The 144179-nt window shown below is 37.1% G+C and overlaps 5 protein-coding genes across 13 annotated transcripts in view; 1 reads left to right on the forward strand and 4 right to left on the reverse strand.

Moving 5' to 3' along the window:
• The window catches only part of LOC127644423 (ubiquitin-like modifier-activating enzyme 6), a 22442-nt gene extending 16637 nt beyond the window's left edge, over positions 1-5805 (reverse strand). The window contains exons 1-10 of one of the 3 annotated variants that reach the window (XM_052127589.1): positions 5774-5805; positions 4001-4106; positions 3788-3870; positions 3530-3624; positions 2913-2941; positions 2562-2656; positions 1079-1190; positions 790-870; positions 411-533; positions 84-207 (exon numbers count right to left, since the gene is read on the reverse strand). In XM_052127589.1, the coding sequence (XP_051983549.1) occupies positions 84-207; positions 411-533; positions 790-870; positions 1079-1190; positions 2562-2656; positions 2913-2941; positions 3530-3624; positions 3788-3825 (697 nt within the window). In that variant the 5' untranslated portion in view covers positions 3826-3870; positions 4001-4106; positions 5774-5805. Of the gene's footprint in view, positions 1-83; positions 208-410; positions 534-789; positions 871-1078; positions 1191-2561; positions 2657-2912; positions 2942-3529; positions 3625-3787; positions 3871-4000; positions 4661-5773 lie in introns of those variants that run through there. The other 2 variants (XM_052127590.1, XM_052127588.1) reach the window with 2 other exon arrangements.
• Positions 5806-15729: 9924 nt separating this feature from the next.
• Positions 15730-27917, reverse strand: LOC127644394 (zinc finger and BTB domain-containing protein 5-like). The gene is made up of 3 exons (XM_052127539.1): positions 27776-27917; positions 20671-21735; positions 15730-16903 (listed from the first exon to the last, which is right to left on the reverse strand). Exons 2-3 carry the CDS (start codon positions 21730-21732, stop codon positions 15881-15883), a joined length of 2085 nt encoding a protein of 694 aa, XP_051983499.1. The 5' UTR covers positions 21733-21735; positions 27776-27917; the 3' UTR covers positions 15730-15880.
• Positions 27918-29610: 1693 nt separating this feature from the next.
• On the reverse strand, positions 29611-56743 carry LOC127644240 (folliculin-interacting protein 2-like). Of its 7 annotated transcripts, XM_052127325.1 has the most exons (20): positions 56523-56540; positions 52912-53029; positions 45888-46063; positions 45552-45735; positions 44626-44718; positions 44168-44268; positions 44002-44076; positions 43715-43773; positions 43541-43603; positions 42590-42661; positions 38459-38594; positions 38139-38340; positions 37893-37981; positions 36624-36770; positions 36220-36389; positions 34652-35402; positions 33709-33865; positions 32644-32844; positions 31183-31298; positions 29611-30911 (listed from the first exon to the last, which is right to left on the reverse strand). In XM_052127325.1, exons 6-20 carry the CDS (start codon positions 44239-44241, stop codon positions 30833-30835), a joined length of 2391 nt encoding a protein of 796 aa, XP_051983285.1. In that variant the 5' UTR covers positions 44242-44268; positions 44626-44718; positions 45552-45735; positions 45888-46063; positions 52912-53029; positions 56523-56540; the 3' UTR covers positions 29611-30832. The 7 variants fall into 7 exon arrangements, with proteins under 7 accessions (XP_051983285.1, XP_051983286.1, XP_051983279.1 ...); XM_052127326.1 differs by having other exon boundaries at positions 45552-46063; XM_052127319.1 differs by lacking the exons at positions 45552-45735; positions 45888-46063 and having other exon boundaries at positions 56523-56743.
• A 19583-nt stretch (positions 56744-76326) lies between these two features.
• Positions 76327-78170, forward strand: tma16 (translation machinery associated 16 homolog). The gene is made up of 7 exons (XM_052127627.1): positions 76327-76530; positions 76614-76723; positions 76859-76896; positions 77052-77136; positions 77264-77412; positions 77576-77618; positions 77733-78170. Exons 1-7 carry the CDS (start codon positions 76528-76530, stop codon positions 77893-77895), a joined length of 591 nt encoding a protein of 196 aa, XP_051983587.1. The 5' UTR covers positions 76327-76527; the 3' UTR covers positions 77896-78170.
• Positions 78171-79701: 1531 nt separating this feature from the next.
• LOC127644443 (E3 ubiquitin-protein ligase MARCHF8-like) lies at positions 79702-105161 on the reverse strand. Its single transcript, XM_052127628.1, has 8 exons — positions 105057-105161; positions 104630-104857; positions 90584-90634; positions 90075-90154; positions 87536-88213; positions 86691-86871; positions 83963-84110; positions 79702-80097 (listed from the first exon to the last, which is right to left on the reverse strand). Exons 2-8 carry the CDS (start codon positions 104726-104728, stop codon positions 79763-79765), a joined length of 1572 nt encoding a protein of 523 aa, XP_051983588.1. The 5' UTR covers positions 104729-104857; positions 105057-105161; the 3' UTR covers positions 79702-79762.
• Positions 105162-144179: the final 39018 nt, after the last annotated feature.

The raw sequence follows: 144179 nt of genomic DNA on the forward strand, positions 1-144179 counted from the left end.
TGATGAGTGATTGTGGACTTATAATATGAATATATTCAACTATCTGTGTGTGATGTGTGTAGAATTTGTGTCTGTGTATATACCTGTAACCTGGTGTATGGTACCATTGAGTTCACTCATTCCATTGATCTCTCTGAAACACACGCTCTGTCCTGTCTGGAGACCGTGTGTACGGCTGTCCATACAAGTCACCATGCCAGCGCTCTCCTGTAATTGCATTTCAAGCAGGAAATTAAAAAATGACCCATATTATAGTTTCTGTGATAAGATTCAGCCTACATATTTGTAAGGATCTCCAGAAGACTATGAGTAGATCAGTAGACTAAATTTAACAACTGAAAGGATCAAATGAAATGAGAAAAGCAAGTCTGATGATGAGGTTCTCGCCATCAGGAAGGTGCTCCAAATACCTGGCTGATATTCTGGATGAAAATTTCTTTTGGTTCCTCTCCTGTAGGGTCAGATACCTCAAATGTGTCTCCAAAATCACAGAACACTTGCGAGCAGATCCCAAACACATCACAGACAATGAACTGCACAAAAAACAATGATTTCACATACATGAAACTACTGTTATCATGCTAGCTGGCTTATAAGAAATTAATTCTAATAGATTAAGGTCAGTCTACATTTCCCAGGGGTAGAAAATGTTGATCCTGAATAAACCAGATTCCTTCATAAATGTTAATTAATTTGATTCTGAGTTGTTGTTGTTTTTAAATGCTATGTTTTCAAGCATCCAAACAGAGATCTATATTTATGTGCAAGTGTGTTGGGGAATGTATATACCTTGATAGGAGGCTGCTGAGAGTGGCAGAAATTGTTGATCCGTTTCTGTAAGCTTAGTTTTGTTTCTGTCAACACTACACACTAAAGAAAAAAACACACATACAAATATCACATATGAAAGGAACATACCAATTAATCTAAAGTAAAATCCTAAAACAGGACACTATGGTTAAAATAAGTCACAATACATGTAAATCATTTAAATAGTGCAAGCAAGATACTAAATCAAAAACAGTCAAAAATACTATGACATTTTATTTGTTTTCTATGAGTTTCAGTGGAGACCAACCTGGTATCTATTCAGGAAGCTGAGGTCAGTGCTTTCATCCAGGACATCACTGGACACACTGACCTGAACATATGGATTTAACTCAGCCACTCGAGAATGGACAGCCTCCACCCTGAAAAAGAAAGAGAATCATTGTGGATAAAAGCAGGGCATTCTAGAAATCAAGAGCCAGTTGGAGTCTGATAAAGCCACAGTGACACTAGTTCATACAGGATCGTTAAAATAATTAATACTACCCCTCAGAGTTCCTGCTGTAGTCTTTGAGTTACTAGCACAGAACCAAAACCACTACTCTACCATAATCATATGCATTTGCCTTAACCTAACCTGCCAATAGTTTCTCCAGTGACAAAAGTGTCAGTTTAAAGGAATATTCTGGGTTCAGAACAAGTTAAGTTCAATTGACAGCTTTCGTAGCATAATATTGATTACCACAAAAATGTGTTTTACTTTGCACCTTATTTTCTTTAAAAAACAAAAATCCAAAATTTGGGTAACGTATTCTGTGTAAAGTTATAGCTAATTTAACAACTTTGTTGCTATGATGAAACCCTAAACTTTAAAACAACTGTAAAATCATTCATAAAGGATGAACTGTGATTTGTGACCACAGACTGACTTGATTTAATTTGCTGTATTTTATTATTATTGTCGTTATTTTTTATATGTATATTTATTTATTATTATTATTATTATTATTATATATAATTTTTTTCTTTTTTTTTTTTGGTCTGTTATGTTAACAAAATGTTAAAAACCAATAAAAAGATAATTGAAAAAAAAAAGAAAAAAACAACAACTGTAAAAATAATGATTTAAACAACTTTTGAACTCAAATAATGCACAAGTTTTAACAGAAGAATTAATGCAAGTGCTTTCATAAAATTATATGCTTCACATTTCTGCCTTCAAACCTCCAAAAATTGGTCCCATTCAAGTTTATCACTCTAACCACAATTTTGGCTTTTTTAAAGAAAAGGATTGATGAGTTGAACAAATTTTTGTTGTAATCAACATTATACCACAAATGCTGTCGATTGAGTTTAACTTGTATTGAACCTGGAATATTCCTTTAAGGTTTACCGATTATGACAAAAAAAACATAACTGTCGGTTATTTTCCTTGATATTGTAATTGTGATCAATAGAATGCAGGCTACATATCAAAAACAAGCTGAGAACTGAACTAAATGGTCAACTTCACATTGGCTCTCTGTTATTCATATAGCTGTTATTCAAATTTGGAATAAATTATACACAGAAGCGAAACTTGTCTGTGAATGGTTAAAAAGTTTAACAGCTGCAAAAGCACATATTAAATACAAAATTAAATAGAAACTTTTGATGCAATACTTTTCATGATTATTAAATTGTGGCAGCTGTAATTGTAATCTTGTTTATTTATCTGATTAATTGTCCAGACCTATGTCAGTGTAAATTCTGTCTGCTTGTAATTTGTTGTGCTTGGAGTTATTTAAGCATACCTTTTCTTATGGCTATGTACATCCTCCTCTCTGATGAAGAAGTTGGTGCCCAGATCCCAAACTTCACACTGCTTAAAGTCATGGAGGGTGACAACCTACACACACATGCACAAAGTCTCATAACACACTCTCATAACAGAAGTGCAACTAATCAACAAACAGATAAAATTCACTATTACAATAAAAATATTAGCTACAAGTACTTTACATACTCTATATTGCAAATTAATATAATGAAAAAAATGCCCTAAATTAGAAAAATCACAAAACAAGTGCCTCAGCTTCAACAAAATACAGATCGAGATTGCAGCATCAAGAATAGAAAATCGAGAATTTAGACATTGTCCTTACCTTTACTCCTGCCAGGACAATGTTTTTTGCTGCAAGACGTATTCAGAAACAAATTACAACAAAACTGTTAAAGTTAATACCACCATAGATTATTAAAAAGCCAACAGATAAGGTACAAAATATAGAATTTATAGGATAAGGAATCAAGGAAGAAAATGGGTAAATAAATAATATTATTGATTCGATTTATTCATTATAATTCATTATATATTAGAATCTCAGATATAAATTACATTAACAATTTTTAGCCAGAGTGTAAGCAGATATGACGGGTAGCAAAATATATGTACACAAGAATACAATAAGTGTGTATAAATTATGCACCTGTGTGTATGCAGAAGTTTGACAATTTTATGCATTATCTACAAACTTATGTATAATTTGTACATACATATATACAAGTAAGAGTAATTTTAATACAATTTTAATTTATCTATTTATGAATATAATACACAGCAGGGTCCAAAAGTCCAAAATATGTGATTCATTATCTAATTGCTATAATAAGCTATTAAAAAAAAAGACATTATGACAAAACTAATAAGAAATATGTAGTAGTCTTAACAATGTCAAATATGCAAACTGTGACATTAGCAAAGTACATTAGCACCACCCACCTATCTCCACTCCAACAGCTCCCATTCCACTGAGAAACACAGCAGACTGGGCCATCTGCTGCATGGCACTGTCTCCCAGCACATAACGCTGTCGACTGCGCACACACATAAACACATACAAACACCCACAGTTAGGAGCTAGGAAGTTTCCCATCAAAATTAATTTGATTCTGGATATAACAGAATAGAAGTCTGTATCAGTTTCATTCACATTCAACTTGATTCAGCTGTGTTTCAGGTCTAGTATGCACAGATTACCTGTACAGAGAGTCATCTATATCCATTGAATTGGCCATTGTGGGAAGGGGAGAGGAGGTGTCCAAGTGTTCCTTTATTAGATGCTGTAAGAGAAATAAAAAAGCTTGAGAAACACAACCTGTGCTTTGGACCAAATGGTTCTCAACCTAATGCACCTATTTTCCTAATATTTCCTATTATTTTAGTAAGAGTGATGATGTTTAGTTTAAAAACCTTTTATTATGGTGAATGACACAGTATTGTAGTTGTTTTCCTCATCAGTGGTGGTTAGTTTGTCAGGCTGACTAGCCGTTTGAGATGTTTGTCTTCCTCTATAGTGCTTGAAAGTAAAAAAAAAAAAAAGAACCTCAGTAGAATTCAAATGGGTTCCTTAAGTTTTGTGATCCCCAATTGGCCTTCTTTGGTCCAACGGTACTCAAAGTCCCGAGGGGGCATAATGAAGCCCCGGAAGTGACAGAGCCCTGGCATGGACTAGCACACCATTATTTGGCCTGATAGTGTAAACGTGGCTATTGGTCCCTATCCCTAATGTCCACATCTACACTTTCCCCCAACCATAAGTATACTACAGAATCAAAAAATGACACGACACCGGAAAAACCCTGTCCATATCTCTTAAATTCTCTCAGTCTTACGTGAAGCCCTGCCCACTGAGAGACACGCACATGGCACACACATGGATATTTACATATCTTGATATACACAATACAGCAAAATCTCTATCTATTTACACTTTATATTGTTGCCACAATAAATATCGTCACATTGCCCTGCCCTACCCTACATGCATAGCAAATACGAGAAAACTTTTCCCATATCTTTTGTTGTTGAGATGACATCAAAGGCCACGTATCCAATCAAACTCATTGGTCATTGGGTAATGTGGCTAATAATATTAAAACAATAATTAGACCATTGTTTGTACCATATGCTAGGAGCTTGCACTTTACACATTTAAAATTGTCAATTTTCCAATTCAGCCCAAGTTATGAGAATAGGTTTGCACATTGTTGGACCTATGCAGTTTATGGTAAAAAGTATAGTTTTCAATGATTGATTTTGGGGCATTTCTGTTACTTTTGCCCAATTAACAAGTTTGGTGCTGTGTTAAGCCACTAATTGATGTCCAGTGTAAAATCTTGCTCCTGAAGCAAAACCACAGTTTTAGTCAGAAATGCTCTGTGCACTGCATTCAGTTTTGAAAGCTCAGTTTGCAAATGATTACTTCCTGATTTCAAAGATCTGGATGTGTCAAATACAGGGCCATAGCAAGGGCCCCCTGACTCTATATTGCTCTGGGTCCATTTCCTATTAAATAATACTGTTTAGAATTAGTTGTGGGGCCCTAGAATCATTACCAATTTTCACCCCACTAGTTACGGCCCTGGTCACATATAAAACTTGTCATCTGGCAAACCCATTTGAAACGAAGCATATAGAGTACACTAACTACAGGTACACTAGTTTGTCATGACTAGCTCAGAAATTTAATCTCAGTCGTTCTCTAGTTCCTTTCCTTTGAATATGCAGTTTCATGCGCTGTCATGCAGCATTTTTACATGCAATTGATTATAACGAAACACCCACACACATTCCTATCAAAAGATATACACATTAAGGTATACACATTATGCATGTTTGAGTACTAAAATACATCTAACATTCAAACATTCATACATTCTAACATTTAAATGTATCCAAAACACACTACCGATTACATCATCAAAAATCACCACGCATTTCATCGGAGAGCTTTAAACGTAAAATCATTAATGTATTATATTGATTACGCATATCAATGTATCATTAGCACACCGGCTAGCTGAGCTGATAACAAAATTAGCCTATTGATATAAGCAAAAAAAGGAAATTGTGGAGGCACAGCTCTGCTTAATGCAGATTTAGGGCTGTGGTGGCTTGATGTTTTCAAAGAGTCGAGGTTTACATCGGTGTCAAAGTGTAAATTGAACGCTGTTAATACGCTACCTGTCAATGTGCGCGAGAAACGAAGCAGAGGGATTTCGGGTTGTGAAACTTTCTACCGCCAACTAGTGGATTGTGTTATAAACCACTGGAGTTTTACGTTGGTCCGTGAGGGTGAGTAAATGATAACATTTTGGGGTGAACAATCCCAAGTTCTGGTAGCTAAAATTATAGTAGACCTTTTTCCTCTATAACCTATTCATATTTCATATGATCTAGGCCTACTTGAATTTTATTATTTCATTTGTTAAAGTCTGTTCTGCTTCGGTTACTGTATTTTAATGTGATTCAATGCTTTTCATGTTGATATCTTAAGGCTATAAACAGTTAGCTATGACACTTTTAACCTTATTAATGATTGACTGAAACACAATCAATAATATTGATACCACCAGTTGTTAGCACATGTGCTGTGGTTAGCGGTCAGTTATAATACTTTGAAATGCAACATAAACATACAAGCAAAAAAATATTGTAGGCTATTCTTCGATATTTGCTCTCTGACACCCATTGGTTTCCTCCCTCAAGCTCAATCCTCTCCATACACAGCACCTGCAGATTCCAAGTTATGCCATCCTTTGCCAAAGATCCCTGCATTTATTGAATTATCCGCTTCTTAATGCGGTGTAGTAGAACAGCGCTCGGGAGACTGCAGAGGATCGGCATTGAAATCGCTCCGCGTGCCATCGCCGGATTTCAGCGCGCGATGTCCAAGTTACTTAGAGTGTATGTGACGCGCAAGGTGCCGTCGGTCGGACTGAATATTCTCAACAATACGGACACTAAGTTTAAAGTTGTTATTTACACACATAGGCTACTAACCTTATAAAATGTGTTCCACTGTGATCAAACGTGTAAAAAGTGTACATACGGAATCACCAATTACACATGTTACAAGATGTTGACTTCAGCAAGTGAGTAATACTTATTAACAAAGATGTGCTAAATATTTCATTATTTTATTTTACGTAGCCACTGTCAGTATTCTATTTTAATACATTATATTTATATATTGTGTACATATTGTATTATAATACAATACATTATATTTATATATTGGACACATAAACGAAAGAGGTACCCCCATCAATACCTTAATAAGGTACATATTTTGTGAACCAATCACTTGTTCAACATGTGAAACTTCTGCTCAGCAAAAGATAAGTAACAGAGAGAATAGAAAGTTAATAACAAACTTAGGCTAATCTAAGTCACTTATACATATTTCACTTTTTCCCCACTGCTTATTTCTTTAGTCCTAATATAATTAGAGTATGATAAAAATAATATAAACATATATATATATATATAAAAAAAAAATAGCAATAGTATAAAAAGTGGCAAAAAAAAAAAAAATATATATATATATATATATATATATATATATATATATATATATATATATATATATATATATATATACTGTATGTACTATATATAAATGCCAAAATTGCTTATTGTCCAATGGAAATTGGGTGTTTAAAAGCTTTTATTATCAGTAAATAATTATATCAGTCTTTCTTTTCTGTTTCAAAGAACAGATTTCTTTGTTGTTCTGCTTTTTTCTGTTTCAAAGAACAGATTTCTTTGTTTTTCTGCTTGTCTTGAGATATTGGCTATATTACACAAAAAAATGACAAATTTAAGTCTGTTTTGTAGATGTACGCATTCAAATTTAATAACATATCTCGATCAATTTATTTGTGTAATCTTTAGCTAAATAAAATTAAGAAAATGTAATAAAATATTTTAGCTTTATTAATAATTTTTTAAAGATAACACAATTCAATTTGATGTCATTTTTTATGAAATCAAAATGCATAAATCTTACAAATATTTTTGAATGTATAATGGATAAGAAATTATGAAAAAATAATATTATTAAATAATATGTAAAATGTTAAACAATAATAAAACAAAAAGGTGCCAAAAAATACATATTTTAAAAAGATTAAAATAAAATAATTCAAACATGAATATTTTAAATTTTATGAATTAAATGTAGTTAAATATTACGCAATTCAATTTTATAGAAATGTATTATGAAATTGAAAAGTGTAAATCTTAAAAATAGGCTTAAATATACAGTATATATATATATATATATATATATATATATATATATATATATATATATATATATATATATATATTTAATTATTATTATTATTTTGTGTGTGTGTATATTCATATATATTAGTACATCACACTAATGTGCCTTTATCATTTCAGTTTGTTAAACTGTTCAGGGTTTCACTTTCAGTGATATTTTGTCTTAGTTTATGGAGATTTAATTGAACTAAAGATAAAGAGCTATTCTCCTTTCAACTCAAGTCTTTCTCTCACTCTTTATAGCATTCTTTCAATTGTGCTCACACACTTCCAGGTTGCAGTTTGAGATGTGGGACTCTGATGACCCTGTTCCCCAACAGGAACTGCTGAAAAAGGTCAAAGGTTGCGATGGAATACTGTGTGTACTCACAGAGAAGATTGATGCAGAACTATTGGACGCAGCAGGTTAGCTCTCAATACATGGTCATAATTTTGACAAAATAATGGACAAATTCAATGACATGGTTGAAAGTGTGTTTGTGTTTAATGCATAATGCAGGCAGGGATGGATTACCCAATGGGCCAGTGGGGCCAGTGCCCAGAGGCCCTTGACTACCAGGGGACTCTTGACTGCTCGGGTGTGCCCTGGACTTTAAGGCTGCGCGATGTAGTTTGGTCAAGTTTGGTCAAAGAGATACAAACAGTCAAGTGGTCCAATGCTATTAAACATCATCACTCTTGGAATGCAGTTTGTCCATTCAAATTAGAGGAACAGAACTAACTGTTGTATAATCATAATAATTGTTGCCAAACAATTAGCTGACAGTTTGTATTACTCAAAGCATAATAATATCTCTGATATCTGAGGTGTGTGTGTTGGGAAGGCGTGGCTATGGCAGAGCATCTGAAGCAGTTTAAGGTAAAGAAATTCATCTACACAGATGTGGCACCAAGACCTGAGCTCGCAAACACGATACAGGCAGAATATGGTGAGTAGATCTGTCCTATATTCATAATGGTTAATGGAATAGTTCTCATGATAATGAAAATTCTGTCATCATTTACTCACCCTCATATTGTTCCAAACCCATTTGACTTACTTTCTTCTGCGGAACACAAAAGGGGATATTTTAAAGTTCTCAGATTTGATAGTGACTCACTTTTAAAAAAAAAAAAAGTCCATGGTAATTGTGTCATATTCCAAGTTTTCAAATTATTGATCAACTCATGAATACAGAGCCTAAATCAAATATGGTGATCACGACTCACAAGTCACACAAACCAATGAGGTTTATTGACGTGTTGCCATATTTGATTTGTACACGGTTCAGTTGACCAATGATTTGATTTGAGAGTATAATAGTCATTAATTTTGTTAAGTTCATCATACAATGTGATTGTATGACTTCAAAAAACTTGAATATGACACACAAGTCTCATGGATTACCTTATGACACTTTTGGTGCTTTTTTAAGCTTTACAATGAGTCACTATCAAATGCTGTTGTATTGAAATCAGCTAACAAAACATCCTTTAAAATATCCTTTTTTGTGTTCCGCTGAAGAAAGAAAGAAAGGTTTGGAACGACATGGGTGAGTAAATAAAAATAAAAAATTTGGGGGTAAACAATACTTATAAAATGATTATGACCTGAGAGTTAAAGGTAGAAAAGTAATAAACAGTGTGCATTTAGTCTCTTTAGATGATTTTGCAAAGGAGTCTGACAATATTTTCTGACAATATGCTGTGCTCTGACTCCAGAGACTCAAGGGATCTCCAATAAGAACCTCTTTACCAAGATGAAGAAAAATTCCATCTTTATCAACTCAAGCAGGCAACAGTTTGCCTAAGGTCACTACACACACATCATGTATGCAATTCCAATACCGGTATGCACAATTTACTTCTGTAGAGAAACAGTATCAATGACCACATTTTTATGCATTTAAGAAACTGTTTTATTCCAGGGTTTTTGCAGAAAACAGCATTCTGAAATGTCATGTAAACGAAAACGCAGATTTCCTTATGCCGTTTAAGGGATTTAGAGAAAGCAGTTTAACACACCCAGGATTTACAGGTTTTTGAGGAATGTGTATGTGCATGCAACAGACTGGATAACAAACATCATAGGATGGAGCCCAACAAGTCAACCCATTGGGCATAATTCAAAATTTCTGGGAGTACAGTGGGAAAATCACATACACTATAAACTATACGCATTTATACACACCAATGAAAAATATTGACTGTCCCACACGTCCACATATATGTGCTCATAAACTGGGGGAATCCTGGAGTTTTACATACGAGGGAAATCCCACCATTGCAGCGCAATTCCACTGCAGGTTGCGATGGAAAGTTAAGGAAACAATCACAGCAACAACTCAGAGCAACTGGGAATAAAATAGCGAAGTCTTCCTCGGATGCCATGCTTGTTATTTACATAAGCACTGCGGTAAGATGAAATTGCTGTGGATAAAGCTGCTTACTGACTGAACTGCATATATACCACTTATATAATGTATGGAAATGGAAAAGCTGCTTTCTCATAATAAGCCGCTTTATGGTGTCCATGTAAACGTTGTCAGTACTCACCCAATTCAGTAGACAAGTTCTGTCAAGTTCAGTGGCTTTCTGATAAAGGCTCTCCTCTTCTGATTTTTCAATTGTGCTTTAATTGAGTTCTTGCTGTAAAGAGGGGGAGTGGTTAATCCGGAGGATCTGTATGAAGCCCTGTCTACTGGTCTGAAAGCTGGAGCTGGGCTGGATGTCACCACACCTGAACAGCTGCCCACAAACCATCTTCTTTTTACCCTCAGAAACTGCAGTAAGCAGTCTGTGCATGCATATGTATATTTAAGGCTTGGCAGTTGTTCTTTAAAAACATTCTAGTCGCAGACTAGTTTGTGGAATTACTTGTCTGTTTATGTTTGTATGCACAGTGATTCTTCCCGACATTGCCAGTGCTTCCTATACCACAAGGAATACCATGTCTGCTTGCTGCCAACAACCTGCTATTGGGCCTCAGAGGAGAACCCATGCTGAAAGAACTTAAGCTCTAGAACTTAACACCAACAATGAACATAAAGGAAAAACAATACTGAACCCGTCTGTGTTCTAACATTAAAAGAGCAGTGTTTTTGAGTACATAGACAAGGCTCACGGTCTGAGATCAATGATCTGCAAAGAGCAAACTTGACAAAGTCCAGCAGGTATATGCAAGTCTCACAGGCCTTAACAACACTTTTAGATAATGTTGCAATTCACATGCTACTTTGGTTCTGTTGGGTAAGAAATCAAGTCTTCCCTTTTCTAATCAGACAAATATATACAGTAAATATATTAATAAAGAGACAAAAGTGAGTGAATACAGTTTTTCATGATTTTATTCACTTTTGTTTTTATTCATTGTTAAACTGGTAAGAAAAAACTAAAAACCAAGTGTCCTTACAATGTGCAATTATAGCAATTCCAGAAACAAACATTCATTTCTTCAGTTTTGGCATCTCTAGATCTGAGCCACAGCTTTCAAAAGATCACATAACACAGTTGTTTTACTTTCATTGTGATTCAGCAGTTATTTTTACCTAAACTTTTTGTTTTCGGTAAAGACCATTGTTTATCCAGTGAACACATGATATGTAAATACATTTTAAATTGAGATTGCAAACATGATTCAAACATCTTATTTTCAGTATACATGTTTTTGGATATAACAGAACTGTTTCATAAACATTCATTTTTCAACATTCATGTTAAAAACCCTCAGGCACATATGTATAATGGATGAATGTTTAAAAAAAAAATATGGAGTACATTATATATAATTTTGCTTTGCACAAATTTGACAGGTTTAAGTCTTTGATCAGGGATTAAGGTATGATTTGCATTAGTATACCCTTTGGAAAAAATATCAAATAGGGTCAGTATTTACCTCAATGTAACAGCATCAAATGCATTACTACAGACAAATAAAATATTTTTAGTGAGGCAGGTTATTTACAGGTTGAAATGTGTTAATAAAAGTAGCTTTTAAATCATTTAAACAGTTAGTTAGTTGGAGTTTAAAATGACTCCACTCACAGTACAACACCAAACACATTACAAAAGACAGCATTTCTCACTGGGACAAGACTGTTATATTATTTTTTAAAACAACTCCAACACTTCCTATTAACAACCACTTCCAATGACAACCAAAAGAAAGCAACATCATTTATTTTTTCCATTTACAGCAATTGCTGTTTCTTAAAAAAAAAAAAGATGTATATCTATATGTCCACAAAACATACAACATTAAAGATTGAAGGTGCAATTTTTACACACTGGTTCATTTTCTCTTATTCTCTTTATCTACAGAAAAGTCAAAAGACAGTCAAGGACTTAAGTCTTTGAACAGGGCAGGATGTCACTGTGGAGCAAAACAGAGGAAGTTCCCATGATTTTAAGATGGATTTCTGTCTATGCAATGCTCTGTTCATGCATTCATGTCTGCAAATAGCCCTTAACAATGTAAGAACATCTGAAAACAACAGAAGCAGGCACAAATACACCGTGAAATAGGTGGAAACCTATTTCATTTGGACCGCATAATGTTTTAAAATAATATCAAGACTGCAAAATAATTAGAACTGTCCACAATGACTTAATAATCATTAAGAGTTAAGTGGCAGTCAAAAAACCAAGCATTTATTAGGTTATCTGTCAATTCTGCTTTATTTCCACAAGGGTCACCCTTTCAAAATTTAGCAACAAATTTAGCTTTGAATTTGCCCTCTATTGAAAAGTAATTTATTTGACCTTTGAAAAACTGTAACAGCAGTGATTTTGGTAGGCTTCTCTTTTCATAGACCAAACCATTTGCTTAATTCACTCAGTTCTAAAATCTAGTGAGCTGCCCAGCTAAACGGCATTTTAAGGCATCATAGGCACACACTCCTGATACAAAGGCTGTTCCAAAAGGTTGGCAGAATAATTATGGTGCCTTCAATGGTTCCTTGTTTTGGCCAAATTATAAGACAGCACCACATATATCCTAGCAGTGAAGGCAATCCAAGAATATTAAGCTTTTTTCAGATAAATCATTTATTCAATATGGCAGACAAAGTGAAAGAAATTGTGTAAATATATTCCATTTAAAACTGAAAAGTATAGACCTAGTTAAAAATTTAAATACTCTAATAAAATGTACTATTTTACCCAATATGTGTGTGTGCTTTGTATTTTTATGCTTATTCAAGTTCTGCATTGTTAGCTCAGCAACATGCTAAAATAATACTCCATTAGAATCAATTGCGGGTCGAGTCTCCTGTGCACTTCATGTGAGAAACTCTTTGTGTCTGATGTGGGAAGTTGCTGCCTATGTAGAGCATTCCAAATCAGTTATTTGTAAGGTTCCATTTCTTTCCTTGTGAAATGAACACTTGAGGAGCTACTACCACAAAAATTACTTGTATTCCCATTTCACACAAATCACAAGTTCATACACTTTACTTTTCTCCCTGTTCCTCACACAATGTATGTTTACAACCTTGTTTATCAGACGCATGGTAACTCAAATGATAGACTGCAAGAGTACCCAAGTCGACACGCATGTCGAAAAAGAAAGAAGCACCACAAAATGACGTTTTTTCCCCTCCATGTCACGGTTTGCTTTTTATGACACTGTTGATTAGGTTTACTGTTTAAGGTTTATAGTGGGTTTGTTGATTTTATTGTTGATGAGGTTTTATTGAACTCAATAAAGAATCAACCCTACAACCTCATCTATTTTTCATCTTACATATGCTTTTTATGACACTATCAGTTAGGTTTAGGATGGCAGATTTGTTGATTTAAGACTCATTAACCTGCCATAAATCTGTTTAGGAGAAAATGTAACTTGCTTTTAGCACCACTCAGTAGACATTTCACCTTGGAGCCGTGATACGTGTAAGGAACCATGTAATATCATTTTGTAAAAATGTCGCCAGGGTCACATCATTTTCATGAGATTAGACTGGCTAAAACACAAACAGTACGTAGTTTCCAATACAACTCCTCTGTCAAAAATCTGTCTTCCACAGAGCACTTGAGGCTTAAACCCTCTAATCATAGACATTTAAAGGACATTTCTCATCCCAGGTTTACACTTGTTATTAATATGCATTTCAGTGATCCGATCACAAGTGTTCAGCACAAGTGTAAACGGGGTACAAATTGTTTTGTGATCGGATCACATCGCATCTGAGATGTAAACACTAATCCGTCCTGAATGAGTCCAGGACAGCAATGAAGCACCAACCCTCACCTGTCAATCAACCGCTGCACTAAAACAAGAGTGTAAACTTTGCCAGTTACGAGCGGATTTAAAAGGATTTAACTGTCTGATATGAAAATTTGAAAAAGCGAAAATACTGTATACACAAGCACGAGAACTTCACTGATCTTTTTAAGTGTCTCTGACATCAACATGCAGGGACACATTTCAGGAAGGGAATGCCACTCAAAGGGTTGTTCCAAACAAAAGAAAGTACACTTTTTCAAAAGGCAGATTTTGTGAAGGCTACATTTAAACTGTAATGCCATGTTCCCTTCACAGTGCCTGCATCAAGAGCTCTGTCTTTCGTAGTGAGTAGGGCATAGGGATGATCACTTTCGATTGAAATTTGCCCATAGTGATTGATGCATGTCATCATGAAAACAGAAACCCTCCCTTGGAAATCTCAAATTAACTGAGATACGCCACTTCTCGGAGAGCATTTCTGTGTGATGATAGCTTGCTCTGCTTAATAGTAAATAACAGTCAGTATGATAAACCCTTTGCAAGAAGTTTCGTCTCTTTAATGCTTTAGCTTAGTCCTTTTTATGCATCGCTGCTGTTACAGCCATCAAAGCTCCACATCATCTATACATTTCAAGATGCTCCCTGTCGGATGTTAAATCCACTGCTGTTAGTAATGCTCCAGTATTTGTGAGGTGTTGTGGAGAGATTAAAGTCTTTTGCAGATTCTGTAGGATACTGCTTAAATAAATGGTTGCAGAACAAATATGTTGAAACTGCTGAATATCGTGAACTTGATGTTGTGTACCCATGATCTTACATTTATGCACTTTTGAATGTGGAGCAAGGATCACCCTGAAGCACTCCTGTTAAATTGAAGCGTGTCATTTTGCATTCAGGAAGCGCATAAACAGTTTTGTACCACTCTGTATTAGAGCCTTTCTTATTTCTTCCTTTTCTTATTTTGATAGTTTGGTGCAATAAGATGTTTAAGCTATTTAGCCTATTTATTTGTTGATATCCTTTAGTTATCATGTTGAAGTGTTGCACTAAATGGGCCCGTATATCCCTCCATATCGCATCTGATCGGGGTAAATGAACATAACGGAGCCTTATTATCCATAGGTTCCTTAAAACAAACTAGTCGTTCAGACAACCCATTAACTAATGTAGTCGATTATTAAAATTGGTAGTATTGCACATACCTAGTATGACATAAGCCACACTTTGCGGGTTCTTCTTTGTTTGCTTTCAATCACTAATGTTATGTCTATCAACCTCTCCTGGATTAAGAAAAAATGACAGAAAATAGGGAAATTGTGTGGCCACAGGGTGAAACAAAATGCCTAATAAGTGTCTTGGTGGAGGAGGGTATTCAAAAAAAACCTTGAACAAGACAAAGAGGGAATTCTTTTGATGCAAGAGTTTCCTGAAAGGCTGAAAAGATTAGAAATAGAATTAGATCCTTAATATTTACTATCATCACTACTATTACAGGCATTCCCCATGAGTAGGGGATTGACATCACTAAGCATCACTAAGGAAATTATTGAGTATGTTGAGAAAGCTTAACAGACTTACAACGATGCAACATCTAAAACGGTTTAAAGTGTTTTAATAATCTGGTATCAGTATCTGGTCAATTTACACAATATACGGCTGAGCAGATGGCTAGATCTGAGACTACGGAGTACAGGTCTGCACATATAGTTGAGAAAGCAGTAAGAAACTGAAAGCTGTCAACCCATTGTTGGAAGGTGTCTTTGGAGTGCCTCTGTCACTGAGAGAGTGTTTAATCAGAGCAAGGCATTAGACATTTCACTGTTCTGCCATCGTAGGCAGGTTGTTTTCGAGTGCTTGTACAAGTGACTGGACTGACTAAAACGCTTGCCACATTTCAGACAGGCATATGGTCGCTCTCCCGTATGAACTCTGATGTGTTTCTTGCAGTCAGTCAGAGTGAGAAAAGTCTTACAGCAGATCTTGCAGGCATACTTCCTGGCACCTTCCACCACTAGCACGTTGTGCTCCGAAAGTGCCTTCTTACACTTCGACAGAACATCTGCAGAGGCTCTAGTCAACTGGGGGAGCAGGTTCAAGTTGGAGTTGCCACCGGTTTGACATACAGAAACAGAGCCCTCAAAGTTTACCTCATTTAGAAGCATTGAGGAAGAGGACGAGGAGGCAGTTTCTTGTTGCTGGGAAACATCTGTGTGCATTGAAGCACCGCCCGACGGGACTTTAGGAGCAATGCGTCGGTATGAGTTGCACCCTCCTGCACTACCCCTTGTTGAACGAGGAAATGTCTGCAACCCCAAAATGTTGCGCTGGAACTCCAGCGCTAGCTGGTCTACAGCACCGGTGCGAGATGTCACCAATGAAGATGATGATGCTACACCATCATGCAGTGGCTGCAGAAGCAGGTCGGAGCAGACCTGTGACTCCCCTGGGAGAAGGTGGAGCGAGGAGGAAGATGCAGTGTTGACAGAATCAGCTGGAAGGAAAAATTGAGCAGGATCGTGATCAGTTTGAAACTCGCCAGTTGTAGTGTTGGGAACGTTGTCAACACTTGTGGCGAGGTTAGATGATGCCACTCTGCCAGCAAAGCTCTTTGGGCTCAGGAAACTGGAGATATGCAATCTGGAGGAGGACTCCAAAGCATCACTGCAGGAGAGCTCCTCTCCTCTTCCTTCTCTCACTCTTCCTGCTCCTAATCCCTTGCTTCCTTTAATCAGCAGTTCAGAGCTGGGCTGTGGTTCAGAGAAACTGCGCTCACTGCCCTCTGGACTCAGCTCCAGCTTTTCTCCAACTGTTTCCACCTGAGAAAACATCACACTACATATGAATTAGAGGGTCCATGCTATCCAACCACTATGAACATTCTGTTCTGAAGCCACTTGTTAACAATAAATGTAAAAGTGTAAAAAAAAAAATAATGTAATGTACAAATATTTACTTTTTTGAGTTTGCAAGGTCTAAAAATTCTGAGTTATATGATTCTTTGTTCATATACCTCTTCTCATTAAAATGCTCTACCATTGTACATAAACGCTGCCAAACAAAGTAACATGGACAGCAAAATGTCAGTAGAAGATTCCAAGATTAACAATATCTATGCATACATTTACTGTGAATATTCATAGAACTGCTGCTGTGTGCATCAAGCTAATTTTTTTACAATGTCCTCTTTCTGAAGAAATTCTGGGAAAAAGTTATTCGATTACTCACATCTAAGGTTGGGAACCTGGTTCTTAATTTTTTTTTATAAGTAAACCAGAACCATTTGATTTTCATGACTTTTGACTCTTGAATGAGCATTTGACCGATGATGGAGACAGAACAACAAACTAAAATACTCAAAAGTCTGCATTTTTCAGTGCCAGCAATGCCTCTCTACTGAATCCACAGTGTGAAACACAGCATAACCAGAGTAATCCAATTCACAAACGAGTGACTCTATTGAGCCGGTTATTTTGAATCTACAGTGTGACGAGTGTATGCGGTTGCCAAATGAATGACTCTTATGAACCAGAATTTTGGAGCAATAAAGCAAAATGCACACAGTGTAAACAGAGTCCTGAACAAATGTATCTTTTGAGCCGGTTCTTTTAAGTGAATCTAAAACACTTCAATATGAGAAGATACTGAATTAATCTCACTGACCAAGACGTTATGACATGCATCATGTCCAACTCGAAATGAAGCAAGAACTTTTACTGTGTTATGTAAAGATGTATCGATATAAATATTTTTGGTCAATACCGATATTAACAAAAAAACCATAGGATGATGTTGATATTTTGCCACTAAACTTATTTTGTCAGATGACTATTTTACTTTGGAAACATGCTTTACAAATTTACAAATAGGTACAAAAGCTTTTTTACTGTTCTAACAATAAATTATTTCCATTGAATGTTGGATCTATTGAACACATGACTTGTGGATTTTTTGTGGATTGGTCTCAATGAAAGATAATAGAAGATATAAAAATAAAATAACAAAATATGATAACATGATGATTGATATAAAATAGGCTATTCTGTACTTCTAAAATATTTTTTGCATGTACTGTATGATAGAATATTACAAATTCATTCTATGCATATGTTGGGAAAATTCAGGCAAATGTCAACCACATCATGGAAAAATAAAAAAGTTACAAAGTAACAAAACCCATTTTAAAATCTGCATTATAGTGGTATAATGGACAATGCCATCCAGACCGCTAGAGGGTACTGCTTGCTCACAAAGTGCTGACTGAAGCACTGAATGCAGCCTTTTAAGGTTCAGTCATAGCCAAGGCCATATTGCAATTTCAGTCTTAATTTAATCAATCATACAGCATTGATCGATATCATAATGTCTCAGAAGTCAAAGTCTGTTTGTTTCAAAGTGTTTGGATTTTTTCCCTCATCATGAAGGCTATTGATAAGTGCTGCTTTCATAAACGTCATGTCCTATTATGGTGGTATTTCTGCATTAAAGGTGCACTCAGTATTTTTTGTCTTTGTGTCATCTTGGACTTACACTGACACCTACCGGCTTGAATGCAACATCATTTAAAATAAATTATTCAGTTTCAGATGCCATTGTAGAAATGTAGTATTCACAGTCAGCCATGATTACTTTAATCAGTGAGTGAAAGTGTCAAATAACAAGACGGTTACTGAGATTAAGCGAGTAGTTTTCGGCTGGTCATGTGATTCTAACATGGCAGCCTCCGTGTGAGGCCCCTCTCCATGTAGAATAAAACTACATTATTGATATGACTGGAGTCTTCATTTTAATGTGAGTGGTCATGATTTCCTACATATATCGCAAAATTACAATTCAAGTCTTTAGGAGTTCAACTTTTTTAAATGAGGAAAAAATTACTGAGTGCACCTTTTAAGAGCACCTATTATGGTTTTTCAAATATTACCTTTCATGTAGTGTGTTATATAGCTGTTTGTGAATGTAAAAAAATTATGGAACGTTTCAAAAATCAAAGTGCACGACAAATAGAGTTAATTGCCGTGTCTCATTTGGAAGGCTGGGTCCTCCGGAGGTCACATTTGTCGGCCGCATTAAAAATGTTTTTTTTGTCTTACTTTTTCTTAATTTTTAGCTATTGTCTATGCCTTTTATGTAAATGCACTTACATTTATACAATTGTTAACCTTTTTTGCATTCCCAATAAAAAAATGTAATAAAAAAAGAAATGAAACGAGACATGACGCCTCGATGATGTATGCGGCCGACAAATGCGACCTCCGGAGGATGCAGCCTTCCAAACAAGACACAGCCAATGACTCCCAGAAGAAATAACCGATTCTGAACACCTGAAACGAGGCGTTAGTAATTTCAGACTTAATTCCTATACTTACCTACGCAATGTGATCATTGATAGAGTTGTTTTTGACACTGGAAAAAAAGTTAATTCTGCAATTTAAATTATGAGCAAATGAAAGTGTTTTTTGACCTTGGATGCATGTGAATCTATTGTATAAGACCTATAAAACAAAATTAGGCATGTTTAAAAACCATAATAGGTGCTCTTTAAGTTAGCTGAAGCCTGTGCTATTAATTGTTCAAGCGAGACATCAGTTTGATCATTATTATCTATCAAGATAAATAAATTGTGTTAATAAAGATAAAAATACTGAGTGCACCGTTAACATAAATTCAATATTACATGTTCTACATATTGTGGCTATTATTATTTCTGGATTGGGAATTTGAATTCACAGACTTTTACAAAGGTTGTTACTATTGAATTATAAATCTACCATCGTTTTTCATATTATCGTTTTCATGCTTATAACCAATATTTTGATGGTTTTAATTTGGTCAATAATTGGCCAATATATATCTCGATGCATCCCAAGTGTTAAATATATTGTACCCAAGACTTAAATCAGGCAGTGCGGTTACAGAATGATTGTTCATATGACAATGTGTGGTTTAAGATAGGCCTTTACTGTACATTCCGAGTTTTGTTGTAATCAGTGGAATTCTGAAGAAAACAAAATTGAAAGAATTAATGTTTACCATTTTTATTTAATATATAGTTAAAGTAGGACCAATAAATGGATTGCATTTATGCTTCCAAAATGTGCAAGCAGGCATTTTTCAAGAATTGTATTACATTTATAATTTGTTGTTATGCATGTTTTGTTGAAATCTACTCTCAAATAATTAGTTAATCTGTCTTGTAAGCTTATTTTTACTGTCCTGAAAAAAAATTCAAATAAATAAAATACAGTTAACAGTGTGGGCAAGTACCAAAAATAAAGTATCCTATTCTGTCTCTAAAAAAAGGGTGCATCTGTAGTTTTGATGCATTTTACACTAACCAACGGACTACAAATATAATTGTTAGTTGTCTTGATTACATTTTTTACATGTGTGGGTGTAAATGTTCACATGATGTGACTGCAATTTCACCTGAAAACTGTCACATGATTCTTGGACTTTAAATACATTTTCTTTAAATTCTCTAAAACAAGTATGTGGATTAATTCAAATGGACAAATTAGAGAAAAAATGGGCTAATCCAACAATCAAACACTTAAAAACACCACTTGATATTAACAACAATTACCTGGTCACTCCCTTCTGCCTGGGAGGTAACATCGCTGGTCTCATCCTCGGGCGAACTCAGTGGTTCACTCTTCACCAGGACCTGCATGTGCTGCTGCTCCTCTTCCTCACCTCCACTCTTAATCTTTATCCCATCGCTGTACTCTTCTTTATGTGGCAACAGCAAAGTTTGTCCTGCTCCAGCTCCCCTTCCCCCATCTGATTGGCTGGGAAGCTGCATGTCTTCATGGTTCAATCCCTTTTGGTAGTCATCTTGCATTAGTAAACCTCCATCATGTCCTGGAATGACCCCAGTGACGATCTCCTCAGCCATTTTACTGTGGGAGTCTGGTGACAGAAGCTCCTCTCCACGCTCTCTGCCTTCTCCATCCCCCACGATCCCCTCTACCTGCGAAGAGTGGCGCTGCCTCACCCGCTCAGGGGTGTTCAGAGACAAGGGCTGTTTGCGCTTCAGCAAACGCCGTGTCGGGTGATAACCACGCTGATCCACTAACACGCTACCGCATGCTGAACCTGTTCTCCTCCCGGTCCCCGTGCCCCCATCTTCAGCCCCACCTAAAGCAGAGCTGACCAGGCTCAGGCCGAGCTGCTGTAGCAGAAATGAGCGTTGGAGGTGAGAGTTAGCGGCTGTTGATACTTGTTGCTGCTCAGAGTGATGCTGGCTGCCGCGATCTGCTAGAGGAGACATGGGCAGAGTGCGAGTTGTTAGATAGTGTTTACAGGCTTTCACGACAGCGTTTAGATGCAGGTGGGAAGCGGCCAACAACACATCCATCACATTACTCTCCCCTAGCATCAGTGTAGATGTGTACATCATGTCCATGAGAGCAGCAAACGCTTCAGCCGTCACCACCTCAGAGTCCAGGTGGATCATTCTCGTACTGGCGTCTCCCTCTGCGGCAGTAAACAGGGCTCGGAAATGTGTGCTGCAGGCGGATAGCACAGCACGGTGGGCCTTAAAGTGACGGCTGCCCACCATGATCACGCAGTCACACAGCTGTCCATGCAGCCTCTGGTAGTTCAGGTGCTGGAAGATCTGTTCAAAGTGCCCTGGGAAATCCATGACCTGAGAGCAAATTCAGAAGCTGTTGTTAAAGATGAACCATATTATTTAATGTTCAACGTCTACATTAGAGCTACATAGTGATAATGTAGTATACTGTATTATTTAATATATTAAATAATATCAAACTGATAAGTTTGCACGTCTAATTAAATATAGCTAAAGATGAGTTATTATTAGATATCAAATATGATGATGATGATGATGCTCAGTTATAAGAAAGATGTCCATACTTATGTCTGTGAGAGATTGACTCAACTTTTTATAACATGACCCAATATGCATGACCCCTTCAATTATTATTACTACAGAAAATCTATGGTATCACTTTCATACAATGCAACAGGCAAGCAGAATTATTGTCAATGCTGTTTAATTGTAGAGCAAATTAACCCTTTAATGCATACCTCAGGTGTTTGGTGACCTGGGACCTCATTCCACCCCTGTACCTCATCCATTCTTTGAGATATGCCCACACCACTTTAGTATTCCTCAACTCATCTCTTCTCAAGTGTAACAAATTTTTTATTTTTTTCTCCCCACTGCTTGATTACCAAAAGTGTATAGGGTCATTAAAGACCCTAGATATGTAACAGTTGTTTTTTGTTTTTTAGCGCACAAATCATATTTTTATGATTATTTCATATCTATAAGTTTACTTTCATAGGATATATATTTACTTTATTAAGACAAATGAGTACTACATTCACACAAATGACTATTATATATATATTTATATATAGTAGGGCTGCACGATTATAGCAAAAATCCTAATTGTCGATTATTGCCCTTGATATTGTAATTGCGATTATTAATGTAGATTAAAATATTAAATTACCATGACGTCACAAAGTAGGCAACCGTGTGGTTCTTCAGAGTTGCAGATTTCAATGATGGATATGAGCTGCGCTCCAGTTTCTTTTAAGCATCTTTTAAGCATTATATTATATTGCATTGTATTTGATATTGTAATGTTTGTTAAGGTAAGGCAAATAAAAACATATTTTAAATGGATATCTACGGTATAGAATAAATTTAATTATTGCTAAATTACTGCTTAAATGATTAGTCCATGTACAGTAAATAATAAGGCATATTCAATATTCAAACTTATTAACAGCTGATTTAAATTGACCAAGTTACTTTGTTCAGTAAGCCCTTTTAGATGTGGCACAGGGGACCATTAATCCCGTTATATCTTTAATGGTCGATCTTGTTCATGTAAGATCATCGATAGATCATTTTTGGCCTCAGTGCAGGGCCATTGCTAGACATAAAGCTCTACTGGGGCACAGGCCCCCCATTACATACATTACTCATATCGCTTCTTTTCTTACTTTTAAGCCTGCTGCATGCAAGAAGTATGCAAAACAATGCACTATACAAACTTACCTCACTTAACCCACTATTCCTACACTGCAACAAGTACTGGGAATGGTAAACATGTAGAGATATTAATCTTTATGAAAATATTTAAGTATCTTCAACATACTGTACATGAACATTCTCGACATGTTATACGACATAAAATGCATACACTGTACAGCCGTGGCCAAAAGTATTGGCAGTGACATAAATGTGTGTTTCGCAAAGTTTTCTGCTTCAGTTGTTGTGGTGTTGATTCACATTGTTTCTAGATTATTGTGCAGAGTGATCAGATGCATTTTAAAATAATTGTAAAAAGCTTCATTGGCCAAATTCTTTTTTACTTTATCACAAAAACCCAGATTTCACTTTTTTGGTCCTGGCACATAATGACCAGCTAACATCATTTCACTAATTATATCAGCAGCACCTGGGAAAGTGTGAACAAGTACTAGTCAGGTGAAATCACTCTGATTGGAGAGCAGACTGTTTGCTATAAAAGGAGGGAAGAAGTGCTTCCAATCATTGTGTTCTTGTTAGCAATGATTACCTCAAAAGAAAGACGTGCTGCCATCATTGCTTTGCATCAAAATGGCCTCACATGCAAGAAAATTGCTGCAAAGAGTATTGCACCTGAAAGAACCATTTACCGGATCATCAAGAACTTCAAGGGGAGAGGTTCAACTGCAATGAAGAAGGCTTCAGGACGTACCAGAATGTCCAGCAAGCGCTAGGAGTCAGCTACGGAATCATGACACCACCAGTGCAGAGCTTGCTCAATATTGGCAGCAGGTTGTTGTGAGTGCATCTGCACGCACAGTGAGGTGAAGACTTTTGGACAATGGCTTGATGTCAAGAAGGGCAGCAAAGAAGTCACTTCTCTCCAAGAAAAACATAAAGGACAGACTGAAATTCTGCAGGAAGTACAAGGATTGGACAGCAGAAGACTGGTGCAAATATATTTTCTCTGATGAAACCCCCTTCCAGAGCGAATTGCAGAGGTTATGAAGAACAAGGGTCAACACTGTAAATATTGACTTTTTGCATAAATTTACCAGTACTGTTTTTGCCATTAAAAGCCTTTAAAACTTATAAAACGCTTATCATTGTTTTCCAGTAAACCATAGAAACATGTGAAAAAAAATTATCTACAAATACTGAAGCAGCAAACTTTGCAAAACACAAAATTTATGTCAAGTCAATTTTATTTGTATAGCGCCTTTCACAACACACATCGTTTCAAAGCAGTTTTACAGAATATCAGCATTAACAGACGATAAAACTGTAATGTCTATAAAGTCAATTAATCATCATTGTGTAATTTAGATAAAATACTATTTTTAATAGTGTTTAAAAATAATTAAATGATAATTGTATTAATAACCCCAGTGAGCAAGCTCGGGGTTATTAATACAATTATTGTCAGTGACAATAATTTTGGCCATGGCTGTATATGCAAATAACAAAACCACAGAAAACTTTCTTCCACATTTGCATTCTTCTATATTACACATTACACACCAGGAAAACCTCTGTCAAGTAAGTCTATGGAATTGCATTATCCAACGTCAGACAAAACGGGTTTAGACAAAAGTTGTCAAGATGAGCAGAGTTTGTCGCTAGGCAGATTTGGTAGTTAAACTGGCTGAGTTTGGTTGCTAGCTTGCGAAACAAGTGGAGCCATCTCTAACTTTATTTTATAATGCAGGAGTGTCGTTTCAATAAATTAATAACTAACTAGCTAACATAATTGGTGTAAGTTTAAACTGATGTTTGAAACTCAAGTTTACTTGCAAGAATAACTCAAAACAAGCCAAACTATAGTCTTTTTTTAGATGCTAATTAATTAGCACACAGCAGCCATAGATACTGCAAACTGTTTATACAATGTCCTAAATTAGCAAATTCAATTATTAATTTCATATCCAAAAGATTGATTCATTGTTATCATACACAGTACTACAGAACACAAAAATGTGTTTATTTTCTCTGCAATTCCATAGACTTGACTGAGGTTTTCCTGAGACTTGATGCTTTTTCATCTGATGTCTGAAACCTGACTCTGACTGCTGAAGATGTAGTTTGTTTATCAAGTCTTACATCCCTCAATCTCATCTCTACTTTCTGCTACCCTGTCCCTGCTTTATCCAAAGAATTTTCTGATATCCATCTACAGGAGCCAATAATGTTTGAGTCAAAATAAGATCATCTGCATTATTTCCAAACTTACTTTAATTTCATCATGTTTTCATAGCCTCAATTCTGACTTGCGTGCCATCACCTGGGTAGGGTTACACTAAGGGCTTAGTAACTACTAGTTAGTTTGTAACTAAGTCGGTGCTTAATTTAGTTGCACCACCTGTTCTTAAGGCAAGACTTAACTAGTAGGTCATAAACGCTCCATAAAGTAACACGTAGTCGCACAATATGACGTTTACATGTATTGATCCAATAAACAGCCTTCAAATGTGTACACAGAAGTGTTAAAAAGCTGTGAATTTCAGTTTTATCTATGGATTTATTTACCATACCAAACCTTGTCTGCTCATGTAACTGTCAGCTGTAATAAATTATATCCCCATTAAAATACAATACTTAATAAAAGTAGATTGAATAAATAGTATATTTACCCTGTGTAAATAACAATATATAGGAACTGTATCTAAAATAAATAAGGGGTGATAAATGCTAATACAACAGGCTGGAAAATAGAGGTAAGAATATTCACTGGCCTCATGATTCAATTTGATTATAAAACAATTCTCGATGCATCACAATGCATCTTGTCCTTCAATATCTTTCTTTTTTCAGTTTCTTCAAAATGTATTTTTTACTCTCTATTTTTTCCCTTTCAGCTTTTTATTTAACAGCTGTTTTAAAAATCAGATCTAATCACATTACATAAACTGGCCTTTTACATTCAGTATGATCTGTGAACAAAACATGGAACATCCACAAGATTAAATAAACGGTTCTATAATTTAAAAGAGTATCTCAATTTTTCAGTTTCTTTCTTTAGAACCTTGTAAAAATCTCTTAAAAGCACAAAACAATATTGGTTCTCCATCAAAACACACTGAATACTATTACTTCAACTGATTATATTATTATTTTTAAGCATTGTACATAATTGAATAGTGTTTAATTATTATTTAAAATTAATATATGCCATGCTATTCATTTTCATTAAGCACAAATGGAAGTTGCTGGACTAGGATGAGAGATACTGTATATCTTCTTCTATGAGAGTGCAGCTGTCAGCGTCTCCTCTCCTCACCTGCACAGGTTACTCCTGTTGTGTGCAAATCGGTGCAATTATTGGTACAAGCTCGTCTTTCATGTTGTTTGTTGGCTTCTTATCACAAATAAACTCTCCCGTTGCTATGCGCGTGAGTTTGTGAAAGAATTTCGGGATCGTAGTTTGATGACGCAGCCTGAAAACTGTTAGAAAGGTTTCATGCTGAAGAGCTGCTTAAAAAGTATGTTTTTTTTCTCTCTGTTGTAAATGTAATCAGCCAATCGTGTGGCAGCAGTGCAGTGCATAAAATCATGCATATACAGGTCAGGAGCTTCAGTTAATGTTCACATCAAGCATCATAATACGGAAAAATGTGATCACAGTGATTTGAACCTTGGCATGATCATTGGTGCCAGATGGGCTGGTCTGTAACTTCTGATCTCATGGGATTTTCACACATGTAAGGCTGCTAGCACTGAGATGACAATGCAACTCTGCGAGAACCAATTCATAAAAGCTCTCACACAGAAGAACATCTCCACATAAATAAACACACCCTACTCAGCAAGGACCATAAAATGCAATCTCACCCACAGCTGCCCACCTCTCATACATCACTTCAGGCCATTCTAGAGTCACCTAAAACCAAGTAATGACTTGTCCTGTTTTGTAATGTAAAAGGGTTTTTTGATCATAGCCTACATGTTTGGTATCATTAAACAGGTCTCGTTCCCTTTCAGCAAAGTAAAATCACAAGTAAGATTTAAGAACTTAGTAAAATACTGCACTCAGAGGCATAAGAGCTTTAATATAGGAGGAAGCCATATAAAGACTCTCAGTTTGAATTTCATTAGAACATTAGAACAGAACTATCCTGAAGCTGTAATATAGGAGAAACCGCCCTGGATATAGCAGGGCTGGAGAAAGCCATTTAAAGAATTTCAGTTAGAATATTGGAGCTTTAAATAGGGTAAACCACTCAGGACAGCCACATAGGAAAGCCGAGTAGGAGAAAGTCAATTAAAGACTCTGTTTGAATTACAGGTCAAAAGGACAATAAATAGAAGAGGATTTAGAGTAATCAATAACCTAAATATTTTATATTAAAATAATGATCAAAAAAAATTAGAGCTTTAATCTAAATTAGAGGTCAACTTAAATTTGTGTCAGATTAATATAAAATTGGAGTCAGATCAAATTAATAATGGAATGAATTTGTAAAATGCAAATAAATAACTGTTTTGTCTGGGTTTCCTAAACACGCTATTTACATGCTAACAGTTTAAACTGAAAAAAAACAAAACAAAAAAACAAAAAAAACAAATCCCATTTCCTTTTTAATGTGTGAGCAAACAGTACTCAGTTTGCCAAGGCGATAAAAGGAGTCATGATGCTCTGTTAGCTACTTGATCAGTTCTGTTACAGACAACACACACTTACTCTCCAAGTCGTCTTTATCACACGTCTTCAGAAAGGCCGGGCTTGTTCTCTGATACCATCCATGAATGCATGCAATATCTGTCGATTAGTTATGTAAAACATTGCGCTATCGATCAGGGGAAACATCACCTACCAAATCGCGTCTGTGTAATGCATGATCAGATTCATCATATTCTGCCACCTACTGTACTGGAGAGTGCACGTGCAAACTGGAGCAAGTAACCCCCAAGTACTAAGCTCAGCGAAAAATGGAACAAAAAAGCTTTAAATACACAACAAAGCCATGAAATAGCCAATAACATTAATAGGGTGCTATCATGGCCCAATAATACAGTCACAGTTTTGAGGTGGTGTGGATTGGTGTTTAAAGATCTGGCAAACTTGACTGGAGAGTTGTAAATAAAAAATATAAAAGAATGGATCCTTGATAGACACTTAACCGCAGGTGCTCCACCTGACAGTAAAGTCAGATGCCTACTAACCAGCTCTAAACAACTCGGTAACAGTAGATGATGTTGTATTTACTGCTGAAATCTCACCATTCTGCACTTCAGAAACTCTTACTCTCTCTACTAGAAATGGTCGAGGAGTGAGCCATTAAACGTGTGCCTCTAAGATTACTCGCCTTAAATTAAAAATTTAAGTAAGCAGTAGATTGAAAATGGGTTGAAACCGACTTAAAGGAGCAATATGTAACATTGACATCAAGCATTTAAAATGGGTACTTCAGTCCAAATAAAACATTTGGAGATAGTGGTCTCCCCCGCCCCCTCAGATTCGAAGCTCACTCGGGTTGACAGGTTGAGGACACACAACAGGAACGAGCAAACTGAAAATGGCATGCATCCAGCCTTACACTGTAAGTTGATCAGCTAATGTATATGTTGGAAAAGTATAAACCAGTTCATCTGGATTTTTTAAATGTAAGTTGTCAATGTAAGCAAGATGTGGGGCCTGGGTAGCTCACCAAGTAAAGACGCTGACTACCACACCTGGAGTTGCAAGTTTGAATCCAGGGCGTGCTGAGTGACTCCAGTCAGGCTTCCTAATCAACCAATTGGCCCGGTTGCTAGGGTGGGTAGGGTCAAGTTAGGTTAACCTCTTCATGGTCGCTATAATGTGTGGTTCACACTCTCGGTGGATGCCACGGAGAATAGCATGAAGCCTCCATGCACTAGGTTTCCATGGTAACTCACTCAAGCCACATGATTGATGGTCTTAGACGTGGAGGCAACGGAGATTTGTCCTCCACCACCTGGACTGAGGTCATTACACCACCATGAGGATCTAGAGCGCATTGGGAAATGGGCATTCCAAATTGGGGAGAAACCCCCCCCCCCAAATAAATTTTGTTTTAGCTAGCTGTATAGCTTGCTGCCATGGCTGCAGCGTGCTGTGTTTGCCCACTAACTGGTTTCAAATCTGGCATTCCAGGGTGTTGAAATACTATTGGGAATTGGGCATTATCACACAGGCCAAAACACAATCAGAAATTCCTTCCCGGAACGGACATTTCAAGGTAGAATATACTATACTGGCTGTACCATTGTTTTCAGAGGAGCCAGTATTTCAACATAAGCATGTTTCCTAAATCTCTGATAACATATGATAATTTTATGCTTTAGTACAGTAAATATATTACATATGGCTCCTTTAAATGCTACAGGGCGAGCTGTGGTAATCTTCAACTTTGTGGTTACTAAAGATTCAGAAGATTAAGCCTGAATGGAATCACCAACTTGACTGACCTGTGAAAGGATAGTTAAAATTGAACTTCTCATGCTCCGCATCCAAAAGAAGATATAGAACAACAAAATGTTTAACACTTTTGGCAATTTATTCATCAGCCATTCAGTTCTTAAGAACACCCCATTGTCACAGACAAGATACCCAACCACATTCACAACCTAAAAATGTCAACATCATGCACAAAACGGACCAAAAATGAAAATACATTTGTGTAAAGCCTCAAACGAGACAACTGAATGTGACAAAAAAAAAAAAAAAAAAAAGGGGGGCATTACAATTCAATATGGAAATTCAGAAAAATACTGTATTAAAAAGACATTTAAATGCAGCTAAATTCAGAGTGTTTACTCATTGAGTTCAGCACACTGTAAAACTGACAGATCAATCCCATAAATTCTGCTCAGACCACTTTAATTTATTTGAGGTAGAGATTTCATGTAAAATATATAAAAAAAATCTTTCTCTAGATCTTTTAACTGGAACCATAAACACAAAACAGAGGTACAGTTCACTTTCTTGTGTCACAAGCTTATGGTTCTAATGCTGTGTGTGCCCTTCAGTGCAATGTGCCACTGAAAAAATATAAAAGCATTTGCAAGGGCAGAGCTAAAAGTATATACTGTAGTAAGCCTTTGACACAATTAACACTCTAATAGCACCAGATTAAGATTAATCTATGGACTGTCCAATGAACAGTAATTACAGTAACAACGTTTAGTATCACACACAGTCTACCTATACTTCCATTCTGTAAACATTCTCCCATCTTTCTGGGATTTAAGCACACACACACACACACACACGCGTAAACAAACACACAAAACTTCTAACACAGAATTATTTAAGAATTTGATAACTGATGCTAATACAAAAGGTTGCTTCCTTGAGACTCATATAAATAAATCTTACTTCATAATGCTTTTAGAGATGTTCTTTATCAAATATATTTGCTGTCTCCAGCCTTCTCTTTCATCTAAGACTTAAAAAGACATTAAATAAAATCTCTGAAAAGACATAAGGTAAGCATTAAACAAGTGTCTTAATGTGGTGTATGATCCAGTCTAGAAGGTGGTCATATTTACATATCTGTTACTTAGAAGGCACACCTACATACACACCGTCAGCTGGACAAACAAGGCATTCTGATTGGTATATTAAAGGCTGGGTTTGGGCTCTAAATTGGTTGTCGAGCACAGCGCATCAAGATTGGCGTGTTAATCTGATAACGATCAGATTTTTTCTGGTCCATGTAGAACAGGTACACATTTTGATTGGTCCTTCAAATTAAATATATCTTGCTTGCTGCAGTCAAAGAAGAATCTGGGCCACATAGGGTGAGTGTGTGCTGGCCACTGCTGCAAGCAATGGAATGTCACTGGACTCAATCCTTAGAAAAAGAAAAGATCACATAAAACGCTTCCATTCATTACTTAAATAACATACATTACTTAGATTAAAAGTAATGAGATTATTTTACTTATTAAAACACTCATTCGATTTCAGCAATGTCTGTGCACCTCATTTGCTATCATTAAACTTTATTCTGAATATATTAGCATTATGTTGGTTAGTGGCCACCCAGCTCTCTAGAAATTATATCAGGATTGACCATTGAAAAACACATACTGGTTGACAGCGTGTGTATATTGTGATCTTACCCAAGTGCCACTCCCAGTTCTTTAACATGGACCCTGGTTTGTCCTCTCAGATATTCTGCCAAGGACCGACTCTTAAAGTACACCTCCTGTAACCGGTCTTCCAAATGCATCACACACTGTTTTCATGCACACACATACACAAACAAATCAGAATCTATGTAAACGGTCTGAAAACTGCATAAAAAAAATTAATGGTCAAGAAACTATAGGCTGATAACAACGATGATATTTTGTTATAGGTATAATGGACCATTGATAATGTCATCCAGATTGCTAGAGGACGCTGCTTGCTCACACAACACTGACTGAAGTACTGAATGCAAAAACGCAGCCTTTTAAAGGAATAGTTCACACTTATGCCATCCCGGATGTGTCTGAGTTTATTAAGCAAACACACACGAAGATTTTTAGAAGATAGATTCTCAGCTGTTTTGGTCCATACAATGGAAGTGACTTGGTGCCAAAATTTTAAAGCTCCAAAAATCACATAAATCAGCATAATGGTAATCCATATGACTCCAGTGGATAAATCACTGTCTTCAGAAGTGATATGATAGGTGTGGGTGAAAATAAAATCAATATTCAAGTGCATTTTTACAATAAATTCTCCACACTGCTCAGTCAATCTCCACTTTAACTTTCACATTCTTCTTCTTGTGTTTTTGGTGATTCAAATTTTGTATCTATACGCACCCTACAGAGCAGGGAGAAATAGTTTTTTTTAGCAAAAATTTACTTCAATATTAATCTATTTCTCACCCACACTGGAGTACTATGGACTACTTCTAAGCTGCCTTTATGTGCTTTTTGGAGCATCAACATTTTGGCACCCATTCACTTGAATTGTGAGGACATACAGAGCTGAAATATTCATATAAAAATCTTAATGTGATCTGCAGAAGAAAGTCAGTCATACACATCTGGGATGGTAATTTTCATTTTTGGGTGAGAATTTTCCTTTAAGCCGGTTTACAATAATTCTAGGTCACGGCCATATTGTGATGTCTTAAATCAATCATGCAGCATTAATGGAAATCATGCCAATGTCTCAGAAGTCTAAGTCTTCTGGATTCAAAGAATTATGAATGGTTTCCCTCATCATGTAGCCTATAGGTAAGTGCCGCTTTCACAACTGTCACGTCCCTTTATGGCAGTTTTTCCACATTAACATAAGAATGAGAAAGAATAAAAATTCAATATCACATGTTCTTAGGAGTGCCAACCCTTCTAGATATCGTGGCTATTATTATTTCTGGAATGTGCATTTGAATTTACAGTTTTGTGTTACTAATTCATTTTAAATACACCATAGTTTTTTCATATCTGCATTTTCTTGCTTACAGTATTACCAATATGCCAATGGTTTTAATTTAATAAATAATTGGCTGATAAATATCAGCAGCTAATACATCAGTGCACCTTTAGTAAAGATGCTTGCATGTGTGTTTAAAGGAGACTTACAAAATCAGCTGGAATGTTGAGTGCATACAGCTGCAAAACTGATGTGATGAGCGTGTGTATGAGGTTGGACACCATCACGTCTCTGCCTAACCGTCCGCCCTCACACGTGCGTCTTTGACTCGTCGCCACCTGCACGCTCAGCCGGTCTGTGTCCGCCACAATGCACAGAGACTCGGCCACTGGCTCATCCAGTGCCGGATGCTGCATCAACATGCATAAACAAAACATTCATTCCTAATGCAGTGTTTGTGAACATGTCTGCTGTAACTCATTTTCAATACATCTTATGCAATTTTGTGAGAAAAATCTAACACGAAGAAGGTGACAGACCATAAACAAAAAAAAAGAAAAACTTAGATATTCTCAGCCTTAAATGGCATGCCTATAGACTGCTTATGGATTTGAGGTGTACTGCAAAATGCACACAAAAATGCATGTTTTTAATAAAGTCTTGTTTACAATGCACCAGGCTGCTACAATAAGCACTTCCTAGGAAGTTACAGGTTTTGCCGATTTGCCAGTTTGAGAGTTCCTGGAATAAAATTTTGGAATATTTAAGAGTTTAGATTTTTTAGACTCTCAGTAGTATGTAAAAGAGAAAAAATCAGTATATTCTGCCATGTTCTCAAGAGTTATGTTTAGTTTCAGAAATATCGTAAAGATCACGTGGTTGTCAATTTGCAGGATGTTCAGACGGCCCCTTCCAGTCTAACTAGTGTACATATAAACAAAGTAACATGGCATATGAATGATTGTGACCAGACTTTTCGCAGTGATGTGTCATTTCACTTTATCTACCAGCCCATTTGGCGGTTGACCGGTCTAAGATTGGCCTTTGACAAGTAATGCTTTTTAAAAATCAGGCAAAGTCAGTCATCCTTCATTCAGAAGGTACCATTTCCAAACTGCACCTGCTAAAAGTTCAACAAGGTCACACAGCCTCTGGTAAGTTTTAAGGTTTTTACAATTTCATATGATTATGCTTACATTTTCTGTGTCTTATCCATGATATGTCATCCTGATGTCAACAAGTTGTTTAGAAATTGTTTGGGATTTTGTACTTACGAGAACAGTGTGTTCCAGGTCAGACATAAGGCACTGTTTGAGCCTGAGATCAGAACTGATGCCATGTAAAGCAAAGTCAGGCATGTACTGAGGACAGTAACCCCCCAGCAAAGAGCGTCCAAAATGATTAACACTGGCTCGACTCTCCACCTGACAACTATACAAGACAAACAAGCAAGGTTATTAAAAGGCATTCTGATTTCAAGCGTGTGTCAGAATATGGGTTTTCAAACTTTTTGATGCCAAGGACCCCCAATCATGATGATCTCCTTGTAAATTAACCCCTTTCCTTAAAGGCAGCTTTATATGTTAATGTACAGTATTTTGCTCCATTTATACTGTGTGAGAAAAAAAGGTAAGTTTGATATTAAAAGTTTGTGATGTGAATGTGATATTTCAGTTTTTCTTTTTTTAATAAATGTGCAAAAATGTCAACAATTCTGTGTTTTTCTGTCAATATGGGGTGCTGTGTGTACAATGAGGAAAAAAAATGAACTTAAATGATTTTAGCAAATGGCTGCGATTTAACAAAGAGTGAAAAATTTAAGGGGGTCTGAATACTTTCCGTACCCACTGTATATACAGGAGCAGTATAAATAATATATATATATATATATATTTCACATTCAGTTCTTATGTGCCGATTTGGTTTGGTTTCTTGGATTTGGTATTTCTTACGGTTACAAACTAAGGCTGTCAATAGAATAAAATAATCATGATCAATCTCACGATTTATGGTTTGTCTTTAAAAAGCCGAATGAAACAGTAGTAATGTTTTCCTAAATGTCAAATGCATAAGAAGTATTAACTGTTTTTAGAAACTAGCATGTTAAACATTTTTTATTAATATCTTAAGTTAACGAGTTAACCTAATTTTCTTGAGGCACTCTGGGAAAACCCCTGTAATATTGTGTACATATTAAAATGAGTCTGTTGCGCTTACCTTGGCAGTGGTAACTCATACTCTTGATGATAATTTTGATCTGTAACCATGAACAGTTGTCGTGGTGCTGTTTCTTCCTCATCACTTTCACCTAGAGCACTGTCTGAACTCTCATTCCTCCGTATGTCAGTCAAAAGCCTTTGATGCAACTTCCTGTCTAATCCCTGCCCACACCCCATCCCAGTTAGACCCCTTGGTTGTCCATCATTCTCTGCCTCTCTGGGACTGCCAATGTGAAACTGAACCCTCTGGGGAAGAGGACTCTGACAGGCCAAAATGTGTTCTAATCCGCTTCCAACAGAATCAATGTCTTCTCCAAAACATTCCTGGCCAATCTCTGTACGTTCAGGTCTAACAGTGGTCGATTCCTGACAGGGTGAAGGATTTGTTGATTTTGTATCAGTGAAAAACGTTCTTCCATAATTTTGTTCCCAACGCATGTCTGGATTTAAACTAACAAAGCCAGAGCCCAGTGCCATCTCATTGGTTCTAGTAGCACAGGGGATGGGCCTTGACGAGTCAGTTTTTTCACTGGTCATTTCAGTGGCAGGGGTGACATCGGGGGTTTGAGAGGAGCAGGGATTGGCTGGATTGCCCATCTGTCCTTGGGGTTGTGTATGCTCCTGCAGGTCTGAGCAGCGAATGAAGTAGGAAAGAACATACAAGACTCGCTGGACCAGCTCCCTCCTGCGTCCCACAACCACAGTCCGACACACTCTCACTGGAGAGCCCAAAGCACCATACAAATCACCTGAACAACACACAATAAACAATACAATAATGAACTTAGTTAATAGTCACAAATAAATACAATAAGCTGCTTATTTTTCACAAAAAAGAAACATAGCATTATGTTCTTATGACCAGTGTTGAGGGTAATCTGATTTCAAAGTAATTAGGTAATCTAATGCAATTCATTTTTAGTCAAAATAGTGTAAAACATTACATTTTAAATTATTATAATAAGATAACTGACTTTCAATAATGATACACATATATATATATATATATATATATATAAAAATGTTCAGATAATTAAAATGCATTACATTCTTGTGGAGTTAATCATTGATAAGACAATACAAAAAGCGGCTTTAGAATCAATGTATTGTTTACTACCATATTATTGATCATAAGTCAATCATTGGCATACAGTTCACAGCAATCCATTTCACAAGTGAATTTGTTAATCAGTTCGAGATTTATTATGAGGGCTTGTTTAAGAGCCCGTCAATCTACACCTACGTCAGACATGCTTGTGTAGCTTCTCGGGTGCGTTGCCTCTTAAAAATAAAAATTTTAGTTCCCTGTTTCAAGTTAAATCTAGTTTAATACTCACTTTAAACATATCTTGAGATCCCTTAGTTCGCATTTGTGCTCCATAAAGTGTTTTGAATGCGTTGAACGCGTTATTTTTTTGTCAAAAGAATCGCACTGAATTACGCGTAAAATCGACAGCCCTAATATATATAAAAAAATAATTATGCCTTTGAGTACTTGGAATGTACTCAATGACATTATCCAATATATGAATATTGGTATTAGTATGCATGTATGTATGTACTTACCTAATTGAGCCCATAAAGGGTTGTACGGATGAGACTTTGCCAACAGATCCACTGTCTGAGAGGAAGGTTTGTGGCAGGCAGGTTTGATTGGCGGGAGGTTGCTGGGCATTACCGTGGGAACCCAGGCTAAGTGATGCGTAAGAACCGCTGTAAGGAGAGCTGAGAGAAACCTGCAGAAAATTTAAGGAAGTTAATGTAATCATTAAATAACACTACATTCTCACAAGTGCACTACCAGACAAAATTTGGGCACACCTAACTCATGCTTTATTAGTACTATTTTTACACATTTTAGAATAACAGGAAAATCGTCAAGAAAACAAAATAACACAAATGAATGTAGGCACAATTTTATTTGTCTATCATAAGCAATACGTTAAATGAAAAGGTTCAATATCACTGACTGGTTCTTGGCTCCGTGTTCCATCAGCAAACTCATTTCCTTTAGAAAACGCTGACACAGCAGGTTTCGCTCAGCACTCTGGGAGATCATGGTGAGCCAGACAGGCTCGCTGATGCGTGGAGCCATGTAAAGGTTCCAGACTGTCATCCTACAAACCAAGGTAACCAGATCAGACTCTAACAATACTCAAATGAGGGCAGAAAGGCAGATAAAGCAAGATCATGTTTAGACAGGTGTGCACAGGGCCTTGTAAACCCAATGGGCAACATGGTCTGCAGCCCTGGGCCCCGCCACTGAATTCCCTCAATGTCTCAAAACCACTAAAGAGTTTGTTTTCAGAGATCAGCCTAATCAAACTTAGCTGAGGACATCAGTGAATTTAATGTTAGTGAATTAAAAAGACTGTACGATGACGATGTAAACAGTACGACGACCCCTGCATCCCCTGATAGTGGTGAGTGACATTTAATTGAAGGTCTTTGCTAGACTGTTTTAGTAGTTTAAACATGATTGCATGGTAAATTTATAAATTGTCATTGCCGTGGACGAATTTTGAAGGAATGCTGCAGTCTAAACAAAATTATTTCTATCTATCTAATTTCATACTAATAGCATTTCAAGGACTGATGTATTTACGATGCGCTCTTTATTGGATAAGCTTTGACATATTTGTCCACGAGACTTCTGTGATTACATTCTGCATGTTGGTAGTTTGTGACTCTCTGGGTAATAAGCAAATGTATAGGGGCATGGCTCATGAATATTAATTAGTTTATTATGATGTTAGTTAACCTGTGTGGAGCTGTAGATCATGTGACTTAATTAATATTCATAAGCTAGCCCAGAGATATCTTGGGATGTACCATTCGAGTAAGTGTTCTTTGTTCATTATGTTTGGTGCATGGATATATTATTTGTTACTCCCTTGTTTCTCATGCATCTGTACTTGCACAACAGCTCCCGCCTCATCGTAAGCAAGACTGCGATGTGTGTTTGTGGGCTGGTTAGTTGACAGAACTATTGCAGCTCACCTTTTTTTTGGTAAGTGACTGGTAAGTGTGGGGGGTTGTTGCTGTTAAATTAAGCCAATTGGCTATTTTAAAAAAATGGGACGACTCGTTCATCATGTCCCACCCCCAATTACTGTTTCTGTAGTTAATACGTCAAAACAGCAAATTGAACAGAGCTCATCAAGGAACTTCAGTGTGATTTTAATGAATCAAAGAAGAGCAGGATAGAAATCAGTTTCACATCCCTCTTACTGACTGACCTGAATTCTCCAAGTGCTTCCATCACTCGACACAGATACACCTGCACTCGCTGGCTGGACTCTGCTATCCTTCTGCACACAATCATTGCCTGAAAAACAAACACAGACAGACATTAAGGAAAAATAATGTTTGTCTGATTGGAATGATTTCAGCCAGTGTGTGGGATTTTTGTGTGCAATATGCATCAGACATGCCGTCAGAGGCGGAGGTTAGTGCAACACATCACTCAACAGTTTTCCACTCACTCTCTCGATGGCAGTCTTGAGTTTGTTCATGTGAGACTCAAAGAGAGGGAAGTGGGAGAAGAAGAATTCCTGAAAATTGTGGTTTTCCTCTTCTTTCTCCGGCAGGCTGATGATGATGCTGACCGCAATCTTTTTTCTCTGGATCATGGCAGGGTTAGAACTGCAGCTCTCATCAGACAGGTTAAACATTTCTTCAGTGCTCCTGATACACACACACACACACACGCACACACGCACACACGCACGCGTCTTAGGTGTAACATATATGCAGTGTCTCTTCTGATGTCTTACATGTGGAACGGTCACATAAACGCACTCACCAGCGAGGCATGGGGCCGTGTTGGAGACTGGTAACCTGGCTTCGGAGCAATCGCCGTTGGTAACTGCTGGCACAGCCGCTGCTAAAGGAGGAGCCAGGAGATGGTAGGGGTGTGGCCAAAAGGCTGCTTAAAGATGCTGCAGAATCAACAGTAAAAGTTCTCACAAAGTATACATTACAGAAAAAGTGTCCAAAAAATCTGATACACTTAATGCTTGAAGCAAATAATCAGTGGTCGACTTATATGGGTTTTTAAAGACCAATGTCAAATCAAATCACTTTATTGTCACACTACTATGTACACAAGTGCAACAGTAGGTGAAAGTCTTGTGTGCAGTTCCGAGCAACATAGCAGTCATGACAGTGGCGAGCCATATACCAATTTATAATAAACAACATATTTACACAACACAATTTACATATCAAATGTACAGTAAACAATACACACATTATAGAATACACATACAATAAAAAAAATAAAGAGTATATAAAAATAAATATGCAGTAGTTATATTGGGAGAATATATTTGACAGTCCAGTGTGAGATAATAAGATGAAGATTAATAAAGTGCAGTGCTGATTGTTTATCGTGAGAGATCAAGTTTTCAAAAGTCTGATTGCTTGGGGGAAGAAGCTGTCATGTAGTCGGCTGGTGCGGGTCCTGATGCTGCGATACCGCCTGCCTGATTGTAGCAGTGAGAGCAGACCATGACGCTTTTCACACGTCGCCTGTTATACATTTCCTGGAGGGAGGGAAGCTCACCTCCGATGATGTTTCTGGCAGTTCGCACAACCCTTTGCAGGTCTTTGCGGTTGTGGGCGGTGCTATTGCCGTACCAGGCGGTGATGCAGCCAGTCAGGATGCTCTCTACAGTACTGGTGTAGAACCGTGTGAGTGTCAATACCAATATCATCAGCACAGTGGCCGATGGTCGATAGGCAGAAACTTAAATCAGCTAAACCAGTAGTAAAAACTGTAAAGAAAGGAACTACAAGCCTGCTTTGACTGTACTGATTGGAGTGTATTTGAAGCTGTGAATTCACAGATACTGTGAAACCATATATTAGTTTCTGTGAGGATATGTGTATTCCTACTAGGACTTATTTAGCATACAAAAATGACAAACCATGGTTTACAGCAAAACTCAGGCAGCTTCGTCAGGCCAAAGAGGATGCTAACATAAGTGGGGATAAAATCTTGTACAATCACGCCAGGAACACACTGAATAAGGAAATCAGAGTGGCTAAAAGAAGCTACTCTGATAAGCTGAAAAACAAATCTACAGCCAATGACCATGCATCAGTGAGGAGAGGCATGAAAGACTTTACTAAATTCAAGACACCATCTCCCAGAACCAACAACTGGCTGACAACTTGAATGTTTTACTGTAGATTTGAAAGGCCCAGTCTCACACCCCACACCGACCTTCAAATCACACAAACATCAACACCTCCTGCACCCCCCCACCACAGGGCCCACACTGTGTTTCACCCACTTGTCTAAAAGTCTGGCAAACCAACTAGCCCCCATTTTCACACAGATCTTCAATAGATCACTGGATCAGTGTGAAGTTTCCTGCTGCTTCAAATGCTCCACAATAATTCCTGTCCTAAAGAAACCCCAAATCTCAGGACTTAATGACTACAGACCCGTCATTCTGACGTATGTGGTCATGAAGTCATTTGAGGGACTGGTGTTGGCCCACCTGAAGGACATAACTGGACCCTTTCTAGATCCCCTTCTAATTGCTTATGGAGCAAACAGGTCAATATGGGATCGCATCATATCCTGCAATATCCGGACAGACCAGGGACATATGCAAGGATCCTTTTTTTGGACTTTAGTTCGGCTTTCAACACCATCAGCCCAGCTATTCTCTGGACTAAATTTGTCAGTGGATCACCAGCTTACTGATGGGCAGGCCGCAGCTAGTGAGACAGGGAAAATTCACTTCCAGCACATGTACGATCAGCAGTGGTGCCCCCCCAGGAATATGTGCTCTCCCCATTACTCTTCTCCCTGTATACAAACACCTTCAGGAGCTTGACAGAGGGGACCTTGGCGTTTGTAGATGACACTACTGTCATCGGCCTCATCCAAGATGATGATGAATCTGTATACAGAAGGGAGGTTGAACAGCTGGCTCAGTGGTGCAATCAAAACAACCTAGAGATGAACACGCTCAAAACTATGGATATGATAGTGGACTTTAGGAGGAACACCCCAACATTGAACCTGCTCACCATTCTAAACAGCACTTTGGCATCAGTGGAGTCATTCAGGTTCCTGGGCACTACCATCTCACAGGACCTGAAGTGGGAGACCCACATTGACTCTATTGTGAAAAAGGCCCAGCAGAGGTTGTACTTCCTTTGCCAGCTGAGGAAGTTCAACCTGCCAAAGGCGCTGCTGATACAGTTCATAATCCGCAGTCATTGAGTTGGTCCTCTGCACTTCAATAACTGTCTGGTTTGGTTCAGCTATAAAATCAGACATCAGAAGACTACAAAAAGGACAGTTTGGACTGCTGAGAGGATTATCGATTAGGCCCCTGCCCTCCCTTAAAGAACACTTCCAGAGTGAGGAAAAGGGCTGGAAAAATCACTCTGGACTACACTCAACCATCTCACTACCTTTTTGAACAGTTACCTTCTGGACGGCGATACAGAGCACCAGAACCGGGAGGCACAGGAACCCATTTTTTCCCCTCAGGCTATCCGTGAGATGGATATATATATATATATATAATCCAAATGCATGCTGTCATTAAAGCTAAGGGGGACAAGCCAACTTCTAAGAAATACTGAAATTCCTGTACATTTTTAAAATAAACTTTTCACTCAAATTGTTAATTGCTGATAATGTAATTTGTAATAGTTAGACAAATGGAACCTACTTAATTTAAAGCTACACTATGTAACTTTTGGCCTTCTATTGGTTAAAAAAAATTAAAACTACATGTGACTTGTGGAAGAACATTGTTTTGTTTGTACTTCGGCTCTGCTCCTCTGTGTGGATGAATGTGAACACCAGTACCTCGAACCACATGTAAACAGGACATCTTATCAGATCGAATGGACAATTAAATAATGAAAAAAAGGAAAAGACGGATATCTGAAAACATGTCATCTGAGCAGGTAAGTGCCATATCTGTTGTTTTGACTTATTGGAAAATTCAAAAGTTAGGCAACGTTCGTTAACATTAGATATAACAATTGGTAGTCTGAAAAGGTCAAACGTTGTAAAGTTTTTATAACTTCAGGATATTCTGACCAAATAGACCACGGTAGTAATTTATAAAGTTATTGTTAACAAACAGTGGTCAACATAATTTCAAGATCTTCAGATCTCAGAGTTGTCACCACCTCTGAAAAGAAAGCCAATGTAGATTCAGGTTTTATTACGGACTCTGTCAGTTTTCTTTTTTGCTTGTAGACTCTGCTCCATTCAGGGTTTCTTTGTTTTTACAACCAGTGATTCCCTGGAGATTTGGCGTTTTGAATGATCCATGGTCAGTTTTTCTCATTCGCTGTGACAATTTTTTTAGCTTCACGCTACTCCCACACCATACAAGTGCTCCAGTAGCTGGAGCTTATTTTCTCTGTGTACAGATATGACGTCAACGTGCATGGGCAAATTAATGCAATTTCCCGCCAAATCCGTCCTGACAACTTTAAAATATAAATCATTATTATTGGTTAATCAAAGTGTATTTGGGTAAAGACATGGTTTGGAAGACGGATGTTTTTTATTGCACACTCTCATTAATAACATTTTGTTATTTTTTAACAAAAAAATATATAAATTACATAGTGTAGCTTTAATACAATTTAATGATAGCAAATAAGTTATAGAAAAAATTCAATATAAACACTTCTTTATCTCAATATTACTTAAAATTAAAAAATCTATTCAAAACAGTACAGAAAATGTGGACTATCCAACAACATGGCTATTGGTAGATTTAGTGAAAATAGAAGTAGTTACCACTTCTGTTAATTGACCATTCATGGTCATTAATCTCAAAATGTACAATTATCAGCAAATTAATCGGCCTGGCCGATGTATTGATTACCACATACAGTTTAATACATAACCAGTGAACATTACCCTTCATATAAATGTACATACCTGAGCGGGCAATACCACTATCTCCGTCCTCACAGTGTCCTCTGCTTGGCATGTCCACTGGATTACTGTGGGCTGAAAAAAAATAAAAAACATTGCTTCACCTGGTGGGTGATTTAGGGGAGGTGTTGGGATCCAGAACTTGTTTCAAGAGTATGCAGGTTAGTATTCCATGCAAACACCTACAAAAAGACCCATCTAATAGTGTAGAGGTAACCCCGAAACCTAGGAACCATGCAGTCTCATCCGAAACTATGCTGATGAGCCATAAAGACAGTGGAAGTGCATTATATGAAGGGCATACAATCAATCAAGGGCTAAACAGAGAAAAATAGAGAGAGCGCACACTAGGAAGTGAGCATTAAAGGATTAGTTCACCCAAAAATGACAGTTCGGTCATTATTTAACAAACCTCATGTTGTTCCAACCCATATGACTGACTTTCTTCTGTGGAACACAAAAGGAGAAAATGTTGCATTTTACTAGTCTTTTTTCCATGAAATTACAATGAATGGTGACTGAGGATTTCAAGCTTCAAAAAGGGTGTAAAAACACAAAAGAATAATAAAAGTGGTCTATACTGCACTATATTCCAAGTATACTTAAGCCATACTATAGCTATGTTTGAGGAAGATATTCAGTAAATAACAACTTAAATTACATTCTTTTCCTCACACAATGCTATTGCATGGCTAATGGAAGATTTGAAATTTAGTGCCCTAGTTATCTGGACCATAATAATGATACTTTCATGGTGCTTATGCATCCTTTTTGAAGATTTAAATTCCATTTCACAACTCCTCCCATGTTCTACGAAAGAAAAAAGTAAATACGGGTTTTGAACTACATGAGGATGAGTACATGATGATACTTTCATTTTTGGATGAACATAGCTAAAAAGGTGAGTACATGTGAAATCAACATGCTCACACTGCTTCAGCATTCCACACAAACCTGCAAAGAAAGATGCACTCCGAACTAACCAGAGCAGAGGAGCGCTAGGCACACGCCGAACTCCTGCAAGAGTAGTAGTATATGGGGCCATTTTGAGAAAGTGTGTGAAAATCAGAGAGAGACTATAGAAAATAAACAGACAAAGAAAGAGAGGAACTGTTTGCACCATCTTACCAAGGCTGCCGGTGTGACTAGGAAAAGTCTGGCTCATCGACTCAAAGCTGTCTTGTAGCCTTTAAAAAAAAATTACAAATAAATAAGACAAAACTAAGGAGACTTTTAGACATTGCATTAGATATCAAAGATCTTCATCTTCAAACAAATGATGCAAGACATTTTCTTAAAACTAGCTTTACTTGTCATGAAATGACACAATGATGCATTTAAGTCTGGCTTAAGTGTCCAAATACCTATAGGGGCCACACCGTTGTAGCAAAGATCACAGCAAGCAAGAGACTTACGTATTTGTACTTCCAGAGGTGCTGCTGCCAAATCGTGTTGAAAAAACCTTACTGACCATCAGCTGTGGTGGAGACCTATCAAATACACAAGAACACGGCATTATCATCAGCAAGCAAATTTATCAAGTTTGCATCAAAGAAGATTTGCCCTCTTACAAGTACTCACCGAATGTGGTGAATCTTCAGTGTTGAACCTTTATAGCTCATAGAAACAGAGCCAAACATCATCTCCCCAAGCATGTTCACGTCTGAAGCTGGTCTGGTGTACTGAACATATATACACAGGTCAAATGTAAATATTCTATACAGCCAAACTACACAGTGCATGTTGGAATTTCATGATAGGAATTTAAATTTTGCTTACAAATCATTGAGACCAATTCATGAATTGGTCTGACCGATTTAACAGAATTTGCTCACAAATCAGACATCACTATGGCTTGCGAACAAGTATTAATCTACATAGGAGCAATATCTAGCTGATGAAAATATTTATAGCTAGAGAAATGTATCCATTATAGAAATTTCCATGTATGTTTATTACTTTTCCAGGCCAGAAAAATTACATTTTAAAATTCCCAGACATTTTCATGAGGTTTTCATGACTGTGGGAATGACACAAACCTGATATGTAGCGGGCTTGTCTTTTTCACTTGCTTGGCTGCCAATTTGGCAAGCACCACTTTGGGTGGGTGGAGTTTTGGTCTCGTCTGCAGTCTGTAACATGATATTCAAAACAATAAAAATCACATCACATTGTGCATCTCAGTATTCCAGGTCTAAATATAGAATATCTTGTAGAACTGAGTCTGGAGCAAGTTTAGTATTTATTGTACTTGTAGATGTGTTGACATTTATCCAACCGCCTTTAACAGTTTACCAGAATCAAACTTATCACACACCATGGCATCAAAAGACTAATAAAAAAACTGCAGTAATTGCATCCCTGATACATGACATTCTATGTTGCCCTGAATGACTGATAACCTTCATAGAATTATTGCCAGCCTACACAAATGCAACAAAAGTAATCTCAAGTATGGCTGGAGTGTTTAGCACTTAAGCAGTAAAACAGTATATTTGTATGGCAATATTGAAAAAAATAATTTTTTACTTTTGTTACATATCAGTTATGAATCAACAGTCCGTTCTCACAGATGTGCAAGTATGATGATTTTGTGGTGCGAAACGAGTGGAGATGATGGGAAATCTCCACAATTCAACTACCGATGAAGCAGACTTGGTGTGATGTCTTCACTGAATGGAAAAACATGTCTAAATTCCAAATAAATCTTCAAGGTAACTGTATACATGCAGGAGCAAATCTGATTAAAATATTTTTCCTCAACATTGATGATATCGGTTTTGACAGGGTATCATATTGATATCTGTACAACAAATAATTTTTGAAGATCAAACCGCACTCAAAGATCCCTCAAGTCTGAAGGAGGAAGTTCCCTGTAACAGTTAAAGGATAAGCAAGGAGGTGGTGGATGTAAAACTCCACTTAAACAAATATAAACAAACACATGCGCAGCGCGGCCACATACGTCTCTCTCTCTCGAACTGCCATCTCCGGCTCCCCTTTATTTCGCTCTCCTGCTCTTCGGGCTGGCCACACATTTCCTCCCAATCACACTCCTCCCCCACCAGATTCAGGCCAGGGCGCCACCAGACTGACTTACCCCCACCCAATCTCTGGCCGTTCTGTCAGCTGGTGGTCCACCCTGCCTCCTGGGAAAGAGACGAGGGAAGGCATGGGGAGAGGGAAAGTGTGAGCTTGAGACACAGAAAGGTGAGAGAAAACTTGTTTGTTGGTCCCCGGATGCTGTCGCCAGGCCCACAACTGTTCCACCCCTTCTTTGCGGACGACAGCTCACACCTACCCCGGCGGACAGCAGCGAGCCCTCCAACCCCTGGCGGACAGAACCACTCCTCCCTTCTCAGTGGATGGCAGTGGTTCCTCTGGCTCTTGGCGGCTGGCAGCGACCACACCGTCCCCTGGCAGAACGGTAGCAGCGAGGACTCTGCGACAGCCATCCCTCCTCCTTCCAGGTTTTCACTGTAACAGTTAAAGGATTGGCAAGGAGGCGGGAAACGGCTCAACAGTCAATATAAAGTTTAATGTAAAACTCAACTTAAACAAGCATAAACAATCTCACACACGCAGCGCGGCCGTGTGCGTATCGCTCTTGAACTGGCATCTCCAGCTCCCCTTTATCTTTTTCTACCACTGATCATCGGATTCAGCGCCGGCCGTGCACCCTCACAGCCCGGCCACGCCCTCCTCCACATCACATTCCCCTTTAAATTATACGTTGAAAATCCTAATTTCAAGATATTGCAAATCAGTGAGGTTTATCAAGAGGATTTTCACAACAAAACTGGGGCTCTTGCTCTACATTAGTACATCCCTACAAAATGCACATTACTCCATAATACACTTTACACTAGGGATTAGTGTTGTCAAAAATACCGGTACTCCGGTACCAAGTTGGTATTGAAACAAAAAATGTTTTACGATACCAGAATTTCTGAAGGTCCGGAGTACCTAGTCTACCGATTAGGTCGACATTATCGACAACGTCGAAAATAAAAATATTACGAGAAAAATGTTCATTGTCGAATAGTCGTTTGATCTCATTTAACGTAAAATTAAATCATATCAACTGTAATGACGCGCGAGAGCAGCACTGCCGTTCACGCCAGATGGAGAAGAATTACACAGATCACAGTCCAGATGCACTCTAAACTTTCACAGCTTAATTTTATGTAAATCCCAAAGTATTAGGGAATTATAAAAAAAAATTACAATAATAAATAAATAAATATAGAAGCAATCTCGTTGTGGAATAAGCGGAGCCGGAGCTCTTTAAAGGAAACATGCATTACATCTTAAATGCAGTTATTTTTAATGTGTTATAGCTTTATTAAAGTTCAAATAATACAGAAGCAGCTCATGTTAATAACTTTAAAATCAGAAACTGGCATTTCTCTGTGTGGTAAGCACCTCTTCAATGAGTTGCGCGAATGTCCCGATCTAAGGGGAGAGATTGAAACTGCAACCGGCTGAGACAGACTCTGCCTCGGGGACGCTCATCCCTCGAGAGCACACACTTAATGCATCTAGATTAAATAAGTTGTGAGCCATCGCGTTCTAATCATAATATATGTCACTGTGCATTTCTTATCTTGAAGAAAAAAATGGCAATATGCAGCTTTATTAATACGACAGCACTTTGCACATTAGTTTGGAAATTGTTTAAACATTCTATTGTATGCTTGTTTATTTATTAATTTTTTTAGTACTTGGTAAAAACTTAAAGTAAAAGTTGCAAAAGTTGAAGCAAATCTTATATAAGTGTTCAAAAATACTTTAAGCATACATTGTTCAGTTTTGTTATAATTCAAAAATAATATATTTAAATTAAAGTGTTGCTCAATGGCATATTTCTGTTCTTAGTTCTGCTGCTAATGTTTTGTTAACTTTGTTAATAAAAGAGTGCTGTTTAGTAACCTGTTTTTGCTTTGGTACCGACTACTGAAATTTTGGTACCGTGACAAGACTACTAGGGATGGGCATTTCAAGTAATTTTGTAGTCGAGTACGGTACTCAAACACATAAAAATACGAGTAATCGATTACCTGATATTTGAACCCATATCTCTGATGAAAAAAATTGCACTATGCATAAACAAAATCTTGATTCAAAAATGACAAAACATTTGCACTTACACTTACACATAGAAACATACATTTTAAGACTTCTAAAGCAATACAATCACTTCAAATAATTATAGAATTTTGCATTCACTGCATTTTGCAATGCATCCACTGCACAAACCAATCCAGTGAGTTGTAGCAACAACATTTAGGTGAGAAGCAGTTTCATCGTTACCCATGACAGGCAAAGGCACAAATGGGAATCAAATTGCAATATTCAAGTAGTGTTTTTACTAGTCAAATATTAAAGCTGAATGAGTACTCGATTACTCAAGCACATCCTTACTTGAAACAAGGGAAATTTTGTAAAATGATGTGGGGAATAGAAAAAAAAATATATAAAAAAAAAAAAGATTCATTCACTTTTGTAATAATTGTATTTTATAATCTTTATCTAATCTGCACGTCAAACCCTATTCAAACAAAATCTGATTTTTTTCAGTGCAAACACTGCTAAAACAAACAATAATATGGAAATGTCTACCAGCACAATATTTAATTCAATAGTAATACACACACACTCTCTCTCTCTCTCTTTCTGTCTCGCTCTCTCTTTGTGACAAAAGATGAAGAGCTGAATAAACAGACCAAATCATGTGACGACTTACTGATAATAAATCTCACTCTGTTTAGACAGAGCCAGAGGCCTTTAATAATATCTGTCTAGATGGATAGGTATAGAATGGTCTACATGAAAAATAAATACGGCTTAAATTTAGCACAAAAAAGTCTTAAAAACATAATGTTCAATCTCAGAACTATTATAAACATTTGGATACCCAAATTATAAATACATTATAAAATCTGGTTTACAGAAGAAATATTCCAGTTGACTCAAATTGACAGGGGTCGTATCATACATCAAGGTTTAATTTTGTGCCAAAAATGGTCATAATTTATGGTTTCATGACCATTTTCCACCCGCTCTCTGAAAATTAGAAATAAACGCTCGTGTCACACGTGAAATAAGAAAAAGTGACTATTTGCACCCAAGTGTAAATAACACCTGGCACACAGCATGGCCATTCGCACTCAAGTAGTCTATTGGAAACATAGAAATGTACGTCAAACTGCATTGTGAGTAGACCCCGAATCCGCCGCCAGGCATTCGCCATTTAGAATTTCAGCCGCCGCCAGCCAATAATTTCGTAAGCCAAATTGAGCCGCCATCTGATAAAGTTTGGCTGAGCCGGCTAGAATTATTTGCATCAAATAATAGAGACATACACACACGAAATATATAAACAATACACGAGATCTATTTTCCCACTGGATTCATAACAGCGCAGTCTTGTGCCCGTTGCCACGATACACAGACTCGCAGTGAATTGACGACCAATTAAAATTGCTCGTTTTCCGTACAGAAGAAGCGATGCATGTTTTTCTCGCACTGAGGTGAAATGGCGGAAAGAAGCAAGCAAGGTAATTTTGATCTCACTTCTCACATACTTTCCTAATTCCTACTTACTTTTTTCTTAACTTAGGCCTACCCAGACTTTTGTTAAATCTTCAGGGCACGGTTGCACAAACACCTGAATCAAAGATTGATGTTATGAACCAAATATTCTGGAACGGAGAGATTTATAGCACTGAACATGATATTACTGCAATAACAAACCACCGTTTCCAGATTGCTAATTCACGATGCATGCTTCAGTGTACATTGAAGTGAAATGTGCAAAACTTTGTCCAAAATAATAGGCTACTGATAACAGTGTGTGTTTATTAAGGCGAGACACGGCAGGCAAAAACATAGTTTTTTTTTTTTACTGGTCAATTTTGAGATTTTTGGATATTTGTCTTCAATAACATGTCTTCTTTCAGACTTGTGGTGAAAAAAAGTCCGAAATACACATTTAGGTCTTTATTTTACTACACTTCGTCTGTTTATGCGTCTGTAGATTTCTCATAAAATTCAACAAAAGTTTGCATTCTTAATCAAGGTGTAATATGATAAGCTTCATCCATGATAATGCCAAGTTATTGTATACAACTTAGCCTACATGCATTTAGCCTAAACACAACACATTGTAGGCTATGTGAAAATGTTTAGTAGCATACAGACTACAAAATAAATATGTACAAACGTTGTGAAAGTAAAATCTGGTGTTTTCTTTATTACATTGTATTGCATTTTGTAGAAATATAGTATAAGCCATGCATTGCTTGGAAATATTGAGATCTAGTAAATCAGTATAACAGACAGTGGTGGATCTAAGTACACATACCATGTACTTGAGTTAAAGTAAAGATACTCAAGGTAAAATATTACTTAAGTAAAAGTAGAAGTGCTGCCTTTAAAAATTCACTTGAGTAAAAGTACAAAAGTATTTGCCTTCAAATGTACTTAAGTATCCAAGTACTATGATTTTTATGGCCATAATATCCTATTATAATTTGTCACAAGACTCTTGCTTAACTCAGTCTACATGAAGACTAATGTCACTCTTGGCACACCAATCTATTAATAATATGACATTAATTAGTCAGATGTGTGTATATATATATATACATATATACTACATACTCATATATATATATATATATATATACTATGTTATGGGAGCAGCCAATTTCCTCCAAAATTAAAACACAAAAACGTATTAATGCAGTGTTTCTGCTACTCTCCAGAAAAACAATGCTATTATATGCAAGTCATTTTAGTGTCAACATAATAAGCATTGTACATTATGCGTCAATATTTACCGATAATTGCTGCAATAATAGCTGATGCTCTCTGCCCCGCTTAAAATCATTGGCAACGCAATTTGTTTGGAACTATTGAGAGCTACACGAATCACGTGACGCTGGCGGCGAGATCACTGTCGCAACCGTCTATGTTAGCAACTCTCATATTTAATGGCTCTGGGGTGTGTTTCCGTACAACAACGTAACTTGCTGCTCCACTACCGTGAGTACGATGCACTGTTGAAGAAATCAACTTGCTAGTCACGACTGTTTCCCAAAACCGTATTGTCACAAATTGGTTGTTCAACCACGTTGGTTAATGATGTCACACATGTGGTGGATTAAAAACTACTTTTAATGAATCTGTTCGAATTAATGATCGAATTAATGCTAGATGTTTTGCTATAAATTACGGACATGTCATCTGAGGACTCTCTCATATTTTTCTCAGTTATTTGCTTTATTTCCAGATTCAATCATAGGCTCGTTCTTATGCACTAGAGCACGTTCACACATGCGCACTCTTCAAAAGCGGTGCTTTAAATCTATTGACAAACTAAAAGACATAAAGGACATTTGTATGTCTTCTAAATAAAAGATACTGATTGTACTGAATGTCATCTTGCTTATTTGGCTCAAGATAATAATTTATTAAGCCCACATGTTATAATAACAAGAAACTCTGCTTCTAACCACAGGTCGAGAGCTGTCGTTCCAACCACACAACTCTGCGATGCTGTTTGCGAATGTTCGTTGGAACGATGGTTTCGGGAAACACCGACTCGTTGAACTATGATGATAACGACGAACTTGCTACCATAGTTGGCTAACGATGCTTTTGGGAAACGCACCCCTGGTTACGCTTAGCAGATGCCGCCAAGGCAAGTTCAAAACAAAGCGGCGCTGTACTGTGATTGGTGGCTCGTTTGACCAGTTACATTTTTATCCACTCATAAATAAAAAGGAACGACTGATTTTGAAAATGTAGTAGAGTAAAAAGATATTTGACTTTGGAATGTAGTGGAGTTAAAGTAAAAGTCTCCCCAAATTTAAATACTTCAGTAAAGTACAGATACACAAAAAAGCTACTTAAGTACAGTAACGAATTACATTTACTTCGTTACTGTCCACCACTGAACATAGACATCTGTAGACATGAAGTGGCAGCTTCAGCCATTTGCAGCTATGAAAAGTTTGGCGGCTGCAGCAGCCATTTAGGTTTTGGCTGAGCCGGCTAGCCAGCCAATAACTTCATCAGCCAGCCATTATTCTCAAAACAAATGGCTTCGGGCTCTAATTGTGAGTGTCGCTTCAGTGGCGTTGGTCATGATGCTGGTGGGTCAATGCCTTTTTGACCCAGGTTCGATTCCGCTCTTTTTTTCCCCCATTCGGTTTCCTTTCTCCTCTCTTAATATTTTCTTTAATACTACATAAAAAATAATATAAAAGGTAGTTTTACTATAGTAGTAACCAAGTTTTTTGGCAGAAACCATAGGTTTGATGCAATTAACAATGGTGTTACTACAGTAATATGGTATTTATAGGGTAACCACGTTTAATTTTGTGGTTACTATGATTGGACTACAAAATACCATGGTGATACTATGGTTAATGTAGTAAAACCATGGTTAATTCTTTAAAGGAAGGTTAGGGGTTGGTGTAGTGTGTCTGTGGGACTCTAAACAAACAATCAATACACTGCATTGATGCCTCTATATGGTTAGTATTTAACCAGGGTGCAAATAGCATCTGCCAATTAGAAATAGTGATTTACAAAGCTTACTCACAGGCAGTGGGATTGCTATCAGGTCTTATTTAGTTTACAGTAGTTGTCAGTGCCTGCATTATAATGTGACAGGTTCACAAAACAATGCAAACTGAAATGTGCCATACAAACTATTAAAATCAGATTGAAATGATTAGGGAGCAGGCTAAAAATCAATTTCAGCCACTCTTTACTAACACTGGGATCCTTCGACTGGATATGCATTGCAGCATACAGCAAGAAACAGCACAAAATGTGACAGATTTTCCCATTTTACTTTTATAAATAGTAATAGTGACATACTTCATTCTTATTCTCATCGTGACAAGGCAGGCAAGTTTCTAAACACAGAATAGGCATTGTCAATGTGGATGATCATGAAGTAACGTATTCATCTAGCTGATGTCAGATATGTGCAGAAGTTTTCACTTTTGAACTATTTGAAGTAAAGTTTACACAAAAACACATACAGTACATGATAAAAAGACATCAAAAAGTCAGTAAACTGAAATATCCAAGATACTCACTCACTCACTCACTCACTCACTCACTCACTCACTCACTCACTCACTCACTCACGGGTGTTAAACGCTTTGACCCAGTTAGCCAAGCAGTCACACCTGTCATGAGATCCAAGCAAGCTGGATTACAGAGCATGTGACTCCTCCCAAAACAGTGCTCATAGACCCCCCACCACCACTCCCCACACACACACACATATATTAGCAACTTACCGTTGCATCCAGTTTATGTATTGCTTTGGAGTCAAAGAGAACCTGGCGCCCTCTTCTCTCACAATCTTGATGCACTATCAACCGGATCTGAGCTAGATCAAACTCAGCAGAAGCCCAACTAAACAAGAGAGAGAGAGACAAAGAATATCCATTGTTGTTAAAGCATCCAAAAACATAAAATCATACTGGCTTAAAATGTAAAATGCTTCCAAAACTCTGCTGAAACTGAGAAAAATGGTTTGAGTTTTTTTAAACTGTCCATCCAAATGCGTTGCACATACACACATGGTAATGCACTGAATAGATATGCACATAAATCAGAGCATAGATAAGCCAAACCCCTCAGTCACAGGAAAGATAATAGCTAAAGAGACCAATTTCAGTCAGTTTTGCCTTTTGCCTTTGCACGGCTTATATCACAAATAGCCAGTTTAATAACCAAACCATGCATAGTCTTCCAATCTTTAAAAATGACTGTAACATTTAAACTGGAAAAATGTATCAGAACCATGTTGAAACTTGAGGCAAACCCAAAAGATTTGAACATCTACATCAATGAAAAAACATGCTGTACTGATCGTGTCTGAAATGTATGATAAGCATTTAACCGCCCAGTAAATTCTCTTCACACACCCTACCTGCTTTCCATCCTGGTGTATGATTAGTGATCACGAATTTCTGAGCCTCCAGGCACTACATATACGTCCCAAAAAATTTACAAATTGCAACCACAAAAACCCAGAAACAGAGAGTGGACCATTCTCACAGTAGCATGTTTCTGCTATTAAATACTGGAAAAACCTAAGATCACCATGGTCTAACAACAGAAAACAGACACACACCGTCTCCATCTCCCACTTGTCCGAACTATGAGTGCGAGAGTCACTACCACACACACACAAATCCTGTTGGCAGCGCCCCTTATTTCTGGTTGTGTAGACGATGCAGTGTTATATCAGTGTCTGTGTGTAAGTTGCAAGTTACTTTGTGTCGGTTTGTTACAGTGAGTGTACAGACTTTATATATGAACTGCTTAGTGTTAATGTGAGCATTCAAGTGTGTTTGTGTGTGTATGTTAGACGATACGTTGGTCAATTCAGTCCTCCTTTCTAACCCAGCTGCTGAACAATACACTGCTATGCACAGGCTCCCTTTATCCTTCACACACACACACACACACACACAGGCTCTCTTTATCCTCTACTACTGTGACTTTGAGTGAGTGTGGTTGTGTGCGCGTTTGTGAGAGAAAAACATTTGCTTGGTGTGGTACTGCCACTACACATTTTCTCTCTCTCTCTCTCTCTCTCTCTCTCTCTCTCTCTCTCTCTCTCTCTCTCTCTCTCTCTCTCTCTCTCTCTCACACCTAAAAAGCCAATGGAAAAATCACATATTCACACATAAACACACACACACAGGAACACTTTTACAACAGGTTCAACAGAGCCTTTTTGAAACCTCGGATGAGTTTAAAAATGGTATACTACCAAACTACTTTTCCTACTTCTTCCATAGCTATATACAGCAGAAATAGAGTAGTGGTACTACTCAGCCATCCCCAGTGGGATTGTCCTGACACTTCAGGTCACATGAACAGCCATGTCACATGACAACTGTAGTTCAAACACACCGAAACTTCACTGATTCACTGAATGCATTTTCCCCAAAAAACTGAACAAAAATTAAAAACAGCAAACAGATTCCAGCTGGGCCTCCAGTTAATACTGCAAGGTCTAACATCATGCAGCTTGAATGTTATATAGCTTATAAGCCAATATATGTATACACACACTCGCTGAACACTTTATTAGGAACACCTGTACACCTAGTTATTCACGCAATTATCCAATCAGCCACTGGTGCGGCAACAGTGCAATGCATAAAATCATCCAGATACGGGTGAGGAGCTTTAGTTAATGTTAACATCAACCATCAAGTGATGTTGACTGTGGCTTGATTGTTGGTGCAAGACGGAAATGCCTTGTTGATGAGAGAGGACAACGGAGATGACCAGACTGGTTCAAGCTAACAAAAAGACTTCAGTAACTCTAATAACCACTCTGTACAATTGTAGTGAGCAGAATAGCATCTCAGAATGCACAACACAATGATATTTGAAGCAGATGGGTTGCAATACAAGACCACGTCGGGCAATTTATTAAGAACATAATGCTCAGTGAGAGTACAATAAACATTTACTGGAATGCTTCATGTTTCTCATGGTGATTACTGCTTCAAGATGCTTAAATAATAATGTACTCTGTGCACAAACATACACACATGCTGATTCAAAGTACAAAGAGCAAAAAGAGCTTGAGCAGATTGCCCTCATAACCAAACAAAACTAAAGACAAACAGCAAACACACACCGTGTACCTGTTGCTTGAAGCATCCTCTGAAGTGAAAACCCACCTTACGGTGAATTTCTTGCGACTCTTAATCTTCATTTTCAAATATATTCCAATCGGTAAACGAGAGAGCGAGAGCGTGTGCGCATGAATATGCACGTGTTGGGTGTTCAGAGAGAGATGAATTTCTTCTCTTATCTATCTGATGACCGACTGAATTCAGTTCAAACGTCACATGACTGTCAGTCATACACACACACACACACACACACACAAAGCATGTGATCCAAACCCAGCAATAGGACACTCTCATAGGCCAAAGTTGCTCACCTCAGCAAACAAACTCACACAACATTTGCTAACACAATAATAAGCATCTTTTGCAACAAATCGTCACTAAGAAAGTCATATGCTTAATTTCCGCACAAAGTTTTATGCTTACTAAATTATTTTCAGAGGACAAGGTGTCCTTGTGTGCATTATAAAGTAACAAGGTGTGCATTATAAAGTAACAAAAACAAAGCTTCCCAAAGAACATAAAAAGCTCATTAAAGTCAAAGCTAAATATTCTACAAATAGGTCAGTCTTGGAAAGTGGCTGTAAAATGGAAAGGGAGTGGAAGATCCTTTTAAAGTTACCATACTTTAAAACAAAAATTTAGCACAACTGACCACTATCCAGCAATAGGCTGCCATCAAACTGTCATCAAAATCAACATCAAATTCTGTTTTGAATCTCTGGGAATAATATTTTATGGATTTATGTCATATCATGACCTACTGCTTTGCTGTCAATTTATAGCTACACTGCCTGTGAGCAACACCCACTCACTAGAATATACTCAAACTCAATTTACCCAAATATTATCTAGAGACTAGAATAGTAACCAACAGGGAAGACACCAGAATAAAACAAGAAGACATAAATTAGCTATCAGTAAAAAAAAACAGACGCGAATATGGCAATACTGCGCGTGCACAAATACACAGGAAGTATTACACGTAACGCGTGGACTTACACTCAGCTGAATGGTCACCCAATGAGACGCCGCTCGTGTGTAACTCCCCAACGCTTTTTACACTAACGCCTCGGCTGTTAGGGGTGGCACCCTGAAACCGTTATCATAAATTCGTACATGTTGCAGAAGAAACAGCTGTGATTTAATAACTCGCGCTGCATTTGCGTGCATACTCGCGCAAGTGCACAAATGAGGAGCGCGTGATTATCCATAAGTGTAGTAGCGGCGCATGCTAATGAACTTACCGCTGCTCCGCTTCCCTCGAGCAGTCCCGGGAGCTTCCGTTAATGACAGCTCTCTTGCTGAAGATTTTCTGCAGCAAAGTCGGCATGCTTGCACTCTATTTCATATGCACACATCCGGGGATCCCCGTTTCCCCATCGGGACGAGCGTACAGGTTTCTAGTTGTTATTCAGGAGATATCCATGAGTGAATTGTAGGAGTGTGACGCATAAACCAGCTGAGCAGTATGGAACGCCAGGCAGTTCAAATATACGCGAATTTTAACACGTAGACAACACGTCAACAACACGTTGTTTGCACGTTGTTAACGTGTTGTCTACGTGTTAACTTTTCACGCATTGTTTACGTGTTGTTAACGTGTTGTTTACGTGTTAACAACGTGTTGTTAACGTGTTGTTTACGTGTTAACAACGTGTTGTTAACGCGTTGACAACGTGTTAACAACACGTAAACAACGTGTTGATTTCATGTGATTCTGAGCCATTTGGCCACTTGTCCAGTTTGAAGGGGTGAGTGTTGCACTTTTCCATTGGCTGCTGAGTTGTAGGGTTAAACCATTTCTGTAAGCCTGGGGGGGTTTGTCTGCCACTATTTAACGTACTAAGATCCTCTAATTTCTTGGTCTTTTTCTTCCTTTTGTGTGTAGCCTATACAGATGTAATATTAGGATTGCAGTTTTAGGACTTAAAATAAATTATTATTATTATTTTCATCATGATAAATTGCCTCCTTTTGCTCCTTTACTGCCTATTTTGGTAAACAAACACATTAGAGGGAATTCATGCTTTTTACAGCATTCGTAAACTTTAGTTTTATATCTTAAAAAATATTAACAGTTGTGCGGGGAAAAACTAACAGCAGTGGTACTCATTTAATGTTGGTGTAAGATACAGACCATTGTAATAAATACTGTATATGTCTTTGGAAAACAACATGAACCTTTTTCAGCATTTTAATTTAATGTAGGGCTTTGACCAGCAGAGGGCACATTGTGACTAATTATGGGGCTTGTTAAAACCTAACCGGACCTCTTTTTGTTTAGATATTAAGCACTCAGACATATGTACACATGTGATATTACCCATTTTGATGAAATGTATAGCCTTCCAAAGACTGTCGGGATTAGAATGAAAGTTTGTAATTAGGTCAGATAGTAACTGATTTGACTTTCCTGACAGCAGATGTACACTAATGTGCCATACTCCAAGGTCATGCTTAAAATTCTTATTAAAGCCTAAAACCTGAGAAGTAAGTGTTTAGCCAGTTACAGCCTATTTATACATAATACATTATATATATTAATGTGGTTCAACAGTTTTAATTGTGCCCAATATTGTGCAAATGGTCTGATGGCCCTTGTTAAATATCATCAGACTTCTCATTTAATTTTTTGGCAATTAAATCATGAGTCTGGCTATCCATAGCTGTTTTCACACTGCATTATTTTCTGGGAGTATTGTCTCGCTATATGAAAGGTACGGAGCGTGAAAGGGGGGTCTGATTTGATCCACCTTTGCGCCAGGAACATGAGTAGTAACAGAGATGGAACAATGTCTGTGTGAAAATCCACAGCCGGCATGCTGGTGTTGTGTCTGTTGGGTCTTTTTCTGTCACACAGCTGGTTCCGGAAAATCGCATCACTATGTGAAAGCATGGTTGTGGGATTATGCTGCAAGTTTTTGTTTAGTATGAATGAGCGAATGCGGCATATTGGAGATACTGTGGGAATGAAAAATCCAGTGCATCAAGTCTTATGTATTTTGAAGCTTATATTAGTGAGAACCTGTAAGACAGAAACTATGCCGTGTATTAAGCATGTTGAAAGTAAATCCATCTTGAAGTGTCTCCAAGCCTAAAAGCCTTGACAACAGTCATCAAATCCATACACTATATCAGTCATAAATAACTATATAAATACAAAATAAAAGTTTAAATTGCACTTTAATAAATCAGTCCATGTCTTTTCACTGTTTTATTATCAGAGACAGAAATAAAACAGGATGACCACTCCTCCACCCGGCTTAATTTTTGCTAAGGTGCTGGAAGCATCAATGAGTCCAAACTGATAAAAGAGATATCAGCACACTTAAATCTATGCAGTGTATCAGTTTGTTAAGCTTTCGGTCTAACAGACCTTCATCAGAGCATACATAACTCAACACTGGATAGACAGGCAGAAATAACCAATCACATTCCAGTCACTGGCAGTACCAACACATCTGTGCACGCCAATAGACTGTAAGTCTATTTGCAAACTCTGAAGACAGAGGCTCCACTTCCTGGGAATTGAGGTTTTGAGTACTGAATGGCGTACTGTCATGCATGCCATTAGAAGCCTTACTTGCCCCTGATAATAGTACAATACAATCTAATCACAATGTAAATGGGGATTTGAGAGGGATCAGGCTTGAGCCATCAGAAGTCCCCAGATCTATAAGAAAAAAGCATCTCAGAACAAAGGGCTAATGGAGAGTTATCAGGTGAGGGGCACCACAAACCATAGACCCTAAACTGTACATGAGAGATGAAGAAAAGAAACATCTTGGATTACAGCACAACACATATCACAATCCACATTGAGGATCTTCACTTGTTGTTTGGCACTGGGCACAATTGCCAGATGGATTATTCACATCATTTAGAGGAGCTAAAATATTCTGTTTAGGACCTGCCTTAATGTTAGTCCTGCACCAGCTTGTTGCATAAGTTAGGACCTCTTCTATAGACAAAGAGGGGAGGATCCTTAAAATGCTGGGTATGCTAATGCTTATGCTTGATCAGAGGCCAAAATAGGCCAGTGTTTAAGAATAGTGTTCTGACAGAGTAACTTTTACCCTATTTGACACTTTTTTGTAAAAGATCAAACTAGAATTTTAATGCACCTTGGTAAGCCTCATCAACACACTGTAAAGAGTAGGCTCTGTCCCGAAAGCTTTATTTTTCATTGCAGCAGCTTTATCAATTAGTTCCTCATTAGAATGACATTTGAGCTCTTGGGTAAACCATATTCCAGAGCTCGATGAGCACTGCTGGCTAGGCAGATTGTAGTCTTATCTGTTTATGCCACTGCATAATTTGATCCACATATCCAAAAAAGACAAACGTTTATGATCATATTTAACTGAGAACGTAAGGTCAGGAGGTGTCTGTTAGTGTTAAAACATAACTGTGTAAAATAGTTATCCCATGAAACGGCTGCCATTTGTGTCCGCAACGTTTGATGAGATGCAAAAGGCACAAAAAAAGTGTTTCCAAAGCTTAAAGTTATTAAATATATCATGTTAACAAGTGTTCTTGTTAACATGATATATGATAAAAATACTATTCTTAAAGAGTAACATACTATTTTTAATCATTTTTCATTAGCACATAGCCAATTTCACATGTCCGTGTTGACCAACATGACACTTGCATCTAAAATATCACCAAATAAGTTATACATTTTTTTCAAACATTTATTATTTTCAGGATTTTATGTGTGTCCCTGTATATATAAGATATATTTATTCAAAATAAATCATATTTTTTGGTAAATATTTTATGATTTGTGTGCGTCCCTCAGTTTGACTTACCACCTGTCACACTAACTTGTTTTATCTTTAAATAATATACCACTGCTTTAAATCACATCACAAAGTGGAAATGACATAATTTGAGCCTTGTAGCCACCACAAACAAAAGAAGCCAAGTACTGACATTCTTTTACTTTGTTTATTTGTTGCTTTTTCATGTTAGGCAGTGTCCGTCAAGCTCAAACCAACCACCCCGTCATGCAAAATAGATAGGGAAAACTTTTATTACTTTTTTACATTATTAATGCAAAGAAAATTATATTATAATATTTCAGATTGAATGCATTTATTCTGTGTGAGGAATTTGACCACATGTGAGATCTGCAGCCATTTTGGGATGAAATTTACCACCCCATCACATGATTTATTGTGACGTGGTGGTAAGGGATGTGATAGGGTGGTTCTGCTTCCCGTTTGAATGTGAGGATGTGTGAAATCAAGGATTCTAATATAGGCTAATCAATTTATTTTCTGTTAACTTAACCCTGTTTGGTTCACTCACTCACACACTCATCACTTACTATCTCTTTCAGTCACTCACTCACTCACTCACTCACTCACTCACTATATCTTTCAGTCAGTCACTCACTGACTCACTCACTCACTCACTCACTATATCTTTCAGTCAGTCAGTCACTCACTCATCACTCACTCACTCACTCACTCACTCACTATATCTTTCACTCACTCACTCACTCACTCACTCACTCACTATATCCTTCAGTCACTCACTCACTCACTCACTCACTCACTCACTCACTATATCTTTCAGTCAGTCACTCACTCACTATCTCTTTCAATCACTCACTCACTCACTATCTCTTTCAGTCACTCATCACTCACTCACTATCTCTTTCAATCACTCACTCACTCACTCACTCACTCACTCACTCACTATCTCTTTCAGTCACTCATCACTCACTCACTCACTATCTCTTTCAATCACTCATCACTCACTCACTCACTCACTCACTATCTCTTTCAATCACTCACTCACTCACTCACTATATCTTTCAGTCACTCACTATATCCTTCAGTCACTCACTCACTCACTCACTCACTCACTCACTCACTCACTATATCTTTCAGTCAGTCACTCACTCACTCACTATCTCTTTCTTTCAGTCACTCATCACTCACTCACTATATCTTTCAGTCTGTCACTCACTCACTCACTATCTCTTTCAGTCACTCACTCACTCAGTCACTCACTCACTATCTCTTTCAATCACTCACTCACTCACTCACTATCTCTTTCAGTCACTCATCACTCACTCACTCACTATCTCTTTCAATCACTCACTCACTCACTCACTCACTCACTCACTCACTCACTCACTCACTATCTCTTTCAGTCACTCACTCACTATCTCTTTCAGTCACTCACTCACTCATTCATTCACTATCTCTTTCAATCACTCACTCACTCACTCACTATCTCTTTCAGTCACTCATCACTCACTCACTCACTATCTCTTTCAATCACTCACTCCACTCACTCACTCACTATCTCTTTCAGTCACTCACTCACTATCTCTTTCAGTCACTCATCACTCACTATCTCTTTCAGTCACTCACTCACTCACTCACTCACTCACTCACTCACTATCTCTTTCAGTCACTCACTCACTCACTCACTCACTCACTCACTATCTCTTTCAGTCACTCACTCACTATCTCTTTCAGTCACTCACTCACTCATTCATTCACTATCTCTTTCAATCACTCACTCACTCACTCACTCACTATCTCTTTCAATCACTCACTCACTCACTATCTCTTTCAGTCACTCACTCACTCACTCACTCACTCACTCACTCACTATCTCTTTCAATCACTCACTCACTCACTCACTATCTCTTTCAATCACTCACTCACTCACTCACTATCTCTTTCAATCACTCACTCACTCACTCACTATCTCTTTCAGTCACTCATCACTCACTCACTATCTCTTTCACTCACTCATCATTACCTTTTTTATATACAGTTGAATGAAAAAAGTATCGTGATGTATATGATCAAAGTCTAGAAAATTTTCTTTCATTATTACAAGGAATAAATTGTTCAAAAATTGTTTGTTAATAATTTTATTGTAAAATGTTCAAAATATCATTGGTTCTAAAGTTTGCATCCCCATTTCTGAATGTAATAGCAATGTTCTCAAATAATATCTTTGTATCTTTTTCCATTAAACGTTCATCCAACCTCTTTGGGTACTTTTGAGCAGCTTTTTTTGTAGTTTAGAGTGATGTGTGGATGTGACACTCCCATTCACCATTATGATGCTCTTTTCAGGTATTCAGAGCATGACCAAAGTTTTCCATTACATCTCCAATTTTAATGTTTCCCATCCCCCAGTTTTATAAAGGTTAAAACCAGCAGATCATATAGAGAAATACTTTGTCCATACCACCCTGTCACAGTGAACCACCCCGCCACATCAGTTACCACCCCGTCACAGGGTCATTTTGTTAAAATTTTATGGAAAGGAAATGAAATGTTACAGAAATTAATGTTGAATGATGTTCTTGTTGTGTGGACTAATCAGATAAATGTAACTTTATTTGTATTTTTTAAGTGAATTTGTTTTTTCAGTACAAACAATGAGGCCATTGAAATGTCAAATTCATATTTCAAGATAAAAAACTCTAAGAATAAAATAAATTATTAAATTACAGACTTTCTATTGATGGTTTCCAAAAAAGGGACATTTCACTATTAGGAAAACATTAGATTTTAAAAATCTATTTCTTGTTTTACTACTCTAATGGCGTACATATTGTCCGTAACGGGGTGGTACAAGAAAGGCTCCCTTGCCTGAATAAAAAGGATAATATTAATAAGGATTTTGTGCCTGAGATAGGAAAATATGTTTTTTTTTGGAGGATTAACATATCTTTCAACTTGTAAGTAAAAAAAAAAAAAAAAAAAACAAAGCTTGTTCTTCATGAAAAAAAATTAAATGTCAAAGTGTAAATGGCACCCGTTTGGTAGAATGACTCAAAAACATATAAATTAGCATATTCCGATGCAAAAGTAGAACCCATCAATGTTCCTTTACATTGTAGGAAGAAAACTTCAATGAAGGAGAAGTAGTTCAGTTTAAGGACCAAATCAGCTCACAAATAAATGTACGGTGGTAGTGCTTCCTCGGTGCAGTCTTAAATAATACTCAAGAGCCTCAAAACCTCTTACAAGGAAGATATTTGTGTAGAGGCTTTCCACATCTAAGGTGGCCAGAATAACATCATTGGGTAACTTTTTTTTAATGTTGATATCTTGTTGAATAAATCAATCTTTAATATATGATGGAAAATAGTTCATTAATTGATAATGGCTCTAGTAGACAATCATTGATGGCTACAATAGGTTGGCATTTGGGTTTAACCAACCAAGTAGAGCAACTGTTGCAGGCAGCATGATAGAATTGTTAAGCTGTGGCCTATCAGAAGGACTCCCTCCCATACACTCACTCATTGCCTAGACTAGATCTGCTCATATTTGGCTGCTTCAACTCAGTTTTGATTATACTGAATTCTCAGTAAATTATTATAATTACACAATTTGTGATTATGTCTTACATCTTACATCAGAACACTTATAATAAATTAGGTAGGCTATATTCCAATCATTTTTAACTACCTAAAATCAGTGCATATGAACTTAAACATTTGGAGCTTCTGATACTGGTTTCTAGTGTTGTAATACTAGTGTAAGTCAGTTACAGGCTGCTTAATTGCTTGTTAAGCTGCAGCCAATCACAACACTGCCTCCCCTCCTCCACTCATTTGCAGCCTCTTTGATCTCTGCTTGAGACCTGCTGCTTGCTTCAGCCCGGTCGTTTGGATGCGGACGGTGCAGTATGTTGAATCGCGAAGATTACAGATTACAGATTATATGAGTAACAGATATAATCATATAATTGAACGAATTCAGAACAGACATGAGCAGCAGAGTTCTCTGAGAGTCTTGTACAAAGGCAAGTACTTTGAATTAGCTGGGAAATATCTGTAAAGGACCCCAATTCACCGTGTGTTTCAAAAGTGTTAATGTTAAGTTCGCGTTCCTCATGCAACTTTATTAACGTTATTGGAGTTTCCTCTTAAGTTAACCATAATAAACGTTTGGAGTAATTTAAGTAAATCATGTTAAAGTAGTGTTAATAAAATATTCTGTGATGTCTCGGTGAATTTAATTGGGGAGACAGATTGAAGTGTGTGTTGTAGTGTTTACCAACATTAGCCTAATTATGTAGCATGCTAACAAAAATGCTATGCGTGGAAATGACACCTTTAAATAGAAACATTTCTGCTGTTAAAGATTTTAATAAAGGACCGCACTCACACTCAGCAGCTCAGTTTAAAATATTTATTGATGGCAGTGGAATTATGGTCTTGCATTAACGTTATCTAACTTTCATCCTGCCTTCTAGTAACCTTATTATTGATTCTGTTTAATTATTGAATGTAGCATTCTTTGTCAAGTGACCGCAAGATCTCTGTATAAGACATGACACCTTGTTGACATCACCACGTGAGTTTAAAAACTGCGCTATTTAAGTATTTCCATGCTTTGGGAAAGGATCGCTTCCCCCCTGGCCAGGCCCCCAACTGTGAACAGCCACCGACTGTAGCTATATGGTGGTCATTCTGTCGTTTGTCACCCATCAGTTGTAGCTCTATTTGGTCAAATTTGTGTGATGTTGTATCATGTTTAGATCAGTTGACCGGTTTAGTTGTCCTTTGTCAGGCAGGAGCAAGGAGCTGGATTTTCCATATAAAATTTATGAGATGCTTTACATGACTTTTGTATTCAGCCAAAACGGTTTCCTTTCAGTTTGGTTGTAGCACACCATGATGAAGGATTAATAGCGCTTTATTAGACTGGGAATTTGCCTCACTGCAGACAAGCGCCATCTAAGTTTAACATAGTACATCTTATGGTTAAAGCAGCCGAGGATGTCCTTAAATGGCCACCTTGCATGTATAATATTTAATAGACCTATCTTAACATTAATTAACCACTTGCCATTAGTTATGGATATGCCATAACATTTCCCGGTCTCACATTTTCTGTCACTTTTTCAGGCTGAGGATGTTCAGTCAAAATACTCCCATTAGAGGACCAAGGCGACGGGAGTAAACAAGACTTGCAACTTTCAGAGTTGGTCTCCTCCTCCATCCTGATATGGAAACATTCCAACCACAAAAATGTATATTTAATTACATATGCGTTGTAGTGTTTCGCTGTGGCACATAGATGGAACCACAAGCTCATCAGGTATATGCAGATGATAAATTGGTTACAGTGAGACTAAACACTCAACTAACAGAATAATTTACAGGGCTCTACAGTGCAAGCATTTCGCTCACTTTTATGAGTGAATATTCTGCATGCAAATAGGAATTTGTTTTTGCCGTACTGGTGTGCATGACTTGTGGATCTGATTAACTATGATGACATCAGAATAAACAAGCACAGATCCTGAACAGATGCATGTTGTTAGGACAAGTTAATATTCAGGATTTTTGTAAAGTTTTTCCTAGTCTATTGAACTGTCAACAGGTTTTTATAAATTGCGGTGTCCTTTTATGTTACTTAATTACGAGGTGTGTGTGTGTGTGTGTGTGTGCGCGCGCGCGCGCGCATATATTCGCTCGGCACCTCTATGGAACGCTCACCCGTCTGTAAACAGCCCCTCTTTGTGCAGTCTGGATCAAAACATGATCATGCGCTGTAGGAAGGATTGTTGCCGACTTTTCCGTGCAGAGAAGATTAGTGAATCAATCCGAAGTTGAATGGTTAACGTTAGTATGAACACGGCTGCACAAATCTGTCCAACACCATGCTGTCAATTTCTGAGACCCACTTTCAATTAAATTAGTAAGCATGTACGGAGCCTAGTTAATAAGGATAGTTATGTTAAGAATAGCCTGCAGCTGGGTGGCCGAGGTTAGCACAGTGTACATAGCTACTAGTCAATATCGACTGCCACCAACCCCCACCCCCCCGGGCCACGCGCCACTGTTACGCTGCCATTGTTTAAAACACTGCATTACGTACAAAATTGCGCTTTACATTTATGCATTTGGCAGACGCTTTTATCCAAAGCGACTTACAGAGCACTTATTACAGGGACAATCCCCCCAGAGCAATCCGGAGTTAAGTGCCTTGCTCAAGGACACAATGGTGGTGGCTCTGGGGATCACAAATGCTTCAGAACTCATTGGACGGTGCTTCACAGTACAGATGGACAATGAACCGAAGCATACTGCGAAAGCAACCATAGAGTTTAAGGGAAAGAAGTGGAATGTTATGCAATGGCCAAGTCAATCACCTGACCTGAATCCGATTGAGCATGCATTTCACTTGCTGAAGACAAAACTGAAGGGAAAATGCCCCAAGAACAAGCAGGAACTGGCCTGGCAGAGCATCACCAGGGATGAAACCCAGCGTCTGGTGATGTCTATGCGTTCCAGACTTCAGGCTGTAATTGACTGCAAAGGATTTGCAACCAAGTATTAAAACGTGAAAGTTTGATTTATGATTGTTAATCTGTCCCATTACTTTTGGTCCCTTAAGTGGGAGGCACATATACAAACTGTTGTAATTCCTACACTGTTCACCTGATTTGGATGTAAATACCCTCAAATTAAAGCTGAAAGTCTGCAGTTAAAGCACATCTTGTTCGTTTCATTTCAAATCCATTGTGGTGGTGTATAGAGCCAAAAAGATTAGAATTGTGTCGATGTCCCAATATTTATGGACCTGACTGTAGGTGTCCTTTGAAGAATGAGGAGAGGGAGCTAGCCAGTTGTTGAATGTTACCGTGCTCGCAAAGTGTGCGAGTGAATCATTAGTTGCTTTTATATACAGTCTGTTAGTTGCACTTTGATAATAACCGTGTGAATTTTTTGTAGCGGCAGTCATAATTCAGAAGCGGCGATGTGCCGAATGGGGGCACTGGTTTGTTATGTGCACACCACCAACTGTCTTGTGCTGCACTTCCAAGTTCTGCCACTTTTGTTCTGTCAACATTAAGTTACCAATTAACATTTAGGAAATTGATTTGTGAATCGATTCAGAATCATCCACTTCTGCAATGCATCAAAGTATTGATTTATTTACTTATTCCCACGCCTACTAACCACAGGGGTATTGATAAACATTTATTTTTCTCTTGTAGATCGCTATATGGAATGTCCAGTGCACAGAGAGAACTTTGCAGTGGGAGAGCCAGTCAGACAGCTACCCTGTAACCACTTCTTTCATTCATAATGTAGAGTACCATGGCTGGAAATGGTGAGTCATAACTAAGTTGAGCTTTTGTAAAATAAACTCACAACAGATCCTTAACATTTAGTACTTTATATGATATTCACAGTGCTCATTCAGGTATTAGGACCTAAAGGAATTTAGAATATGCTTTGGCTACCTGGTAGAAACATTTATGAGGGGTCGACTCAAAATAAACATTTCCTATTGTTTATTGTAATGAAGGAACCGTGTTGCCCAGTGCAAATATGTGGCTAATTAATGTGTTAATAGTTTTTGGAGAGGAATGGAGGTTAATGGCACAGAACAATAAGCTCTTGTATAGAATTTTGCCAGCTTTACCTTTAGAATTGCCTTAAAGGAATGTAAAATTACAATCAACTATACATTTATTAGATGCTAAATGCAGAATGAATCACCCATGCTGAAGTTGACCTACTATACCAGTCATTTAACATTAGCAGTGGGGGATTTTGCTGAGCTATATTTGACTTGCCAGACAATGGTCAAAGAACAGCATGAGCATTGTGTGAAATAGGACTAAATTAAGGAGTCCACTTGTTAAAACTCTTGTGAGAAAACTGCCCAAAGCTAATGTAATCTATATTCTGTTCTATGGCCACACAGGATGTCCAGTGTGTAGGAAGAGTTTAAACGGAGAAGACCGCAGCAGCCAGACCCCATCAGAATATCCACCCTCTCCATGGATGCTGCAAACAGGAGAGATCGTCCTTCTGAGACACCTCTCATCCCTTGGTTCTCCTCGCCTACATCAAAAAGGCCGAGAAGACAAAGCACTAGTCACGTTCTCTTTGCTATCCGTTGCAGTCTTAATCTCAGTCTGATATTTCTTTGTATTTAATGCCTTTCTGCACCATGTAAACAGTTACCCATACAGATGTCCTAACAGTCTGAGTTCAAGCCCATGTCTTCTCTACTTTCACCTCAAGCAACTCCATCTTTCTTGAAATGCACTGCTGCAATACGCTATTGTGGGGAAATGCCAGACTTTATATCATACCATGTCCTCTTTACACATCAGAAAATGTGCTAATCCTGCACATGAGCAGTCTATGGCTGTAGGGGTTACTTTCACTCTTGGCATTTACAGGGTCTGGACCTAACAATATGAACTCAATAAAATTGCCCTGAAATAAATGTTTATGAAGGATATAATATATTTTTTGAGATTTTGTCAGGGAGATCTTGATTGATCTCTGGTTATTTATTCTGGTGGTGTTTTATTGGATTGCATTATAAACCCATGGGCCAATGACTGGGTGATGGGCAATTGATGATATCTTTTATGTTTACGAATAAAACAAAAAAACTCATGATTGTCTAGCTCTGTGGGTGTTTTTGATGTTGAGTCAGATGCGGATTGTAACCTTTTCTGTTTATGAAATGGCTAAGTAGGCAGCTTCAGCAGTATTCACACGGTGCTTGCTCGTTGCTTTATGATCTATCAATTAAGACTTAGTCGATATTAAATTGTTAACGGTTTCCCACCCCAAGCACCTGGTTAAAATCAGGACGTCGTCCCAATTATTTTACCATTTCTTCGGGATTAAGGGTATAGGCTAGTCTAGTATGCCCCCCTGCTGGTCATAACCTACATTCAATAAAAATGTTCAGAGTAGTTTCATGTTTTCCAAATGCATATTTATTACAATGGTCTGTATCCTAAACCAACATTTAAGTACCACTGTTGTAACTTTGCAGCCACACAATTGTTGATGTAATGATATAAAACTAAAGATTGATGAATGGTGTAAAAGAATTTCCACTAATGTGTTTTTTGTTGGTTTTTTTTTTTTATCAAAAGAGACAGTAGTGGAGCAAAAGGAGGCAATTTATATATGAAAATAGTTTATAACTTTACAATTTATTTTAAGTCTTAAAACTGCAATCCAAATATTACATTTGTATAGGCTACACACAAAAGAAAAGGACCAAGAAATTAGAGGATCCTTAGTATGTTAAATAGTGGCAGGCAAATCCCCCAGGTTTACAGAAATGGTTTAACCCTACAACTCAGCAGCCAATGGAAAAGTGCAACACTCACCCCTTCAAACTGGACAAGTGGCCAAATGGCTCAGAATCACATGAAATCAACGTGTTGTTAATGCGTTAACAACACGTAAACAACGCGCGAAAAGTTAACACGTAGACAACGCGTCGACAACACGTGAACAACGTGCAAACAACGTGTTGTTGACGCGTTGTCTACGTGTTAAAATTCGCGTATATTTGAACTGCCTGGCGTTCCATACTCACATTGATCTCTCCAAACAAACCCACGGGCGCTCTCTGCTGAACGGACACGGTTTAACAGGCTTGAGTGCACGTGCAGAACGTGCCTAGCGTGCCGTGTTTTATTTTTGTTGTTTTTTTTTATTTACGTTTCAGAATAAGTGATTTTATTATTCTTATTTGCTATTTGCATAACAACCTTATAAAATTCAGTTGTTAAAAAAAAATTAGGGTGATGCAGAATATGCAGCCACATAGACCGGTTTTTTAATAAATAAAAAACGTATTTTTTATTTATTAATATAATCTTTTACAGGAGTAACATGCGCAGCAACTGTTCCCTGAGACGAAGGGAACAAGACATTTTATTAACACATATGGGGAGTGCCTTCATACACGATCTGAAGCCTCTCTATAATAATGTAAGAGTTGAACAAATTATGTTAAAAGATGAATGCTGATGTTGTATTTCAATATGTAATGTTAATTCAGCAGTATTTATTCTGTGTTGTAAATTATGTTGTTGTGAGGCCTTTTATTATGATGGGTGGATGGTAAAGGAGAGAGAGAAAAAAAAGAAAAGATAAAGAAGCTAAGAAAAGAACTCATCTGTGTCCGAGGGTTTTATTTTAATATTCCTTTAGTCTTTTAGGATTAAGTCCCGAGAACACCTACAAGCAAGTATTACACTGGTGGCAGCGGTGGTTTTTGTCGGATATTCAAGGCTGTGCCGTGAACGAACTTCAGTGATGTCGGACGAGGAAGCATCAGTGCTGCGGGAAAATAGTGCTCATGCCTCGCGGACACGCTGCGCACAAACCGCTCCAAAGGACATTTCTTTACAGCCGCCATTTCGCAACGACGGCAGTGAGTCCTTTCAGCTGTGGGCTCTTCGTTATGAGGTCATTCAAGAGGCTCTCTATAAAGATAGCAGTGCTGATTTGGATGCAGTGTTAGCAGCAGAGTTGCCCACTAGATTGCCACCTGAACTGTTAATTTTTTGAGACAATTTTCCACCTGAAATTCAACGCTCTTTTGTTGCCACGAAACAACAGTTACAAGATGCATTTGGTCAAAAGGATGTGATTGCATCTTTTCAAACATTTCCAAATTCACACCACAAATCACCTAATGAACCGATGGAAGTGAATGCTGCAGACATATGTCGACTGGTCAAAGAAGCTTTTCCAGATTTTGAACAAAATTCTTCTGAATACATGAAGCTTTCAAGATTTATATCTGGTTTAGATCAAGAACTTCAGATTAAGAGCCATGAGTGGGGAGTGAAAACTTTTAAAGATGCCTTCCAAGTCGCTACTCAAGCTGAACGAGCACGCCAGGCAGCCAGATTGGTACAGCCATTTTCGTCTGCTGTGAGAGAAAATTCAGCAGCACAGACAGTCAATGCTATTTCTACTTTGCATTGTCTCTGAATGGGTGTTAACAAAGAAGAGACCCCCATATGTAACGCTTAAAGGCCCCTCTAACGGACTTAGGCATTTCTGGAAAGAGTTTCCAAGGCTTATCTTTGTGGATTCTGTTCTTTGCCGTAGAGTCAGACCTCCACCAGGTGAACCGATACTGCAGGTTGTAGTTCCACCTGCACTACAGCATAATGTGTTTGAGACTTTACATGGTCATTCACTCTCTGGACATTTCAGTGCACAAAAGACATTGCAACGTGCTCTAGTGAGATGCTACTGGCCCCAAATATCTAAGGATATTACACAGTGGTGTGACCAGTGTCAGGCTTGTGAATCAAGGAGGCCTCAAACACCTCATCAGCAGGCCCCAATGCAAAACATAATCACAAGCCTGCCTTTTGAGAAAATTGCTGCTGATCTAACTGAGTTGCCCATTACACAGAAAGGAAATCGGTATGTTCTTGTAGTAATGGATTATTTTACCAAGTACCTAAACCTCTATGCAGTTCCTGATCAATGTGCAACCACTGTTGCCAAATGCTTGTTTGAAGACTACGTGAGCCAACATGGTGTGCCCCAAAGTTTGCACACTGACCAAGGTCGGCAGTTTGATTCTGACTTGGTGAAAGAACTGTGTTCCCTGCTTGGGATACGCAAAACACGAACATCCATATTCCATTAGTCTTTTAGGATTAAGCCCCGAGAACATCCACAAGAAAGTACTACAATAATAACACAATTTTAATATTGGCTATGGTGTTTGAGCCCTGCCTGTTTTGGCGAGAAACTTACCGCTATAAAAACAGGTGCACAGACACCTTGTTCTCAGTCAGAAATTCTGAGGAAATGGAGCACATCGCTCTTGCCTCAAGAACTCTGAGTCTTGTAGTGCGGCTAGCATTCGCAGTGTCTCGTTCCCTTCTTCTCAGGGAACCGAGGTTACATATGCAACCGAGATGTTCCCTTACGATACAGTTCACTTGACATTGCGTATTAACGCATACGGTGAACAGAATCCATCACGCCGCACTACACAACATAACTTCATGCTCATAAGCGCTCATAACGAATATATGAACTATAGTCATATAGTATAATTAACTCCTTATGAAACCAATCGGGAAGGGAGTTTATATATAATGAAAGTGCTTGTGACTTTATGGTATTTATAACGGCCTGAATGCAGGCTGTTGTGTAAATGATAGGGAGCCCGTACTTAAGGGGAAAGGCAGAAGTGTGTATGTATATATATATATATATATGGCCAATGAATAGTAAGTGCTCTTAACAGAGATGACTTGTGAAGAAAGAGACGTTACATCTAGGTTATAAAACCTTGTGAATGTGTTTTGAGAGGACCATCCTGCTGCAAAACATATGTCTTGTAAGGACACACCATTCGTCCATGCCCATGAGGAGGCCACGCCTCTAGTTGAGAGTGCTTTAACACCAATTGGGCAAGTCTGACCCAGCGGCTCGTAAGCCAGGTTAATTGCATCGACAATCCAGTGAGAAAGTCTTTACTTAGACGGATATTCCTTTTGTGCATCCTCCATAGAACACAAAGGGCTGATCAGACAGTCTAAACTGGCATGTACACTCAATGTATGTGTGTAGTGTCCACACAGGCATAACAAATGCAATGATTGTTCCTCATCTGAATTAAATGGAGGAGGGAAGAAAGCCTGAAGGTGAACCACCTGCGCTTTGAAGAGTGTGATCAGAACCTTGGGTACATAGCCTTTCCTGGGTTTGACAGTGGCTCTTGAAAGAATGGGGCCAAACTCCAGACATGAATTGTTGACTGATAGTGCATGCAGGTCACCTTCCTGTTTTACTGAGTTCAGAGCCAGCAGTAGTGCGGTTTTAATGGAGAGCATGCACAAATCAACAGAGTCCAAAGGCTCGAAGGGGGGCCCTGCGAGATATTTTGGGACTAAAGTTAAGTCCCAAGTCGGGACTGTAGTCGGTCGAGGTAGGTTTAATCGTCTTGCTCCTTTAAGGAACTTTATAATTAATTCATGCTTGCCTATAGAGGCGTCGGTTTCATGTGCGTGATATGCAGATATAGTTGCCACATACACTTTGAGCGTTGACTGGGTGAGTCCTGCGTCTAATCGCTCTTGAAGCTATATTAGAATTTCATGTATAGGACAGTGACACCAATCAGTGAAAACCTTCCATTTTAGTGCATAGATGTGTCTTGTGGATGGTGCTCTGGCTTGTAAAATGGTGTTCATGACTGAATGCGTCAATTCTGGCACGTGTAGAGCACCCCGTTCAGGGGCCACACATGCAGGTTCCACAGCTGGGGCTGCCAGATTGTGCCCTGTGGCTGAGAGAGGAGATCCCTCCTCAGTGGTATTTCCCATGGTGAGCTGCATAGCATCTCCATCAGTTCTGGAAACCATGGCTGGTTTCCTTGTCCTCTCAGACTTTGCATATGGGTGGATCAGGCATATCGGAGGAAATGCATATTTGCATTTCACTGGCCATTTGTGTGCCATTGCATCCATTCCCAATGGGGCTTGGGACTTCGAATACCAAAGCGGACAGTGGGCATTCTCCACTGAGGCAAATAGGTCGATTTCTGCTTTGCTGAATATTTCCCAAATCCTCAACACTGTTTGAGGATGAAGTCTCCAATCGGCCGGTATTACCCCTTGGCATGATAGTAGGTCTGCACCGTAATTCAGGCGGCCTGGGACATATGTCGCTTTCAGGGAGAGGAGATGATGCTCGCTCCATAGGAGGAGGTGCCACGTCAGTCTCAACAGTGGCAGTGAATGAATTCCACCTTGGCGGTTTATATATGCCACAACTGTCATGTTAAGTGACCTAATGGGATGATGGCTGATGCCGCCGTCATAAGTCCCAATGCTTTCTGAAACAGCTTCAGTGGAAGTGTTCTCCCCAGTTTGAACTGAGACAGACATTGTAGAATGGCCTGAATGCGCACGCTCGTGAGGTGCGTGCGCCCGCTCGTGGAGTCAAGGCGGATTCCCAAAAAGGAGATTTTTTTGGCTGGGAGAGAGCGTGCTTTTCAGCCAGTTTACATTGAGGCCCAAGCTGTTTAGATGCTGAAGCAGTAAGTCTCTGTGCTGGCATAACAGAGCCTCTGATTGCGCCAGTAACAGCCAATCGTCGAGGTAGTTCAATATGCGTATACCGCTCAGTGTCAGAGGGATGAGTACCACATCGATGCACTTTGTGAATGTGCGAGGAACCAGATACAGCCCGAAGGACAGGACTTTGAATTGATATGCTGTTCCCTCGAACGCGAATCTGAAAAAGATTCTGTGGTGTTGTAATTTGCCACAATTTGGATATGAAAGTACGCATCCCTCAGATCTATCGACGCAAACCAATTGTGTGGGCGTATATGCGATAAGATCTGTTTCAGAGTAAGCATTTTGAATGGGTGCTTTATAACCGCGATTGAAATGTCTCAGATCCAGGATTAGCCGAAGTACGCTGTCTTTCTTTGGGACAAGAAAATAACGGCTGTAAAACTCTTTTTGTGCTTGACAATTTGGCACAATCTCTATCGCGTTTTTCATGAGATTGTGTATTTCAGCTCATAACACAGGCGCGTCTTAGGATAAAACTGTGGAAGACAGAACGCTGTGAAAATGGGGTGACCGGCTTTCACATTTGATAATTATAACCATGTTTGATCGTTTTTACCACCCATTCGGAAATGCCCGCTAGGGCTCGCCATGCGTCCGTGTAATAGGACAGGGGGCAATTTGGTTTGCTCACCGTATGATATAATGCATCGCTCACCATAGGGAAGCGGTTGCGCATAATGTGTGTGCTTTGAAGAGAAAAGGGCTCTTTTTTGAGAATGTTTGAGCATCTTGTTTATTTGCAACAAGTACTGAATTCTTTAATGCATTTTGTAAAAAATATTTTATTAGATAGGACACAGTAACAACAATGAACACTTACGGAACGACATCTTGAAAAAGATGCGAACATGTAAGTGGCTCTTTTAGATATATATATATATATATATATATATATATATCGTGCTGCAGAGAATCAGGATACTGATGTCCATTCACCAGCGAAGCGGCGAGGCGGAGAGATGTTCACCGGAAAACTGTAGCGAAAAGGAGAGTCTTCTCGCTGCCATGAAGATTCCATCCATTGGCTAGTGTGATGATGGCGAAAGGTAGAGGGCTTCAAGAGATGAACACTGTCTTGAAGGAAGAAATTCTGAGGAAATGGTGTCTGTGCACCTGTTTTTATAGTGGTCAGTTTCGCGCCAAAACAGGCGGAGCTCAAACACCATAGCCAATATTAAAATATTGGCGTTATTATAGAGAGGTTTCAGATAGGTCATGTATGAAGGCACTCCCATATGCGTTAATACACAATGTCAAGTGAACTGAGTCTTAAGGGAACTGACATTATGTATGCACTCGTAGCAAATCTGTGAGCGCGGTAAAGTTAGTTTGACGTTCGGCATTCGTCGAACATTCGGTTTTGCATGTGTAAGAGACCGTCTGAAAACTCTACTCACTATGTTAAAATTTAGGAGATGTCCACTCATTCATTCAATTCACGTGCAAGTTATACATGAATAAAAAAACTGTAAAATAAATTTTCACATTCAGAATGTTCTTGTAACTTCCCAGAGGACAGACAGACATACATTATTACAGTATGATCAATTATATAAGTACAATAAAGTACAGTAATCAATTATTTTAGGAAAATATTCACTAAAATTCACCAAAATTACGTTTTCTCATTTTAAAGGGTGTGGTAACTTCCCAGAGGATTGGTGGGTTTATTACAGGATAGATTATTACAGTATCATCAATTATATAAGTACAGTAATCAATTATTTTATAGAAAAAAATAAATCTCTTTGAACTTGTATTCCTGAAGTGAACACAAGAAAATGAATAAAATAATGACATGAAATAAAAATGTGGACTAGCCATGTGAATATCTCAAATAGGTATTTAGACTCAAAAAAAAAAAAAAAAAAAAAAAGTCTTGTTTATATATATATATATATATATATATATATATATATATATATATATATATATATATATATATATATGAACTTACAACAAGCACATTGAACACACACACACACACACACACACACACAAAACATACAGTTGGCAAGTTATAGGCTACAAATAAAACCACACACATTGCGTGAAAAAATATATTTCAAAAGAAAGGTTGTCTATGAGGCCAAAAAAGTAACATGCAATTTCTATTCTAAATACAATTTCAGATTATACGGCATTTGTGTGCCAACATACATATTGGAAGACCCAGACACATAAAAATGTGTAAAAGGATGGACTATCGACTTTGCGTCGGAACTTGTAACCAAGATGTCAGTAATGCACGGAACCAAAATACCGTCGAACCGATTCAGCGGTCCGTCCTTCATCCCTTCCCCCATATTTCACACGTGAGAAAGACGGGCATTAACTTCTATCATCAAAATGGTAAGTCTTTAAACTACCTTGCGTGTAGATAATAGGGAATATGTTTTATGTGATGTTCTTCATTATTCGTTTTCTCGTTTCAGCCGAAGGCAGCGAAAGGAAAGGGACCGGTGGAGAAAAAGGTTGTTCATCCTTACAGCAGGAAAGCTGCTTATATGGCGAGAGCTGCTAGCAAACAAGTGAGGAAGGAAAAGTAAGATACAGTTCTGCTTTAACTTTACATTTATTCTCATTCTTGTATAATATATAAACATGTATTGTTTGTTTTACGGATTATATTTTACTCCTTCATTTACACCCATAACGTTAATATTTAAAATGTTCTTAGGGTAAAAGGTGAAAAGGCACAACGTCTAAACGTGATTGGTGAGTAATTTGCTGATTTTGTTATGCTATTGTGAAACTTTGGGGGCAGCAAGGAATTGGAAAGACTGATGGCCAGCTTTAGTGAATTTGTGAGTAAATGGCAGTTTACCTTTGTGAGCCTTATCTTCTTACTTGTCTTCACTGATTTTCTGCAGGTGAAAAACTTTTGTGGTTCCAAAACCAGCTAGACTTAGACAAGGCTGAATACACCAAACTTGACGCTTGTGAAATCATTGAGAGGTATGATTTGAAGTCCTAAGCAAATATGTTGATGTAAAGTTAGGGTGTACAGTGGATCATAACTTCAGAAATTCAGAATTAAAACCTGTATCTGGGTTCATATACTGTAAGGTGGCCTCTTTCTCAGATACCTTCACCGTTTTGATGAAGAGCTGGAGCAGATAGAGTTAGCAAACAGTATTAAAGGACGACAGGGTCGTCAGCATGGCTCCAGAGAGGCTGTCATCAAACAAACAGTAGAGCGAGAGAGGGCGCAATACGAAGGCAGTGGCTTTGGTAGGTTTCTTACTTTTACAATTAAATGTGTCATTCACATTTTTTTCTTAAATGGATTTAATTCCTCTACTTTTCCTGTTGGAGGAAGGCTCTTGATTGTCTTTGTTGTTCAGCTTTATTTAGTTATAGTATTTTAAAAGTGAGTGGTCTTTTCAATTTATAGAAATCCCTGACATCATCAACTCTAAGCATCTGAAAATATTCAGGTAATTACTGTATACTTCTGTTTATTTCTTTATTAGATCAAATTCTGTCAACAAGCCATGTACATTTTAAAGTTAACACTAACTTGTCTAGTGACATTTTACATTGTTTAACAGAGAGTGGAACGGTGACCTCAAGAAACTCCCTAACATTAAGATGAGAAAGCTTTCAGCAAAAGGCACTGACAGCACACTCTGTGCTGTTTCAAATGATGCACATGCGGAGGAGGAAGAGAAAGAGGAAGATGAGGTATCACAGAATCGTGATATTGACCTATAGTGTGAAATCATGCAGCTCTACTATAGTACAATCTACTGTAAAGGGACGGCACGATGTGTGTAAAAGCACTGGACAGAAAGAGTTTGGGACTTTGAAATGAGTGTGCATTGTGTGAGAGTACATTAGTGCTCTTTTACCAGCAGCTAGAGGCGTCTTGCTATGTACATTTACTCACCTGTACCTGCAAAAATAGCTTGTTGTGAGGAAGGAGGTTGCTTGGTCACCTAGGAAACATGGTAACACCATTATATAAATAAACAGAGACTTTGAAACCATTCGATACATTCACTGATTTATTGCACTGATTTTGCATGTTTCTTTTATAATGCGCATTTGAGTTGTTTACATTCATGTTGATCACCATATCAGTGATCTCACTTTATCCTTGCATGTCCATTGAGAGAGTGGTTTTTAGACTTCTTTTTTATTTAGAATATATATATATATATATATCAGTATCATCACTGCAGAAAATAAGTCCAATTTCAAACACTGAATTCTTCCTTGATAACACTCAGCAAAACATAATGTCCTCTAAACTTACAGATCATGTTAACAGATAGCTGTCATAAACCTAATTCTCTTTCAAACCCTTTCAATCATACCTCCTCAAAAGCTGCATAAGTTGAGTTTTTAAAAGAACAAAATGAAAAAATATCCGCAAAGATACAGTCAGTAATGCGTCACTTACTGAGATTTTGTGGTTTAACATGGGTGAAACAAGTTCCAGTTACCACCATTACCTATTCAAGAGAAGATTTTTATTGATATTACTATATTTAAAAAAAAAATAAGTAAAAGTTGCTATAGTGAATACAAATAATTCAGTGACAAGATGCTAAGGGATGCTTGTGGTATCATACATCTAAGATTTTCATGTTTGCAGCAGACTTAAGTTGCATATAACAGGTAAAATAAATAAATTAGGTAAATGTGAGAAAAGGTCTTTGTTCCACTGGCAGAAAATACTGCATTCCTTATTTCAAGTTTTGCCATGAATAATCTAATGTATTATTCACATAATTAAAATTAGCTGTTCAGTTCGCTGACGATGATCTATATATAAATCCTTGTGTGACCCCGGGTACTAAGTTTGAAAGCTGTCTTCCAATGCATGTCTCTCAACTTGTTTTCAACACTTGTATCTTTGGTTCATTTAGGTTCTTTCAGGGCATTCAATGAATTTAACTACTCCTTTGAGTTACACTTTAAATAATATCAGCACAATGATTCTCTAGATCTATTCCTGATCTAAGAGTGCCAAGTCAGTTGAGGTGAGAGCCAAAGCTTTAGAGGATTACAGAGCAACTGATGCTCAGATTGCCTCTAGACGGGTTCCCTGACGTCTGTAATTATTGTCGTCACGCCATCTCAGTTTATCCATTGTGTCCTGTCTAATTTAAATGTCAGAAAGAGAATTCCTTAGAAGTTATGGTAATTAAGAAAAAAAACTAAACCACCTCAGCTATACATGTTGAAAATGAAGATTTTTCTTATTCTGATGAAATATGACCAGTAAGAAGTGTGTGTGTGTGTGTGTATGTATGTATGTATGTATATATCAGTAGGAACTTCATATATGTTAACTTCTTTACAGATGAATGGTGAATCCTCCCAAAAATATATAAATAAAAGGGAAAATTTAAAAAGGTGCTTTGTGTTTTTATGTAAAATAACATGACTTCTCATACACCTGGAGCCCTTGGCTACAATCTTACTCCATCAAATTAATCTTTAACCACTGAAGTGCACCATGAAGAGTAGTGCATTAAGCCGCACACCATTAGAGATCACCATTTGGGCCGACCATTCATCATGCCCAGTTTTGAGCAAAGACAGGATGTAGCCATGCCTTTCCTGCCCATTGTCAAACAGGGGCCACTTCCACACTTCCTGTGGGCATAGGACAGAAAGTGTTTGTTTGCGTCTGAGGTGCAGGAACCTCCACTGCCTCATGATTGCCGTTACTCTGGGAGACGAGGGGTGGCCTGCCATCTCCGTTGCGGGCGGTGTCAGGGCAGTTCTGTACAAAGATGATCCTGTTGAAAGCCTTTAGCCTCCTCCAGAGCTGCAGGTAGACTTTGCACTGAATGAACATGAAGATGAGTCCTCCAACAAAGCCAGCAGCCACCACAATGAGCTTGGTCCAGAACGACCACTCCAGCACCCCTACGGCATTGAGAGGGGACAAACGCTGCAACGCTGTGTGTGCAATGAGAGCATGGCATTACAGCACTATATCAATACGTACCACATAGCTACTCTGAAATACTACAGTATGACATCTGTGGTAACACTTTGCAATAAGGTTGAATTGTTAACATTAGTTAATACATTAGGTATCATGAACAATTAACAATTTTGTTTTTTACAGCTTTTATTAATATTGGTTAATTCATAAAGTATTGTTTGTTAGTTAATGTGCTATCTAATGTTAACTTATACAACTCGGTGTATAAAACAATGTATTTGTACAGTGAAATTAACATGAACTAAAATTAATAAATGTTGAAGTATTGAACATTGTTAGTTCACTTTAACTATTGCACTAACTTACGCTAACAAACACAAACTTATGTGTTACCACGTCAGTGTACCATTAGATACCATTAAGCTACAGTCTAGCTTTCATTGAAAAGTGCAGTATAAAAAAGTATTTTTTGTTTCGTTTCCCTGGCATTTTTTTCCCCAGTGGTCTTGGACTTTATAGTGCCACCTGCTGGCATAGATGCATGAAGTTTTTGTTTATAAACCACTGCCTCTTCAGACTCATCAATAAAACGGACATTCGTGGATTAATAAAGGGCTCAGTATATACAGTGTATATGTGTGTGTATATATATATATATATATATATATATATATATATATATAATATATAATATATAATACATATTAGAGGTGTTAAAGCATTAGCGCATACAATTTATAAATAAAAAGTGTAACATATTATGTTTTCTTAACTGCGATTAACACATTTACCGTTAATAAAGCATAAACCAGCAAAAAAACTGGCCGGAAAAATGCGGAACCTTTGCAGTGTATCCGCCCGGAGTCATTTCACTGATGCACACACTACAAACCCTCTCAACAGCCATGTCAGTGATCAAATGATTGGGAAAGGACCTCTTAATGCTATTTGTTGCACAAATCAGTAGCGAAGTACATTGCTGCCTCTGTAGGCACAATTTAATTACACCAGAAGCACGTCAAGTCTTAACTATTATGAAAATACAGGAGATGTTTTTTACAAGCGCTTTTCATGTGGAGTTTAAAGCGGCACTTGATGCTGACGTTGACACCCTGACACGATAGCCAAAGTCAGTGGAGGATAAGAGATTTAATCTGCATTGTAATGAATATGCAAACTATGGTTGCATAGTTCTTTCAATTCGTTAACCTCCCACTTAGAAACTTGTAATGTCACTTGAATTGTTACTATTTTAGTGCATTTCTATCTTTATAGGCTTTGTTTGGAAAATGCATTATTTTTAAATATGCACTTTCAAAATCTGCAATTAATTGCAATTAACTATGAAAAATTATGTGATTACTCATTTTAAAATATATGTATGTATTAATAATTATATAGTGTGGTAGGAAGGAATGTATATGTATATTTGGAATAATGTACAGATTTTGCTCTTATGGAAATAAATTAGTACTTTTAATTTATTTCCCAAAGTGGCATTCAACTGATCACAATATACACTCACCTAAAGGATTATTAGGAACACCATACTAATACTGTGTTTGACCCCCTTTCGCCTTCAGAACTGCCTTAATTCTACGTGGCATTGATTCAACAAGGTGCTGAAAGCATTCTTTAGAAATGTTGGCCCATATTTATAGGATAGCATCTTGCAGTTGATGGAGATTTGTGGGATGCACATCCAGGGCACGAAGCTCCCGTTCCACCACATCCCAAAGATGCTCTTATTGGGTTGAGATCTGGTGACTGTGGGGGCCATTTTAGTACAGTGAACTCATTGTCATGTTCAAGAAACCAATTTGAAATTATTCGAGTTTTGTGACATGGTGCATTATCCTGCTGGAAGTAGCCATCAGAGGATGGGTACATGGTGGCCATAAAGGGATGGACATGGTCAGAAACAATGCTCAGGTAGGTCGTGGCATTTAAACGATGCCCAATTGGCACTAAGGGGCCTAAAGTGTGCCAAGAAAACATCCCCCACACCATTACACCACCACCACCAGCCTGCACAGTGGTAACAAGGCATGATGGATCCATGTTCTCATTCTGTTTACGCCAAATTCTGACTCTACCATCTGAATGTCTAAACAGAAATCAAGACTCATCAGACCAGGCAACATTTTTCCAGTCTTCAACTCTTCACTTTTGGTGAGCTCTTGCAAATTGTAGCCTCTTTTTCCTATTTGTAGTGGAGATGAGTGGTACCCGGTGGGGTCTTCTGCTGTTGTAGCCCATCCGCCTCAAGGTTGTGCGTGTTGTGGCTTCACAAATGCTTTGCTGCATACCTCGGTTGTAATGAGTGGTTATTTCAGGCAAAGTTGCTCTTCTATCAGCTTGAATCAGTCGGCCCATTCTCCTCTGACCTCTAGCATCAACAAGGCATTTTCACCCACAGGACTGCCACATACTGGATGTTTTTCCCTTTTCACACCATTCTTTGTAAACCCTAGAAATGGTTGTGCGTGAAAATCCCAGTAACTGAGCAGATTGTGAAATACTCAGACCGGCCCGTCTGGCACCAACAACCATGCCACGCTCAAAATTGCTTAAATCACCTTTCTTTCCCATTCTGACATTCAGTTTGGAGTTCAGGAGATTGTCTTGACCAGGACCACACCCCTAAATGCATTGAAGCAACTGCCATGTGATTGGTTGATTAGATAATTGCATTAATGAGAAACTGAACAGGTGTTCCTAATAATCCTTTAGGTGAGTGTATAGTCAGGACATTAATAACGTGAAAAATTACAATTACAATTTGAAAAAATGCCTCCACATGCAGCAACGAGTAGATACTTGGTATTCTAGCTGTCAGTTTGTCCAGATACTCAGGTGTCATTTAATTGCACTTCCTGTAGTCTTTTCGGGCACTTCTCACGCACCTTACAATCTAGCTGATCCCACAAAAGCTCAATGGGGTTAAGATCCGCAATACTCTTTTCCAATGATCTGTTGTCCCATGTCTGTGTTTCTTTGACCACCCTAACCTTTTCATTTTGTTTTTCTGTTTCAAAAGTGGCTTTTTCTTCACAATTCTTCCCATAAGGCTTCTCCCCTGAGACTTCTCTTAACTGTTGTACATGAAACCGGTGTTGAGCGGGTAGAATTCAATGAAGCTGTCAGCTGAGGACATGTGAGGCATCTATTTCTCAAACTGGAGACTCTGATGTCCTTATCCTCTTGTTTAGTTGTACATCTGGCCTTCCACATCTCTTTCTGTCCTTGTTCGAGCCAGATGTCCTTTGTCTTCAAAGACTGTAGTGTACACCTTTTTTTTCAATTTCAAGCATTGTATAGGCTTCATTCCTCAAAACAATGATTGACTGATGAGTTTCTAGAGAAAGCTTTTTTTTTTTTTGACCTAATATTGACCTTAAGACATGCCAGTCTATTGCGTACTGTGGCAACTCAAAAACAAACACAAAGACAAAGTTAAGCTTAATTTAATTAACCAAATTGTTTTCAACTGTGTTTGATATAATGGCAAGTGATTTTCTAGAACCAAATTAGCAATATAGCATGATTATTCAAGGATAAGGTGTTGGAGTGATGGCTCCTGGAAATGGGGCCTGTCTAGATTTGATTAAAAAATGACTTTTTATCAAATAGTGATGGCGCTGTGTTTTTCATCAGTAATATCCTGGCTATACTTTGTACATCTCTACTACTAAATCTTGAGTGCAATGTTATTCTAAATAATGCATTACATACATTCATTTTATCAATGTAAATTCTTAGCAAAGATTTTATTTTGTATTTGACAGATTAATCTCTCATTGGAACTTGTAAAACACTGCATTGCATGAATATATAAGTATTGTTTAAGTTTTATATTTGTGATTGTATGTTTACCATTGTTCTTGCTGTGGCGGATCTCTTCAGCTGTGCGGTCAATCAGAACATAGAGAGACCAGATGGCACACACTACAGCCGCCAGGTGAAAGGACACAGAGCAGAAGATCTTCCGCCGCTCACTTTTAGTCATCTGTAGCTTCTCCCACTAAAGAAAAGAGAGAGAAGAAGGGTGCCGTGAGAGGAGTGGACAATTCACTTCTAGGAATCCACTCCCTTCTTGTAAATATTTCTTTAACCACAGTGTGGCAGCACTGTGCTATAAATGCATATTGATTTACCTAATAGTTCCACATTTAAAAGAATCTGCGATATAACAGTTGAACATATATTATTAGTGGTGTTTGCTTATGCATTGCTAAGGTATTTGAACAAAACCTTAACCTTAACTATGAACTTGAGTGTAACTCTTCCTGCACTTCTTGTATTATGGACATGAATGATACCTCAAAGCATGTTACTACTTGAGGAAATGTATGTTGTAATTTTTCAGAGCTATTAGACATGTGATTTTTAACTTGCAGGTGATAAAATCTGTGAAAAAATCTCATAGGCCCCCATAGATAACAGGTGGGGCCTGAACCATATCTTGAGGCCAAGGGCTGGATTCACGATTCTAAGAAAACTATTAAGAAATTATAAGTATATATATATATTATTATTATAAGGCCTAACTGTAATTAATGAAGAATATTCATAAGAACATTCTTATTAAGTTTTTTGGGAATACAAAATGTTCATAACTTTTTAGTACATAGTACTTAGAATAGTACTTAGGAAGAATGTTATTCTTAAAGCTGAAGTGAGCAATTTCTGTGCCATCGGCGTCACCAAACAGAACTGCAAAAATAAACATAGATTTTTAAACAGTTTTTTTATTACACTCACCTCACCTGCAGTTGATCAAACAAACAAATAGAGCTGCTCAGCCATGATGCCAATTTGTAGGCGAACCTGGAAGTCTAATTCGCCATTGGTTCCCTCAGGATTTTCCTATGGGGTTTTTATAATGGGGTTTTTGAATTTATGAGTTAAATAAAGTCTGTTGGAAACGATACGTGCTCTACAACATAAATGACACACTTTCGTTCCTCATACGTTCATTTTTAGGCTTTTTTAAAAAGTATGTAATTCAATACAGCTTCAACATTCACGTTTGAGGTATGAAAGTGTTTAATTTATGTTGTAGAACATTTTCAAGTTATGTTTACCAAAGATCTTATATTACTCATAAGTTCAAAAACCCCATTATAAAAACCCAAATGAAAATCCAGAGGGAACCCATAATGAATTCTCTTCCGGGTTTTTGGACTTCACACTGAACAGCTCCATAGTCCCGCCCCAAACTCCCGCCATTGGTTAAGTCAATGATGCTGTGTCGGACTGGATGGACCGCTCAAAAAAAAAAAAAAAGACTTGGCTTACTTAAAGTTGTCTCTGCATAATAAGTTGGGATAGGAGAAAGTGTTTTAACATAGAAAAAGTTCAGCTTTAATAATACAGTACCCTGGCAACCATGGAAATCACCCTAGCATCATTATAGTGATTTTGCACAAGCATACACCACTTAGTTTCTCCACAGTTTCTTCAGTGCAAACTCTTTCTGAACAAGTTTGCACTGCATAACTTTTCTAAAAGTTTTTTCTAAATAAGAGATGAAAGTCACTGAAAGTGGTTGCACTGCCATACACACATGCTGCTTCCATATATCCATACTTCCCTACTGCTGTATATAGTATGCCAAAAACAGTATGCCAATGGAGTAGTATGTCCAAATCCTCAGTATTCATAAAACAGTAAGCGAGAAACACCCGGATGACCTACTTTTCCCAGCGAAATTCTGAAGTGCGGATCGACTGGACACTTTACGATCCCATAGTAGGGTGTTATGATCAAACTTGGGGAAGGGGGTAAACATTTTTTAAATTATATGTGATTTTAAGAGGTTAAGATACACTGTTTTTTTGTGTGGAAACAAACATGCAGAGAAGCACTTAAAGGGTTAATTCACCCAAAAATAAAATTATCCCATAATTTACTCTAAAGCCATCCTAGCTGTATATGACTTTCTTCTTTCACCCAAACTCGACTCTCTTGTGAATGCGCGGACGACCATTACCGGAAGCCTGTGATTATAGTTTATGAAGTTATAAATATGGATATATTTCTTACAAAAATGCATCGCTTCTCTTCAGAAGGCCTTTATTAACTCCCTGGAGCCGTATGGATTGCTTTTTTGATGCATGGATGTGCTTTTTTGGGCTTCAAAATCTAAGGTACCATTCACTCCCATTATAAAGCTTGGAAAAGCCAGTATATATTTTAAATGTAACTCTGACTGTGTTTGGCTGAAAGAAAGTCATATACACCTAGGATGGCTTGAGGGTGAATAAATTATGGGATCATTTTCATTTTTGGGTGAACTAAACCTTTAAGTACAGCTAAATATGTCTCCAGTATAAAATGCTGTCTGTCCCATTTTAGAGGCAATATTTTGAAAGACAACATTGGACTATGTATAATTTCCTTCTTTTTTTTAGCAATGTTGATCCACACACTATAGCCATTTCTCTTCAACTCACATAAGATAGCCAGAAAAGTATATTAAAGATATTGAATTGTGTTGGTAAAGATTGTCCAGAACTGAAGGCACTTATTAGTGTTCAGTAAAACTAGAACTATGGTATGTAGACTTATTTAAATAACTCCGTAAACACATCTGTGTTACCTTGCGCAGAGGTTTGAGATGTGTTTCCATGATGAAGTCATATTTGCACAGCTCACAGCAGCGTGTATCCGAGCTCTTGATCCACTGATGCAAACATGACTGGTGCACAAAACGCAAACTCCCTGTACAGTGACATGGAGTGATGAGGGGGCATTCCTCGTCACCTTCACAGTGACAGATCCTACATAAACACATATAACCAAGCTCATCAGAATCACTACATCAAACCCTCACTCATTGTAACTCTACTGAAAAGACCAGCTAAGAATTTCCATGCTAGTTCAGGCTAGTTTATTCTGGTTAGTGCTGTTGGAACAGTATAGCCATGCTGTTTACCAGCTAAAAAAACAAATGCTGGTCAAGCAAGGCCAGTTGTATCACAGTGTAACAAGTAAGAACAATTTGATTCAGTTCATTAAATAATCATTTTGACATATTGGTAACAATACAAACATTACTGTTACTTTATCAAAATCATTTCAAAGATTTCAAAGCAAAAAGATTTGCATTTCCACATTGAGGCTGCCATTTTGGAATTGATTTTACAGGGCCTTCTACTTCCTGAAGGGCATGGAAACTTCACCGGGTGGCAGTAGACATGTAGAATATATCGGTTACATGTAAACAACAGGTTTTTCAGCAAAATATTGATCATCTTGATAATGTAGTTTTAGAAAATCACGTATCAAATATGATATGTTAGGCTTTATAGGTTTAAACTTTGAGAGGATGGGAGTGTGCCTGCAAATATTGTTTTGGTCAATTGGGGGCCTTGAAGTCAAAAAGACCAACGATTATGCGTTTATTCAGCAGAGAACTGTCGTCCATCCATCCATATCTCTCACCTGCACACCTCTAGTTCATCATCAGTGCATTCTTGTGGAGTGGCGCCATTCTGATTGGTGGCTATTGTGGATTTATAAGGAGATGGGATGGCCATATCTGGGTCTGCTGAGCTTCGTTCCTCATACGTCTTCGTAAAAGGCTCCTCCTCCTCACTTCCACACCTACTATTTCCGTGCTCACTCCCTTTCCTGTGATTGGCTGCCTGGCTTTGGCTCCCATGCTCCTCTCGTTTTGGCGACAACTTTTTGTGGGCCTTGCCATTGGGTTCCTTGCAGTTTGGTGGCTGGTTCTCTTTCTGTCCCTCGTCTGAGTTGACAGACATTAGCTCAATGCCGTCTCGTGTCTCAGAGGCATGCGCTTGCATGTGTCGACTGCTGCTGCGTCTCCGTCTTGCTTTTTCACGGCTCCAGGAGCGAGTTTCTCTCCAGCGCTCCTCATCTTCTGAGGATGAGTCTAAGTGTTTGTGCACCTGTTTATGAGACCGTGAATTTCTCGGTTGGTCCACACACTCTGTGACACACCTAACTGCCACGGTCCCACTGCTCTCCCGTCGTCGTCGGATGCGACGTTTCACTTGCCGCTTTGCATTGGGGGCGGAGTCGGAGGTGGTGTTTATGGGCATGACGAGTGTAGTCTGATCTGAGCCATCTATGTCAAGTTTAGTGTGACCACTAGAGCTGCACAACAAACACACACACACATACATACAGACAAAAGCAAAAGGAATGAAGACACAACAAAGCATGAAATGATTCAAACATGCTGAAAAAAAAATGTGAATCTCTTTTCAACTGGGGTTTGTACTACATTTAAAAAAAATCTCTCTCATTAGCCTCATTTGTCCTTGCAATTCACTGTTTACTAATAATTTTTGAGACAGAGCCCCAGTTGTAAAGAAATGTGGTATTCAAAACACATAATGTAGCTTGGTTGTATATGCTTCAACATACTTTCATAGTTATTATTGTACACGTTTTATACATTCAATAGGGTCCAAAAGTCTAAGACCTCAAGTGAAAACGCTTCTATGTTGTATTCTTTACTATTAACAATTTATGTTAACAGCATAACAATTTTTGTGAAAAATAAAATATATATATATACTGCATATTTATTGTCTCCATTTTGCTTCAATGACTCAAAGTTTGCACAAAACCTGATGATCCATATTATCCCAACATTATACACTCACCGACCACTTTATTAGGAACACCTGTACACCTACTTAATCATGCAATTATCTAATTAGACAATTGTGTGGCAGCAGTGATATGCATAAAATCATACAGATACGAGTCAGTAGCTTCATTTAATGTTCACATCAACCATCAGAATGAGGAAAAAAATGTATCTTCGTGATTTCAATCGTGGTATGATTGTTGGTGCCAGACGGGCTGGTTTGAGTATTTCTGTAACTGCTGATCTCCTGTTATTTTCATGCACAACTGTCTCTAGAGTTTACTCAGAATGGTGCCAAAAACAAACAACAGCAGAAGACCATGTCGGGTTTTACATCTGTCAGCCAAGAACAGAAAGCTGAGGCTGCAGTGGGCCTACCATCTTTGTACCTCAGCAGAAATCGAGATTCATCAGACCAGGCTATGTTTTTCCAGTCTAAAACTGTCCAGTTTTGGTGAGCCTGTGCCCACTGCAGCCTCAGCTTTCTGTTCTTGGCTGACAGAAGTGGAACCACATGTGGTCTTCTGCTGTTGTAGCCCATTCACCTAAGGTTTGACATGTTGTGCCTTCTGAGATGCTATTCTGCTCACTACAATTGTACAGAGGGGTTATCTGAGTTAACATATTCTTTCGAATCAGTGTACCCATTCTTTATTAAACTTTCTCATCAACAAGGCTTTTCTGTCCACAGAACTGCAGCTCACTGAATGTTTTTTATTTTTGGCACCATTCTGAGTAAACTCTAGAGACTCTTGTGTGTGAAAATCCCAGGAGATCAGCCCGTCTGGCACCAAAAATCATGCCTTGTTCGAAATCACTGAGATCATATTTTTCCCCATTCTGATGGTTGATGTGAACATTAACTAAAGCTCCTGTATATGCATGATTTTATACATTGCATTGCTGCCACAAAATTGGCTTATTAGATAATCGCAAGAGTAAATAGGTGTACAGGCGTACCTAATAAAGTGGTCAGTGAGTGTACTTCAAAATGTTCCAAGAACATCTTGTGTGCTTCAATGGACCTTTTGTAAAAATTTGCTTACAATTTGATTAGTGATCTAGAAATAGTACAGAATGCAATATTTATTCTTCATGTTGCATCTGCTTCATTGTTCTACATTTTTTTAAATCTCAAAAGTTTGTTTATTTTCAAGTATAAAGGGGAAAAAATTATCACATTTCAAAGTGGTCTCAGACTTCTGGACCTCAACATTTATACATCCAAACAAACCTTCTTTTTAAAACACATAACACGTTCCATAAAACCACATGTTATGCATACATGTAGATGAGCAAAGCACCATTACAAATATCATCACCTTGTAAGCAAGGGCAACAATCTTAGGCCACACTGACCTGCATATTTCCTGAGAGGAGGGTGTAACTGACGTTTGAGAGACACTGTTCAGCACGGCACCTTGGGTGGAACTACTCGCCTGAAAACAGCCAATCATAAAGCTAGATATCAACAAGAAGTGCAAAAGAATCTTCCATGGAGTGCCATTTTATTGCAAAGCATTTACTTTATTGTATTCTTAGTTTTTTGTGAGGGTTAGGGTTAGGGGATATAATCTATAGTTTGTACAGTATAAAAATCATTATGTCTATGGAAAGTCCTCATAATGATAGGTAGACCAACATGTGTGTGTGTGTGTAGGTGGGTTTGGGTGGTTTACGAGGAATTTAAAAATTTTAAATGCTTAAAAACCATACTAAACAGTGTTTTTTATGTTATATAAAAATCCAGTGTGAGGGTTAGGTTTAGGGTTAGAATCTATAGTTTGTACAATATAAAAATCATCACATCTATGTAGAGTCCACATTAGGATTGCCACATCAACGCATGTGTGTGTGTGTGTGTGTACCTTAGATATATTGCTGGATCTACTTCCTGACTGCCCAAGTGTCTTCTCACCCTGAAAGAAACAAAGAGGATTAATTATATTCATTCTCTCTCTCTCTCTCTCTCGTTCTCTCTCTCTCTCTGCCCCACAATCTTTATTCTTCTATGCTAGATTCTATACTACTCCAGGCACTTTGAGAACTTGACAGTACTCATTTGTAAGTCACTTTTGATAAAAACATCTGCTAAATTACTAAATGTTAATATAACTAGTCATGCTTTAAGATTATACCAAAAACTGTGTGTAATTCCAACATCTTTCTCAAAGAAGCACACACACATTCTTTCACTGGCCAAATAACACATTTGAACAAGTTCATAGATATATAGTGTGTGTACACACACATACACATAGGATCTTTATATAACATTTCTATCAATAAACATAATATGACACATAGCATTACTTCATTACTACTACTTTCTTATTTATTTACAGTAAAGTGTGATTTCTGTCACATGTTTGTACAGATCTTGAATGTGACTGCAGCTTTAAGACAAACCAATCCTATTACTAAAAATAACAGCATCCTAAGGCCTGTTTGTGTGTGCATGTATCCATGTCTGGGTGTTCGTGATGACTAACATTTATTTTCAGGCTGAACAAAATCAGGTTAGGTGATTGTAAAAAAAAAAAGAGAAAGATTCAGCTCTTCATTCATTTAATGTATAGAGCTCTATTTAAAACTGTTTGAATAACTACAATTAGATAATGCTAATTTAACACACGTTGACCTTTATAACAAGTAGAACAGTAAAATCTATCAAATACATACAGTACAATGTGCACTGACCTGACATTTATGAAAATGACTCTTGTCTTACCCTCATTATGTACTTGACCCTTGCATGAATTTATATTACTGTGGTTTTATAGTTTTCACTTGTTCACCCAACAGCTTAGCAATCCCAAAAACTAACCCTATTTTAAAAATGTAGTTTGGAGGATAAAATCCCAAAAGGTTATTCTAATTTAAGAGTGTAAACAAGGTGTTTAAAACCAATATACAAAACCACTTAGAAAAATACATATTTATACTTTAGATTGGACTCAAATCTTACAGTTACTAAGATACAGCCCTTGTTACAATTAGCCCCGGCCTCCTTAGTTACTGTCTTTTTGATTACACAATATTTTAAATATGATGCATGTCATTAAAAAGTCATTAAAACTAATTAAACTGGCATACTACCATACTACATGCATTTTGACAGGAAAAGAAGTAAATAAATATAAATTCATAACTTTCAAAATCACCAATTAATCGATTACCTATGAAAAATCATGCGATTAATTGCGATTAAATATTTAAAACATCTGATTGCACTAATATATACACAATCATCTTTTTAAGGTAAAGAAAGAATTCTTTGCTAGGATGACAACAAGAGTTCAAAATCAATATAAAAACACAAGTGGCACAAAGGAGATTGCTGACCTGATTTCTATTTTTAAAAATGCTGAATGTTTTGTTTAGCCAGAGATGGTAACTGATGCGTTTGTGAAAACTGAGCTGTATTAGCATTTATTGCCTCCTTGTGCCCCAGGCAGAGGTCATTCCTACTGGGCTTTTGGTGGGTCCACCTTTCCCACTGGTCCACACCTGGCCCATTATTAACTTACAATATGTTTCCTTATAGTTAACATTCAAGAGCACACACACATACAGGGTTGGTTGGGTTACTTTTGAAATGTATTCCACTACAGATTACAGAATACATGCTGTAAAATGTATTCCGCTAGATTACTCAAGGCCAGTAACATATTCTAAATACTTTGGATTGCTTCTTCAGCACTGGTAGATTTTTTCACTTGTTTTGAAAAACTCTGCCAGTACAATAAGACAAAATACACATGTTAAAAATACATTCTCTGAAAAAAATGAAATATTTAATGCAGTGTTGCTTCTAAAACAAATGTATTTTATTTCAAGGGTTTTTAGATATTTTTACAGAAAAACAATCTAAAATTCTCATAAATAATAAGATTTCTGCCCCAATATCAAAGTTCTTACTAGAGAAAATAATATGATCTTTCGTAGATTTTCTAGATGATCATGCCTGGTAACAAGTGCATATAAAATGGCTAGAAATAGCATTTTAGCTTAGCATAAAACAAATTGTTCACATGACAATTTACACAAGGCTTATTTCTAAACTATTTTTAACATGTCTGAATCAACCTGACTGCATAACCAACACACCAACAAAACTAATTTGAATTGTTAGATCATAGAAATAGCTCCTTAAGGTAAGAATGGCAGGTTATGACTTTTGTTGTGTGTGTGTATACAGTACATATTAACTCCCTAAATTTGTTATTAAGCTAAACTGCCAAAAATGCTGCTCTCTTGTGACTATGTTGGTTAGCTGCTCTCAGTAAAGTAATGAGCTCTATTTCCTCTCTCTTCTGGAGCGACTGTGTATCGCTCTGAATTATTGATGTGAAAGCCGACAGGCACCAACATCTGATCAGCTCATCCATATTTTATATGCACTCACATTGTATCTATAAGTGAGTGTGCAGGTGCATATAGTGCATCCTATGAGTGAAAAAATATATAATAAACTTGTTATATAAATCTATAGAGTATTTTTAATTTGTATTTTATTTTGACAATTAGTTCTGCTTATGTGAACACACAGACAGACTCATTCATCCAGCAAATGATTATGGTCATGCTGTGTTTACTTCTGAAATACAGCCACAGCCTCCTCAGAGAATCCCTGGAGTTTACCCAGAATGCTCCACATGAGTTTCATCTCACTCCTTCTCTTACTTAACATCTTGATTGCTTCTTCAAGACAGCAATGCAATTAAATGGAGAGGAATAGACCTTTGTCAGGGTATATGCTATATTACATTTCGTGACTGAAAACAAGGCTGTGAAGGATAAATATACAGTCTATTCTATAGGTTGTACTGTTTTAAAGACATTTTAAATTAATAATTTACTCACCCTCATGCCATGCCAGATGTGTATGACTTTCTTTCTTCTGCAGAACACAAACGAAGATTTTTAGAAGACTATCTCAGCTCTGTAGTTCCTTTCAATACAAGTGAATGGTGACCAGACCTTTGAAGCTTCAAAAATCACATAAAGGCAGCATAAAAGTAAAACATATAACTCCAGTGGTTTAATCCATATCTCCAGAAGCAATGTGATAAGTGTGGGTGAGAAACAGATCAATATTTAAGTTCTTTTTTACTATCAATCTTCACTTTTACTTTCACTTTCAGAAAGTTTGAAGCTAGAAAGTTCTGGCCACCATTCAGTTGCATTGTACAGACCTACAGAGCTGAAATATTCTACTAAAAATCTTTGTTTGTGTTCAGCAGAAGAAAGAAAGTCTATCTCTTGAATGGCATGAAAATGTGTAAATGATTTTTCATTTTTGGGTGAACTATCCATTTAAGTCACCTCTGATTTCCCCAAAACAGAGTCTTTGTTACAAGGATTGTTTATGGAAAGTCTGACAAGACCAAATTATCTGAGCTATGCCATCAACATTAATTATATAGCTCTATACTCTAACTGTATGACACCAATTGTCTCATTTGTACCTATTTTTAAGTAGTCTTGCAGAATTTTAGTAGAAACATCTGCAATAAAGTTGATACTTAAGATGAAATAGACGTAACTGAAAAGTCAATTGAGTCTCCTAAGCTAGAGAGAGCAACCTTTGTATAATAAATGTTTTCTCCACTGTCTCTAGAAATAGATTCAAGACACTTGCTGTGGCGTGTAATGCTGCTAATGGATCCACTCTCTAAAAGCATTTCATTCTTCAAAGCTCCTGCTTTGAATAACGGCACTGCTTTCGCTCTGTAAAAAAAAAATGGGTTTATCTATATCTAGAATTTCAATGCTCTGGCAACACATGTAAAATTACCTTCTTATTGATGTTTTCTCTATCTATGGATTCTACTTGGTTCAGATAGAATCACACTTCTTTTTCTAATTTGTGTTGTGATGTTAGGCCTACAACTTCATATAGCCTTATTACAGTGCACTTTTAAAACAAATTTACCTTTCAAAGTAGGCTTTGATTAAGGAGATATTAACTAAGGTCATGCCAGGTTTCTACCATTAGTAGAGATTTAACTAGAGTATCTAAAATTATATACCCTATAGCGTTGAATCATATAGCACAAAACACATCCAGAATCTCCTCACTGTCTCTCTCTCTCTCTCTCTTTCTCCCTCTTTCTTCAAACACTATTGAATAAAAATCACAAGGGGAAATTGATCTTATCACTCATTATGTTCAGCCAGCACATCTCACAACTACACACAAGAACACAAATATAGCTTCAAATTTGATCTGAAATCTACATCGTTAAAGGACCCGTTTAAAAATAATTATAAAATAAAGTGTTACAATAATCCATTCTTCAGGTTCAATACAAGTTAAGCTCAGTGGACAGCATTTGTGCAATAATGCTGATTACCACAAAAATTTATTTTGACTCGTCCTTCCTTTTCTTAAAAAAAGAAAAAAGCATAAATCTGGGTTTCAGTGAAGCACTTACAATGGAAGTGAATGGGACAATCCATAAACGTTAAAATACTCACTTTTTCAAAAATATAGCCACAAAATGTATGTGTGTATTAACATGATGAAATAATTGCAACATAACCATTTCTGTGTAAAGTTATATACAATCTTATAACTTTGTTGCCAAACAAATGTAAATGTAAACACTAAAATCCTAAAGCTTAAATAATATACAAGAATTAATGTACATGCTTTATAAACTAATAAGCTTCACATTTCTGCGTTTAAACTCTCCAAAAATAGGCCCCGTTTACTTCCATTGTAAATCCTTCACTGTAACCTCGATTGAAATTTTATTGAACCTGGAATATTCCTGTTAAGTGTTTAAGTGTTTAATTCGTTCTTATAATTAAATCTAACTATATCTGCCCTCTGAGTAACTTGCCTCTGATAATGTATTTGATACATACAGTCATAGTAATATAATACACATACACATAATAAGCCCCCATAGCGGCACTTGATATTTTTAGCTTTGACCCTAACTAGGGTCAAAAATCAAGTCGATGACCTAAGATCAAGGTTCATAGGCCTTTGCTACTATTTATTTCTGCTTCCCTGCCAAGCACAGGCATATACACATTCCCTGTCTCTTTGTACAATTAACACAAGAACAACATGCTCAAAATGATACTTTGGCACAATTGTAAAACACATATTTCTTGCACCAGTAATTTATTTGATTATGTATGACAGCGACCTTGAACTTTATAGTTACACTTATTGGAATGGTAGCAGCATCACACAAAAGCAAAAGTTTCAAATTACTGATGCCATTGCAGAAATACCCTATTTGCAGTCAGCTGTGATTCATTCAGTTTGAAATCAAAAGTGTCCAAATGATAGTAGAAGGTCATTTTGATTATGCAACTTATTTATGAAGCAAAAGCAGAATATTAGTAAAAATGATTCTTATGTAAATTGTCCCATTGAAATCAATGTAAGAATGGATTCATGTGTTTTTATGAATAAGGCCCAATGAAAACATAATGATTTCATAGCAAATACTATTTCCCTACTGAAAAAAACCTTAAGAAAGACTCACAAAGAAACACACACAGAAAAACTAATCTTGACCATTCCCTTTATTCTATGGCAATCTGTTTCCTCTTATTTGTCAGTGGCGGACACGACAACACAGAGCCGTGATATCACGCTTACAGACATACAGTGCTCAAAATAAGGAATCATTATAAGGCTCGTCATTTCTCAGATTTCTCAAATCTGCCCTACACTTACAATCAATCAATAATCGTAGCACACATCCAAACTGACATTCACTTACCCATAAATTTACCACTGAACGTTCTTGCCGAGCTCCTCAGCTTGCACTTAAACCATGCATGCATGTTTGTGAGCTAGGTAGGGCTGGATTAGCTCTAGCTGCTTGTATGAGGTATAATCTGTGAGTTGTTAGTCTATCTCTGTCCCTGCACTCATTTAGATTCTCAAGGATTGACTAATACAGGTTCTGTGTTAGATCCTACACTCATTTATTTCTCTAGTGTCTGAAATAGTGTTCTCTGGATCAGCCATCTGGAGCTTTGCCTATCCAAGCACAATTACAAGAGTGTGCACTCATTATTCTGCCTCTGAACAGCTGTTATTTTATAGATAAATCTGTCAGTAGTAGATTCATGCACACTTTTGTATGCAGATGCACTTACAATGGTCACCAGTCCTTGTGATTTGAGTTTGTTTAAGGGACAACGAGCCTGCAGCCAATCACAGACCAATATTAAAGCTCTGGCTGGCATTCAAAAGCTAACAATAGACACAAGTGCATTATGGGATAATGTGCTGATGGGATACACCTGATCACAAACTCAAACTACTGCTCAAACACACAATAGCACACACCTACCGATCACAGTATACAATAAGAATGTCAAGAGAAATGCAGACACAATTTAAACTAAGCCAGAACATTGAATCCATTCTAAGTCCTTTGACTGATATTTGAAATTCACTAGAATGGTTACGCTTACAAGAATACTGTTGGTATTTTCATACAACAATTTTGCCATAGCAACTACTGAGTGATTCCCTGTGGCATTTTCATCAGCTCTAAAAAGAAGTGTCAGAACACCAGCCAAAATAACTATATTCACACTGACTCACACATTGTCTAGGCTATATACAGTATAAAGCTAAATAAATACTTAAAGTTTTAGGGATGCAAACTTGATATTAAATGGCAACAGAAAAATAATTAACTTTAAAGGGGACTTATTATGCAAAATTCACTTTTACATGGTGTTTGTACAAACAGTAAATGTGAGTTGGATTTTTGTGTACACAACCACCTTAACAATGTTAAGTCCACCCACTCCTCTTTATTATATTTCTATTAATCAAAAACAGTGTGTCAAAATGAATGGTTTTCCTTTCCGCTCTAATGTGGCCTCACCCACGACTGGTGACAGACTCCACCCTATTATCATAGATCCTCGCCTGAGTGAACTACACACAGTCCACCATTTTTTCCATGCTGGAGCAGATACAGTGAGAAGAATAATGTCTCAGCTCATGTCATAAGCGTCATAAGTGTTCTGTTGTTGGCTGTAAAAGTGATGTACTCTCGGCATCAGAGCCACTGAAGATGCAGTGAACAAGTTTTGTTTTTGAAGGAAATGTGCCTCAAAACACACAAAAATATGTGTATGTTTGTGCAAATAATTTTACACCGGGCTGCTTTGTGAATGAGCGTCAATATAAGCAGGATTTTCAAAAAAAAATATTCTCAAGCATGGATCAGTACCAACTGTTTGTGTTCCAGCTTTATCTCCTGAAAATATAAGTATAGCACTTTATATTTTGTGAATGTTTGCAAATCGCCTTTCCGAATGTGCTTGTTAGCTGATTCCATGGCTAATGCAGCTAAAGTTACCATTGTCTCTGATTGTATTCACGGAGACCAGATATACATATATATATATATATATATATCTATGGCTGAACTCCGGTATTTACGCTATCAGTCATATTGGTTCTGATTTGTTGTTGCTGTAGTGTCCGAAGAATAAGCTGTAAAGGCACATCCCTCTTCCGGAAAGGGGGCGTGGAGCAGCAGCTCATTTGCATTTAAAGAGACACACACGAAAACAGTGTGTTTTTGATTCCACCCAAAAAGAGGCATTTGCAACATGGTATAATAAATGATCCATGGGGAATTTTGAGCTGAAACTTCACAGACACATTCTGGGGACACATGAGACTTATAAATCTTGTAAAAAGGGGCATAATAGGTCTCCTTTAAAGTCGAATTTATAACATTTATAATATAGCTTTGGAACATTTTGATAAATTACTTGTGTATTACTTTTCACTTGAAAGTCTCACACACACACACACACACAGCACAAAATAGACATTCATTGTAGAATACCTCTTTTTATGTTTTATGTCTAATGTTTAGGAAAATAACAGTCAAATAATCCCTCTAATCACTATGCCAAAAGTATATAAAAACTGCTGAACTCTCTTTTATCAATTGTTTTTTAATCTCCAGTCTGCTCTAGGTCCCCTTTTTCTTTTCATAGTTACTTCCGGGGGAGGACAGGTTTGTTGTGCATTTTAACTCTCATTCAGGTACAACATTATAATAACTAAATTACTTTTGAATAACATAAGTCAATAAACAATTACTGCTTTAATAGCACAGAGCAGTATATGCACATTTAAATATGATAATATATGAAAAAATATATGTAAAAATTACATGACATTTCTAATGATCTGAAAGTACAGTACCCGTCAAAAGTTTGAACACACCAGCTGATTGAAAGTGTATTTATATTCACCATGATCTCAAAAACCTTTTGCAAAGCTATTATCAAAGCAAAGAGTGGCTACTTTGAATAATATAAATGTAAGATTATAATTTTACATTTGTTTGGCCACTGTATAATTCCCACAATTCCATTTGTGTTATTTCATTGACAGCTTTTACTATTATTCTAATTATTATTTTAAATATATTAATAATATAGAATGGGTAGGTGTGTCCAGGTTATTCAGCAAGAAAAATGAAAAAATTAAATGAAATATCATGAAAAGTGTGTTACAAAACTAGCCTACGGTCTAAATGAACACAAGGAACCATGATATTAAATCATTGGTAACGCTTTAGATTTTTACAGCGTAAGTACACCGAATTTACAGCGTAACTTTTTGTAATAATAGTGTACCTAAAAATGACTTAAGTGTAGGTATAAGGGTACTGTTGTACTGTATAATATCTATTCTAATATTACGTGGTATCAGGGCTGGACTGGTAATCTGGCATACCCGGCAATTTCCCAGTGGGCCGACACACTTTGGGGCCGATCAGGGGCATACTGGCCATCGGGAGAACCATGTGGTCAGGTTGGTCGGCCGCGAAACTAAGCAAAAATATGTCGCCGCATTATGCAGAACGGACCATAAAACGCCGCCGCGATATGCAGAAAAGGACAGTGAACATATATATATATATATATATATATATATATATATATATATATATATATATATGCCAAGGTATTTTTTCAAACCACTGGGTACATATTCTATTATTACAAGATACATGATGGAGATTACTGAACAACAAAACTTGAAATCTAGGGAAATGTGTTACTAAGTTTCTGCTATGACTTTATTTAAAATGTTCAATGTAGGCTACTTACCTTATGAAAGTGTATTGCATACAGTCCAACTCAGCAGCGAGTTGCCATGCCATTAAGAAAATAAATAGGGTTGAAATAAATTTTTGCTTCCCAGTTTGGAGACTCTTTTTATCCAAAGTACTTAAAAAGATGACACTTTACACAAGTGTGCGATAATAGATGGATGTATAATGGTACCTTCCAGTTCATGGGTCACAAGCATGGGATTAAACCAGCAGGATTTGTGTTACTAGGCCAGAACCTTATGAAATACCTCTGTTTAGGAAAGATCAGAGAACCAGATTACCAGTCAGAGAACTGTGCCATTTTCTAAGCGTTAAGAAAAATATTTCAGTAATATGACTGAGTAATGCTAAATGACATGAAACAGAAGGAATCATAAAAACATAATTATTTTGACAACCCTAGAAATGGTAGACTCCCTGGACAGTGCACTGAAAACTGAACTAGGCAGCTGGTTCTGACACACGCTAAATATATTGCAGTTCCATTTGGTGATGCCTGTGGCACAAAAACACACTTCACCTTTAAATATGTCTCACCCTTTTCGGTTTATGCTGAAACTATTACGCCTTTCTTTCAAGATCAGAAATACTTTTCTTATAGTTCCGTCATCTATTACCATTAAATGTGTGCACAAAATGATGCTGATAATGAAATGGATACTCAGATCTGTGTCTCAAACCATGTGTTATCCTGTTTTAAAGAGCAAAGGTGAGGACAGGCAGCCAGGGGAACCCAGTTAGTACCCATCGTAAAAGTGTGTGTATGTGTGTTAGTGAGTGATCGCTGATGACAGCTCCAGCAGAGAGCACAGTGGATTAGACTCCCGGTGGAGAGGACATTGCTAATTCATGGAAATGCTACACGTGAAATGCACATCACACTCTTGACCTAAGACCTCCAAACAACACACACACAAACCCACCTACAACACATGGATGTCTGAGAGACTATTTCAACCATTTGCACATAATGTTAAATTAGATGTAAATTACGTGCTTGCTCAGTGTTGAGTTCATTGTAGGTGGCAATGATGTGACCACCTCAATTGTTAAAAACATTATTACAATTCTTGAAGGGTGAGCACTGAATTATTATTGCTCTAAATTATTTTCACTATAACTATTGCTCATAGAGATTTTGAGATTTGCACAACCTCCTAACCTAAGCATTAAACCTTTGCATGTTTATGCTACTGACATGAATGATACCTTCATTATCAGACTAGTGAATGATAAATAGGTAAAAAAAAAAAAAAACATAGACTTGCATTGAAGGAGGGATCATTAAATGTTTAGTGACCACAATACAGTGGCAAGATAAAGTATGTGAACCCTTTGAAATTAGCTGGTTTTCTGCATTAACAGGCCATAAAATGTGATCTCATCTTCATCAAAGTCACAAGTATAGAAAAAATATATTGTGCCTAAGCTAACAACACACAAACAATTATAATCTTTCATGTCTTTATTGAACACATCCCATTAAACAGTCACAGTACTTTAGAAAAAGTAAGAGCACCTTTGGATTTAATAACCTCAACCAAGCGTTTCAGAAGGAATTTTGGACCATTCTACCTTACAGAACTGCTTCAGCTCAGCCATTTTCTAAGGTGTCTCTTATGTCTGGTGTGAATGTTTCTCTGGAGGTCATTCCACAACATCTCTATTGTGTTAAGGTCTGGGCTCTGACTGGGCCACTCAAAAAGGTGGATTTTCTTTTTTGGAAGCCATTCTGTAGTGGATTTCTTTTTATGTCCTTTTATTAGGGTCACTATCCTGCTGCATCTCCCAGCTTCTACTGAGCATCAGCTGGAACACAGCCACCCAGACACTATCTTGTAGGATATCTTGATCAAATTAGGATTACATTTTTCCCTTGATGATGGCAAGCAGTCAGGACCTGAAGCAGCAAAGCAGCCCCAAATCACGAAGCTCCCTCCACCATACTTCACCGTTGGGATAGTGTTTTCATGGTGGAATGTGGTGACCTTTTTATGCCATATGTAGTGCTGCGTGTTCTTCACAAACAATTCAACCATAGTTTCATCAGTTCACATTTTCTCGGTAGCATTGTGGAGTTTCAAGGTGGTCTTTGTCAAACTTCAGGTGCACAACAATGTATTTGTTGGAATGCAACTGCTTCCTTCATGGTGTCCTGCCATGGACACTATGCCTGATTAATGTTTCCATATATTAGACTCATGAACAGACATATGAACCAGTTCCAATGATTCCTTCAAGTCTTTAGCTGTCACTCTATGGTTCTTTTTTACTTCATTGAGCATTCTGCAGTGTGCCCTTTGGGTACAGTACTAAATCTTCTCCTTTATAGACACTGTGGCATATGAATATCTAAGCTCTTCGAGATACCGTGACTTGGTAACCATTTCCAGATTAATGCAAAGCAACAATTCTTGATCATAGGTCTTCTAAGATTTATTTTTGCAAGGTATGGTCTACATGAGCAGATGCTTCTTGTGATAGCGAACTCAAAATATTTGAATGCTTTTTATAAGTCAAAGTAGCTCTAACCCACACCTCCAATTTTGTTTCATTAATTGGATGCCAGGATTGCCAACTCCTGACTCTAATTCGCTTTTGTTGAAGTCATTAGCCTAGACGTTCACATACTTTTATCAACTTGTTTGAAAGATGTATTCAATATGTACAAGAACACTATAATAATTTGTGTGTTTTAAGTTAAAACTGATTGTGTTTGTTCATTATTGTAACTTAGATGAAAATTAAACCAGATTTTAAGACAAATTTATACATACATGCAGGTGATTCCAAAGGCTTCACATACTTTTTCTTGCCACTGTACCATAGAGATTGGGGGTGGGCTCTTTTGACACCAGAAACCACTCAACCACTTGTTGATATTTCCAGCCTTAGGTGTGAAATCTATTTGTATTTTTTATAAACTTAACTTACCGTATTCTTTAACTGGAATAAAACAAAAATGTTCACAGTACTATTCAGCACAAAGTCAAAGATGTTTCAGTGACACATTGCCAAAAACTTGAAATAGTGTTGGTCATTGGTTCGGGGTGTCTGGTAGTTAAAAACACAAACACATGCAGGTCAATGGAACGTGACTTTCCTTAAGCATTCATTTTGGAGAGAGAAGATTTAGTGAAACTTCTTAAAATGCATTACAAAGATGCTTTGCTTGAAAGAAGAACAGTAAATTGTTCAGCATCAACAAGCAGCATTTGACGAAAACTTGTGTCTTTTCAACAATTATATGAATTAGATAATGCCCCAATAATACACATGGATAATAATAACTTTGTGCAGAAAACACACTGAAACAATTATTGGAAACGTGTGTAAACATTGTAATCAGAATATCTGTCCATCCAAAAGTAATAAATCTTATTTCACAGCCATAACTGAAAAACAAAACAGAATATACTATACTGAAAGTGGAAATCTATTTGACTTTAAATACAACTCTAGTTCAAAACTCCAGATCTTCCTTTAAAGTGCTCAGAACAATTGAATTTAACTGAAATTCAAAGATGTTCACGAAAAGCTAAACGAAGTTATGGAGAGGCATGTCTGATTTTACACATTCAAATGTACTTGATTGAAATGTTAATGACCTTGAAGATTTTGGAATATATGTAACAATCCAATACCTTACAGTTATTTAAAGCAACAATTCCTTTTCAATAAAACACCATTAAGTTTCTGCTCTAGTTAACGTTTCTATTCACATAAGACTGAGTCATTCGTTTTGTCTTCACTTTTGAACTTTAAAGCAATAGGATACCTAAACTAAGCATTTGCTTAGTTTGGCTTTCTTTTGGCACTATAATATAATAGATTTATGCCAAATCTAAGACGATTCATTTTTTTATTTATATCATTTTTTTTAATTATTATCTCTGTCTTGTTGCTGTATTGTTTGTGCACTGGAAGCTTCTGTCACAAAGACAAATTCCTTTTATGTGCATGCATACTTGTCAATAAAGCTCATTCTGATTGTGATTCTGATATGGTCCAAGCTTCAATATGAGCTTAATTTAGAATGGTAACCTTACCATCATTCTTGCACAGTAACCTTCAAAATAACAACTGTGTATTTTGATGTTTACACTCACAATACAACTTGCACTACAATACAATACTGCAACACACACACTCACACTCACACACATTTATATATATATTCTGTGTACACAAAATGTGCGTCACCTCACTTTGCAACAATTAATTTTGTACAAATAAATACATATAGGCCTACTGTATATTACTCATTCCAAAATAGTTCCGCTGTTGTGTACATTTCTTCTCATGTCTAATGCGGTTTTATTTATTGTTTATATGTATTGTCTGTAATTTACTGTAGTACTTTTTGAACATTTGTTCTATGTCTGCAATTAAGTTTCCCGAAAGAACCACATTTTGTTGTTTTTCCTCCACTGCCCCACAGTGTTAAAAATGACAATTAACCAACTTTGACTTTGAGCAAGACCATTGTAACCAAAGAGATATGTATGGCTGGCTCCTCTTTACCATGGTTATATCAATGTAACTATGTAACAAACTTTCTATAAAACAAACAATGATGTTTGTTATGGGGAAATAAATTGCCTAAACACGTATTGAAACTCCACATACAGATTAGTATGATTCTCTCACACACATACTGTATACACACAGTCACACACAATGTGGGTCATATGGAAAGCAGTGTTACATGTGTGTATCCATAAGTAACATGTATATACAGTAGATGTTGATAAGTATGCGTATGTAGATACTTGCCTTATTCTTTTTACTCTTGTCTCTCGTCTTGCTAGAGCTACGATTACTGCTGGCGGTCTCCTTGGCGATAGGCACAACCGATATCTGATGCACAGGCATTCTCGCAGTGCTCAGAAGTGTTGGCTTTCTCTCCGCCTCCAGTCCACCATAGACAACCGACTCACACTATCCTGGGGGACGGCATGGAAACAAAGAATACGATCCACTCCAAAGCTCGTGCACACACTCCTACAGATGCATACATGAAATCAGGTTAAATATCCTGGCCGAGATCTCAGACTTCGACAGAGAGAAACATCCGGAAAGCTGGCTGTCACGTCTCATAAAAGCTTAAGCCAACATCTCTTGTTCTACCTGTGTGATCTGTGACTGAGAGAGAAATAGAGAGAGATAGTGAGAGAAAGTGCTAATTTAAGTTCGATTCTACCTGAGAGATGCAACGATGCCTCAGTCTGTCTCTGTGTGTGTGTCTGCTAACCTGACCTGTAAACATGTTGCTGAGTGGACTTAGCGGTTATTTTAGCTCCAAATCTCCTCCCTTCAGGAGCAGCGTGGGATGGAGCAGCCCGCTAATCAGCTTACAACACCAGGATATGCATAGAACCTCAGCTACTGAAAAACACGCAGACACACACCACACCCAAACATGGACACTTTGGACCAAACAAACTAGCTTATAACATATCAACTGTTTAATGTTCAATTTATATAAACAGTCCAGGCTTGCTGCAATTTCTCAGTATATAAATATATTTACTTATTACATAAAAAATCTGAAATATATTGGGTGCACCAGAGACATTGTGAAAAATATAAACTCTTATAACATACTTATTACATATTAACCACTTATGTATACCATCCACCTGCAAATTTAGCACACTAAAAGTTTTTTCACACTGCGCTTTTAACCCTGGGTTAATGTCTTATTTAAGTAAATTTTTAATCCACGGGTAAGCAAGTTTGCACCACTTTTAAACCTGGTTAATGGAGCCCTGACCCAGAGCAGCAGTGCTAATTTCCAATTGCAGTGCAATTGGTTTGAAGTCAGACAATCAACCCAACACGCTAATAATGATAAATCCCTGAAGTGACATTTTGGCTGTGCCACCAAAATGTCTTCCTTGGTCCGTTGCCAGCATCACCAAAACATCAGGAAGATTTTCAGCGATTAAAACTTTAAGTTTAACTCTGTTCCTCACACAAAGCGACTGGAGGAATTTGAAAGCAGCATGAGCCATTTGGAATGTTTTTATAGTGCTTTTTTTATTATTATTTGTTATTAATCTTATTATTGTGACTGTAATTGTATCTGCTTGTTATGTCTTATATACGTAGCTGGTTGGCTAGACTGTTATTATTATTATTGGTTAGGTTTAGGAATAGAAAAAGGTTTAGGTTTAGGTGTTCAAAAATATTGATATTTTAAGGTAATATATATAAAAAAAGTAACTGCCTGTTATAAGATTTTTTTATATATTTAAGCAACCAACACTGTAAAAAATTACTGTAAATTTACTGCAATACAGCAATTTACTGTGATTCTTAAATACAGTAGTTTGCGGTTAAAAATGGTGCATTCTGGGAGATCAAGAGCAGGCTCACTGTGAAGTGACTAGTTTTACAGTAAATAGCTGTTCTATGCAAGGCATTAGGGGAAAATGATCATTTAAAATCGTGATATCATCTTGGTGAAAGCTATAGTGACATTTTGAAACAAATATATATATATTTCATGATGCTTCTGACCAACTCCACTGTTCTTTATCACATCAGCCTTCGATTGTCTGTCTAATGAGAAATCAAATAAAAAAGAATCAACCTTTGAAGCAATTTACATATTAAATGAACAGTTTTGCCAGGATTGAAAAGTTTATTTTTTTATGATAAAAACAAAAAAACAACAACAACCTGCACACAGTAACATAAGAGCATAACACTGCATTGTGGGTTATAATTCTGAAATACCCATAAGCCTTTGTGCTTGAATAAGTATGCATGCTTTGGGTAATGCATTGGGGCTACAAAAATTCAAATAAAAAAAACTGTACAAAAGTTTTTATTCAGACTTAGTTTAATTAGTGTTGTAGTTTTGTTATCAATAGTTGTGTTTTGTTTGAAGTCGCCATTATGGTGATTAGTGTTCTCTTGAGCTGGCACCTCAGACCTTCTTTATTATTATATTATTTTCTTCCGGCCAGTCAATTTGTGTTTAAGTAAAACACGAGTTGTTGCACTGAGCTAGTTGGAAGACAAAACCTAAGGTCAGACTGAATATCTGATCCTACCTAGCAAATGGCACTAAACGTGTCAATAGTGATGCATTACACATAAAAACATAAAAGCAAAAAAAGTAAACATATTTCAGCAAAATTAAATCAGCAAACTGAGTGTTTGATGTTTTTTATGAACTTACAGAATAACAGAAGTTGTTAACAAGACACACACAGATATCAACTCTCGGCATACAAAACGCAACAATGGTGACAATTAACAAACTTTTACATAAAGTAAAAGCTGAACATTAAAATAAGTATCTTATAATCAAATAAGATATCAAAATAAACCAGCAAATTGTAAAAATGAAAGTAAATTCTAAGTAAATTCTTCATGCTGCAATGCATGCTGGGATCAAAGCTGTTAATTTCTACAACAGTAGACAGTAAGTAATTTAACAGCAATTTGCAGCTGTATACCGTAGCTGTCAAAAACAGTATCTTAATGTTAATTTCAAGAACGGAAACAAAACTTATTTTTACAGTATAATGCTGGCAACCACAGCTGCCAGTAGTTTACTGTTTTTTTTTTTTTACAGGATTTTTTTTTTTTACAGTGTAGTCTCGTACAGTGAACGTTACTATAACAACATTTTTGCCACTTTTTTACATTTTGCTGCAGTTTCCTGGTTAAATGAACACTAGAGGCACTACAACAACTGTGCGTTTTATTCACACATATCATGAGTACTATGGCTGTTAAAACTTATTTTTTGATTTCATTTTGGGGTAAATCTGATTTCATTTTGGGGTAAACTATCTCTTTAAAGTGATAGCCATAATTTCATATTCTGTCATAATTTCTCTACCCTCATGTTGTTCCAAAACAGTATGTATTATTTTTGTATTATGTGGATCACAAAATATGTTGACAGAATGTTAGGGACTGACAGTCTTGGACACCATTCACTCAAGTCATATTGGTTTGGAACAACATGATGGTGAATAATGACAGAATTTCCATTAATAATAGTAATAATAATAATTCTGTAATACATGTTCAATGTATATTATTTAATGGAATATAGGAGAGTAAACGTCAATTATGTCATTTGTGAAAGTATTGTGTTACTCACTACTTGAGTACTCTTTTAATTGGATACTTTCTTACTCTTACTCAAGTAATTATTTATGTTAGTACTTTTTTCTTCTACTCTATTTCTGAAGTAATTGTACTTTTACTTGAGTATAGTTTTTGGCTACTCTACCCACCTCTGCTCACACCCTGCAATATTATTATATCATAAAATTTTTACTCTAATGCAATATATGAATAACTATATATTTTAAGGCTTGTACTACAGACTCCCCTACATTTACACACTTATTCTAATGTAATTATCTTCCATGGTAGCTCACCTGAGAGAGTGTTGGACTTTGAACTCAGAGACTAAGATTTTAGTTTAGTTTAGTTTACTCATTAAATCATCCATCTAATATTCACCCTAAAGGTGAAGTATGTGATTTCTTTTTTGCATCAGCTCCAGTGGTTTTACCTTGTGGTATGTCCGAAAGCGCCTTGCGTCAGCAATGCGGAAGACCCAGGTTTGAATCCAATGTTGAAACCAGGAAGTAATCACGTTTCAGAGGTTGCATTTTTCCCTCTAGCATTATATCTTTGTGGTTTATAAAATTTGCATTCCTCGTCAATGTATTACAGCCTGTACAACTGAAAGCAATTCGCTTCACAACTCGCTTTTGGTGCCCCTCCATGGACATTACACCCGGAAATAGAATTAACACGTGCCCATGCGCCCAACAACACTCACAGCTTATAGGCCACTTGGGGCAGTGTTTTAAATTTCAGTAGGCACAGACCGATTTTAGCTCAAGAAAATTCAACCTACTATTCCGATTTCACTGAGATCAGTCTAAAAACATGACCCTGGTTTAAAGAAAATGTATTGCAAAAAGCCATTAATTACTGCTTAAATGCACCTGGTTTCAGAGTAAAATTAGTGGGAACCATTTCTCTCTCTCTTTTCATGCTACTAAACTGCAAGTTAACACAAATTACTCCAAAAGTAAGCATACCATTTCTCTCCTATGGTCCTACAGTGCTGCCGTCATTTGCTATTTATCTCTTTTTCCTTCAAGGTTGTATGATTTTGAATTGTTTGTTATGTTGAATGCCCTCAAAATGCTTTTACAAAGAGAACAAGCATCAGAATTTGTATGCAAGACTTGGACTTGGATGAGTGTTAGCCGTATTAGTATTATTTGTGCAGACTGCTAAGCACATTGGTAGAATAACATAGGCAAGGCTAAATATCAGACCCATTGGTTAGTTTTGGCTGTCTTTGATTTGATAGAACTAGCAGTGCACAAAAGGTTGGTTTGGGTCCTGTACAACAAACTAGAGTTATGAGCCATGGTCAAGGAAGGGGGAGAAAACAAGGAAGGGGAATTCATTGGATCTGAACCTGCAATCATTGTGTTTGCAACTCTGATCTTTAACATTAGAATGTTCTTTCAATGATGTTAAAGAGTGCTGATATTTAGCACTGGAGTGTTTTACTCTATGTATAATTTCACATAATTTGCCATTGGCAAACTTTTTCAAATTTCTGTCTCTAGACTGAAAAGAAAACGATTATCGTAGAACTTTCAGTGTGATTATCTTGTATTTAATTGCCTATTGTTCTGTTTTTTAAAAGAGTGAGTGGGTTACACATCTTCCAGCTGAAAATCACAGCCGATGACATGCCGTGTATGTATGCACTCATACATGAAGTATGCCTGTGGTTCAAAAACTAGTAGGGTTCTGTGATGCCCAAAATGCAGTCTAAGATTCATCTGAAGATGGATCCATCTTCCTCCTCCAGCAATCTCTCTCCACACCCCAATCAATGATGATCAATGATGTCATGCAGAGAAAACATGCAGTGATTTATCCAATCTATTCTCTTGTAGCTGAAAAATACGTTGAAATTGATGATACATAACTTTTTATTATTTTGTCCTTAAAATTTTATTATTATGAGCACGAACAAGTCTTTTAAATTTATAATGAATCATATTATGATGGCAAATATTATTGGCTAATTCATTAGCCAAAAATGCACATTTGTCTTGTAAGCAAAATTCCTTTTGTGGTTGTGGAAAATTGTATTAAATAATGTAGAATTAAAATGTATATATATATATATATATATATATATATATATATATATATATATATATATATGTATACACCCACATTTTTAAATATATATATACAGTATTTACAGTCTTGGGTGAAATTAATTACTGAATAATTAATTACTGTAATTATATTTTGAAAAAATTATATTTTTGAAAAAAGTAAAGTAAGGAATTACTCTTAATTTTTCAGTACTTTAATTACAGTTACTTCTGATGTAATTGTGTTAAATCCTGTATGGACTATAGAGCAATTCTATATAAAACAATAGTAAATTTAAAATATACATTTAACATCTAATTTTAAAATGTATGTTTTCTAATTTAATAATGTTCCTTTAAATTTTTGGTCCAGTTTATGAATAAGTTATTTGAAAGAATTAAAAGAACAATATCATGTCTAGCCCTGCGATGGACTGGCGACCTGTCCAGGGTGTCCCCCGCCTTTCGCCCAATGTTAGCTGGGATAGGCTCCAGCCCCCTGTGACCCTGTACACAGGATAAGCGGTTGACGATGGATGGATGGATGGATATCATGTCTATCCTTGTATTTTTCATCTGGTCGAGGTTGATAAGGGGTTTTCAAAGTAATTAGTAATAAGTAATGCAATTACTTTTCAGGCAGAGTAATTAGTTCAGTAATCTTATTACACTGCAGAATATATAATTAGTAGAAATTAATAACTTTTTAGAGTAACTTAGCCAACACTGTATATGTATATATACATATAAGTGAGCTTGTGAAGTCAGCTGAAAAATCCTTAAGTTCTCCTTAACTTTTTTCTGTTGATTTTTATGCTAACAAATGATCTTTGTTGTGATATTTGTTGTGAGAAAAGGATGGAGTCAAAAAAAAAAAAGTACCCAGTCGATGTTTAAGGTTTCCAGGGAGACATTGCTTTTTAAAAATTGCCCTTCATTTTTCTGAAATTCTTGAAGCTTAATGTACATAGCTGAAGCTGACTCCAATGCCAAAGCCTTGCTGAAAAGACCAGTCATCAGCCTATGTTTTGTTCAAGACACTACTATGCTGTGCTGCTTGTCCCCACCAGTTGTTAAGACAACTGGCCTGCTTAAACACCATTTATTTACAAGATGAAAAAAATGGTTGCTTAACCAAGAAGACAACCTTGGTCAGCCAACTTCACCAAAAAGACCATGCTGGTCAACCAGAACAGCACCAAGTCAGCACTAGCCAGCATATGATAATGACATCAACAAAAGCAATTTAGAGTCAGGAGTTGGCAAAACTGGTGTCCAATTAATGAAACGAGATTGGAGGTGTGGGTTAGAGATACTTTGATTAATAAAAAGCACTCAAATATTTTGAGTTCTATTCACAAAAAGCATCTGCTGAAATGGGCCATGCCTAGCAAAAAAGTGATCTCACAAGACCTACAATCAACAATTGTTGTTTTGAATAAAGCTGAAAAAGTTATCTCATAGAGCTTAGATAATTGAGACAATTTAGTACTGTGGGTAGTACTCTCTTCCATGAAGTGGCCGCCCAATCAAGATGACTCAAAGGGCACACCACAGATAGCTCAGTAAGGTAAAAAGTACCCTAGAGTGACAGCTAAAGACTTGACTAAGGAATTGTAGGAACTGGTTAAAATCTCTGTTCATGAGTCTACTATATGGAAAACACTGATATTGGTAAACATGCATGATGTCCATGACAAGACACCACGAAGGAAGCCACTGCTTTCCATCAAAAACATTGCTGCATGCCAAAAGTTTACCAAAGACCACCTTGACACTCCACAACGCTACTGGGAAAATGTTTTGTGGACTGATGAAACTAAGGTTGGATTTTTTGGGAAGAACACGCAGCACTACCTATGGCGTAAAAAGGGCATTGCATACCAACATGAAAACATTATCCCAACGGTGAAGTACAGTGGAGGGAGCATCATGATTTGGTGCTGCTTTGCTGCTTCAGGGCCTGGACCGCTTGCCATCATCAAGGGAAAAATTAATTCTTACGTTTATCAAGGTATCCTACAGGATAATGTCAGGGTGGCTGTGTGTTAGCTGAAGCTTAGTAGAAGTTGGGTAATGCAGCAGGACAATGACCCTAAACATCGAAGTTAATCCACCAAATGGATTAAAAAAGAAAATCCAAGTTATGTGTGGCCCAGTCAGAGCATAAACATTAACCCAATAGAGATGCTGTGGAATGACCTCCAGAGAGACATTCACACCAGACATGTCCTAAAAAAATGGCTGAGCTGAAGCAGTTCTGTAAGGAAGAATGTTTCAAAATTCCTTCTGAATGTTTTTAATGTAGGTCTAATCCGCAGCTACCGGAAACACTAGGCTGCCAAAGGAGGATCAACCAGTTATTAAATCCAAGGGGTCAATAATTTTTTCCACAGCACTGTGAATATTTAATAGTATGTGTTCAATAAAGAAATGAAAGATTATGACTGTATGTGTTCTTTTATCTTAAGCACATATTGTTTGTCTACACTTGTGACTAATTAATATGATATCACATTTTATGACCAATTAATGCAGAAAACCAGCTAATTCCAAAGTGTTCATATACTTATTATTGCCACTGTTTTTGTATTATATTCAATAATATCAATCTTTCTTAATGTACAGGCATTTATGTCACGTTTACTTTTTTACAGATTTTAAAGATTACAGACAGATTTTAAGGCGTCTAATGAAGAGTTATATAGAAAATTATAAAAATGTTATATATAGAACGTTTTTTAAATGTAGTATCTACTATTTCAGACATAACTCATTGCACTTTCACTAAGATTCGTAATGACCTACAGTGTTACGTGCTTCATGCAAACAGTTTCTCAGCCAATAATAGACTTTCAGAGTCATTTATGTAAGCATTACAACACAGACTAATCAGACTGGATGCCTAAGACTAGGTTTAGGCTGATGTTATCCTATTTTAACAGGCCTAACGTACACCTGTGTTTGCAAACACCACAAATATTATAATTATGTTTATAAATCTCTCTGTATCAGCAGGTGTTTTTATTTCAAAACAAAATCTTAAGGCTATTATTTTATGATGTCCAATAAATAATTTTATTAATTCCTATTTTGAAGGACACATATGCAACACTGAAAAAAGTGTGTTGGATTTACTTAAAATACAGTATATATTTAGTATTTTTGTATCACGCTTTTCAATAAATTCAACTTATTTTATATTATTTAACATCAGCATAATTAGAAAAACGTTGTTATATATGCACAAATGTATCAGTTCATTCAACTTTATTTACTTGAAATGGTATGTCACATTAACAAGATTTAACAACTAAATGCACGTTGTCTCAAATGAACTTTTAAATTATAATTTTTTACTTAATTTACTTAATTGGCTCAAATGAAAATTATGAGGTCAGTCATTAAACAATTGATTCCACACAGAAGTGCAGATGAAGCTGCACTTCAGCTACATACATTCACATGCGCAAGGTAAATTACTTGAACTTAAAAACAGGATCCAACTTCACCAAAGGGAACACTATCCAGTCCACCCTAAAGGTGAATTTACACAAAATAACTAATTACAGTAAAATAACATCAATAAGACAAAAAAGAACTTAAATCTCTATGAATTCTTAATAACATCTAATTAAATGTTCCAATAAGTTCCTTTTGACCATGGGTTTATGGGTATTCCCCACAAGCTCAGTTCTGTACTTGATCGTTTGAGTTACTAGTCCTTAAAATTCTACATGTATGGATTTTTAAGGACAAGCAGTTCAAGGAACACACAATTATTCTTTTACTTTATGTATTACTCTAAATTCACCTTCCTATTAATAGTAGAAGCTGTATATTATATGTTGAGCCAACAAATCCGATTTAGTGCGCAAAATCAACAATCATTTGACCTGTGGTTAGAAGTGTTCCCCTTCCGTCACTCACTCCACAATGTGTTGATTGTAGTGACACAAGGGGTCTCTTCTGAGAGCCTCGCGTACCTCTGAACTTGAGAAAAGGCCAATATCAAAATGACCCAGGCCCTGTGTGCCTGGGTAGTGATCACACTGAGGCAGCGTTTGTGGATGTTCATGTTCTTACTGCGAGGACATGACCATGGCAACGTTGAGGTCGCGGCTTTCGTTTCTCAAAGCGAACGCCACTCCAGCCGCCCCCTGCGTTGCTCTTTTTCCCACGGTATTGAGGACGACCAGGCTGGCGATGGAGGCGATTTGGGGATGCAGCGGGCTCGGTTTCGCCGGGCACAGCCCCACGAACATTCCGCCCCCGGCACGCTCGTTTGCTTCCGTCTGCACTCGAGACGATGACGGCTCGCTTCACGGCCAGTTTGCCTCATCCCTGGAGCCAGGTTTGGATGACGACATCGCCACTGCATTGGACAGCGTTCAGGTGTCTGATGCTGAAGACCTGACCGGACTCCTGTCCTCGGGCCAGACCGCCCAGTCAGAGTCTGACGCGCAGATGACCGACATGCTTTCCAGGCCACTGTGAGCGTTGGGCTGGACTGGAACCCTCCGTCCTCTCCCCAACCCTCGCGGCTTGGCGATTGGTATCTCAACGCCCCCGTCTCCCAGTTCGGTCTCTTCGGCGACAACGTTGATGACTTCACCCAGCAGTTTTCGGCGGTGAAGAACCAGACAGAGGCCATCTCTCACATCATTCCATGCCGTAGCAGCGCAGGTCATCCCCCTGCAAAGAAACCACTGGCAGCTCCGCCTTAACCTGGACCCAGCTCTCAGCCCCAGCGTCGAGCGCCCCGCAGGCGGCGTATGCCCCCCATCTCCAGGACCTCTTCTAGGGCCCATAAAACCCCTAAACGCTCCTGAGACGGCGCACCCAGGAAGCCAGACATTTGCTCCAGAGCTGGTAGCAAGACCACTCCGTCACTCGATGAAGGGCCGGGAGGAGAATTCTCAGTTCTCCCTTTTTCTTTAGCCACACCCCCTTTGGGCTGCGGTACCCAAATTGCCAATAAAAGAGCAATTTCCTCACTTCCTGGGTCATCAGACCGGCGAGCGCCATCCTCACGGCACCCCGGGACTGCAAAGCACACTCTCGAGAGTTACAATGCGCCCATAGGGACCAGGTGCTCGCACACCTAAGCCGTTTAGGGATTCAGGTAAATTGGGGGAAAAGTAAGCTCTCTGGAGGCGGGACATTCTGTCTGCCAATTTGACATTGGCCTTTTCTCAAGTTCAGAGGTAAGTGAGGCTTTCAGAAGAGACCCCTTGTGTTACTACAATCGACACAACGTCTCGTTCCTTCCATTTCTTCCAACATTCCAACGGAGGTTACAACAGTAACCATGACATTTTCTATATATATATACAGTCAGTATTCATGTCCACTGTGAAGAGAGGTAATCAAGGACAGTTCCAGAGATGCTGAGCACACACACATATTCACATATGCACAGCAGCATACAATTACTGTGTGTAAACATTTTTTGATAAGGGACAATTTTTGTCTGGTATCAAAGTTAGAACCATCATGAGTTAATATCACCAGGCAATATGATCCACCCATTGTGGTTACCCACTTATCATATTACAGTTTGGTCTGTATACAAACAGGTGCACACGCTCAACCTAATAGATACAATGCACAGCGTCAATGACTAAGAAGTCTCTTTCAAAGTGGATACCTGTATGTGCAGTATTACATGTGAGTAATTAGATTTATCATTAAGAAGAAGTAAAAATGATCATGTGTTGTTGATCATCTAGTTTGTACAGGTGCTGGAGTGACTGCAGAAAAACTGTTTTGACACTGTTACTTATGAGCGCTGTAAATTTGTTAATGGTGTGTGCTGTGGAATTTGATGAGTTCAGATGGTGTTAGTGGTCTTATTTTGGTAACATGTTAGTATTATAATAGTATTTAAGCTGCAAAGGAGCTAACGTATAAGTGATATCCTAATTTGGCAGTTCATTTGTGTTTCTATGTTCAGCTCAAGCAGATGTCCTCTCCCTTCACTGAGATGGAGTGGTACACCATTCTATTTTCTTTGATAGTGTTTAGTCTGTTTACCCTACATGGCATAATACAGGAGAGCTGCATGCAAACTACAGGTAGGAAAACTAACTAAAATAAAATTTTAACAAGATTAATAAGTGCTGAAAAAGTATTGTTCATTGTTAGTTCATGTCAAAGAGAACAACTATGTGGCAGAGGAGTCATATAAAGTGCAACAGGATTGTGGTAGTCACGACACACTTCAAAGTCAAATTTATTACCAAACCCCTCCCTTGAAAATACTGATATTGTGTGACATAATGTCAAATTATCTTTTAAATACTTTGACACAAATTAATCTCCTGAGACCCCGCTTCCACATGCATGGACATCGCATTTTGGCTTTGCTATAAGCTTTGCATAATTTATTAAAACCGACTGATCTCAGTTCAGGAGATTCTAGGCTGTCATTAAAGGGCTAAACTTTCGATGCACCAAGTCATGTGACAAAACAACATGGCTCCAAACTCAGCTGAGTTTGTCTTTGGGAGAAATGGCAACAAAACTATCTGGTAAAAAAACGAAATAAGTCTAATTCTTATGGTTCAAGGTGTTAAACTGAGAAATCTTTTAAAAATCTAGTTTAAATCACTTGTCAAAATGTAATCTTGTGTCCAATTTGGTTTCATAATTTTTTTTTAAACATTTATAGCATTTTCTTTATAAAAAGTACTGTGGTGTAACCATCAGTTAAAAAGGTCTTATAATACTTTCTTTAAACCTTGAATACATGAGAGTATAAACAAACAAAAGTTTTCAAACACATTTATTAAGGTTAATTTTATATATATATATATATATATATATATATATATATATATATATTTTTTTTTTTTTTTTTTGCTAAATGTAACAGGTTTTCATGTGATTTGAACAAAATGTGCCTTTTCATAACAATGTCAAAATAAATAACTTCACGTTCAGTCTTGAGGTCTAAAGGTTTCCGCTCTTTTTTATGGTTTTTATGGTCAACTTAAACAACAAAATGGCTACCTACATGTTGGTTACATCCAATTACTTTGATTTGGTGGACAAACACTTTTTTTAAATATGAATCATATTTTAAATCACAATTGTTTCACTACTTTTTTCTTTTTTTTTTTAAGAAATAACAATAAAAGATGATTCTGCACTAGTCATGCCAACATTTCTTTTTTCAGGAATTTCAGTTTTAAATGAGAATTAGACTTTTTTATTCTGGAAAAATGGCAATATGACGTGAAACCTTTTTATGTATTTTAATTTAATAGATCTGGACAAAAATTTGCATCACTTCATCACTGACCCTAAGGACACATGGCCATAATTTGCACCTGTTACCCTCTGTTATTTATGATGAGTCTTGTGAAAAGACTCCACGATATTATAATGAAAAAGGTTTTTTTTTTTTAGATCACTCACTAACTGTCACAGACACACATTTTTCTACTTCAATAAAGTAGTGAATAAAGCTTGGGTTGTTTCTATGAAGGATGTAAAAAAAAAAAAAACTGCACTACACACAAAAGCGTTTTATAGGTGAAACCCTGAAAATAGTTTGAATTACAAAAATGTACATGTTGTAACTGTACACTCATCATAGCAATATCTTACATTGTTCTCTTCTTTTTTTTAAAAGACAAAATATTTCCTTGAACTCTTCTTTTGGCCATTTTTGAAAGTGCACAAAACTTTTGAAAAAATGCATTAATTCAGTTGGGTAAGGTGCTCTAAGCCTTTTTATTATTATTATTATTTCCTTTTTGTATGGAATGGTATGGAGTAAATATTCCTATGCCCTGAAAGATATCACTGACTAAAGTTACATGGACATCAGAAAATGGCTTATTTCAAGAAAGTGGGTTATTGCAAGAAAACAGCATTCCCGTTTACATGCACTGTATAGGCGGCTTACATTACTCCCGTATACGACTCAGTCAGGAAGTAGCTTTCTACACAGCAACGTAATTTTCCTGCAACGCTTGTGTAAACAACACAAATGTCATCAGAGGAAGGCTCTCTGTTGATTCGCTTTATTTCCAGATATTCCAGAGTTGTTGTTTTTGTTTTGTTTTTATCCCCTTTTTCTCCCAATTTGGAATGGCCAATTCCCACTACTTAGGTCCTCGTGGTGGCGCGGTTACTCACTTCAATCCGGGTGGCGGAGGCAAGTCTCATTTGCTTGCCCTTTTGACAGTCAATCTGCGCATCTTATCATGATTGTGACTCCAGGGGTGGTTGTCAGCGTCAGTACTCGCTGAGCTACCCAGGCCCCCCAGAACTGTTAATAATGTCTGACAACACATTTCTAAAAACACAATCTGTATTAACTTCAATACAGTATACCACTACAAAACTTTTTTTCTTTATCACTTTCTTTCTTAATGCAGTTTTCCTCCAACAACTTGACCTTGAATGAACTATATCCAAATTATTAGACTAAAAGTTGTCTATCATATTGTTGTTGTAACAGTGATATTTAAAATTTTAGCACATGTTATTTAGCATTAATGTTAATAACAAAGCATATGATTTCTATTTTTAGGGGACCCTTGTCTTCTGGGGGTGGATGCCTAACTTTGCATAGTGCTAAGTCTGCCCCTGCCAGTGTTTTCAGATAACCAGCATCTTTTTTACAGTGGAGAGAGAGCTTGTGTGCTCAGGGTTGCCAGATTGTGTGACTAAAGTGTCACCCTGGCAGAACATTTCCAAACTCTACAAGTGTCGAGATCTGATTGGCAACCTCACACATGTCGAAATCTATTTCTGACCGACTAATCGCACTTATTTAAAGTCTGTTATTTACCAAACATATTCAAATTAATTATTAAATATTTGACTTGAATTAGTTCTAAGTAATACAAGACACAATTAATCTAAAGGGGATTATAAAAGGGCATGGGGTTTTTAAAAGGGGGATGCTTTTTGGTATTTCGTGCAACAAGGGGGATGGTATCACCTCGCATCCCCCCTCAACACGAGCCCTGTTTATATGAAAACAAGGTGCATTTCAAACTATATATATATATATATATATATATATATATATATATATATATATATATATATATATATATATATAAATATTCTTTTTAAAACTGACACACATACAAAAAACAAAACAAACAAAAACCATATATATATATATATATATATATATATATATATATATATATATATATATATATCATACTCACTTAAAACTATACTACACTACTCTCTCCACGCCCCACCCGAGACTCCTCCAAAATCTCCAAATACCTGCTCCATTTCCGGACAAACAAATCCAAGTCACCCCATCTTCCCAATGACAACTCCTCATAAGCCGCCACCCTACCTATCTCCTTGTACCACTCCAGATATGGGGGCACACCAGCTGACCTCCAACCCCTCAGAATAACCTGCCTGGCGACCATCACACAGGTCAGAACCTGATTATCCACCATATCGATGACCAACCCTTCGCCAAGAAGACAAAATCTGGGATAAAACAAAACCAGAGTGCCTACCACATCACACACAAAATTCTGAACCTACAACCAGAATTTCTTGTTTCGACACAACACCAAAAAACATGGACAATGTCTCCATCTTCCGATTGGCAATGCCAGCAGGTGGGTGTGTCTGTAAGACCGAGCCTATACAATCTGGAGGGGGTCCAATAAAATCTATGCAAAATTTTGAATTGCATAAGACACACCCTTGCATCTCTAGATGCAGAATTAAAATTTTTAAGAATCTTTGCCCACACTCCCTCCTCCAATACAAAGTTTAAATCTAAAGTAATATACTGATGCCTCATGACCTTTTCCAAAAGCAGTAATCACCTCTCCCAGAGTATCTGCCGCTTTAGAGGAGTATGTGCTACTCCCAAAAATAGCACAAAGCAAGTAGTGCATTTGTAAAGACCTAAAAATCTGAGATTTGGGGATTCCAAAATGTTGAACCAAATTTTCAAACGATCTCAAAACTCTACTCTCATATAGGTCACTAAGTGTAGCAACCCCCCCTCACAGTCCACTCTGACCAGCAAAAAGGTGACTTACCAATACACAGTCTTGGGTTCTGCAGTATGCTCGAGGCAACATTTAAATAAATGTCTGATTTAAACATTCTGGACACTTTTGTCCATATCGAGTGTAAATGTGAAATAACGGGGTGTAACTTAACTTCTCCGATTAGTTTGATAGAGAGGCTTTACAATGGTGAAATAGGGGCAAGAACTTCCTGTTCAATATCAAACCAGGGAAGGGCTCTCTCAGGTGGAAGTGACCAATGAGCCAAATGCCTGAGACTGAATGAAAAGTAATAAAACAAAGTCTTGGGTAGGCCTAGACCACCTTTGTCAATCGGCCTATGCAACTTATTGAAATGGAATTTGGGATGCTTACCATTCCAAATGAAGGACTTGGCTATGCTATCAAATTGCTTGAAATAAGAGAGGGGGACATCTACAGGGAGCGACTGTAACAGGTAGTTACATTTTGGAATACAATTAATTTTATATTATTCATTTTAACAATAACATTAACCTTCCCAATCATCAAAAACCTTTTTATTAAAGGGTCAAAATTAACACTAACTAAATCAGACAAATTTGCTGGGAATAAAATCCCCAAATACTTAATGCTCCGTTTGGGCCACTGGAAGGTGCCCGGCTGGAAAGCCGTTACTGGACAGTACACGCTCAGAGCCAAAGCTTCGGATTTAGACCAATTGACTTTGTATCCTGAGAACTTTGAAAAGGAATGAATAATTCTGTGTTAAATGAACTAACCATTTACTATTGCCACCATACAGCATGTCACATGATAAGACAAACACATTTTCACTCACAGATCAATACTCAAATAAGGGTTGCTTTTACTTTTGAAAATCAAGGCACACAAAACACACTCAAGATCATTTGTTATTTTTTACAATTTGCATGTATAACAAAAAAATCTATATATATGTATATATGTATATATATATATATATATATATATATATACATATATATATAAAAAAGAAGATTAGTAAGATGTACGGTATTCTGCTGTGAACACCACACCTCTCACCACCACCCCTGGAAAATCATCTTCCTTTCTTTGCATGGCTGCTAATGGTTCCAGGGCAAGACAGAACAATAATGGGGAAAGATGGCATCCCTGGCGAGTGCCCCTATTCAGAGTAAAACGGGAACGTATGATCTGAAATCAATCAATTTGTTTGTACCTCTGCTACAGGGTGTCTATAAAATAAATTAATCCAACCAACAAATGCACTTCCGAACCCACACATTTCCAAAATCTTAAAAAGATAATCCCATTCTACCATATCAAATGCCTTTTCTGCATCAAGTGAGATGGCAGCGACCGGAGACTGATCATTTCCCACTGACCACATGATTTTGATGAAACACCTAATGTTATCAGAAGAGCTACGGCTCCGAATAAACCCCACCTGATCTATATGTATAAGAAATGTAAGAACATTACATAATCGGTTAGCCAACATTTTGGACAAAATTTTTACATCTAGCTGGATCAGAGAAATTGGACAGTAACTTTTACACTCGATTGGATCTTTGTCCTTTTTAAGAATCAGACTGAGCTGGACTTGTGTCATGGTTGGGGGAAGCTTTCCATTCTTTAATGATTCTGTATGAACTTCTAACAAAGTGAAGTCAATTCTGTAGCATAAGATCTAAAATATTCAGGGGCAAAACCATCTGGCCCCGGAGCCTTGCCTGTAGGTAAGGACTTAATTACCTCGTCAAGCTCCTCCAAGTTTATCTCAGAATCAAGATATTTTTTTTGCTCAGTCGTCAGTTTAGGGAGTTCAAATGGTTCCACAAATTTTCTAATATCTTGATCAGTAGATGTAGACGTGGAACAATAAAGATCAAGATAGAACTCTCTAAAGGCATGTAAAGGGATCAATGGAAAGGAGGAGGCGAGAACCGGCTTGACGATATAAACAATGGTTTAATGATAAACTTAAAAGACAACATAAACACACACATGACGGACATGTCCGTTAACGATCTCTCTCTCCTGCTCGACCTTTATCCCTCACGGTGGCTTAATTAGCCTTATACGGGACCGGGTGTGTAGGATCACGACCCGGCCCCGCCCTCCGCCCTGCCACAAGGCATTATTAATATCAATGGCTGAGGTGAAAATTTCACCTCCAGCAGATTTAATTGAGGGAATGGAAGAAAAAGACTCTCTATGCTTTATATATCTAGTCCCCCGACTCAAAGTATAACTGTCTTGCCCCGAATAACCAAAACTCCACTTTCCATGACAAAATAGTATTATATCTGTGTTTCCAATTGAACAATCAACAACAGATGAAATGAGGGACTTAGATATATAATAAAATCTATTCTAGAATAAATCTTATGAACTGATGAAAGAAATGTATAGTCCCTACCAGATGGATTCAAAATTCGCCAAACATCTGCAAGACCAAGATTTTTACACATCCTGTGAAGTGTCAGTGTTGCTTTAAGGAGGTTTACACACTTTTGCTTCACGATGTTCAAAGAATGATTCCATCAATAGATTAAATTCTCCTCCCAATATAATATTATAAGGGATGCCAGAGGCTTGCAACATGCCTTCGAGATAAATAAAAAAGCCCTCATCATCAATGTTAGATGCGTAAATATTAGCCAAAACCAAACTTTGCCCCTGAATTTCTGCTAAAACAATAATGATTCTCCCTAATTTATTTTTAATCTGTTTGAGACATTAAAATTGTAGATGTTTATTCATCAATATAATGACTCCCCTGATCTTACTTGAGCGAACACTAAAGAAAACATGGTCCACCCCATATCTTCACAAATATTCCAGCTTCCTCTGGGGAAAGATATGTTTCTTGAAGAAACACTATATCACATTTCTAATGCTTAAGAAAATAAATAACCTTCCTTCTTTTTATTAGGTGCCCCAACTCATTCACATTCCAGATGGAGAAAGACAGCCCACTCATATTAACATTTGACATTTTTATATATAATAGAAACATTTTATTGTGTGTCAAAAATAAGATTATACAGACCACATTCCAACAGTAGTGCAACAATCAAACCCAGAACTAAACAAACAGAATAAAGAAAAACGTGCTCATTAACCCCGAGCACGACAGCGCCAACCAGCGTCAATCCCTCTACACTCAAAAGGTCCATGTATGCCTACAGGATCCCTGTGACAACTTTGCCATCGGATTGCTCAAGTCTGGTGCTTCTGCACAAATTATGTAAGGCAAAATTACATAACATAAAATACATAAACCCCAGCCAATAGGCAGAGTAAACACAAAGAACGTGTAGATTAATTCACAGAACTGTCTTAAATGTGTGATCCTCCACAAAACACACTCCAACCAATATAAAGCCCTTCAGTTTCCTCAGAAAGACAAACAAGTGTTCAGTGAGCTGGCTGTTTATGAGTGCAGCAGATGATGTAAAAGTGATATTCCACAAAACAATCTCCAGCCACTAGGCGGAACCAACACAAACAGAAACAAAAATGGAGTGTATGTTCAGTGAGTTAATCCAATCACATAAGAATTACCAAATGGCTTACTCCAATGGAATTATGAAGGACAGTTCTTGTTTGGAACACGTAAATTCCTGGACGAACTCTTCCCGGATTTTACGGCCATTCTTCGTTTCTATTCTCAGTTTGGCCGGAAACATCAGTACAAAAGAGATCTTCCATTGATGCAAGAGTTTCTTACACTCCTTGAATCATTCACGTTTCTCTCTTGTCGAATACGAAATGTCCGGACACAAGAAAATATTGTGATTCTTCCAAGAAAGTTTGCCTTCGCTCTTCATCTCTTGCAACACGAGATATTTATCGGATGATCTCAGAAATTTGGCCAGAATTGATCGGGGCCTGTCTCCCTAAGCTGATCTGCAAACCGGGACTCTGTGAGCTTGCTCGATTTCCAGCTTATGGCCTGTTATGTCGAGCAAACTCAGGAAGAGCTCGTCCAGGCTTCCATCTCTGCCTTCTTCATGCTCAGGAATTCCAACAATCTGTACATTGATCCTTCGGCTCCTATTTTTGAGATATTCCAGTCAGGGGCGAAAATTTCATCAAAATGTTGGGGGGGACAATAAACATAACAATTCTCAAGAGCAATTTTTGAAGGGGACACCAAGGGGTTTTTTGTTGTTGCCCCGTTTGCATTTGTATTATTTTATTTCTTAAACAATTATTTTAAGAATATATCATTATATTATTTACAATACACATATTTTAATGATATTTTAGGGGGGGACAACCCTCAGATAGGGGGTCCTGACCCCCCCGACCCCCCCGCGATTTCAGCCTATGATTCCAGTTTTTCCAAAATGTTTCCCAGGTATATTTGGTCGCTAGCGGATTAGTGGCCAATTCCCTTTCCGATGACTACAGATAATCAATCCCTTTCTCAACATCTAAAACTCTTGTGACCAACAATTTTGCTTCCATTGCCGTAATCGATCGACATATTACAGCGAGATCCTACAAGTCAGCAACAACCTTCGTTAGCATCACAAACATGTTGGACAGTTGACGCTGAATTTCCCTGACCGTGCCATCCAAATCGAGTCACGTGTCTGCAGGCCCGTCAGAGGTTTCAGCTTAAGCACATAAGTGTCTTTTAACGTCTCCAGAGTCCAAGGATTTTGACTTATTTGCCATGTTTACCTCAAAGAACAAATGTGTAATTGGGTGTATCGAGTCTCACCAGATTATAACATAAAAATAATAAAAAATCGAACAAAGAGCACGGAGCTCGTCACTCACACATCCGTTCCTCGCATGGCCTTACGTGACCTCTTTAAATCTGTAACATCTTAATAATATGAATAACCAACACTACTGGGAGCATAATAAACAATTTGATTATAAAATCAGACTTTCTAAAACTCTGTTTTATTTAACATTTAAAAATTTCACAACTTAGACCCACTGGCCACATATGTGGACATCCATTTACTATTTGGTCTAAAATATATATATAAAAAATGGCTACTAGTTAGAAATCAAAAAGAGGAATGGAAAATGCACATAGCAGTCACACTTAGGTCTCAGGAGATTAGTATAAAATTATTTCAATAGAAACTAGATTTTTATATGAAGAAATTGTGAGTGGTGCTTGCCTTTGCAATCTTTCCCCCACAATGATGGTAGATCATTGGTATGCTCTTAAAGTATTTTTAGTGGTCTTAAGCATGTTGCTATGTGGTTGCTAGGTGTTCGCTTACTGGCCCATGTAAGAACCCACTCTAACGTGTCTATGAAATTCTCATTCTTAGATATGGTTCAAGTCTATGGAATTTTTTTATATCAGGTGAAAAATTTATTCTGATTGATTTTGTTTCTTTAAGTAATAGCACAACTCTCCTTAACAATCTGTGTGTTTTGAGTTTTCTTTCATGTCTGTGTCACAAACGGAACAGTCAAATTGTAATACCTAGGCTTAATACTTTGATTAAATCTCTAACCCTTAGTATGAGCATAGTAATGGTGATACATGGCACCACTAAATACAGGAACAAGTTAAATTGTAGGACAACAGAAGTACAATCTGTGAAGCAATTGAAAAAGCTTGCACATGTGTTGTATGGAAATGTGTGTTTATTGTCTTTCTTCCTTAAAAGTACACATTGCACATATTTGCCCAATAGGCAGTCTAACCAAACAAGTTCAACAAGTTTCAACTGTGACGTGGCATTCTTGGTTTGTTCTCCCCCTTATTTTCCTATAAAGACAGTGAAGATTTCAAAGAGATACTTCAGGAGCCAATCAAAGTCTGATACAGCCTTCACCTCTCAAGAATCATGACTTAGGATTTATTGTGCAACATGCATTACTTGAGATTTGTAAAGAAGACTATTTTAGGATCAATGATTCCTGTGCAACGTGAATCTATTAATTAAGAGATTTCTGAATACTGATTTGGGACAAACAACATGGTGGATCATCATAGCGTATGGATACATAGAACTCTGCAACAATGTTCCAGGATCAGTCATGAGTGGTGTCTGTACTCACATATGACCTGACATGCATGTCGCTACCTTCATTGGACTTTCAAGCTCATCACTTGGACTGAAAACAGCTGCAAACCCAGGTAAACAATAAAGACAGCAAGCGCATGTTTGTTCTTAAGTATGAAGGTGTGTTTGCAAATTATAGAGTTGACGTGGTTTATAGCCAGCTGTAAGGAAGTAGGAAGAAGTGAACTTTGATTACTCTGTGTGAGAAGCTCGTAAAGCACAAGGCTCTAACACACAAGGATGTTTCCTAAACTGTGTGTGGCATGAATGAAAGGAGGTGCTATTAAATTCTGTGAAGTAAAGCAAAACAAGGTATATAAATATATTTTATTTTCTCACCTCTCTCTCTCTCTCTCTCTCTCTCTCGCACTCTCGCACACAGCGTTGTGTCTGCAAATGTAGTTATTGACACGGTAAATATGTAAATATTGAACCTAGGGTCTGTGGATCCAGCAGGGGTCTGCACATATGCAGTGGATAAAACATATGTAATTTTCTTTAAAAATATCAAATAGATTCTATATATTTAAACATGTATTTCTAAAATTGGTACGTTAATAATCTGTTAGGAATTATAGAAGTTAATACTGTTTGTTAAAGTTACTAATGAAAGTTTTAATAAAGTGTGGTAACACTTTACATTAATGTCCCCTTTGATATGGGTTTACAAAGGGGTTCAATATTGACTAATAATTTATTTACAAATGCATTATAAATCATTAATAATCATGTACAACAACATGTATAAAAAGGTTGACTTTCATGTAACACCTGCCAAATATTGATTAATTTTATCTCACATGATCCTTCTCAGTATAATAGTATATTTTTGATGCATTGTGAAACAAATCATGAATTTAGGCTATTTTATGTTTTGGATTATAAGTATGAAACAGTCTATTTATTAACCATTTATTAAAATACAAGTTAGAATGCTCACTATTTGGCAATAACTGCATATCAATGATTTATTAGTCATTAATAAACCCATTTATTGACCCTTAATAAAGGGAACATCAATGTAAAGTGTTACCCACACAGAAAAAAAATATTTTGTGGTGAAGTAAATAGTACTTTCTACATTGAATAAGTTATTTCAAGTGTGAACTTGAAAACATTTGTACTCAATTCAAACAAAAATAGATGTTCTAGTTTATAAGCAAATATTATTAAGGATCGTTTGTTATCTTAACAATGCGTCCTAATCCTAAAGGAGAAAACCTTGTCATATGTATTTGCTAGTTTGAGTAAATTTAATAAGTAAATAAATATAAGTCAATTTTACTAAACTTTTCTAAGTTGGTGTTGACGGCATGCACCAGGCTTCAATAATTAATGAGCTTGCATAGTTTCACTGTTTGGCATTTGATTTACTTCATTTTATTGTTGATTTTGTTATTATATTATTCTTTTTGTTTTGTGAAGTCTGAAGTTCATTTTCTTTTTAAAATGACCTGTTAGTGATCAAAAGATAAATCTTTTGATTGTTAGCATTATGCACCAAGTATTCAGGTCTACATGAGCAGCTCTGGATCTTGTTTCTAATGCCATTAAAGCAAGGTGATTTTGTCTAATAGACTACAAAGCATGCATTAAGCTTCCATTAAGCGTCCCTGTGTCATGTGGTACATTATTAAGTATGTTAAAAAAGCACTGAAATACCACTACATGTTTAAAAACATGGCTTAATTCAGTACTACATTGTTTGAGTAAAATATACAAGCAAAAGGTATTGCAAAGTAAACTCTAATTGAGAAGCTCTAATTAAGAATTATGTGCAGACTATACTTGAAAATATGGTCAGTAAAATTTCTAGCAATTTCTTCATGGAAATTGTTTCCTAGGTTTTAAGTTTTCCGTGTGAAGGGTTACAGAATAAAATCGAACTTATTTTAAATTAGGGGTTGGCTGAGGGTCAGGATGGGGAGTTCCTGGGTCTGTAAAAATTTTAAGACCTTGTATCATGTTCTAAATGATGTCTTATACTGTGCAGTAATATTTTACAATTATATGTAATAAAAGGTTTTTGGGGATGAAAATGCAATTTAAGTTCATAAAGGTTGTTATTATTATTATTATTTTTTCTATCACTCTGAAACCACGTCACCTGTGTAGGCCAATTTGAGGAACCTTATCACAGTCCTGCAACACTATTTCAATATTATCTATTATAGTGTTGCATTAATTGCAATATTCTTTAGCAGTATCTTAAAGGCTGTATCTTAAAGGCTTCTGCATTTCCATTTACACATCCACACAACTACACATCTACATCAACGGCTGAATGGAGTGTACTGATCGTGTGCACAAGCAGCTTGATAATAGATTTTCTCTGTCCAGTCAGTCTTATATGTATGTTTTCACAATTCTGTATATCTCAGCTGCTTCTATCTTCCCCACTTTCATATATTCTAATAGCCAAAGAAATCTTATTGAGAGCAATGATGAACTGGTTAATGCTATTAGTTCATTATGTTTTTTTCTTAATTTATTTTATATTATGACTGACAGTCTTGCCTTCATCTCTGTATACATGTGTTTGTTTGTGTGTGTATAGGGATGTGATTGTGTGTGTTTGTTATGGATCTGCTGTTTTCAGGCTTTGAGTTGGTCTTCATCTTCATTGCTTTTACTATCATGTGCTTATTCGGCCTGGCTGCTGTCTACAGACATAATACAGATTATCAAGGTAAACACACTTTCTTTATACAAACACACACATTTACTTTACTTACTTATCTAAATTGGGACATACCATAGACTTTATGTTTTTATGTAAAGCTAACTATAATTTATATAGGCTAACTATAACTCACACCCTTAAAGAAAATGTTTATAATTTTTTTAAGAAAAAAAAATCATTTGTTATGAGTTTTATATTTTTCAAATGATGCGATCCCTAAAGGTAGGCCTTGTCAAAAACTTTTGGGGACTATTTATAATTTTTATAGCCAAGTACGTACAAACACCTTGGAACAATTGACTTACATTGCAATGTTTTATAAACATAGCATTTACGTTGATAATAAAGTGTGTGTGTGTGTGTGTGTGTGTGTGTGTGTGTTCATAGATGACTACACAGAGCAGAAGCCAGAACGAAAGATCTCAAAGAAAAAACAGTGTGCTGTCATCAAAACAAATCAAGAGCTACCATGAACACACAAACATATGCAAAAAATCTATACTGTCGAGAGTATTTTTTACTTTTTGGAACCTCTCCATGAGTGCTCATTGGGCAAAACAGGTCTGGTTCAGTTAACCAGGTGACAAGCTGTGTCTGAAGATGTCTGTCAAGAGACGAGAGACTGAAAATGGACTTCCTCTTTTAGTTCCCTAGTTCCCAATATATAATTAACCAAAAAAGGTACAGAGGATTTAATAAAAGCTAAACCCCCTACTCATCTAAATTAGCTTAAATGTAATAATATGTTGATTTAAAAACCTGTCTAGAGAATTTACGTTTTCAAGGAGCCTAGATTTTGGTGAACAAATTGCCTTTTGTACTTCTATAGGCTATAGATGCTCCAGGATTTACACAGCAAATAAAAAAAAACTGCAGGTTTAGATGAGATGACCCAGGCACTGGAAAGTCAGTTATTAAAATCTGTTATTAAAAGCCCTGGAGCATGGCAATTAACCACTGTGCTCCTGGATTGCTCTCTGCAATTATGGTAGACTGCTTTAAGTTGCTTTGAATGAAAACTATCAGCTAACTGCTAACATAATGGATTATAGCCACTGAACGATCTTGAAAATGGGAGTGAATTCCTTCCACAACGTATGTGCTTAATCTTAAAACGTTACATGATGTAAATATCCATTGGATAAAATGGATCTGGTGAAGAGAGATAAAGAAAAGAAAAACAACTTTATATTGTTTTTAGGAATGTATGGAAATGAGGTTAGACTATTGTCTGGTATCATGACCAAGTGTCCTGTATGTAATTATCAGGGTAAAAGGCTTTTGGGGAACTTCTCAGCAGCTGCAGGACAATTTCAAGTGCAAATTCAACAGCGATGAATGCAGTGTTGGCGAACTAAGCATTATATATCGTTATAATACAGTGGTTGCTGCATTGCAGCTTAGATTGTTCTGTCGCCACATTTCAATATTAACATATAATATTGTTAATAGTTAAATTGAACTAACAATGAACAATATTTTATTAATATTAATCTAGGTTAAAGTTCATTTTACAAATAAACTAATACATTTAAAAAATAAAAAGTTGTACATGTTCAAATTAGTTAATGCATTATGAACTAACATGAACTAACAAATTAATTGTATTTTTATAATTTAACTTTAGCTTTACTAAGATTAATTAATGCAGTCAAAATATATTGTTCATTGTTAGTTCATGATACTTAATTTTACAATTTTATGTAATAAAATGTTTTGGGGAATGAATATGTCATTTAAGTTCATATCAAAAGGTTGTCATTATCATGTTATTTTGTATTTCACTCTGACACCACTTCACCTTTATAACCTTATTATAAAATGCTACCGATTGTTCTTCAACAAATGATTCAATCAATGGCTGTGTCTCGTTTGGAAGGATGCGTCCTCCGAAAGTCACATTTGTAGTCATCGATACGTCATCGAGGCTGTCTCGTTTCCTTTTTTTTTTTTTTTTATATATATATTTTTACATTTTAACACCACATAATATACAACAGTATACAGATATATACAGAAAATACCAGAGTGTACAAAATGTGAATTCCTTAATCAAAAATATTACCATGAAAAATACTACAAGTCTTTTTTGCTTTTTTGTTGACAATATTCTCCAAACAGGTGCTGTAGTTCTTGATCTCCTGGAGAAAATGAATGAAATTTGGCTTGGACCCTGACCATTTCTTTTTATGTATGTGGAACTTCCCCAAAATAATAAAAAGTTGCACAAGAAAAATAAAGTTATTATTATTATTTTCATAGGAATAATATATACATATATCAAAATTATTTCGTTTGAATATAGTTTTGGTTTTCCTTCTGATAAAATGTTCCATATCCACCCAAAACAATTTTAGAGTATACACAATTATAAAAAAAGATGTACAATAGATTATTTTTCAGTTGAGCAAAAATCACAGGAATAATCAATATCTAAATTAAATCTCTCTAACACACCTTTAGCTGGATATATACCATGTAAAACTTTGAATGTAACCTCTTTTACATTATTCAAGGTTTCAAGGGTAGGCTACGCACAGATAACCCACCTTTACTCTTTTGCTTACATAAAATGTCCTTTCTCAAATAATGTTGAGGCTGTCTCGTTTCAGAAAAGCGAGCAGGACACTTCGAATGCTTTCAAATGCGACAGGAATTTAGAGGATGCATGAGGTGTGTCACTACTCGATCCGGGAGTAGTGACAAGATGTGTCTTTCGGGGCACTCACAGCCCACATTTAATTTTTTATTTTCCGTTGAAACAATGACGCCAATATGCCCGTAAATATGGTGTTCAAACGCAACATTAATTCCCAAGTTACATCATTATAACTCACCTAAAATGTACTCATACATTCCCTTCCAGAGGACTTTGTTCCCTTCTCACTCAAAGCGCTCGCGCTTGTTAAAGAGTGGCGTGCTGTCATAGCAACCATGTTACGTTCCGTTTCCGTTTGTCCCACGATGCCCATCCCGTATAAACGAGGCTCGTTCACTGATCTGTATATATCAGTGGGCTCGTTTAAAGGAGGGCACTCGGTATAGTGCTGCCTTCAAAGGACGCGTTCTAACTAGCACGCAGCTGTTGAAACGAGACACAGTCAATATCAATTGTTCTACTTTTGTACTCGTATACAATTCTACTCTTTAATTAATATTGCGTTGGGTTTCACACAGTTTTATGATATTTATCAAACTTTTTATGAACTTTTTAATAAAAATGTTGCTGGATAAACATGAGACTTTCATAATGAATAGTACATTTTCATTGTATCTAAGCCTTAGTTTCTAAGGTAAGGGTTCTGCATATTGGGTGCCCTCTAATGGTAAAATGTGAAACTACATATCTGATGTTATTTAATTCCTGATTCTCAAATCTGAGATGAGACCGCATGGTTAATCATTGTCTTTCTTTGTTTCTTTCTTTCTTTTTTACTTTTTATTAAACCCTTAAAAATAAACAGAAATAGTTATGCTCTATTGACGCTATTGTACTTTTTGTAGGTCACTATTTAAATGTAAGAAAATTTGTGACATTGGGGGGATAAAAGGGATAGTTCACCCAAAAATGAAAATTCTCTTTTTATTTACTCACCCTCATGCCATCCCAGAAGTGTATGACTTTCTTCTGATGAACACAAACTGAGGTTTTTTTAAAAAAAAAAATATCTCAGTCCTGTTTGTTCATTGCAAGTGAATGGTGGCTAGGACTTTGAAGCTCCAAAAATCACAAAAAGGCAGCATAAAAGTAATCTGTAATACTTCAGTGGTTTAATACATGTATTTAGAAGTGGTATGATAAGTGTGGGGGAGAAACAGATCAATATTTAAGTCCTTTTTACTATCAATCTCCACTTTTACATTCACTTTCACATTTTTCTTTTGTTTTGGTAATTTATATTCTTCACGCATTTCACCACCTACTTGGCAGTGAGGAAAATTTATAGAAGAAAAAAGGACTTAAATATTGATCTGTTTCTCACTCACACCTATCTTATCGCTAGGGTGTAAAAAATACTCTAAAATTATACCTAAGTGAATGGATACTTAGTGAAAATTTTACTCAATTAAAAGTCTCAATTAGAAGTATCAAGCCAGTAGTATTAAAAAACTAAAAAGTAACTTTTTTTCTGTTAGAATGAAATCAAGGAGAATGTTTGAGAAAGGATATTGTTAAATTTAATTGGTTTGTTAAGTCTCCTTTTTACTGTCTCTAACGACAGTGATATCTGCAGCCTGGTCAAAGAATAATTTTACAATAACTACATTTTTGCTAAATGAATTTTATGTGGCCTGTTGCACGTAACACAGCAATTTCCTGGTGAAATAAACACCAGAGGCTCTAAAACAAAAACTTGTATCCTCTTTCACACAAATCACGAGTAAAACCAAATTTTATCAGTTCATAAACACACTCTGTTCTACACACAATGCAATCTAATGACATATATAAACACTTTTACTATGGCACATGACTCAACATTATGTAACATTTGCATTACATAACGAACTACATTTACAAGCTTGTTTAAGTGTGATCTAATTGTGTGGTAGCACAATTAGATCAGCGTTTCATATGCGATACAAAGGATTGAGGTACGAGTCCTGAAAAGCATGCTAGTCAACATGTGAACCAAAGGTTTAATAGAAACACCCCAAAAAAAAAATTTATTTTCATATTTGTTTTTATGAAACTATGGGTTAGGTTTCGGTTTAAGGTTTAGGGTAGGGAGGTTGGTTTTGTTCTTTTAAATCTCGATAGAACATTAATCTTAAAAACCTACTCAGTTTTAATGTCCCTTTCTGTAGCTTTCAGATGTGTAATGAACCACATAATTTTAATTTGCAAAAACATTGCCACAGTCTTGCAATGTTCGTTGCACAGGAGAGGGCCTCACAAATTGCAATGTCAGAGCACCCAACCCCTTGAGACATAGAGAAAGATGAAAAAGGCATTTAGAATAAAGTTTAAGACTTCATGCTCATAATTTTGAATGTATACTGCACATTCAGTTATGCGGTCAAATATGGTCTAGTCACACAAACATTTTAATGTATCCAAAGCTTAAATCAGATTCTGCAGATGGTCAGAAATCCACACAGCCACATTGCAACACTTAGTTTGAAATGACTGACCTCTGATCTGTCATTTGTCAAATGCAGTGAAAAGACAACTTCAGTCCAGTAAGATGAAAGAAAATTATCTGCAAAATGTACTGAGTACTTTTCAAGTTTAAATAAAATTGTAGAGTAAAAATACTATTTTTTCTATGGAAATGTACTTAAGTAAAAGTGCAAATATTGTGTTTAAATTGCTCTTGAGTAAAGTACAATCCCCCCAAATAATACTTAAGTATAATACTTAAGTATTTTTACTCAATTACTTTACATCCCTGCATATCACTTGTGAAGATATGGATTTAACCACTGGAGTCTTATAGATTACTTTATTCTGCCTTTATGTGCTTTTTGGAGCTTTAAAATGTTGGTACCCTTTCACTTGCATTATACGGACCAACAGAGCTGCAATATTCTTCTAAAAACATTGTTTGTGTTCAGCAAAAGAAAAAAAGTCATACACATCTGGGATGGCATAAGGATGATTAAATAATGAACTATCCCTTTGTACAAAATGTCAAATTTCCTTGCAACACCATATTCTTTTTTGCAACATTGTCAAGACTGCATGCTGAGATAGCATGGCTCATCGGGTTTTGCACAAACCTCTGTATTCCATGCTGTCAATAAAGCAAATGGGGACGTGCCAAATAGTAAGAAATGTATGTTCATTTTTCAATTCAACTCTATTTAATATGTTATTCTGATAATGTAATTTGTAATGGAAAAAAAAAAAATATATATATATATATATATATATATATATATATATATATATATATATATATATATATTAAAAATGGAAGCATTTTCACTTGTGACCTCAGACTTTTTGACCCTGGTGTGTATTGTAGCCTACGTATATTACATGGGAAAATAACTCCCTATACAATAACTATGTTGTTAAATGAGATTTAATATCAATATCATGAAAATACTAATTCTCAAATCTCTCTAACAAACTCAAGATTTCTTTACATGTCCTTAACATTCCTATTCCTTCATGTAGAAACATGGTGTGTCTTTGAGATTCAGTAGCCAATTTGAGAGAGAATTAATGTGCAGTAAAACTCCCTCTCACCAAAGAGGCATTTTCTCCTCTTTGGTCAATAGGTTTTAAAATTGCTTTTCTGCACAGGAATTCAATTTAAAAGAGAAGGAGGGACTGTGTGGTTGTGAATATATTTGTGTAATATATATATGTATGTCTGTATATATGCGTGGAGGAACCTGCACTTTTAATCTGGAGGAAGAAGTATGTTGGGGGAGTAATTTGGGAATGTGCTTCCTGGCGGTAACTACTTAGAGTTGTAAACTGCAGAAGGTGCATTGTCTCTTTCTCTCAGTGTGTGTGTGTGTGTGTGTGTGTGTGTGTGTGTGTTGTGTAGGGGGGTAGTAATCAAGTTTAGAGGAGAAAAAAGGTTATGGGGAATGCCACTGTTATCAGCTATTGCAGCAAGCAACAAAGCTACACACTGATAACACTTCCTGCTACATTGAACCAATTATATACAAACACACTTGGCAGTAACACTCTCTCCTTGAACTCAGTGTTAGGATTATAACACATATATTTCAGAAGAATGTGACAATTTTTTTGAGTTTTTAAAGGAATGGTTTAACCAAAAAAATTATTATAAAAATTCTGTCAATATTTACTCAGTCAAATGTCATTTTAAATTGAAATTACTTTCTTCTGAGGGTTGTTAATGCCATCTTTGATATAGGCTCTACACATTGAGTTGATAAATTATTTGATTTGTTTTTAGAGTGAATAACAACTTGATCATGTGATCATATGCCTTCAGAAAACTTGATGCACAAGTCCCATGGACTACTTTTAGGACACTTTTTTATCTTTAAAATTAGTGACTATCATTTATTATGTGTGTGTGTGTGTGTGTGTGTGTGTGTGTGTGTGTGTGTGTGTGTGTGTGTGTGTGTGTGTGTGTGTGTGTGTGTGTGTGTGTGTGTGTGTGTGTGTGTGTGTGAGCGTGTATTTATCACTTTGTGGGGACCAAATGTCCCCATAAGGATAGTAAAACCCGAAATGTTTGACCTTGTGGGGACATTTTGTCGGTCCCCATGAGGAAAACAGCTTATAAATCATACTAAATTATGTTTTTTGAAAATGTAAAAATGCAGAAAGTTTTCTGTGAGGGTTAGGTTTAGGGGTAGGGTTAGGTTTAGGGGATAGAATATAAAGTTTGTACAGTATAAAAACCATTATGTCTATGGAAAGTCCCCATAAAACATGGAAACACAACGTGTGTGTGTGTGTGTGTGTGTGTGTGTGTGTGTGTGTGTGTGTGTGTGAGTGTGGGTTAGTGGTTGTCTTTTTACTGATTGGCATCATGTGCTCTTGCTCCTGAATGATGGACTCGACCTCTGCCTGGTTGGACATGGTGTTTTCGAGGTCATTGTGTGGCTGCTGTGTGTGGAAGTGTGTGTGGAAGTGAGAAAGTCTGAATGTGTTGGTGTGTATGTAAATATCTGGCTGTATGAGAATCCTTCCTGACTTCTGCCAGGAGTGTCACAAACATAAAAAAATAACTGTATTATGCCATTACAATTTACAGATAGCCTTTTAATGGATCTGTCATTGTATACTTGTTGCTTTGACTTTGAAATGTTTTCTGTTTTAGTTCAGTAGTGTTCCTATAGCTCAACTAGTTGAGCATGGCAACTAGCAACCCCAAGGTCATAATGGGTTCAATTCAATACACATACTACATGCACTGCAAATCACTAGACACAAGTACAGACACTGGATTAATGCACTGCACTCACTGAGCACTTTTTTAGGTACACCTGTACACCTACTTATTAATGCATTTATCTAATCAGCCAATTGTGTGGCAGCAGTTCTATGCATAAAATCATTCAAATACGGGTCCGGAGCTTCAGTTAATGTTAAAAACTTCCAGTGTGTGGAAGTTCTGCAAACGGAAACGCCTTGTTGATGAGAGAGTTCAACTGAGAATTGAAGTGAGGACACAGACAACTGGTTTGAGCTAACAGAAATGCTACAGTAACTCATATAACCACTCTGTACAATTGTAATGGCATTGGCAGCAGAATAGCATCTCAGAATGCACAACACGTTGAACCTTGAGGTGGATTTGCTACAACAGTAGAAGACCACGTTGTGCACTTTATTAAGACCATAGTGTTCCTTATAAAGTGCTAAGTGAGTGTATGTAAAGATTCAGCACAAGTTGTATCATTATCATATAAAAAATAGTTGCACAAAACGGGTGGAGTCAGTACATTATGTCTCTTAGCAGAGGGATTATTCGAACAGGCTGGTTAATCCAGGTAATGACATCTAACCCCCAATAAAGTAAACATTACGACACACAAACATAGTCACAGACATACACCCACCCGAGTCATTAGAGTGCTTGCTCTGTCTGTGATTTCATTACGAGTCAATGAGCAAACTGACCTAAACATCTTCGATGAGCCTGTGTTTTCATGCATGCAATGACTACATCTGTGTCTCCACACAAGACACTCTTGTCTATAGGTATCTGCCTCTATGGATACCAGGTGGCTCCGAATAAGAATGCAACATTATTAGCATATTCAAACTGAGGGAATAAATTGCAGGAGAGAATGTGAATTACAAGGAAGAATTAGAAGACAGACATGGTGAATATGGAATGTATAGTGTTGGTGAGGAACATTTTTGCAAACACCATAAAGCAGTAAAGAACCTCAAGGGTATCTGGATGTGCACACATACACACACAAATCAACAAACTCAACACACATGCACACAGACTCAGATGGGGGTCAAAAGCTGCTCTTAGGACCGAAGTGTCAGGCTGTTGGTCTGTCTCCTTACCTTGTCCATTAGCTACATGCTGGGTTCTAATCCTAATTGACATGAATAAAGCTCAGATGATGTGTAGTCACACACACACTGGAGGCACATGTGGATGTTTAATAAAGATGAGCAGCATCTATGACAAATTCAGTATATCAGACAAACATAGCAATATTCATAAACTCAAAAAGTGGTCATGTTTGTTTTGAATACTGAAACACACTCCACAAATTGAGTGTGGCACTAAAACTCTTTGACAAGCCCAGTATATCAAACAAGAATTGAGATAAATGGACAAAAACACACCCACACTAGTGAAAGGTCAAAGAGTGGGGACACATATGGCTCACACACTGTCGGCATGCACACATATGTACTTAATTATGGACACAAACACACACTTACACTCCAAGAGGTCAACTAAGGCCCGCTCTCACATTCATTCTATCTCCAACCCCCCACCACACCCACCCCCCACACACACATTATTAACTGACTTCATTCACATAAACACAAGTACAAATGATCTGATATTTACTTTCATTTGTTTGCTTGATGGAGCTGCTACTTTATTTACATATTAACCTAGTTTTATGCATTGTCTTGCGCAATCGTCAAGCCGTTTGTGACTGTGGCTCATTATAACGCACATGCGCACGGAGACACTGAGTATCTGTAAATCTAATAACATTACCATATTGGACCCATAACATGAGCACAGTGGGGTATCTGTCCAGTTTAGTATCACATCACTGTACAATAGCAATCACACAAAGGAAGCCATACTGAGATCAAATCTCTCTTTCTGTCCATCAGCATGTCAGAGCCTTTTATTATTCACTCTGTTTTCAGGTAAACAATCTTAGCAATTTTGTCTCCAGCACTTTAGATTTGCAATACTTATACTTGAGCTCAACTGAGTCCATGTAGACTTCATTCAGTGCAACATTCATGATACACAGGGGGTGTTCCTGAAATCAGCTGGGCTCAAATTAAATCCTAGCCTAACCCCAAATGTAATCAGTCTTTATTTATGTATGCTTACAAGCTGCATTATAATTTTATCGCTCATCAATTCTGCAATGTTATGTTTTGCCTCTCAAGTCAGGGTAATTTACTGACATCTAATGTATCCAAAACTCAATCTGATGAGAATTAGAACATGCAAATCTGTACTTTTGATGAAAGCTTTTACAGACTTTGGCCAGTTTATAAGAGTGGGTCAGGCTGGCTCTCCTGTGGTGAGGTTTTGTTCTAAGTAGTGAAACACAATAGTAGCTCATTAGTGAGATAGATCATAGATCCAACAGCAACACTATAATCAGCACTTCACAGCTCGTTCACACACGTGCATGCACACACACACACACACACACACACACACACACACACACACACACACACACACACACACACACACACACACACACACACACACACCTAACTGACCAGGCCAACCAATAATTCACCTATTTGACACAGTCACAATCAAATGCACATATATATTTAGATGCCATTACATATAATAACAGATTTTTATCCATACACAGTGGAGTCCAAAAGTCTGAGATCATATTTTTGTATTTAAACTGGAAATAAACAGGAAGTTTGGGGATTTTTAAGTACAGTTCAAAAGTTAAGATGTTATTATGTCAAATGAAGAAGACATTTTTACAATTCAGCATTATTTCTAAGTCACTTATCAAATAAAACCATGTTTCCATCGAAGCTCAAAGATGCTCTTTGGAACATTTTTTGATCATGATGTGATAATATGGATCAACAGGCTTTGCAACGTCTGCTTCCAATTGTAAGAAAACTCCTTGATTTAGTGAGACTTGCCTTACAATTATTATTAAGGGTTTTCTAAACTTAACAAATAGGTGGACATACACAGGCTATAACCAGAATAGTGATCAATCAATATGGGGTTTTCAATTCTACATTTACATTTGCTCCCCCTAATTTTGAATAGTTGGTTACATCCTGGGACATAACAAGTACTTAACAATAATTGTATTATTATTATTATTATTATTATTATTATTATTATTATTATTATACTAGAAAAGAATGTAAAATAGAAGCATTTTCACTAATGGTTTCAGACTATGAACCAAACTTCATTCAATTTCTTAAAGGAATATTCCAGGTTTAATACAGATTAACTCAAGTGACATCATTTGTGGCATAATTTTGATTACACTCATCCCTACTTTTCTTTAAAAAAGAAAAAGTAAAGACGCTGGCTACCACCCCTGGAGTCGCGAGTTCGAATCCAGGGCATGCTGAGTGACGCCAGCCAGGTCTCCTAAGCAACAAAATTGGCCCGGTTGCTATAGGGTAGAGTTACATGGGGTAACCTCCTCGTAGTTGCTATAATGTGGTTCTCGCTCTCGGTGGGCCATGTGGTAAGTTGTGCGTGGATGCTGCAGAGAATAGCGTGAAGCATCCACATGCGCTACATCTCAGATGCGTAGGCGTCTGAGATTCATCCTCCACCACCCGGATTGAGTCACTACGCAACCACGAGGACTTAGAGCGCATTGGGGATTGGGCATTCCAAATTGGGGAGAAAAGGGGAGAAAAAAAATCTGGGTTAGGCACTAAAAATGGAAGTGAATGGGGCCAATCCGTAAACATTAAATACTCACGACGTAATGCTGTAAATCCTAAAACCCTTAAACTAATTTACAGCACAAATAATACACAAGTTTTAACAGAAGGATTAATACAAGTGCATTTATACAATTATAATACAATTATAAACTTCACATTTCTGCTTTTAAACCCTCCAAAAACTGGCCCCATTCACATGCATTATTAAGCACGCTCATTGTAACGTCAAGTCTTGAACTTTGAACTTTTTTTAAAGAAAAGAAGTGACAAGTCAAAATTAATTTTTGTGGAAATCAATGCCATAAATGCTTTCGACTGAGCTTAACTTGTACCTTTAATATCAATATTCCTTTAACCACCGTAGGACATTCTCAATAAGAAAACACATAAGAAAAACATATTGGTATTTATTAAAAACTTGTGTTGAGGTGGACACCTTCCTATAAGCCCTGTTACCTATTAGCTACATGTGGGGTCAATATGTGCAATGCAAAGTGTGTGTGTGTGTGTGTGTGTGTCCACCCAGTTTTAGGCCTTCCACACCCCTCCTTCTGTTGTGCTGTCTTCCACCTTTTCTTTCTCTCTCTCTCTCTCCTCCCCTTTCTCTTGTCTGTATAAAGAGGGGGTGAAGACACATTGATTGTCCTAACTGGACATTCAGACTTATCCGATCACCCTCTACCCATTCCTCTGAGGAGAGAAGAGAGCTTGAATATAGCGAGCTGAAACTTTGGAAAAGTTGGCGAGATAAAGGCAGAATACTCACTGTAGTTGCGCATCCTCTATAAAACGTAAATGAGAAAGAAATTACTGATACCACCAGATACTTCAGAGGATTTCTATATGGTCCGTTATCTGCAGAATTGGCAGTCGAAGGTACCGGAGACATCTGAAGACACTCGAGTCTGCAGAGAGGACCAAACTTCAGCATCACCATGAGATTCTTCCATCCGCTGTATCTGCTTCTGTTGCTGCTGACAGTTCTGCTCATCGCCAGCGCGGACAAACACGGTACATAAACATTCACTTCAACAGGCGTCTGGGATTCAACTAAAAGTCAACCGCATATAAAATGAAGTAGAACATGCATTTGTAGAGCTTCAAAAATCGATTTAAATATAGTTTGGTATATATTATATAATGCAATGGATTTCATGTAGCGTACTGAGAGTGTTTTGTTACTTTTCGGTAAAAAGAAAAAAAAATTGCACAAGGTGACAAACGATAAGATGTGCAATACTTTTTTATTGCAATAAAAAGTATTGCAATACTTGCAATACTTTTGCAAGTTTTGTTTCAACTGATTAGAGTTAAATGTCCACTTCAAATTTCCCATTACGGTCGCGATCCATTTAGAATAACGCATTTTACCAATTCATTCAAAGGAACCGACTCAAAAGATTGATACGTTCGGGACATAGCCCTGATTCTGAACATACGACGGGGAGAAAAAAAAAAATCTGTTATAATTTTTTCCTTTCCTGGACGAATAAATCGACATAAAAGTATCATATTTTAAATAGCCTATGTTAATTTCCACAAAAAGGCATTATGCGAAGGTCAAGTGGGTGATGTGCCCTTGTGGTTAAAGATGAGGACCTGCAATTGAGGAGTCCTCATGAGGACTAGGCTACTAGTAAAAAATAAAACAAAATAGGCAAATGTAAGGCTCTGTGGAATAAAAAGTCTGGCCTCGAGATTAAAATAATGGATCACTGTGATGAACATTGATATCACTTTTAGACGTCCAGAGTAATTCATTTTGTTATCATTCACTGGTGGTGCGTAAAACCATCAGGTGGCACAGTTTACACGCACTGAAAGAGTGATTTTGAGGATCTCTTTTTACACTGTGACCTGTGAATAAATGTAATTTTTTATAACTTTATTCAACATTTATTTAGATTTGATCAAATCATAAAATGTCTGTAATTACGAAGTTTAGAATATGGACTGCTATTACGCACAATATTTTAGATGATCTGAATGTTTGGTCGTTCGTAGCCTACTGTAGTAAGTGTAATTTACGTGGGTCACTTTACGTGTATAAACTCTCGTCTCCCGCTGCTGTGACGACTATGCTTAATTAATCTTGTGCCCGTGGGGCGATCAAGCACCGGCGTTCATTGTTAGCCATGATGTTGAGCACAATAGGCGTAATGCATTAGCATAGGGTTACTGCGGTGAATGAGAAAAAGAAAGGGAGGTACATGGAGTTCGCATAGATGTAGTATACTACATTTGACTATAGTCAAAGGCAGATATAAAAAGAGCACGGTTCTTATAGGGGCATCTCCTCCCGTGCGCACCGTGCCATTGTCCCAGCGCCTCTGGGAGAGGATCTTATAGCTGCTTATTGAGGGAAGTGAAATGGCCTTTATCAGAAGAACCTCTGATTGTTATATTGCCCTCCAGATTGTTTGTTACCTTCTGGGGAGACCATTCATTTTGATTTTATTTCAGGTAACACCCTAATAAGAGAGGTAGGTCCTCCTGGGTAAGGAGGGGGCAAAAGGGGCACGTTCCCCTAACTTTTTGAAAACATCACATTGTCAGTATTACAATCAATATTGTAAAGAAAATTTCATATTTATTACCAACCATGTTGAATTGACATATACAACCCCTGATGCCAATTATCTAACTGTGTTTCCACAGAGGTGAGGAATAAGATTAATAGTATGTAGATGGAAGACATATTTTAAATTGAGGTTAAGATTCACCCTGAACTGTAAACTCTAAAACTGTCATATCTTGAAATGTCAGGTGTCCGGCTCATAACTCAAATATGTATGTTTTTGAATCCATAGACTTCAGATTTTACGTGTTAATAACTCAAAAGTTTGAGTACAAAATTGAGGCTATTGGTAACACCCATAATGCTTTGTGCTCAAATTCTTTAATGACGTTTCCTTGGTCAAAGGGAAGTTAAGAATTTATAGAGGTTTTAGCACTTTTGTAGTATTATTTATGTTGTTTTGTTGCAAATATTTGTTTCGTGTGATGTCACCATTAGGGTGATGAGTATCCCATTTGGTCAATTTGGACCCTGTTGACTATTTTCTTTGAGTGCGTGAAGTTAAAATGCAGCTGTGTATGCATTTATTTGGAGACATAAAATTACATAATAACTGACCTACAATCAGTTATGATCTGTTGATGGGGATTTCTGGCTCTTATCATTGAGCTGGCTCATTCGGCTCAGCTCACCAAAAAAAGCTGTTATGTTTTGTATTTTTTCAAGTCAAACAGTTTGCAATAGTTTGACTATAATTAGTGTTAAAACTATTTTAATTAATTTATTAAATGCAATCATACTCTACCTTAACCACAATATATTGTAAAATACATTGGTTTGTTATGAAAAAGAATGCTATTAAACATTTGCATTTAAAGTATAACTTTTTATTGCATATAAACAAAGTGCATTCAAATCTAACCATTAAAAATGAATACAGTCTGAACAGCATAATAGAATATTGCACCATATCAAAGAAAAATTATTAACAATTTACAAAACTGCAGCATCTCACAAATTGAAATAAATGTAAAAAAAAAGGATTGCTAAGTCACATGTGCATTAAACATATAACTTTTTTAATGTATATAAACAAAGTGCATATAAATTTAACAATTCAAAACGATTACAATCTGAACAACATATTATGTTGGCTCCGCCCTCCTTCATGCATATTTGGTTCATTGGTTGACGCTGTGTGTCTGATTGACAGGAAAAAAATGTGAGGCTGTTAGTCTGAGCAGACAGTCAGAACGAATGTGTGTGCGCTTGAGCATTTAGGCCTATATTATTTTATTTATTTTTCGTTCTTTGAATTAGTTAATTCTAT

Source organism: Xyrauchen texanus, chromosome 5 (assembly GCF_025860055.1).
Source record: "Xyrauchen texanus isolate HMW12.3.18 chromosome 5, RBS_HiC_50CHRs, whole genome shotgun sequence".
NCBI lineage: Eukaryota > Metazoa > Chordata > Actinopteri > Cypriniformes > Catostomidae > Xyrauchen > Xyrauchen texanus.

Excerpts from the sequence above, each read along its gene's own strand:
- LOC127644394 (XM_052127539.1), bottom strand. The coding sequence starts at position 21,732 with ATGGATTTCCCAGGGCACTTTGAACAGATCTTCCAGCACCTGAACTAC. Across the intron at positions 16,904-20,670 it reads AGGCAGAAGGGAGTGACCAG|GTGGAAACAGTTGGAGAAAA; the intron begins GTAATTGTTGTT and ends ATGTTTTCTCAG.
- LOC127644240 (XM_052127319.1), bottom strand. The coding sequence starts at position 56,608 with ATGCCGACTTTGCTGCAGAAAATCTTCAGCAAGAGAGCTGTCATTAAC. Across the intron at positions 44,077-44,167 it reads CTGAAGATTCACCACATTCG|GTCTCCACCACAGCTGATGG; the intron begins GTGAGTACTTGT and ends TGTATTTGATAG. Across the intron at positions 36,390-36,623 it reads GAACACGGAGCCAAGAACCA|GTTTCTCTCAGCTCTCCTTA; the intron begins GTCAGTGATATT and ends AATTTTCTGCAG.
- tma16 (XM_052127627.1), top strand. Across the intron at positions 76,724-76,858 it reads AAACAAGTGAGGAAGGAAAA|GGTAAAAGGTGAAAAGGCAC; the intron begins GTAAGATACAGT and ends AAATGTTCTTAG. Across the intron at positions 77,137-77,263 it reads GCTTGTGAAATCATTGAGAG|ATACCTTCACCGTTTTGATG; the intron begins GTATGATTTGAA and ends CCTCTTTCTCAG.
- LOC127644443 (XM_052127628.1), bottom strand. The coding sequence starts at position 104,728 with ATGCCTGTGCATCAGATATCGGTTGTGCCTATCGCCAAGGAGACCGCC. Across the intron at positions 90,635-104,629 it reads ACAAGAGTAAAAAGAATAAG|GGTGAGAAGACACTTGGGCA; the intron begins GCAAGTATCTAC and ends TGTTTCTTTCAG. Across the intron at positions 88,214-90,074 it reads TCCTCTCAGGAAATATGCAG|CTCTAGTGGTCACACTAAAC; the intron begins GTCAGTGTGGCC and ends TTTGTTGTGCAG.